This window comes from Macrosteles quadrilineatus, unplaced genomic scaffold (genome assembly GCF_028750875.1).
Source record: "Macrosteles quadrilineatus isolate MER2022 unplaced genomic scaffold, UCM_ALF_1.0 Scaffold_5__1_contigs__length_97177068, whole genome shotgun sequence".
In the NCBI taxonomy this organism is placed as follows: domain Eukaryota; kingdom Metazoa; phylum Arthropoda; class Insecta; order Hemiptera; family Cicadellidae; genus Macrosteles; species Macrosteles quadrilineatus.
This window is the reverse complement of record NW_026542598.1, coordinates 67,040,269-67,184,447: the sequence shown is the minus strand read 5'-3', so window position 1 is coordinate 67,184,447 and position 144,179 is coordinate 67,040,269. Positions and strand designations below refer to the sequence as shown.

Here is a 144,179-nt window from a genome sequence, read left to right as displayed (position 1 = left end):
CATCTCCTGAATTCAAATCAATTATACTACTGAGAAATCCATTGAGCAAGTATTTAAAAAATCCAAATGTATAGGAATATGTATATATAAATGTATGGCAATATGTATATATATATATATATAAATGTATTTGTGCGTCAACACAATAATTCAAGTAGTTTTGGTCCGTTTTTGATGAAATTTGGCATGCATGTAGAGTAGGACTAGATAAACTTCATCCTAACGTCAGCCTTTGGTATTGTATTGCATTACATCAGATGCAATATTTTTATGTGTAAATGAAGTTTTTTTTTATTTATTTAAATTATTCTTATTGAGACAAGTTTGTAGTTTGCTTGTTTATAGATAGCCTAGACCTATATTTCAATTTAATTTGGCTATTTTTCACACAGTACTTTATTAATATAAAATACCCCCGCCGCAGCAAACCTGCCGTCTAAGCGAATTTCCATTTGGCCGAATTGATTTTCAATTGATCTATTTAAATAACATTAGGTTTAACGAGTACCTAGGTTTGCTGCTACAAGGAAACTAATAAAGTAGTGTGTTTTTAGTAAAATATTGATAGCTTACTATAAAATAAATAAATTTGCCAAGTTTGATCAAAATATATCCATAAACAAGCAAACAACAACATTTTACAATATTCTCCATAAGAATAACATGGGAATTTTAAATTTACAATTTTTTTAGTTTTCTCCGTAACCAATAACCGTACAAAAACAGTTTGATATACTGAATTGTTTGTTTTTTTAAGCTCTTTAAGAAGTTTTAGAGAAAAATTGGGAAATTTTGTGTTTTGAGGGTAAAAAGTGAGAAAAACCAATTTTTACCCCATAAAACCCCCCATAAAACCCTGTTCCCATGGTCCGATCATGCTGGATCGCGAACTCATTCAAGTTTATCCCGCCTTACACCTTCAAACCAAATTTCATCAAAATCGGATAAAAATTACTCAAGTTATCGTGTTCACGGACACATATATATATATATATATATATATATATATCTATATATATATATATATATATATACATATATAAAAATTTTTACGAATGGTGTTTTTGGCCTCTGGGGACATTAAAATGAAAAAGTAAATCGGTCCCGGGCCTAAGTCTTACCATGAGACCTACGGTAATAGCTACTTCCCTATAGGGAAATTCGCTAAAAGCCCACTTCTTTCCTTATTTGTGGCAGTAAACCTAAGATCTCGTTAGACCTAATATTATTTAAATGGGGAATAAATTAGACATGTTTAAAGAATTAATTTAGTTGAAATAAAATAAATAAAATTGAAATTCACCAAGTCTGCAGGGTTACTTGAGCGGGGGTACTGAGCATATTTCTTTAGCTGACTTAGTTTATACTTTGTTTCATCCACATAGAACATTGTCCACTCCGTAACAGGACCAACAGTACTTCCCCATCAAAATATGTTTATAACAGTGTTAAATAACCCTGAGTATTGTTTAATAGAGGTGTGTTGAAAGCATTCCTTCATTAATGCACAACAAGGTGATTGAATTAAAGACATCAACGTTGGTGAATGACCTCCAGTGGTTTAATCATTTTTAGTTTAACCTTAAATTTTAAATGACATCATTATTACCAATTGCCGTTTGGTAAATTGTGGCCATCAATGATCACCACAGGTTGTTGAAGTAGAATTTTAAATGCAAATTGTTTTAAAAGTTTGCCATATTATTTATCGAAATTAATAAAAAATATACTACCAATTACCAGTTTCATTATATTTAATTGTCAAGAATACAAATTTTTCATACATAAAGAACGTCTTATTTCACATAACAACAGAAATACGCCATGATATATATTTTTTAAGTATACAGATTCCATTTTGTGAGTTTAGATTATTTCAACATTTTGAAAAGAGCTCAATATAAGCTAAAGCTTAAATAGTCTAGGCCTGGTATCGTGTGAAACCGTGTAGATTAAATATCTTATTCCAGGGAGAGAGAGAGAAAATTGGAAATATTTGTTTGATCGCGAGCTCCTGGCGGTTTTCCATATCATATCATCATCCCCAACCTTGATGGCTTTCGGATCCCCTGTTAGTGTAGAAACACGTATGTTTTATCGATGATAATCGGGAATGTCAAAACTGTTTAGTCCTTTTTATATTGCCAAGATTTTCAGGAAATAAATTCATTTTAATTCTAATCAATAACATACTTTGTCAAATATCAATTTTTATATGCTAAAAATAACATTTGATTTTTGCATTTTTTTATATTCTAATTTAGAACAATAATAATAAAAAATAACTTACTCAAGTGATTTGCTAATTAATTAATACGAGTATTAAATGAAAAAAAGCTGCGATTAAGTACTTACGTGTGTTTTCCCACAATCCTATAATGAATTTATAATTTTAAAACAATTTAAATCATTTTTAGTTAAAAAGGAAAGACATTTTAGTCAGCAGTTCTACGGTTTTAAGGGATAATACTGGAACACCAGGAACAAATTACAAAAAAAAAAAAAATTAGACTAGTTTTGTAGTACCAATATTAAAAGAAAACTAACATTTTCTTTTAATATAGATTGTCTCTCAGCAAACATAATTTTACTTCTGCCAAAGAAAATATACCACCAGAAGTAAACCATTGAAAATATTCTTTCTCAAGCATTGTTTTAGATTGTTTCAACATAAATGTGGCAATTGAAAATTTACAAAAATGTTTTCACCTAAGAGGTTTAACATGAGTACAGCTTAACACTCATAGTATTTTAATCTACGACAGCTGCTGGCTTAAAATTTGTAAGTTAAGAGGTAGGAGAAAATTATGTATTAATTTATGTCGCCATTAAATTAGCTCATCAGTAAAAAGCAAAAGGATAAAATTGAATATTTTACTAATATACATAAAACTAAAATGCGTTAACATCGAAGTGCGTGTGTGATCAAATTTATAACAGAAAATTGCAAAGTCCGAAACCAAATCCACTTAACTTTGAAAATATTAGTGTAACTGTTTAGATGGATGATTGACTGATTAATACATGGTAATAACAACTAACTGTGACCTCAAAACTGTATCTCAAGGTCAAACAAGTATGAATAGCATTTCCATAGACTTTAAACGCTACGCAATTTAGTACACGCGGTTCACAAAGAGGTTCGGCCGCTGATATTAAGTTTACATTAAGAGTCAAGTGTTTTGTCCCTTGTATGGGCGCGATGGGCTCCTATTGTGTGCTTCAAACAAAGACTGCGAATATTGCCTCCTCTTCATGCAGACTGTGTCTTAGTACAAAGTATTAACTGTTACAAATAAAATTGCAGTGAAGATTACACCAAAATGAAAGATCCGATAGTATATTTAAATATATTTAAATGCATTTGAGAAATAATTATCACAAAAATCATACCCTTATTTATGGTGTGTAAGAGATAGTGTCATTTATTTTATAGCTATTTTTATAACTAAAATTTACTGATGGTGAATTGAAACAGGAACAGATGTTCAGCGGCCGTTTAAAACTTGTATGCCCGCTTGACTCAATGGTTACATTATTTTTTAAGATTATGTAATGATAATCAGTCCTGACACATACGTGATTGACATGTGGACGAGCTTTTCCTTGTGATTTTGTAAAGTTTCACGCGTAGCCCTATCTTTCTTGCATTTGTTTATAATGGATCAAGGGTATCCGTTACGAGCCAAATCCTGTTCTACTTTCTTAATTTCATCCTTTAACTCATCCTGATTGGAGCAAATGCTCTTAGCCCTGTCAAACAGAGAGTAAGCAACCCCCTCCTTGACAGAAATTTGGTGGTTTGATTGAAAGTTTAGATACTTCCCTGTGTGTGTCTTTTTTCTATAAACAGATGTTCTAAGACTGTTCAAATGCTTTTCTACGCACACATCCAAAAAAGTAGCGTTTGTGTATTGTTAGTTGTAATGTGTTAGTTAAGTTTTTTTCACCTGAGGACGGGATCAGATTCCAGATCCCGAAACGTTGTGTATTGTTTTTTACATTCGTGATGGAAAATGTCCGCAATAAACCTTTGAACAAAAAATTTTTTATGCTTCTAACTTTTACCATAATTATTTGAGCCACTTCCTGATAAAAATTCACTTTTCACGTGTGATTATACAAAGGTTACTAATATATTAAAAAGAAGATACCTTAATGTACAAATTTTATAAACTATTATCTAAATAAATGCCGTAGTATTTGTACATAGTATCTATTACGGAACTTACAGTTGAACATTTTAAGTTAAACAATTTTTCTTATAGAGAGTATTTTGGAATAAAAACATGACTTTCACACATTTAAAAAGAAGCACATGAAAAAGAATGAAAAAACCCACACGGTTTAAACACAAAGGGAGACTTTACCCAAGTCTCTGAACTGTTTGGTACTCTAGTTACTGCTCGTGACAACGGTTGCATTTCAACCTGGTTCACGTTTGTTACTCTGCGAAATGCTGGAATAATTTAAAATGGAACTAAATCAGATTGAAATTACAAGCATGCTTTAAAGAAATAGGAGTAAAATGCAATGAGTAAAAATGATTGCTAATTTCCATACAATTCATTTATAATTTATAAGTAAATAGCTTAACTCTATGTTCATAATATATACTATCCTATAATTATGACTATAGTTATTACTACAAGTATGTCTGTAGGTAAGATAGTAAATTTAATCTGATAAACTGCTATAATTATTTATTTTCTAACAGAACCCATTGCGACACAAATGTTTTGAAAGAAAAGAAAGCTAAATATATTACTGGTTCAAATTGTTTAAACGAAATTGTTTTAAGCTGTGATAAATCCCTTGACCCTTCCCAGTAAATAGATAGTCTTGTTCAATTGGCCATTAAGTCGTGTAACAGCAATATAAATCAGTGAAATATTACGGTTTAGTTTTTATTTTAAACTATTTAGCCATAGGCTGAATCTCCAAGCTACCTCCATCTTGAAATACACTATGAAGTATAGTTTTTAATTCTGATACAAAGGGATGTTTATAAACTCATACCAAATTACTTTAAAAAGTGCTATATGATAGATATACGATGAAGTGATAGTGAAGGATGTTTAAGTAAAAACAACAGTGTAATGTAGTTACAGCTACACTGTACACTAATTAGAAGGCGTGACAAAATTTATAAACTTAATTCATATTTAACATGCTGTGGACCAGTTCTACGTACGGAAATCGAATAGTCAGTTAAACTGTATATAGTTCAGAACAGCTGTTTACAAACGTTCTAGGAGTATAATGTGAAAAATAATCTCGTATAAATTTATTTACATGGTAATTATTTTTCATCCGATAATACGATGTGCATTTTCAATCCGTAAATTTTACAATGAACCAGCAATTTTGTCGATTTGGAAAACCTTGAAGAAAGATTTGCGGCCGATTTACACACTGGTTTTAAATGCAGTAGTTACATACTACCTTCCATTGCATCACTTACCGTACCTTATCTCACCTTCTTGGTCCCTGAAACAAGAACCTCTAACTTGAGGATTAACTTTAGGTCCCGTTCTCTTCTATCACCTGTCTCTTCTAATGTAGATCCCAGTCTGGTAGTGGATTTAATTACTTGGTCTTTTCAATTCATTCTGTGTCTTCCAAATACCTTGTGGTTCTCAAAGTAATAGTTGAAGTATCTTCTCCTGGCCTGCCCATGTTAGTAATTACTTTTGGGCTGCTCTACTATTCAGGTGTTTATACAATTCCCTAAACTCTCTGTTCTTTCATATTTTCTAACCTTCGTAATTTTGAAACGGTCTATATATTTTACATTTTTAAATATTAAGTTAGTATATTTAGTATTTAATAATATTTTTTTAAATATTATAGATTTCGTATTTTTGTAAGGAAAAATAATACGATGGTAATATTTCTGAGTTACCTAAGCTTAACATTGATTTCAAATAGTCTGATTTAAAATATAAGGTTTTATGTAATTAAATGATTAATCATGCAACAAAAATACATTTTTTACCAAATTTGGCTATATTTACACTCCAATCACATTGTTGATAAACAAGTACTTATAACGTAAGGCACGTGCCTATCTTCCATACAGTTTTATACTCAATAACTCATTTATGGAGCCAATTACCATTTCTTATCCTACCACTGAAGTACAATTGGAGATATATATTTTTAAATAAAGTACATTGTAAGCCATCTTGACCATACATTTATGTGCAACCTTTTACTATCACCAACATGTTTTTATTTATTAAGAACCCTAAATCAAGATGTTATCGATTCCTCATCCTTAAATAACGCCTTCCAAACGATCATTATAAATGTCCACATCGTTGAGCTCGCTGAGATATATCTTGAGCGACCCTTCACGTAGCTTTTTCTTATTGGAAAAAATGGTTGAATATTCGAAAAAGTATCTATTACTAATTTTTCTTCCTTTATAACTTGTGATGTGTATGTTTACACTTGCTTCCCAGAAGAAAAGAGAAACATTTTACTGTTCTTTTATTAAAATGAGAAATCCTTAGACAATATTTTTACATTTAGTCCAAAACAACGGATAAAAGAAAATTCTTATTTTACTTTTCTGAGCTATTAAGGAACATCAGGTGTTTACGATATTCGCTTTATTATTCATTATTATTATTTTAACGTCAGATTAATAAAAAGTGATTCAGATGCAATTAGCACAGTCATGCCATCGACATGAGTTTATTTTAAATGAAGTTAAAACATAGCGATTTCATGGTGGCTTAGTACCTCAAGATAAACAGCACATATAAAAAGCTGTGCTTAAATTTGTATTAGCTTTGGGATTTGCTTTAACTATACTAAGAAAAGTTGGCGTCATGATGAAAGAATGCTGTAGAAATCATCTTTACGTATTTCATGTCCTGTGCAACTTTATAACAATAAGCAAGCAATTACATTATTATCAGATAACTATTTTAGGAATCTCCTGATTTACAATCGTTGGATAATCTGTTGATAAATTTTTATTCCGGAATCTATTATAAACAAAAAAGTGTTTTATTAATATTATGACTAAGGTACAAACTGTGTATGCTACCGGCAAAGTATATAATATAATACTCAATAGAGCTTCTGGGCATTCCATACACTATCTCAAATGAATTAGGCAAATAATAAAACAAAATTCATTATATTGTAATTATCCTAGTCATTCTATACAGAATGCCCATTGGCACTACAGGTAAAGTATAAAATACGCTGTTTTAAGGTTTGTTTGAATTTTATTTCCTTTAATATAATCTAACAAATATATATCTATTATAATCTATTAATATATCTAATATAACAATAAACTAACCTTACCTAACCATTACAAAATATTCCATTTTTCCAAAATACGCTTTTAGAGATTTGATTCCTTTTTTGGCTCTAGTAAATCTATTTTTAAATTAACTATCCTTAACTAACCTAGCCAACCATACATAAAGTATTTAAATATTGTGTAGTAAATACATTTGTTGAACAAATATCCTCCTTTAAAACTCTACATGACACACCTTTGGGCGTTACACACAAGGCCTAGGCAAAATGTATGAAATAATATTGTTTTAACTCCATTTTACACTCAGCTTAAAAGCCTCAGTAAATGTATTGCCTGTAATATATAATTTGCCGGTAAAATACACAAAATACATAAAATAAAAAATAAAAAAGGATAATCTTTACAAAAGGATTAAGTTTTATATCCTATTCCTTCCGGATGAGAATGGATAAGAAAGGAGGAAAGTAAAGGACACTTAGTCCGGTAATAATTGAGACTCCTTTTAGGAACTTGATAATCATTTGAGCTTGAGTCTTGGAATAAGGAAAAAGTAGTTGCGGCAAAATAACCATTGCACACTTTTTTTAAACAGTTATTTTTTTAAATTACAATTCAATTAGGATTGTTCTAAGTTCACCATTTTAAAGTGCATTAAGTATATGAACTGAATGTCTATTTTCACACTACTGTGGATCCACTCAAAAAATATTTTAGCAAAACACGTTACAGCACATTTTATAAATTCTGCTAATTACTTAATAGATTAGAAGGTCTTCTGGTTATGGAAAGCCTTTGGTTTTCTTTATAGCCATAGTTAACAGTCTCTTATGAAATTTTGTTTTTGAAAAAGTACAAACTAGGCTACCATAGAAAATTACTTTACGTAATATTGTTGACCATGTTTTGTTCAGCTGTCTGTAAAATATAAAACTATTTCCTCTTCAAAATGGCACAATTAGTATAAACTATTTACATTTCTATTTTATACCAACATACGATACAATTTTCTGATTACTTATTATATCAACAAAAAAATACCATCACGAACAAACTGTGGTACAAAATCTGAGAATGGCGTAACCAAGCAATTTAATCATCTGACTTTAGGTAAAATTCGATAGTGTCTCTTAACTATTTAAGCAGGAGCAAGCAACATTTCAATAAACAGACTACTTACATTTTGTGGTTAAGTTATAGAAGTGGGTAAATGTGGAAGTTATGAAAATAGTAGAATCGTATGCACAGATGTATTTTGGTAAAATTGATTTTCAAAAAAGGTAGTGTCTTACAGTACTTTTTAATCGAAAAATGTACTTTGGTAATTAAATATTATTGTTCGTATGGATGTAGTATATAAACTGAGTTCCTAATATCCACGACCTTTATAAATGTTAGGAACAATACCTGTGTTAAAAATAAAGGGGTAATAATTTAGGCTACGTATAAAATAGTACCAACCAATCCAAAATACAAAAAATTTAATATAGACTTATTTTATTGTTTTATAACATATTAAAAGTGTTTTAGAAGGGAAATAAATCTCAAAATATATTTAAAACTATTTACAGAGCTACAGTCCTTCCTCACACACTGTAAAAATCACATTTTTTCAGCATAGTAGGTCAAATCTATGAAGAATTAACAATTATTTACATTCTTTGAATGTTTACCTTCCAATTTGGATTGGTTATTCTTGTTACCATAGATACATTTATAAACAAAAAATATTTAAGCAAATTAAACAGGTGTTTTTAATGTTTATTATCAAACATGACTATCTCCAAATTTAAATTGATTGTTGTAATTTTATCACATAAAATGTGTAAAAACAAGTTATAAAATTAAGTTTGGAGATTTTAGCTTGATTTTTTAGACTAGTTTGAAAATCATATGGTGGTTTTAATAATATGTAATAGTTTTTCTGCTCTCCTAAAAAATTATCCAAGGTGGAGATAGTCAAGTTTGAAACCAGAGCTCTCAATATTATACTTACTTGGTATAATCTTCAAAACAAGCCTAAAATTATTTTAACGAAGGATTTTGCCAATAACCATAAACGGTTATAAGTAATGCATTATAAATACTGCAATATTGTACAACTTTATTTATTATTTCAAGACTGTATAAATGGACGTAGAAGGAGTTTTTACTTCCATGGAAAGATTGTTTTTGCTATGTTTACTTTTTTGTTTCTATAAGTTGATGTAATGTGTAATGTGAATCAACGACAATTTTTTAAAGGTGTTGGAGTTCCGGTCAAAACGCAATCCTTTTTTATCTTTGAAGCCTTTGAAAGCGATAAACTGATGGAAATATCGGAACATGAAAGGTTTGGGAACATATTTGGTTATCTCTATAAAGCAAACCATCAAAGTAATATCTTGAAAATGTACCTGAAGTAATAGAAATAAAACGATGAAAACATTGTGGGAAGTTAAGTATTTTTTTACAAATTGTATCGGAGCATTATGTACAATAACATTGAAAAAGTGAATACATGACTGGAGGTTATCATATAAATACTAGGAACATTTCAAAACCCCAATATTCAGGTGACCTATCATAAGGGGCATTAAACACACAGCATGTCCTAAGCTAGTATACCACTATGCAGTATCATAAGAATTTTTACTAGACCTTATAAGATTTTATTTAAAAATATTTAGGCAATTATTTCATAATAATAACTTAGCCACTTCATAACTCTGGTACCTACGGTGGAGCTATTGTAGAATTCAGTTTGAGAACATTATTCTTGTCTATATAGAGTAATTAAAAAAATTATTATGAAATATTTGAAGAAGTATGTGTAACAGGGAACACTGTAAGAATCATAACGTGAAAACCTAGTACCATTCTATTATTGTTTTATATCAATACAAAAATAGTTGCATATATTTTGCAATTTATATCTCTGAAACGAACTTATATTTTTTATAACCAGGTTAGAAGTAGACCTGCGTACCATATTGTTGTTTAGTCATAAATTTATTGTTTATACCTGAGTTGCGTACATAATTAATTTATGATCGTACAAGTACAGATTGAATGGTTAATGAAAAGTAAAATGTGAATGACAAAAGAAATCTGTTATTTTACTAAACACTTCAACAAGAATACGTGCTTTCCCATACAGATAGTGCTTTCAAACCAAAGTATCATATTTATTGAACATAACACATGACCACATAAACATGTCGAAGTCCACGATAATGCAGTAGTTATTGAGCCGGGAGTAACAAACTCCAGTGTTTGTACGATAGGAATTGTCGAAAGTAATAATCACTATTTGTGTGCACTTTGCTTTTAAAACTAGATTTATGAATGTAAAAAAAACATTAAGAAAGATAAGGGAAAATGTTCCCTAACAACAGACTGAACATAACGAACAAATGATAATTATTTATAACAAAAAGTAGCTTTGCATTTGCTGTTTAAGGAATTGTCATCGGTAAATATATTTTACACTGGCGAGTAAAACCGAGGTGGTGGTTAAGTAAGTTCGTTGTTCAGTAAGAACAACATGTATAGAGCTTTATGAAGGGATAACAAGTTAAAATTTTTTCAAATACTTCTCAGGTGCTTTTGAATTTAGGGACAGTAAAACACAAATATTCATTTTGGGAAATAAAACAATTATTGAACCAAGAATATTAATATGCACTTGTTATGTGTTATATGTCTATTAGATTTTGTTGTTGCTGCGTGTTTTACCAACTTTCGCTTATTCTGTTACTTTGTCATTAGCACTACTATTAGTTTATTCAAACGGTGAAATAAGTGCCAGATTAAAAATCCCTAAAATCTATTTTACCCGTAATCACATGTTATGTCAAACCTCGATAAGGAGTCAAGCTAGATAGCAAGTCTTACTTAATCATCCTTAGAGTAATGTTATCGAGGAAATACTTTTCCCTTTTTTTATCTAAATGACTTTTAGAGTTAACTAAATTTTACTTATTCCCCTAATTTATCACATTATGTAAATTATCTAAGCTATTTAGCATAAATTCTCCCTTCAAACGCATTTACTTACCCATAAATGTTTGCCTAAAGTTTAATTCAAACCGATAACATATCACATCCCTGGGTTGTTACTCTTAAGTAGCTCATCACCACACATTGCCCTAGAACACTTAAAACATTACATCACACACTCTTTTTATCATGCTGTAGCGTATACCATTTGGTGGTTGTACATGTACTAATGTACAGATAGGAATTTAACGATGTTATGCTGGTTAAAAACTCTAAAATAAAAATACCCAAAAAAATGTGTTGTTTATGCACGATATTTATTTGTTTTAAGCTAAAGCTTTTAAATAACTCAGTAACGTAAACAGATTATAAGCCTTACTAAAATAAGATAATTTTTTTCGTTTTATTAAGAGTCAGCCTATTTTATCCTTTGCATTTGCCTAACTCTCTTCAATGCAAATGATGTTTCCGTTGGCATTTTTAAATATGCTAATTATGGTAAATATACAGCGTGTGGTATTTTAACATAGTATAACACGTACGTAAATTTCCTACGAATCAAAGATATGCTTGTAACATTTCCGGGTCAAAGTAGATTAAGTGACAAGGCATTAATTGTGAACATACTTTGACGTTTGAATTACGTTTCACGTGAATGACGTATATGAAAATGACAGGTAACTAATCAGTTAGCGGACCTAATCAATCCATTCGTTACAGCCACCAACAATGCTATCATTGCAGATGAGACTGTAATGAACAGTTATCAATCAAATGTCTGACTAAAACCGGTCAGAATTACCTGTAATCTCATTCGAATTTAATTGAATATTCGATGTTAATAGTTTGGTTTTATCTCAAGCATTTAACAATGCTCAATTTATTAAAAAAAACCTCCTTCACGCTATGTAAACAGTTTTTCTTATACAAGATTTTATTTGTTTTTTAAAATAACTATGCCTTGGTTGCTTACGTTTAAATGAATGAATAAATATCCTGTACTTACATATGATTATTATGAGGGAAAATGGTATAATTGCGGCACATGGAAGAATAGTTAAATTTTAGGTTAACTACGTTTACAATCAGACATTTTATTTTTATTATAAGTTAACATTTATTTATCAAACACAAATAGCATGTTATGACATGTATAAAGTTTATATTTATATTTGTCATAAAACAAGTCTTAAACGTAGCAGTAGCCATCGCTGGTATATACATCGATGGAAATAGCCTACTTAAATAATCCTGTTTTACACTTATCAAAACTAAATGGCTGCAATGATACGTTTTCTTAATTACATTTTAAATTTTAATTAAGATAACCAAATGTTTCCTGGAACCATTAGAAGGAAAATTGAAAGTAAACTGCTGAATTTCATTTTCGTTTGACTTTATCTCTTGTAAACGTCGCGGAGTTCCTTTGGGAGCGACAGGTATTGTTCGGGATCAGATCATAACTCATCATATCTTCCCACAGACCTAAAATTCATTCTTTTAAATAGCTATCATTTTCAATTCTTTGAGCTCGACCACTGGGGGAAATCATAAAAAAACTTAATATACTGAGTCTGTGAAAAATAGTGTCTTGTCGGAACCCCAAAAATAATATACATGGAATATTTTTAAAACTATTATTTTAACCGTTTGGTGTTTTGAATGTCAAATGCTGATTACAATTATAACTTTATACCAATATTTATTTAAATAACGTTAGTTTTTGGATATTAGTTAAATACAACATGTAATTTTCTTGCGCATGGTTTTAATTTGTTAATTAACTCTAGGAACACATAAAGTGTTTTATAGAATCAAGTGTGAGTAAACACTACTTGTTAATGCAGTATTATTTTTTATATTCTTTTTGCTGTTTATAAGTTAATTTGTTTTACTCTGTTAGGTAAATATTTAGAGAAAATGATTTAATTAACTTACTTTTCAACAGAAAATAGGGGAAAACATAGTAAATTGTATAAAACATTTTTTCTCTGTTGAATTTGTGTCAATAATAATCCATCAATATAATGTAGTAATTCGAATAAAAAATCTTTTACAGTCTAGAACAACATCATTTGCATGAATACTATTTTTGAGCGCAGCTTGAATTTATTGGATGTATGAAAGATGATTTAAAATATTTTTATGATTTAAGCTACAAAATATTAAAGATTAATGTCAAATTAGTATTTGCTTATTCAAACATTATACATAATTTTACAATTTTGATAGTTTTTATAATTTCTTAAAGATTTTTTTTATGGGGATTTTCCCATAAAACCCCATAAAATAACGGAAAAATCAGATTTTCCCAAAAATGGCCAAAAAAATTTAGTATGTTATAGTCTTTTATATTCTGAACAAAATGGTAGCCTAAAAATCCCATTTTTGTAACAATTACGTTCAAAAGTTATTGTAAATTATGTTATTTTCCCATAAAACCCCATAAAATAACGGAAAAATCGGATTTTCCCAAAAATGTCACGAATGATTTTGATAAAAATTTAGTTTGTTATAGTCCTTTAAATTCTGAACAAAATTGTACCAATCCCATTTCCGTCTATTTACTCTCACTGCTTACACATGATAAATGTTGTTGACAAACTTATGGGAGAAAGTATGTGTCAGAATGCTGATACCGTTTATTTTACATATACTAGTGGCTGATCTTGTGCATGAATTTATATGTAAAATAAACGGTATCAGCATTCTGACACATACTTTCTCCCATAAGTTTGTCAACAACATTTATCATGTGTAAGCAGTGAGAGTAAATAGACGGAAATGGGATTGGTACAATTTTGTTACTATTTAGGTATAATACTAATACACTTAAACCTCCAATTTTTATATTTAAAATTTTTAATAAGGCCAGGAGTACTGTTCATGGATTAAATGATGAAAATATGATGGTAAAACTAACAACTATTGCATAACAAGCCCCAAAAACAAACTTTCACACAGCAAGCATTTTTAAATACAAATAATTAGCAATGCATCTATATTGCAATAATTACTTCTCTTTGATAGGCTTAGATCAGTTGCATGTGATGAGATTCATTACTATGCAATAACTACCATATAATTCACTCTAATAATGCTATAGGGCTGTTTTGATTGAATTTGGAATATTTTAATTATATTATTCATGCACTATTAAAAGATTTACATCAGTACAATCACATATGATGAGTATACAGTAAACACGTTTATGAAAATGTTTTGCTTCTGTATTCTAGGCCCGTTCAAAATATCTACTTTATTAATTGGATAAAGTATTTAGTAAACATTTTTAACAAACGTGTCGTACATTACGCATATTTAAAATGATTTTAATTAATTTTAAATCATAATGTGGCAATATCTGAGTCATATAAGTTTTATGTGCTTTTTGTGAATTCCAATGGCTAATTAAACAATATGATCTATGATCATTCTTTTATTTACGATTTCATAAGTTTCTCATATAAAAAAAATCATAACATATTTAACTGTGAGAAATACACATATGCACTATGCAGGCATTAAATGCATAAAACAAAAAGTAAAATATTAACTTAACTCACGCACTTCATTTATCAATTCTGTCCAGTTGAATTGATGTTTGCATTTTTATTTCGATATGAAATTTGAAAGTTAGTAATGCAATTTTTAAGATTAAAAATATTTTAGCCAAGTCCCAGATTAGTTTTTATTCCATAATTTGTAAATAATACAAAAACGATAGCCTACACCTCGGAATTATTACTTTCTCCCCCTGGAGAAATTATTGATTCCGTAAAAATTTTCAAGTTTAAGTTTTAGGCGGAAGTATCTGTTTTGGGTTCCCCTCAATCCAAAAAGTGGTTTTTGAAGTGACCGCTGTGTGCGTGTGTACGTAGATGTGTACGTAGGTGTGTACATCCACACATGTTGTGCAATTTTGAAAAAAATTGGTTGTGATGGTATCAATTCAATGGTAACTCCGAGCGCTCAAAAAAATATTTTAGCAAAACACGTTAAAGCACATTTTATAAATTCTTTTAATTACTTAATAGATTAGAAGGTCTTCTGGTTATGGAAAGCCTTTGGTTTTCTTAATAGGCATAGTTAACAGTCTCTTATGAAATTCTGTTTTTGAAAAAGTACGTAATATTGTTGACCATGTTTTGTTCAGCTGTCTGTAAAATATAAAGCTATTTCCTCCTCAAAATGGCACAATTAGTATAAACTATTTACATTTCTATTTTATACAAACATACGATACAATTTTCTGATTACTTATTATATCAACAAAAAAATACCATCACGAACAAACTGTGGTACAAAATCTGAGAATGGCGTAACCAAGCAATTTAATCATCTGACTTTAGGTAAAATTCGATAGTGCCTCTTAACTATTTAAGCAGGAGCAAGCAACATTTCAATAAACAGACTACTTGCATTTTGTGGTTAAGTTATAGAGGTGGGTAAATGTGGAAGTTATGAAAATAGTAGAATCGTATGCACAGTTGTATTTTGGTAAAATTGATTTTCAAAAAAGGTAGTGTCCCAACAGTACTTTTTAATCGAAAAATGTACTTTGGTACATAAATATTATTGTTCGTATGGATGTAGATCTTCTCGTGGATATAATCTAAATTCCTAATATCCACGACCTTTATAAATGTTAGGAACAATACCCGTGTTAAAAATAAAGAGGTAATAATTATACTTACTTGGTATCCTCTTCAAAACAAGCCTAGAATAATTTAAACTAAGGATTTAGCCAATAACCATAAACGGTTATAAGTAATGCAGTATAAATACTGCAATATTGTACAACTTTATTTATTATTTCAAGATTGAAAAAAAAACTTTAGAAAGAAGACAGTATAAAAAGGACTGTATAAAAAGTTAACGAGAAGGAGTTTTTACTTAAATGGTCAAGATTGCTTTTGCTATGTTTACATTTTTTTTATTTATATAAGTTGATGTTATGTGTAATGTGAATCAACAACAATTTTGAAAGGTGTTGGAGTTCCGGTCAAAACGCAATCTTTTTTATCTTTGAAGCCTTTGAAAGCGATAAACTGATGGAAATATCGCAACATGAAAGGTTTGGGAACATATTTGATTTTCTCTATAAAGCAAACCATCAAAGTAATATCTTCAAAATATTTACTGCAGTAATAGAAATAAAACGATGAAAAATTGTGGGAAGTTAAAGTATTTTTTAACAAATTGTATCAGAGCATTATGTAGAAAAAAGTTGAGAAATTGAATACATGACTGGAGGTTACTATAAAAATACTAGGAACATTTTAAAACCCTAATATTCAGTTGATCTAAGGGTCACTAAACACACAGCATGCCTTAACCTATCATAGCACTATGCAATATCATAAGAATATTTACCAGACCTTAACAAATTATTTAAAAATATTTAGGCAATTATTTCTTAATAATAACTTAGCCACTTCATAACTCTGGTACCTACGGTGGAGCTATTGTAGAATTCAGTTAGAGAACATTATTTTTTGTCTATATAGAGTAATGAAAAAAATGATTATGAAATATTTGAAGAAGTATGTGTAACAGGGAACACTGTAAGAATTATAAAGTAAAAACCTAGTACCATTCTATTATTGTTTTTTATTAATACAAAAATAGTTGCATATATTTTGCAATTTATATCTATGTAACGAACTTATATTTTGTATAACCAGGTTAGAAGTAGACCTGCGTAACATGTTGTTGTTTAGTGATAAATTTATTGTTTATACCTGAGTTGCGTACATAATTAATTTATGATCGTACAGTACAGATTGAATGGTCAATGAAGAGTAAAATGTGAATAACAAAATAATTCTGTTATTTTACTAAACACTTCAACAAGAATGCGTATTTTCCCATGCAGGTTGTGCTTTCAAACCAAAGTATCATATTTTGTAAATAACGCATGGGCACATAAACATGTCGAAGTCCACGATAATGCAGTAGTTATTGAGCTGGGCGTAACAAACTCCAGTGTGGTGTACGATAGGAATTGTCGAAAGTAATCACTGTTTGTGTGCACTTTGATTTTAAAACTATATTTACGAATCTAGAAAAAAACATTAAGAAAGATAAGAGAAAGTTTTTCCTAACAACAGATTGAACATAACGAACAAATGCTAATTATTTATAACAAAAAGTGGCTTTACATTTTCGGTTGAGGAGTTGTCATCGGCAAATATATTTTACACTGGCGAGTAAGTTTAAGTAAGTTCGATTAATCGTTCAGTAAGAACATAATGTATAGAGCATTATGAAGGGATAACAAATTAATTTTTTTTCAAATACTTCTTAGGTGCTTTTGAATTTAGGGAAAGTAAAACACAAATATTCATTTTGGGAAATAAAACAATTATTGATCCAAGAATATTAATATACACTTGTTATGTGTTATATGTCTATTAGATTTTGTTGTTGCTGCGTGTTTTACCAACTATCTGTTTATTCTGTTAATTTGTCATCAGCACTACTATTAGTTTATTCAAATGGTGAAATAAGTGCCAGTTTAAAAATCCCTAAAATCTATTTTACCCCTAATCACATGTTATGTCAAACCTCGATAAGGAGTCAAGCTAGATAACAAGTCTTACTTAATAATCCTTAGAGTAATCTCATCGAGGTTATACTTCCCCTTATTTTTATCTAAATGGCATTTAGAGTTAACCAAAATTTACTTATGCCCCTATTTTATTAAATATAATATGTAAATTATCTGAGTTATTTAGCATAAATTCTCCCTTCAAACACATTTCCTTACCCATAAATGTTTGCCTAAAGTTTAATTCAAACCGACAACATATCACCTCCCTGGGTTGTTACTCTCAAGCAGCTCATCACCACACATTGCCCTAGAACAGTTAAAACATTACACCATACACTCATTTTACCATGCTGTAGCGTACCATTTGATGGTTGTACATGTACTAATGTACAGATAGGAATTTAACGATGTTATACTGGTTAAAAACTCTAAAATAAAAATATCCATAAAAATAATTCAGAGCATTTATGTGGCAAAAATGTTAATTGTTTATGCACGATATTTATATATTTTAAACTAAAGCTTTTGTTATAACTCAGTAACAAAACTGTTATAACTCAGTACTGTTATAACTCAGTAACGTAAAAAGATTTTAAGCCTTACTAAAATCTGATTTATTATTTTCTTTTTATTAAGAGGCGGCCTATTTTATCCTTTGCATTTGCCTAACTCTCTTCAATGCAAATGACGTTTCCGTTGGCATTTTTAAATATGCAAATGATGGTAAATATACAGCGTGTGGTATTTAAACATAGTAAAACACGTACGTAAATTTCCTACAAATCAAAGATATGCTTGTAACATTTCCGGGTCAAAGTAGATTAAATGGCATGGCATTAATTGTGAACAAACTTTGACGTTTGAATTACGTTTCACGTGAATGACGTATATGAAAATGACAGGTAACTAATCAGTTAGCGGACCTAATCAATCCATTCGTTACAGCCATCAACAATGCTATCATTGCAGATGAGACTGTAATGAACAGTTATCAATCAAATGTCTGACTAAAACCGGTCAGAATTAATCTCATTCGAATTAAATTGCATATTGGAAGCTAATAGTTTGGTTTTATGCATTTAACAGTAATACATTTTGAAAAATCCTCCTTTACGCTATATAAACAGTTTTTCCTATAAAAGGATTTATTACGTTCTTTCAAATAACTATGCATTGGTTGCTTACGTTTAAATGAATGAATAAATATCCTGTACTTAAATATGATTATTATGAGGGAAAATGGTATAAACGCGGCACATCGAAGAATAGTTAAATTTTAGGTTAACTACGTTTACAATCAGACATTTTATTTTTATTTTAAGTTAACATTTATCTATCAAACACAAATAGCATGTTATGACCTGTATAAAGTTTACATTTATATTTGTTATAAAACAAGTCTTAAACGTAGCCATCGCTGGTATACACATTGATGGAAATATCCTACTTTAATAACCCTGTTTTACACAAATCTTGTTTTAAAGGGCTGCAATAGTAGGTCTTCTTATTAAATTTTCTTTCTAATTAAGATAACCAAATGTTTCCCGGAACCATTAGAAGGAAAATTGAAAGTAAACTGCTGAAATTCGTTTTCGTTTGACTTTATCTCTTGTAAACGTCGCGGAGTTCCTTTGGGAGCGACAGGTATTGTTCGGGATCAGATCATAACTCATCAGATCTTCCCACAGACCTAAAATTCATTCTTTTAAATAGCTATCGTTTTCAATTCTTTGAGCTCGACCACTGGGGAAATCATAAAAAAAATTTACTGCGTCTGTGAAAAATTGTGTTTTGTTGGAACCCCAAAAATAATATACATGGAATATTTTTAAAACTATTATTTTAACCGTTTGGTGTTTTAAATGTCAAATGCTGATTACAATTATAACTTTATACCAATATTTATTTAAATAACGTTAGTTTTCGAATATTAGTTAAATACACAAATGTAATTTTCTTGCGCATGGTTTTAATTTGTTTATTAACTCTAGGAACACATAAAGTGTTTTATAGAATCAAGTGTGAGTAAACACTACTTTTTAATGGCACTATTATTTTTTTAATCTTTTTGCTGTTTAATTTGTTTTACTATGTTTGGTAAAAATTTAGAGAAAATTATTTTATTAACTTACTTTTCAACAGACAATAGGGGGAAAACATAGTAAATTGTACAAACAATTTTTTCTCTGTTGAATTTATGTCAATAATAATCTATTCATATAATGTAGTAATTCGAATAAAAATTATCTTTGAATAAAACTATTTGCATGAATAGTCTTTTGAGTGCAGCTTTAATTTATTGGATGGATGAAAGATTATTTGAAATATTTTTATGATTTAAGCTACAAAATTTTAAAGATTAATGTCAAATTACTATTTGCTTATTCAAACATTATATATCATTTTACAATTTTGATAGTTTTATATTTTTTAGAGATTTTTTTTAAATGGGGATTTTCCCATAAAACCCCATAAAATAACGGAAAAATCAGATTTTCCCAAAAATGGCCCGAACGATTTTGAAAAAAAATGTGTAAGTTATAGTCCTTTATATTCTGAACAAAATGGTACAAATCCCATTTTTGTAACAATTACGTTCAAAGGTTATTGTAAATTATGTTATTTTCCCATAAAAGCCCCTTAAAATAACGAAAAATCGGATTTTCCCAACAATGTCACGGACGATTTTAATAAAAATTTAGTATGTTATAGTCCTTTAAATTCTGAACAAAATTGTACAAATCCCATTTCCGTATATTTACTCTCACCGCTTACACATAATAAATGTTGTTGACCAACTTATGGGATAAAGTATGTGTCAGAATGCTGATACCGTTTATTTTACATATAATAGCCTACTATTTAGGTATAATACTAATACACTTAAACCGCCAATTTTTATATTTAAAATTTAATGTTTAATAAGACCAGGAGCACTGCTCATGGATTAAATGATGAAAATATGATGGTAAAACCAACAACTATTGTATAACAAGCCCCAAAAACAAACTTTCACACAGCAAGCATGTTTTAATACAAATAATTAGCAATGCATCTATATTGCAATAATTACTTCTCTTTGATAGGCTTCGATCAGTTGCATGTGATAAGATTCATTACTATGCAATAACTACCACATAATTCACTCTAATAATGCTATAGGGCTGTTTTGATTGAATTTGGAATATTTTAATTACATTATTCATGCACTATTAAATGATTTACATCAGTACAATCACATATGATGAGTATACAGTAAACACGTTTATGAAAATGTTCTGTATTCTACACCCGTTCAAAATATCTACTTAATTAATTGAATAAAGTATTTAGTAAACATTTTTAACAAACGTGTAATACATTTCGCATATTTCAAAATGATTTATAATTAAATTTAAATTATAATGCGGCAATATCTGAGTCATATAAGTTTTATGTGCTTTTTGTGAATGCCAATGGCTAATTAAACAATATGATCTATGATAATTCTTTTATGTACGATTTCATAAGTTTCTCATATTTCCAAAAAAATCATAACATATTTAACTGTGAGAAATACACATATGCAGGCATTTCATGCATGAAACAAAAAGTAAAATATTAACTTAACTCACGCACTTCATTTATCAATTCTGTCCAGTTGAATTGATGTTTGCATTTTTATTTCGATATGAAATTTGAAAGTTAGTAATGTAATTTTTAAGATTAAAAATATTTTAGCCAAGTCCCAGATATTTCCACCCTCACAGTAAGATTCTCGGTTCTCAGCTGGATCTTGTCCAAGTCCTCTGAAAAACGACTTCCTGACCTCTACCTCGCCGTTAGTATAAAGCAGCGCCGCTATCGACAAACGTCTTGACTATGCTAGAGCGGTAGGCATACAATTGCCATAATAAATAAATTCCATAATTAATACACTTTTAAACAATAAATCATTTATGATACATGGAATTTACGAAACTATCAGTTACAAAGGATCTAAATGTTAGTTTTTATTCCATAATTTGTAAATAATACAAAAACGATAGCCTACACCTCGGAATTATTACATTCTCCCCCTGGAGAAATTATTGATTCCGTAAAAATTGTCAAGTAAGTTTTAGGCGGAAGTATCTGTTTTGGGCTCCCATCAACCCAAAAAGTGGTTTTCGAATTGATGCTTGTGTGTGTGTGTTTGTGTGTCTGTGTGTGTACGTAGGTGTGACAATGTTGACATGTTGTCTGATTTTGAAAAAAAGTGTTTTGAATGTAACTCTATTAATCATGAGGTAACTTGAAGGTAACTCCAAGCCTTTTTAATTTTTGGAACTATTGATTTTTAATGATGATTTTCCAAGAAAATCCCATAAAATAACGGAAAACGGATTTAAAAAAGTTGGATTGACTCTTTTTTCTTAAAGTGTAGAATGTCATAGTCTTTTAAACTCTAAACAAAATGTTACAAACCTAATTCCTGTCAAAATTATTACGGTTTAATAGCTATTGAAGCTTTTGCGATTTTTTCTCATAAAAAGTTTGTGACTCCGACCACTTATCCCCATGATGAGAATGGTTGACAAGCTATTGGTAAAAATTATGGTTTGACATGCTGACACCATTTATTTTTATAATACGAAAAAAGTTTTACGTATACATCCTTATTTCAGCTAAGTGAAATTTTCTATTTCAAAATCGTAATAAGTTGATATTAAGCTACAGTTCAGGTATATACAGTCAATTTAAAAACATATTTAAAATTACCTCTTGCGTGGAAAACAAAAATTAAGTATCAAGCAATAATTAGGCAAGTATTAAGCAATAATTAAGTATCTAAAGCAAAGAATCTAAAATAGGACAAATAATAGAATTTTAATCATTAACACTTTTGTCTATTATTGTTAAAATTTGGACGAGGTCATAATTTAAACTAGAGATACAGGTTTTTAGTTTTTAAATAAGATAAATATTTTGCAAAGAGTTAAAAAGTACTCAAAGGGCACCGAGCCGACAAAAACCATTGACACAGTCGCCAGGCACAAAATACACATTTAAATAAACCCTTTCCTCTGAATTTCTCATTTTTGAATTGCTTGGTCAGGTTTAATTAATGCATCTGCTCTTTTGGACGGTTCATATTTCAACTAAATGTAGAAAAATCTGGATCTATTTTTATAGTTACAGTGATATTCTATTTTAGTCTTTTAGAGTTACAAATAATACATTTCGCAAATTATATTTTAATACAAAGGCTATACTATACACTAGGTAAATACCATTTTCATAATATTTTGCCTTATCCTACCATAGGTTGTAAATAAATTATTGTTGAATGTAAAATTAAATGTAAAACATTTATGATAACTAACCGTAATTATATTTCTTATACGTCATTATATTATTTATGTATTTCTTTTAGTAAATGTAAAAGCTTACTGCATATAATCTGAGTATATTCGTTCATGAAAACAATTAAATAAGTTGTACCTTAATCTAGAAACTATTATTTACATGCTAACTGGATATGTTTAATGTAGAAATTTAATTTGAGACTGATTCAAACAAGTTGAGTTTTCCTTGTCTGAAACACCTAAGCTATTTTACAAATGAATCATTTTAATACTGAAACTTAAAATGCCATCACGTTGACCGAGAATATTAGAAATTCATAACAAAATCGAACGCTTTAATTAGTGCTGCAAGTGAAATCATTTAAAACTATACAAGAATATCATTGCCATAGGTTTTTGTAATATATGTTATTCGACCAGTCTGTAAACAACTTAAAACTTACAACATACAACATAAGTTATGTAACATACAACATAAGTTTATAACATAAAACTTAAGTTTTTCAGTTAGATAAGGTAGAGTGACCTCTCAGACAATTATTCTTACTGTAAATATGATTGTTGTATATATTGTATTTATTTAGTAATTAATAATTATTACATTTATTAAAAGTTTGCTTTATACATGTAGCAAAAGTCACAGAATATAGTTTTGGCTGTGAATTAAATAAAACGTTTTGGAAAGAAAATTTTACTATTATTGATTACTTTATTGACAATAAATTCAATAAATGGTTACAAGCTAAATTCATGTGTTCTTTATAACTTTATGAACACATGTCTATAGTAACTAATGAAGTGTGTATAATGACTCTTCTTATACTTTACAATTAATCATATACACTATTTTATGTAAGTTTATTAAATTATTATGGGACATAAACATAGAATTCAGTTGGTCTAAATCAAATCTTTTCTCTCATCATTGTATTTAAACTCATCTTCTAAACCCGTCAAGTAGATGTAATTTTGTATAGTCAAAAATGTAACTAAGGTACACAATGATACATTAATATTCAGACAGGGGAGGCAGCAGATGATGTTAAACTGTTTGTTAATCAAGACAAGCCTGTCTAACTTAGTGACCTTTGAACCGAATAAACAACCGTTATAACTACCTGAGGTTTTGTAATAGGAGGGATCAAATAATTTGTAGAAAGTATTTGGCGTTGTTGCGTGAGTATGCTGGATATTTGTTAAACAATATCTTCTTGTGCTGAAACACTGTGGTTATGATAAGTTGGTGGTATTGGTCAGGAGGTCAGTACTTTTGTGTACCGGATGGGTGGTTAGATTGGAGACAATGTCTCAATGGGGAAATTGGACCTAAGTTCTTTGACTTTCGGTACAGGTGAAATACTCTTCAAAATTTGGGGTTTAGAGTTTTTCCAAATTGGGGGGATTCTTTTACACCAAATTATTTACACGGGTCCAGTCTAAGATAGGTTTTGATTGTTACCAATCTTTGCATTATTGTTTATGTTTTTTGGGGATGCAAGTGCTGAGTTTCATCATACATAATCAATGGTGCGATTACAGAGTTAAGTCTCAAAGGTTTGTGTTAGTAAAATAGTTTCCACTCTCTCTTAAATTATTTAAACGTGAAATTATATTTGTTGTATTGGTTTTAGCGAATTTCCCATATAGGGAATAAGCTATTACCGTAGGTCTCATGGTACGCCCTAGACCCGGGACCGATTTACTTTTTCGTTTTGAGGTCCCCAGAGGCCAAAAACACCATCCGTTCAAATTCATATATATATATATTTATATGTGTGTCCGTTAGCGCGATAACTCGAGCAAAATTGATCCGATTTTGATGAAATTTGGTACAAACGTGTAAACCTACATTTATTCGAACGAGTTCGCGAACCAGCATAATCGGACCATGGGATCAGGGGTTTATTTGAGGTTTTATGGGGTAAAAATAGGTTTTTCTCATTTTTGACCCTAAAAACTTTAAATTTCTAAATTTCTCTCTAGACCTTTTTGAAGAGCTTAAAAAAACAAATAATTTAGTATATTGAAGTGTTTTTGAATGTTCATTGACTACAGAGAAAATTAAAAAAAATTGTAAATTTAAAATTCCCATGTTATTCTTATGGAGAATAAATAAACTGTTCTAGTTTGCTTGTTTATGGATATATTTTAATCAAATTTGACAATTTGGTTTATTTCATACTAAGCTATCAATATTTCAATTGAAAAAACACACCTCAACATCTTCCCCGTAGCAGCAAACCTAACTACTCACTAAAATTAATGTTATTTAAAAATGGAAATAAATCTGAAAATTTATAGGGAATATTTTAGTAGAAATCAAGCCGGGTAAATGGAAATTCGCTTAGTATGCAGGTTTGCTGCGACGGGGGTATTTACTTATTGCTGTATATATTATGTGTATTTCAAAAACAGGTTAATGTTTTTAAGTATACAAATTTTTTTTACATAGTACATTTTATTTATGTTTCCGTCTATTCAATCTTAACATGTTTTCTTATTACTGTTTAATGCCTCGTTTATATTATGTTACTCTATAGTTATATATTATTTTCCAAAATTAAATGCTACATACAAAACGGTAGTTAGGCTATAAATCAACTTAGAGATCATAAAAATTACAAGGACGGCCTAGTGGGTTGTCCAATAAAGGATCCGAAAAGCTTTTCAGCTTAGTTTCAGTATATGGTAATCCCCTTGTTAAATTGGACGCGTGGTATGCTGCAATGGAAGTTACTTCGCGGTCTTTGCAATCGTTGATTTTCCTGAATGTATAATGTGCTATATACGGAAAAAGTTTGTTACTTGTTTAATTTAATTACTGTTTTGTAAACTGCATTAAAAGAAGCTTAAGATCAAACGTACTCACAAAATGAAATGAATGAGCAAATGTTAATAAGGTGTTTTAAAAAGCAAACATATCTGTACAGACAACTTTTTCCACAGATAAGGGTTAAATTAAAACCAAAAGATATCACAAACTACATTGTAATATCACAAACTAAAAAAGATCCTTTTGTAAATCTTTTTTAATCACGCCTATATAAAAATTTAATATAACTTTTCTTGCATTTTCCTGAACTAACTAAACTGTAAATCTACAGTTTTAAAAAGCATACACATCTAGAAAATGTATTTTATAGTACATATTTGTAAAGAAAACCTTTCAAAGATAAGGTTTACCATAAAACCAAGATACCACAAACTACATTGTGCTACCACAAAACTTAAAAAGGTCCTTTTTTTAACCCTACCTTATCTTTTTAATTACACCTATATAATAAAAAAGAACCCCTATTAGTTTATCTTACATTTTTCCGAAATCACTTTGCCTTTTTTTCACGCTGAAACGGTTAACTTAACTGTAAGTCTACAGTTTAAAATTTATACACATCTAGATAACTTATTTTTCTAGTAGGCAAACCTATTTTATAAATTAAATGCCATACATAAATGTCTAAGGAATAATTAGTTTGTATTCATGTGCAATACCTCATAAATTATGTGTCAGGAACATCTTCAATTTAGGCAGCGCATTAGTATACAGCTGGCATACAATCATATGCGTTTGATACCTAATTCATAAGCCAAGTCATAGAGCATAAGATATATGCTAACTGTACACGACAGCTTCTTGAGTATATATTCGTGGACATGATGTATGAGTTTAGGTTATTATTGAATAATCTTGAGGCTAACGTTTTGTAAACTTAAATAGTGTAAATATAAATTGTATTTTTTGACTTAATTTTTTAACTTCACCTAGAAAAGATTACTAAATTTGCTAAGCACTTCCATTAATTAAACATCGTTTCCTTGTGCCGTAAATTTGAATAATACCATCGCATGGTTGTTATTACATACTACCAACAGTTAGTCATAATAATGAATTGTTAAATAGTAATACTGTTGACGTAAAACCAGATTGTTTGTTTCTTAGAATGAAGGTTAATGACTAACAGATAAATGTTTATCTGGTGTATGAATTAACACATCACAAAACATTTATATACGTACATTTCAATCTAGTTTTGTAGAAGATATCTATTTCTAAAATGTATTTTATTTAATTGCCATTTTCTTCGGATTAGTGTTAGAAAACTCCAATAATGTGAGAATGATAGCAAAATTCACAGAAGGAAAAGCTTTATCCATAAAAAACTAAAATAAATCGAAGATTGACTTTTTGAAAGCGATACGTGTGATGAATATCAGATAAAACATACAATTTATTGTTCAAGAGGAAGTGTTTTCATATATTTTAGAACAAAGAAGAACGTACAGATTTTGATTTCAAGAAACCATACAAATTTCATAGAAATAATGGGTCATATTCCTAGTTTATTGGAAGTTCTATTATTTGTTATGCATATTGGTAATATGGTAACACATCAAACCTGTGGTCATGGTGCTTTGACGAACTAGTTTCTAATGGGTTTGCCAACTAGTCGTATATAGTCACTTTGGTGAGTCGGTGGCTCAGTTGGTAGCGTCACGGACTTTGGGCCCAAGGCAGAAGTGTCGTGGGTTCGGATCCTGGTCACTGCCACAAACTTTTATCAGTACAGTTCACCTTTGTACTGTACCGGCTCACCCCTTGCTTTGCTGGATACGTTCCACGCACAGATCTGTAGTCTATGTGGACGGGCAAATGCAAGGTTAAAAGAGGCCGCCAACCTCTTAAAAAAAAAAAAAGTATTGAATGTTCCAGAGCTATACACCCTGTAACAGCAGAACTATATGTGTAGTACATTTCACGATTGGAGGCTTAAGAATTTGTTTCTTGTTCATAAAAAAATATAAATATAGATAAATATATTCTTATAATTAAGACAAACTGTATTACATGTATCGGTACTTTATTTTATTTATGATTTTATTATTAATGAATTATTTTTTTATTTATTTATCTGACTTGACACTTTAACTCCCTTGTGCAAACGCCACAATATTGGAAAAATGGCGGCCTAAATTGGTTTTCTATAAATACTTGAAAACCGTTCGTTTTGGAGATTTTTGTGTCGTGACATGAAATAAAAAGCGTAAAATGAGATGATGTCTACATAGAAAATCTTTGAATATAAAATAATATTCTTACTCCAAAACATAACAAAAATATTTGTAAAAAAATTACAACGGCCTAGTTCTGTATTAAAGTCATCATGGGACCTCTGTGTGTTATGGTCCAGGTTAGTTTAGCTTCACTGGCATTGCATGATATCACCTCAACAATAATACAGCCAATTTAGACCTCAGAAGCGTGACACTCGGAGCACAACGTGACATTGACTATGTTGAGTACAAGCCACGTAAAGCATTCCTAAATGGCCAGAACATTGTTTTTGAGGAAGGCCGAAGAAAATATAATATCACCCAGCATATTGACAATCAAATCAAAGTATCTGAAAGTTGTGAAAATTTCAAGGATAGATGAACATTCATTATGTCTATATAACCTCTTCTATATTGTCAACTGTAGATTAATTAAGGAGTTTTATTTTTCAATAGCAATTACCCGGTGCCCGTTGCTGCGCATTATTTTAAATGGTAATTTGTTCTTGACGACAAATAATAAAAATGTAAACCAAAACAAAATTGAATTTGTATTTTACTTAATTGTCAGTGAATAAACAATGTTAGATGTTTTTTTTCACTAGGTGCATAAATATATAAGTTTTTAGGCGTACCTACCCCCACGTGGGCACGTGACATACAGCTGTCTGCTTGAAAAGCATGCATTTTCTAAGTTTAAACCGGGGATTGTCAGGGATTGCCCTTGGGCCTTATAATGTTGATTGTCCTTTAAACTTACCACTGATGATCGCTTCATTAAGTTTGGTGTCATTATTGTAATCTTCAGTCTGGTTCTGTTGTACAGCTTTGGTGGATTTAAGTTTTGCATTCGTGTTATTAGAGTTCCTTCTTTTAATGACTGTAATGTTAACATTTCCTTGTTGAGTGTGATAAAAAAACCAAATGGTGGTGTAATTTTACCTTGAATTTGATAAGCGATTTCTTTACGGGGAAGGGTGGATAACGATTAGTTCGGTGAATATGAAACAAAACCTCGTCTTTGTTGACAAGGATCTGACAAAGGTGCCGTATTGCCGAACCGATCGTCATTAATCCTTAGAGGAAGATGAATTCCTAGGTAAAAGACCTGTTATTTTCATAGTGGGACAAAAATATGATTGCGAAAGCGTTTTGAAAGATAAGTAACTGATGGAAAAAAAATCTCTAATTTCGTATTTTACTCGATATTACTGATATCCCTTACAAAATTAATCGTTTAATGATCTTACATTTGGAAAGGTATACATTACAATTTGTTGATATTTTGCATACCCAATACTAACCAAACAAAAATGCCAGATTTATCATTGTTCCAGCAACCAGAAAACCAAATGTATAACCATAAACTAAAAAAAATGTTTTGCGCAAACACTTAAAGTAGTATTTAACAACGTTGAAGTTTTTTTTCTGCGCAACAGCACTCTGTATAATGAGCCCTCACTAACAACTGCATCACACTGTTAACTAGGATAATCCCGCTTAATTCAATCCGATTAAAGCTAAGCCATAAATATTTCACTCCTCGCTGTCCACTAAACATACTTGTACACCTTCGGTGTTAACGTTCGTTTCAAAATATTGAGATGTTAGAAAATGTATTGAACACTTTTGAATATAAAGTGTTAAGATCTAAAAGATGAATCATATATCACATATTTTTCTTCATATCAAATTAGTTAACATATTAAGGAAATTGCTATACTAGGATTCGATATGTTTATTAATATTTTATAAACATTATAACCAAGACTTATGCAAAAATTAGTATAATTCCCTGTTATATTGTACAATGTTACATTACAAAAACATTTAATGAGAAGACTAAATCATGTGTATACCGATATTATACTTAGACGGTAGTCCAGCTGTATTTCATACAAGTCTCAACAACGAAGTCTAAATCACACTATACAAGTCTAAAGCCCCGTTCACACGGGGCGAGTTTACAAGCTACACGCCGGCTTTTTTACACGCAGCTAGTAAAATAGCTCAGTGTGAACGACGTACTCGCTCAAAAGCTGCTTGTAAAAAAGCTCTGGAAAAAGTTGACGCTGCCGCTACTTTACACGCCAACTCGCCAGCTTTTGAGCGAGTAGGCGTGTAAAGTAGCCCAGTGTGAACACAGTTGCTTGTGCGCGTGTTATTCAAAGATGGTGGAGGATTTGGTTCAAGCCAGCTACTGAGCGAGTGGAAAAAGCATCGTGTGAACGACTACAAGCGTACTCGCCGACTCGCCGGCGTCTTTCTACACGCCGGCGAGTTGGCTAGTGGACAAGCTCCGTGTGAACGAATACAAGCACACTCGCCAACTCGCCGGCTTTTTACACGCCGGCGAGTAGCGTGTAAACTCGCCCCGTGTGAACGAGGCTTAAGATATCTGTGTACCAGCAAGTTGACAGTGCAGCTCATGCTATTGTCCCTGTTCTCGTCACCCTGTATAACAAGGCGGTAGGCAAGCAGCCTCTCTAACAGACACAACGTTCAATTTATTACAATTGCTATAAAATAAAATGAAAAAAAAATATTGCAATGTAACAAGCGGTAACAACAAAGTTGATGAATTCTTAAGCGTGATATCTATATTACTAACACAAAATAAACTTAAATGTTAATTTTTTTTAAATAGCCCTAATTTCATACTTTCTTAATGTTTAGTATTAAAAACTATGCAAATAACATATACCCATTACTAAACCAAAAGTAATAACTGTTATAATAGTAAGTTAGTAGCAATAGTTTTTTTTATATAGTACCTATGCCTTCTTATGTTCAGTATGGTAGTATTTTTCTTCATTTCAGTAAATAGCATACGTAGTATTCCAACAAGACAAATAGTTTGGAACATATTGTATGTCAAAGGCCGTAATTATTATGTTGTCAGTGGTTTGACGTTGAGTCGCTTCACTAATTAACGTGGAAGACACTCGACGAGAGTAACATATTACCAGACCCAGGTGTGGCTGATGAGCCAACTAATTAGGTCGTGCTGAGTAGACTAACGAGATTAGGACTCATTATCTTGCTTAACTAGCTCCATATAAAATACACTGTGGTAAAAAACACCATATCCTTAGTTATCCTCTGATAAATATGTTATCATATTTAAAAAAGTAAAGTTGTAAACTTCGTTGTATTTACAGGAATGAAAATAAAACTGTTTTAAAATTAATTGCTCTACTTAGATTGCCATAGAGGCAGGTAATGGTTATTTTTTTAACACAATTGTCTTCTTGAATAATGTTTGTGTTCTATATATTTCTTTTGAATGGATAGGTTGATTGGGAGGGCACTTTGCACTTTGTGTCATCAAATCATCTAGTAAAACTTATTTATTTAACTTCCGTTATAGAACATCTCTGGTCCTTGTTTCACTAGCTTTAACGTTTGAAATCTCTCTATCTTAATGAGAAACACTTGGAATTCCCAGTAATTATTAAGAAACTGTCTTCATACCTTAATGAACATGAATGATGTATTGGGTAAAGGGCTACCCATTGCCATACCTCATTATGTCACCTTGGTATCCTTTGCTAAATATTTCTCTGTACAGCATAAGCACTTATTGTTACAGCATATTCAAGCCACTTAGCTTATTCATTGCTATATTATTAATTTACCTCACGGTTTTAAACTAATCAGTTTTTTTACGAAAGACAATCTTAGTTAGGTCTAATGCATCATCAACATGTAGCTGACATCTATAAAATAATATATAAAATCTAATATAAAAACTTAAATAGAAAATAATAAAAACTTTTAAGATAAATTAATTTTTTTTACGATAAGATATATTTATATGAAAAAGACTTAGCCGCATGGGGTAAAATAGATCTAATAGATTTGAGGGTCTTTAAAATATAACATTTAACATGAAAACATTATGTAAAAGCCAAATTTAAGACTTTCTATTTAAAAAAAAAATACTTTCTCAATGATCTAGTGCAATACGTATTCACAGCCCCAGCTCAGGTCACAGTTAAGATAATTTCCCTCCCTAATTTATATTCACGGAATCGTCCGCTTCTCAATGACTTCTCGTGGTTGACTAATTGAAAGTCAAACCTGAACTTATTACTGCAATTAATATCGACAAGTTCTCATTTAGTAATTCATTATAACCATTTATGATCACTATAGCATGTTAGAATAATATTGTAAGTATCTTTTGTCAGTATTTTTGTAAAATACTTTTGATTAAGTGACCGTTTTACAGCTTATAAATGATCGCTTTTCTGTTTTGATTCATCCAATTGATTTGGTATGGTTTCAAAAGTGGGGGTTTCTTTATTTAATTAAGTGAGTGGTATTTTTTTTTACTATGCTCTAATTAAAATTAAAATATTTTAATTTTTTTAGGTTGTTTACTAGAAAACCTCTGCAAAAAATATTTTACCTTAAAAATAAAAGGCATGGATTTGATTTTATGCACTAACTGGTCTAGTAAAACCCCTGGATTCAAAATAATGCTACCCAAGTCAACTCGATTCAACCGTGTGTGATCGTTTAGTAGTAAGTCAAACTTATATGTACAGAAAGGTTAAAATACCTTTTAATGGTTTAAAAGAACATAATTATTACTGTAGAGTGATAAAAGTGACCGTATAAAAAGTGAGTGGGTTGTACACAAAGAATGCTATTTAATTTATAAATTTATATTGATTACTTTATTTAAAATTTTACAATAACTCCTTTATTTGCTTGTCACAGTACAATCGGAAAGGTTTATCGCACACAATTCACTGTAATCAAGTCAACTGTATTGCGTTGACAGGTGTTGTCAGAGTGTCAAGTCACAATCATTAGGTTGATAAAGCGTTTTATCTCTACACTGTCAAGTTTACTATCAGTAGAAAAAAAATTATCATACGTTTTAATCGTAGTTGATTAGCAAGGAAATAAAAAGTAATCATTATTGGAACATAGTACAAGTCATTTTAGTATATACATATATTGACTATCGTAATCATAATCTAAGGAAGCAAAGTTGACTCTTTATCTAATTGGCATGGATATGGCACATAGTTGTAATCAAATTGGTTATAAAATAGTTCAAAGTGTGTAAAAAATCTACGTGATTGCAAGTGGGTTTAATTGGTTCGTAGTTGCCCAATTTAAACAAAAAGTTAATTATCTATTATTTATTTCAACGATTATTTTACTACTGTTCAGCCAAGAGTATATTAAATATATTTATTCCAGATAGAGATAAAACTAGAAATATTTATTTGATCGAGAGCTCCTGGCAGTATTCCATACACATCTTCACATCAAACCTTTTTGGCTTTCCGATCATCTGCTAGTGTAGAAACACATATGTTTTTATCTATGGTAATTGTTAAAGCCAACACTTTTTAGTCCTATCTATATTTATTGTTTGTAGAATAGTGGTCAGATTTTGAAAATTTATCAATCTAAATCAATTCTTTGCCGATAACCTATTTTGTGTGATCATTTTTAAGCGATTATAATTTGTTCAAGTTGCGTCAGAAAAGAACGCCCCTTCAGATGCCGCAACTAAGAACAACACTTTTGGAAACTGGTTAAATAAGTTAAAATTAAACGAAAATCAGGCATATATTTTTCAAAAACGTTTCGTTAGTGAGATAGACCCATTTTGTTTGTATTATTTTAATTTTAGAGCTTAAAAGCTATTTAAGATATCTTTATTAAATATGTTATGCGCTTTTAGAAAGTAATAAGCAGTTAAAAAAGACTATTTAAAAGTATATTTTTTTGTTTCTAAATTGCAGCTATTAATTCTTATGACAAAATTTCTATAAATTGGCTTATTTTGTAAAAAAAAACATAAATCTACTACTGTAGTCCGAAAAATATTTGTTTACTGGACGAGTATGGGGGTCACTCGTCTCGTCTTGAGCGAGATTAGACGAGCACGGTGAACACATTTTTGACGAGTAACGTACGATATTTTCACCGTAATTTTCTTAACAAACCTAACGATAACAAAGCTGTACAAATTCGTTATATATTCCCATAGACTAAATGAATTTTTGTCACACCACACTGTTATAATAGACTTTCAACACATAATTAGTTCGGAATACAGATGTTCACAGCCTGCTTAGTCAAATGGGTTTTCATTACTTGCTACTGTACTGTAATGGATTTTTACCAGGCACCAGCTGATTATAATTGGCGATAAGGCAACGAGTCAATAAACGAAAACATATAATATTACTTGCAGAGTACCCGTCCTTCGTACGGGGTTGGAATATAAGTATAAAATGCTTATTGCAGTTATGCTCAAGCTTTGCATTTGCAATAAGGGAGGACACAGTTTGATAAAATTTACTTTTTTAAATTTACAGTATTCTATAGTAACACATCTACCATAGCCATAATGTTCTACCACTTTGCCTAAACAATAGAGAAAAATAAATTATCAACAATTCGTAAAATATCACAAATTATTCATGAAATGAAAAACTTAAACATAACTTTAACCAATCCTACTTTGACAGTTCTCATTGCGAATCACAGTTTTTTGTTGCTGTTTAGCTCAAATTAGCTGTTTTCATATATGCAAAACAAAATATAGTGCTGCACCCTGTTGGTAAATCTTATAACTTTTTAATGCTTTTCCATATCATAGAACCAACTTTTTTGGTTGAAACAGCTGACTAAATTCTTTAATTCCCTTTAAATATGAATACTCATAAGGTTAATATGGGGAATTACAGAGCCACTGGGGCGGAGCCCGAAAGGATTTTTGAGATAAGAATATGCCTATATGTTAATCGGGAATGTAAGCCTTCATCATGCCAAATTTCAGCCCAATCCGTCCAGTGGTTTATGCGTGATTGAACTTCAAACACACAAACAAACAAACAAACACACAAACTTTCACATTTATAATATTAGTAAGATAAGTTATAAGAAGTGATTTTCAAGTCCTTTATTTGGTGGAAATGTATGAATTTGTAAAGTTTTTTTTTTATTGTTAGGTTAGTTAAGAGTAGTATGGCGAAAAATATCGTACACCACTCGTCCAAAATGTGTTTACCGTACTCTTATGGTAAACACCTATTTAAGGACTAGTAATGTAACCAGCTTGGATAGCTAAATATGTGCTATAACCACAATATAATTGATCGTGCCACCTGCAGCAATAGCCACTCATCCATAGTAAATAGGTAAATTGTCTAAAAGTATTTTTTTATTTTTTTATTAATGCATATTAATTTATTACTTCGGTAGCCTTCATAATCTTATAATTAAAATTATCACTCCAATTTGTATAAGTTGAAAGTTGTTTGGGGAAAATATGAAAAAAAAAACTCTCTATATATGAAAAGAAAGGCATTAAAAATTGGAAGGATCGTCGACGGTATGTGGCTACTGACTATTGAAATTCTTCAGCATCAATACGTTTGAGTTATGCTTCACATTCAACGAAAGTTTTTTGTTGTCATTCGACATTTATTTTAATTTTTAAGCTAATTAAATTGATTTAATTAAATTAATTTTTAATTAATTAATTATTCTTCACAAACGTTTAGATTTATTGTATGATTAATTTCGTCAAATAAATGAAACTTAACGATTTAAGTTCACCTAGATAAACTATTACTTCATGCATCTCCTAGTTTACTTAAACACTATTATTGTTTCTCTGATCCATAATCTATTGCTTGAGTGGGTATCTTTCAAACCCAAGGTGTTGACTTAGCCAAACAATTGTTGATATCTAAAACTTGTGCACATCATTGATACAAGAATTGACAATACTCGACGATGTTTGGGAGCGAAGAGAGGACATTGGCTGGACGTAAAATAAACGACGAGCAGTGAACTGCCCGCTGGGACAGATAAAGTAGCCCAACCCACCCTCATGCTGCGAAGTATATAACTTGGGGACGTAACACTGTTTATACTTATCTTATTTAAACCGGACGAATTGATATTAGATGCAACTAGACGCTTTAGAAGAACTTTTTAACGGGATGTGAAAACAGAGGATGATAGTTTGGTGCTTTAAATCTAATGTAAAAAATAGTTACTTATCCAACATCGATTTCTAAATAAACTGTACCCTTAGTTTTGTAAATTATTCCCATTTAGTCAAAGAGGAGACAAACTTTTGGTCGTCGTTTACCTAACAGGGAATGACAATGCATGTTAGCAAATCAGTGTAGCCTATCGAGACAATAATATTAATTAATTAATATTTCTTAGAAACATTTAACTCTATTCTTCAATTTGAGTCAAGCTCTTACCTGCAAAGCATTATACATCAGATGAATTACACGTTAAAGTTATAAAAACAACCACTACCTAATATTTAATAAAAGCCCCTATTGCGAGTTAGGACAGTTAATTAATCAAGTTTAGTTAAATATCACAAATGTAGTACTCGTATAAATCAACAACAAATATCTACAAACGTTTAGTTTAAACTACAGTAATATGGGAAGTGTAATATTATCCGTTCTAAGGTATTTGGCTCGAACGGAATCGGTTTTCCTTTTTAGTTTGTTTGTCACCTTTAAGGTATAATTAATGATATATATGTTTTATACTATGTAATTTATTTGATATAAGTGAATTGAATACAAACATTGTAAATAAAATATTTTCTTTTGAAAACAATATTTTTCTTCCTAATGAAACCAATAAATATTTACTTCCAAATCACCGCCTCAAACATTTAATTAATTGTTAAATTTAAATTTAGGGGTGTTGAAATCGTGTTTGTGTACGTTATAAATTATTCCACCATCCCACAAGAACAAAGACATCTTGCAAATAATGTTAATCTTCTACAATAATTTAAAGCTCATGACGTATGTTTATTATATACAACTACGTTAAGGAGTAGGTAAAAAAATCAAACCGACACTGTAATCTAAATGTATGTAATGACATTACCATTCAGTTAACATATAAACAAAATTATATTCAATCAGTTGGTTTGTTGTTATCATGCCAAAGAATTACTTTATTGGTTCCTGCCGCTTACACTCCTTTTGTACATCGGGATGATATGCTTTGAATCCCAGAAAACCCTGCAAAAATGGGTTTACTACCAGACACGTTACTTAATAACAGGTAATTTTTTTACTTGTCACAGTAACAATCGGCAAGGCTTATCGTACACAATTCACTGTAATCAAGTCAACTGTATTGCGTTGACAGGTGTTGTCAGAGTGTCAAGTCACAATCATTAGTTTGATAAAGCGTTTTATCTCTTCACTGTCAAGTTTACTATCAGTAGAAAAAATCACGATGGGTTTTAATTATATTTGATTACTTAAGAAATAAAAAATCCATTATTATTAACTAGGCGTTGTAGTATAAACATATATATTGCCTATTATAATCATAATTCGAGGACGTAAAGTTGACTGTTTATCTAATCTTCATGTACTGTATATGGCACAATGGTATATTTCTAATGAAATTAATTTTACAATATTTTAAAGACAATGTGATTGCATTTGGTTTTATTGGTTCGTAGTTGCCAAATTTCGACAAGTATTAATTATCTATTATTTATTTCAACGATTATTTTTCTACTGTTAAGCCACGAGTATATTAGATACTAGCAGATTCGTACGTGGTTGGCATATAAGTATAAAATACTTATGAGAGAACACGGGTTAAGAAAATTTGGTTCTTTTAATGTATTAATATGTATAAATATAGTATAGCACATGTACCATGGCCAAAATGTTCTGCCACTGCACCTAAAGAAGAAAAAACACATCTCGATATAGTACCTTCTCCACAGTTTTGATCAGGATAGGAGTCGGTGTCGGGTTGGTCAAGTCCACACTCCACACCTCGTCAGACTGACCACGCTTAAAGTGACCAAAGTACAGGATGTCCCGAAACACGTCCACGGCATGTATTTCTCCCCATCTGAAAATGGTGTATTTAACGTTAATTAGACGTTTATGCACTTTTTGTAGTTGGTTAGTGCAAACTGTAGACTGTAAGCAAGTATCTATACAAAACAGTATTTAGTAATATAAAATCGTGAGATTAAAGTGCAAGCAGGAATAACTTGATGAATTTTTTTTATATAATGTTTTTTATTACCCTACAAAAAAATCTTCCTTATTCATAATTAATCATGTGATTGCAATCATATTTTAATATCTTATAGCCAAATAATATTTCCTTATAGGATAATCTTAAAAATAGCCAAATAGTGATCTTAAATATTTTATATTAAATGAGGTACAATAATACCGATGAATACAGTAAATATAGAATAATGAAACAACGTTAAATGCAAGATATATGGGTTTCGTTGAATTGATCTTTTCACATAAGATGTAACATGGCAATTAGTAGGCCACGCTTATTATTGCGTTAATATCTTAGTATATAATAGGTTACGTACCTTGGTCCGTCTTCAGTCTTATTTTAGTCAATGGATGACTAGTTTCGGGTACAAAGACCCATTGTCAAATCCTTTTCAAAACATCATGTAGAAGCTAGTCAAAAATCCGACGGAAGTCTTCATCAATATATAATACAAGTTGACACATAAAGTTCATTATTTAAAAAACACAAGTTACGGAACATATAAGACGATTGATAGGCCGGCCACATTTAACACGGGACAAACCGACACAGGTTACACGGCGGACACGACAGAACTAACCATTGTCCAGTTGGTGACATTGACCTTGGGGGAGGGGGTACGTCAGCTGATAAAGACTTGTATTAGCTCTGTTGTCAATGCTTGCAATTCTATCGAATAAAATATTTGAACCAAAATTCAGTTTTTCATTCAAGACGTCTTGAGGGGATTTTTTATTGGCTTTATAAATTTCTAGACTCTCTAAGACATTCATGAGAGGGAGGGCAGTAGTTGTATAGTGCCGATTCTAAAACATGAGGGAAGTACGAATGAAAGAGGTACGAGAGGCCCAGGCAGGGTTGGCCGACGTATACATGAGGTCAATCAGGGTTATCAGGTGGAGCGCGTATCAGTTGGAGAGTATCAGTTGGACGAGAGTATCAGTTGGACGAGAGTTTCAGTTGGACGAGAGTTTTGGTTGGACGAGAGTATTAGTTGGACGAGAGTTTCGGTTGGACGAGAGTTTTGGTTGGACGAGAGTTTTGGTTGGACGAGAGTATCAGTTGGTCGAGAGTAATCAATAATCAATTGGACGAGAGTTTCGGTTGGACGAGAGTTTTGGTTGGACGAGAGTATCAGTTGGACGAGAGTATCAGTTGGACGAGAGTTTCAGTTGGACGAGAGTTTTGGTTGGACGAGAGTATTAGTTGGACGAGAGTTTAGGTTGGACGAGAGTTTTTGTTGGACGAGAGTATCAGTTGGACGAGAGTATCAGTTGGTCGAGAGTATCAGGGTTAGCACTAGCAATTACCCGGCGCGTGTTGTTGCTCTAACAACTATTATCAACTATCGATAAGGGTTTTTACTTTTTATTTATATATATTTAATTCAGTAGTGGAGAATTTAAACGTTTTTTGAGTGCACAGGTGTGCTGCGATTGGGGTTTAATATATTTGGACTTATCTAAAAGTAAAATAGTTTTCTGTGCTGCATTCTCTGGAAATATTGTGGAACTATTCCAAATGATGAATAATACAGAATGTTGTGATTATAGAATACAACAGTTGGTGAAGGTAAACATCTGCTTTTAAATTATATTTATTTGTAAACATTGTAGTTCCAAAAGTCTGTGGTCCAAAATTTCTAAGAACTGTGAGGATTTCCCACGAGGAAATTGTATATATAACTACGTACGATATATCATGATATATCATGAGCTCATTTTCAAACATGCTTTTGAAAATTAATTTTTAATCTTAATATTTTCAAAACAGTTATTTTCTCCTCTAGCCATTCTTTTTTACTGAAAGTTATAACTCAATACCTTAACATATCAATAGTTATAACACACATACCAGAGCCTGCTATCTCGCAAGGTCAGAGGTCAACACTGATATCCCGCCCCTCATAATACGACGCTAATCAGTTTACCAATGATATAGGTCAATTTTCATTGTTGCAGATTTTATTGTTGCAGACAGCAAAAGAATTAAAATGTTGCTATTACATTTCTAAATATTATATTAAAAAAAAAATACTATAGACACCTTTTTATTTAATTCTTTCTTAAAATTATGATACTACTGTATTAAGCAGTCACTGAACTAGTTGAACAAAATATATCGGTACAAATTGGTTTTTTAGTATGGACGCTTTAAGTATGGTGTCCGGAAATATGGGGACAAATAGGATTGTGAGCCGAGGGGGAGGCAAACAGAGGCTTTATTAGCTCTGAGAACAATTCTTTAAATCGACTAATTATCTTATCGTAGTTGTATGTAGGCTTATGTCTCTAGTGGTACTTAAATCTGAGTGTATATCCCCTTCAATTTGTCGCCTTGTTTAAACAAATACGTTTGTAGAACTTATAAAAATAACAAATTTAGTATACTGAAGTGTCTTTGTAAGGTTATTAGTCATGGAATAAATTTAAATAATAATCAATTTAAATTATTATTCAAGCACATATATAGCTTTAAAAATATAACATTTATAAAAATACAAAAAAAAAGTTGTATTAATTGTAGTATGAAAAAGGGTTTAATCCAGTGGTGTATCCAGCCAGGGAGTCGTGAACTACATTTTCGTTGATATATGGCAAGATATTCAATCTTGATCAGTGCTGTATTTTCCCCAAAAAGCAGAAATTGTCTTCTTAAAGAGTTCCTAACAAAAATGACAGCAAATCATAAATTAAGATAAAATACCACGTAAAAATAACCAGACATACTATAATCTATTGCAGTATGGAAAAAAATACAATTTTGATAAAGATTATAGTATGTACAAAATTATAAGTATATTCAAATTTTAAACTTGTAATGGTTAATTACGTCAGCATATCTTAACAATGTGTCAATATATTTTATTCAGTGATATTATTGCATAGAAGAATTTTACATTTTTCCATAATATATAGTGACTTTATCCAAAATATGTAAAAACAGAATCTAGCAAACCTAGGTGATTAGGCCTGAATCAATTAGTATATCACCCCTATTTGTTCCTAACTTTCCGGGTCCCCAAGTTTTCCTGTCCGCATCTTTCCTAAACTATTTTCCCATCGGTTTCACCCTAATTTACTTTTGGAGTTTTGACTGATAAGAATTTGATGAAGTTGTGACTTTGCTACTCTCTCTGGAACAATCTACATAATGTTTTTATATATAAAAAAATACTATTCCTGTTCTATCTCCTTTCACAAAACACTTCCAATAAAATTTTACATCGTTACAGGATATTTTTCTCATAGCTCTATTGAAAAGAAGTTGATTGTGTATTTTAAAGTAGCATTATGCAACACGATATCCTTTATTTTGTAACATGATGTGCTGTGTCACTGTCACAACATGCTCTTGAAATGATATTAGGCTACGGCATTGTTGAGTTTTGTTGTTCTTTTTTCCTTATTTCCTAGACTACCGATATTACATTTGAATTTTTTACCTCAGTTCATAGAAGATAGTTGTGGGAAGCTAGTCTCATCAAGCTGTAGTACATTATTAGATGTTTTATAAAAAGAATGCAACCATTAGACATTCTATCCTCGTGTTAAATTTGTAGCCAAATATTTTATCAAAATTGTCGTATCGTAGTTTGATGTGAGCCACCAACAGATTGCGCTGATCTAAGTTACTGAATTCTTTTAAATACACAAACTTTCTTATTAAGTCTAACCAAGGATATTCCTTATGGTTAGCAATAGAGAAACTATGATCCATCAACCTGGTCAGCAACAAAAAATAAGGTAAACAATAGAATTGTATACACTAGCACATTCTGTGGCTGGCTCACACAGCTACGTCATTTTTTTAAATAAATACATCCATCACAGCAAACCTGCAGACTAAGCGAATTTCCATTTGCCTGATTGGATTTTCAATTAAATCTATTTAAATAGCGGTATGTTAAACAAATATCGAGGTTTTCTGCTACACAGGGAAGGCAATAAAGTTTTTTTTTGTTGTAGAAGATTAATAGCTTTGTATAAAATAAGTTAATTTGCCAAGTTTAATCAAAATACATAACCAATTAAACCTCAACTTACTTACGTACAAGCTTTACGTATTCTCCACAAAAATAGTATGGTAATTTTAAATTTAAGATTTTTTTTTATTTTGTTGTTGTCCAAAAACCGTAAAAACCCTGCAATATACTAAATTATTTGTTTTTTAGCTCTAAAAATGGTACTAGGGGGAATTGGAAATGTATTTTGTTTTGAGGGTCAAAAATAGAAAAAAATCTAATTTTTACCCTATAAGACCCCTCCGTAAAACCGTGGTCCAATCATGTGACCAACTCTATCAAATCAAATCAAATCATAATCTCTTTATTCCTGAATAAATTTTACATGTAATACAAATTGTGTATTTACAGGAAAAATAATTCCCAAGTAAACTATTCGTCTGTGTTCAAGTTTATCCCGCCTTATACCCCCAGTTTCATAAAAAATGGACAAATATTAAAATTTTTGTTTATAGACGTTTTTATACGTGACGATTTATAACGTGAAGTCATAACGTTTACGGACATATCTAAAACATATATAAAACCTCTGGGGATATCAAAATGAAAAAGTAAATTGTTCTCAGGCCCAGATCTTGCTATAAGGCCTATGGCAATTGCTACTTCCCTGTAGGGAAATGCGCTAAAAAAGGTCCATATAATTGGGATCTCTTTTTCAGTAACCGATAGTCATTGATGCAACTCATCATTACGAAGAAAAAACATAATATTTTGTTTTGAAATAAGCAAATGCTTAAACGAAAATTTGATCAGCCATTACAAATCTTCTCTTGGTCAAAATCTGTTGGGAATTGGATGAGTAAACTAGGATACAAGTTTTCTATGATCCCTGTATTAATCGACTTTTAACGAAAGCGATCACCATTTTACATCTTTTTACAACAGATAGTCTAACGGTAACAGCTAATACAAAAAGTAAAGTTTTACAATAGAAAATTTCCAATGATTTTAATAAAGTTACGGCTTTCATTTAGTGCGCGTTTTGGCAGTACTGTAATGACTCCTAAAATTTAATAAAGTGTGTACTTTAAGCACTTGAACCTATTTTTTTAAACATATTTTATTCATTTATTACTTTTGGTTTGATAAAATATGCTTTCATTTAATGAAATACAGTGTTTAGTAAACTTGGTTTAATGGGGACTGTCTGGTTTTAAGATGCTAACATGAGGAAGTAGTAGAACTAGTAGAGGCAAGAAGATTTTTTACAGTTTTGACTTTAAATTAATTGATTTTACTTGAAACCCGTTTTAGGTAGAAAATAGCTTTAAGTACAAAATTTGAGGATAATAATTTTGTTTTGCACTCACAATTTTCCATCAAAAATTTATCATCCAAGCATTGGTTCAGCTTTTATAGACCAAAATATTATATTAGATTATATATTATATATACAGTATATATATATTATAGATTATATATATATATTAGACCAGGCTTATATTAGATTTTCATCTTAAATTGCTTTAATTTGCTTGAGATTGTAAACCAATAATTATTGACGTATAAATTAGATATCCAAACTGTTATCTGACTCAAATTAATTGATGATGCACGCGTAGCTATCACTATCGCAAGTTTTTTGTGATACCACGATAAGGCTTGCTCGCAAATATCCACTCAGAGTTAACATTCAATTTTTATACAGTACTTGTACTTTAAGTATAAACGGTTTAACTTGTATATATGAAATACAATCTAACAATATGTGTTTATCCTGAGCATTTCTTTTTAACGACACTAATATTTGCTATTTTTAATATCACACAGTAGTTTTAAACTACTGTTTATAGTGTTTATATACTGTGGATAAACTATTATTTAACCAATTATTTTGACACCCGCCTAAAAAATTAACACGATTTACTCCTTATTATTGTTTTTGTCAAAGTTTTCGAGCTTAAGTTTTGAGTGGATATACCCATTATGGATATACCCTTAACCCCAAAAAGGAGGTTTTTAAGTGATATCTGTGTGTGATCGTCTGTTTGTGTGGATGAGTACAGAGCTACAAACTACACTTGTAGTCCAATTTTTATGATATTTTTTATGTAGTTACTAATCCGTGGTATCTCTAGGCTTTATTCATTTTTTTTAGTTTGAAATTTTAATGGGGATTTTTCTATATATATATATATATATATATATATATATATATAAACATAAAATAACGGAAAAAACAGATTTTCTCGAAAAAGGCCTGAACGATTTTGATAACAGTTTACTATGTTGTAGTCCTTTAGATTTTGAACAAAATGGTAAACATCACATTTCCGTAAAATTACGATTCATTGCGAAAATTACGAAAAGTTATTGTAAGTTATGTTATTTTTCCATATAAAATCCTATAAAATCACAAAAATCGGATTTTGGAAAAACCCTGGTTTTGATTACATTTTATGTGTTATGGTCCTTACAGTTCTAATAAATAATGCAATCCCTATTACTGTAATTGCGGTTCAAAAGTTATTGCAACTTTTGTGATTTTTTCTACAAAATTATCAGAGTTACTCCCACTGCTTACCTATGAAAAAAGTTGTTGACAAGCTTATGGGAGAAAGTATACGCCAGATTGCTGATACTGTTTATTTATTAAAACATAATAGTTGAGTTTATGTCTTTTATTCAACATTTAAATTGTACTTAAGTGTATTTATTATTATAAATTATTCGATTTCAAAAATGTCCAGTAATATCAGGAAAATGAAAGTAGATAATAATAACTTTGAATCGTTGATTAGAAATGAACATCATGTACCTAATGATGTACTGACTGATCAGCTTCTATAGAGATTTGATCGCTATATACACTATTCTCTGCTGTTTTTTTGAGGATGTATTGCGTGAAATGTCTATATTTGGGAGGTGTTGAGCAAACACCAAACACTAACAGACATATTTACTCACGATTATGAAAATAAACTTGATTAGGAGCATATATAGAAAAATTCCAAAATGTCAGTACCTGCTTTTTAAATGATCATGAACATATACGTCCTATGGATCATCATGAATGAAAGAACTAAATTAACAAGTGCCGGTGAGGATTAGTGGAAAGCTCTGTTACTACGTCAAAGTTCTCACCTGCAACAGAGTACTTCTTTTTTTTGGAGAAGTCCCCATTAGAGATAGGCACTTGAATCGCTCTAGTGGGGCGAACAACCAAAAAAGAAAAAAAAACAACAATTCTTTACTGGAGATTAACAGCATCTCTAGACAAAACTTTCACTTCAATCTGAGCAAATATTGTCATATTGGTTTGTCATATCTGGTTTATTGCAAAATCTGGTTCATTGTCATATTTTGTTTATTGTCACATTGGAGATTGTAAATAAGTATCTGCTCTTTTGCAATCCAGAATAGTATAAAATCAGCACCATAACCATTTTAACATATTGAGCGTATGTTTACAATAATCAATTATAACAAGTCTGTAAATCTATATTTTGTTTTCTAACTGAATTTCTATCAAATTCTATTTAGAAAAGTTGTATTATGAACTGTAGAAAATAAAACTCTCTTTAATATTATGTAATATGTCATTGCAATTGAACAGAGAAAAGTATTTCAATAACAAAAATTCCTTTTTCCAAGTTATGTATAATCAATCTTCAATATACTCTGAAATCTTCTTAGGGTATCTTGAATTTTTTTGACATAATCAATATAGCTGTTGAGTTAGTTTTTATATTCATGAAATGGCTTAAAACACTTTTCTTGGCTTTAAAATGTCTTATGTTTTTAAAATAAAATGTAAAACCACTAATATAATGGGGAAACTCAAAATATATTTGACAGGCAAGTAGATATAAAACCAGAATATGACCCCACTTTCGGCGTTTTCGGACTCAGGACTTTTAAATTTTTTGGCGAAAAAACACCCCAAATAGGTATAATATGATGGTTTTACCCCATTTTTGGTGTTTTAGAGGCTATATGGGGGCACTTTTTTGGTAAAAAAATGTTATTAATACTGAAAAACATGTCTGGAAATGAAGAGCTTTTTTTGACCACTTTTTTTAAAGACCCGGCTCTCGGCACGCGAACTCGGGCGCACTCCCGACCTATAGGCATACTTCTGATCCCCAGCGATGACAAACTAAAAGTCTTATGAAAAAATGTTTGAAACAAAAATTGAGGAATATCTAGTCATCTATACTTTTCCCACTGGCAGTTTTTCTCTGACCGAAAAATAAAAAAAATCCTCGCTTACTCACTTTTTCATGTTTACTCAAAGTAACCTTTTTATATTTTCCATAATTAATAATTATACACTAGCACAAATTAAATTATATTTATATTGTATTAAACAGTAGTTCATGTAGAATTTTAATATATAAATTTCATGTTATAAATATTTTTATTAGAAGCTAGACAAACATGTAAGTGATAGGAGGCGCATCACTTTGAACATCGTCATGCCTCCGACAGTGCCGTGCTGGCAACACCTGGAGTTTGAAACCATTGCTATTGCTGAAATTATATTATAACACATTTACATACAAAAGAAACTGGTAAATGGTTTTAATTGTTTAAACTTTTTATGCTGTATTATTATGTAGAAGGTCATGTAGTATGTAGGCTGGAATTTTAGCCGTTTTGTTGTATATCAAGCCTTTTTGAGATATAAATAAACAATAAAGCAGACCTTTATTTACTAATGCTGATATTATATTACAATGCATTGGCATACAAATGAAAACGGTTTGATTTATTTGTACTCATATAAAATAATATAATTCTTTTGAGTTATAGGGACGTCTGGTGATAAAATCACAAATTTAGAACATTTATAATGGACTTTTAAAATAATGGAATTAAGTATAGACTTATAACATTTTCATGATAACTGTTTGATTTATTTGTACTCATTTAAAATAATGTTAAAATAGTATTTGATTTTTATTGTTTTTTATCAAAAGTTGAAACCAATGTAGTGTGCCTAAATGTTTATTTACTGTTTTTTCTGTATCTCAAGCCAATAGATAGAATAGGACAAAGAGGTGTTTTTGGTGTTTTACCTATGAGAATAACATGGGGAGATTTTAAGCCACTTTTTAAAAATTGTGCTTACTCTCTATACATTTCTATGCAAATGTCCATCTCCAAAAATATTTCCAATCCCCATTAATGTCTGTATCATGTGAGATTTGCACCAGTTGGTTTGAAATATTTATAAATATAACGTGTTGCTGGAATCGCCTTAAATGGCAAGAAACATGTAGTCTTGGGACCTCTGGTAAAATATTGGAGTTTTCCTAGTATGGACTAAATATTTTTGAAAATTGAAAAAAATATGTTTTTTACTCAACTATTTTAGTGTCTTGAAACATGTATTACCGAGGAATCAGGCAAATATTTCGTGCCGAAATTATATTTTACCTTACGTGAGAACTTGGAATCATTATTTAAACTCAGTCCTACTCCACAGTATTATTGCAGGCTTGCTTCTCGTCCCAAGTGGTGAATTGTGTACAGTTTATGTGTGGTGCAAAGACTAGTTTCTCTTTTTAGTTGTGACCAGCTCATTTCTAAGATGCTTAATGGTATCCACTTTGCCTCTGAACATAAGTAAATTGTAATCTTCAGTTTAGGACTTAAAGTTAATGTCGGATGCGATGCCTCTTTAATCGGAAGTTTGGGTTGTGATGAGCTCAACCTCTATCACCAATATCAGCATAGATCCATTGAACTATTATGTGTTATTGTACTTTGTGCTGATTAATATGTGTTTGGTAAATTAGCATGGCACAACACACAATCCCACATCTTGCTAATCGTAGTTGGTAGTTTAACTTAGCAACGATAATAACAAATTATTATGTCATTGCATTATTATGTCATGTCGGGGGTCTATTTGGTGGTCAAAGTAGAAGTAGGGAGCATTGACTTTCTACAATCATGATGAGATATCCAGCCAGAGCCTCAGACTGTAATAAAAAAATAGATGAAAATGCAAACTCTAAAGGCCCTGACCATGTTGTATACTTCCAGGCTGGAACAACCTTTACGTGGAATATTGTATATAAATTGTTTGTATACATAAGACTCTTGTAGTGAATGTACTCTTTGATGAAAATACAAAATAAAGATGAAAACTACTTTATGCAAAGAAGAGAACGTAATTGTGAAGGGTAGCTACAAACAATTGCATTTTAGTGAGCAATGAAAGTTGCTATAATTATTGGGATTGTTTTGGGTAAGTTTATAGATATGCATTGTGTTTACAGGAATTAATCATAGTGGGGATGCCATTTACATCGAGACATATCGATTTAGTTAAAGTGATAAAACGAAGACCATGATAGTGGTGGATAAAGATTTTATTTGTTGAGCAATCGATATGAGAAGGAGTTTCTTGTTAAACAATAACCTGGAAAACCAATACAACATAATGCACTGTCATCCCTCATTGGTATTGTAACTTACAAGCTCTGTTGTTCTTTACTCATTTTCAAAAACATATAAATTATAAAATAAGCCATTTTGTTGTTTATTTTACTGTTATGTATTGTAAGTGTATATATTGAAATAAATGGTTAAATAAATGTAAGTTGAAAAATGAGCCTTTTTTTGTCACTAGTTTATTTACATTGATTTGAATCACATTTTTGAACTAACAGATGATTAAATTATTAATTGCATAACATTTGAAACATAGAGATACAACATTTACATTATTAACTGGAAACTATAGATCTATATTATTGTATGAACATAATTTCTGTATTTCATATATGTAAAAGCAATGAGACCATGCTAAATTACAGGATTCAATAACAAAGGAAGCTGATATTGTGCTATATACCTGAGGGTGTAAATATAGAGGTGGGCATTTCCATAGAGACTTAATGACGAATTAGAATGTGAAAGTTCTATGGTAGAAATATCAAGTATGCAAGAGTGATCATCAGAGGTAACATGGTCATCAGGCAATTCATAGAGAGGGGTCAGTCAGGTTGAACTAGTATATTGCAGTGATTCATCCAATATAGAAACAATAGTTACAAATAACCAGAACCAATTACTGAATATTGTAGTTACCAGTTTTCCTATCCTACTGTTAAAATATGAACCTCATTTTAATATGAGTTGGTGAGTTCATGCCCGGTAACATGAATGTAATAATGTTTCTAAATGTATTTATCTTATTTTATGGTAGATTTCACTATGTGTGCTTACTCTATGGTAAAATTCTTTGAGATCATTTAATATTTAACACACTTATATTAGTGAATAAATCATCAAAGTGTGATATAAATATGCTGGGTGAAACGTATTAAAACTTGCTTCCAGTTTATCTATTAAAGGATTGTCAAACGTCTCGGTTTTGCTAACTATGACCTGGTGTCCCGAAAAGGGCTCTTAAGACCATAAGATGACAATACATAAAGTTTGGACTATTGACTGTGATGTGAATTTATGCATACTTTGTCATAAAAATTTTACACTATAGTATTTTTACGAGTTCTGACTGTGACTGTGATGTGAATTTGTGTGTATTTCATTACATAAATTTCACACTTTTTTCACTCATTTCACACCACTATTATGATGTGTTGTGCCTGCATGAGTGTGTTGAGCCATGAATATCATAGACTACCAAGCTATAAGGACGTATGCTAGAACTGATCTAACCTCTGCCAAACCCTGAATACGAGCCTGGATGCACAGACTTTGGACCAAGGATCAATAATTGTAAATAGACAAACCTGTGTGATAGGATATAGAACACTGAAAAATACAAATGTTAGAAACTTTAGTCTTTTACTTATTTACCCTTACCACCCTCTGTTTTGGAGGAAACTGCCTTACAACCAACATTATGAAGATTGCATTAATACTCATGATCTTGGTCATTATAAAATTTATCAAACATAAATCCGTATTTGCCATTATTCATAAACCTTTCCTTGTCTATTATGAAAAAGCTATCCAACACTGGTGGTAAAGACTTTTATATTGATGAAATGAAAAGTCATTATTAATATGATTGTTAAATATAAGGTTTAAAATTTATATTGCCTTGTTTGGATAATATTAGAAAATGTACGTTATCGCATAAATGTTTGCGTACTTTCTAAGTAAAAGCAGTTAATATTTTTATGTTGACCCATTGAGAGAAATTGTATACTATTTGTACTATAAAAAGTCTATTCATGCATATCAGTACAGTAAAAGTTCTGTTATAATCCAGTCATAGGTCAGTCTCAATTGCATCCATAGTTTCTCAGTCAACCTGTCAGTCATTTGGTTACAGTCTGTTTTCTAACTCTTCATTAACCAATATTACATAACATTTTTTATTTAAAACACAATATTCTATAAAATTTTCATTGGCCAGTTGTTGTTGATTGTTATAAACAGTACTTGATATACAAACACATACGTTGTCATCAGTCAGGCGTCCAAACAATTAAAAAATATCGTTGAGAAGAAATCGGTTGTTGTATTTAACAACATAAAGGTCGATTCACAAACGGTATGTAATAGTTTAATCACGTCACAGTGTATACAACAACTGACTGTGACTGTGATGTGAATTTGATTAGTTGTGTGAAATGTGTGAAAATAGTGTGAAATTTTTGAAATTGCTTCCAGTTTATATGTTGTCATTAAGCAAGCGTTTAAAAATCCAACAATATCGTTGAGAAGAAACCAGCTGTTGTATTTGACGACATAAAAATCAATTCACACATAACACGTCACAGTTCAATCACATCAGTTACGACACAGTGTATACACCAACTGACTGTGACTGTGATGTGAATTTGTGTGTACTTCGTCACACAAATTTTACACAAATTTCACACATTTTTCACACATTTCACACAACTATCATAATACTATCATAATTATGATAGTTGTGTGAAATGTGTGAAAAATGTGTGAAATTTGTGTAAAATTTGTGTGACGAAGTACACACAAATTCACATCACAGTCACAGTCAGTTGGTGTATACACTGTGTCGTAACTGATGTGATTGAACTGTGACGTGTTATGTGTGAATTGATTTTTATGTCGTCAAATACAACAGCTGGTTTCTTCTCAACGATATTGTTGGATTTTTAAACGCTTGCTTAATGACAACATATAAACTGGAAGCAATTTCAAAAATTTCACACTATTTTCACACATTTCACACAACTAATCAAATTCACATCACAGTCACAGTCAGTTGTTGTATACACTGTGACGTGATTAAACTATTACATACCGTTTGTGAATCGACCTTTATGTTGTTAAATACAACAACCGATTTCTTCTCAACGATATTTTTTAATTGTTTGGACGCCTGACTGATGACAACGTATGTGTTTGTATATCAAGTACTGTTTATAACAATCAACAACAACTGGCCAATGAAAATTTTATAGAATATTGTGTTTTAAATAAAAAATGTTATGTAATATTGGTTAATGAAGAGTTAGAAAACAGACTGTAACCAAATGACTGACAGGTTGACTGAGAAACTATGGATGCAATTGAGACTGACCTATGACTGGATTATAACAGAACTTTTACTGTACTGATATGCATGAATAGACTTTTTATAGTACAAATAGTATACAATTTCTCTCAATGGGTCAACATAAAAATATTAACTGCTTTTACTTAGAAAGTACGCAAACATTTATGCGATAACGTACATTTTCTAATATTATCCAAACAAGGCAATATAAATTTTAAACCTTATATTTAACAATCATATTAATAATGACTTTTCATTTCATCAATATAAAAGTCTTTACCACCAGTGTTGGATAGCTTTTTCATAATAGACAAGGAAAGGTTTATGAATAATGGCAAATACGGATTTATGTTTGATAAATTTTATAATGACCAAGATCATGAGTATTAATGCAATCTTCATAATGTTGGTTGTAAGGCAGTTTCCTCCAAAACAGAGGGTGGTAAGGGTAAATAAGTAAAAGACTAAAGTTTCTAACATTTGTATTTTTCAGTGTTCTATATCCTATCACACAGGTTTGTCTATTTACAATTATTGATCCTTGGTCCAAAGTCTGTGCATCCAGGCTCGTATTCAGGGTTTGGCAGAGGTTAGATCAGTTCTAGCATACGTCCTTATAGCTTGGTAGTCTATGATATTCATGGCTCAACACACTCATGCAGGCACAACACATCATAATAGTGGTGTGAAATGAGTGAAAAAAGTGTGAAATTTATGTAATGAAATACACACAAATTCACATCACAGTCACAGTCAGAACTCGTAAAAATACTATAGTGTAAAATTTTTATGACAAAGTATGCATAAATTCACATCACAGTCAATAGTCCAAACTTTATGTATTGTCATCTTATGGTCTTAAGAGCCCTTTTCGGGACACCAGGTCATAGTTAGCAAAACCGAGACGTTTGACAATCCTTTAATAGATAAACTGGAAGCAAGTTTTAATACGTTTCACCCAGCATATTTATATCACACTTTGATGATTTATTCACTAATATAAGTGTGTTAAATATTAAATGATCTCAAAGAATTTTACCATAGAGTAAGCACACATAGTGAAATCTACCATAAAATAAGATAAATACATTTAGAAACATTATTACATTCATGTTACCGGGCATGAACTCACCAACTCATATTAAAATGAGGTTCATATTTTAACAGTAGGATAGGAAAACTGGTAACTACAATATTCAGTAATTGGTTCTGGTTATTTGTAACTATTGTTTCTATATTGGATGAATCACTGCAATATACTAGTTCAACCTGACTGACCCCTCTCTATGAATTGCCTGATGACCATGTTACCTCTGATGATCACTCTTGCATACTTGATATTTCTACCATAGAACTTTCACATTCTAATTCGTCATTAAGTCTCTATGGAAATGCCCACCTCTATATTTACACCCTCAGGTATATAGCACAATATCAGCTTCCTTTGTTATTGAATCCTGTAATTTAGCATGGTCTCATTGCTTTTACATATATGAAATACAGAAATTATGTTCATACAATAATATAGATCTATAGTTTCCAGTTAATAATGTAAATGTTGTATCTCTATGTTTCAAATGTTATGCAATTAATAATTTAATCATCTGTTAGTTCAAAAATGTGATTCAAATCAATGTAAATAAACTAGTGACAAAAAAAGGCTCATTTTTCAACTTACATTTATTTAACCATTTATTTCAATATATACACTTACAATACATAACAGTAAAATAAACAACAAAATGGCTTATTTTATAATTTATATGTTTTTGAAAATGAGTAAAGAACAACAGAGCTTGTAAGTTACAATACCAATGAGGGATGACAGTGCATTATGTTGTATTGGTTTTCCAGGTTATTGTTTAACAAGAAACTCCTTCTCATATCGATTGCTCAACAAATAAAATCTTTATCCACCACTATCATGGTCTTCGTTTTATCACTTTAACTAAATCGATATGTCTCGATGTAAATGGCATCCCCACTATGATTAATTCCTGTAAACACAATGCATATCTATAAACTTACCCAAAACAATCCCAATAATTATAGCAACTTTCATTGCTCACTAAAATGCAATTGTTTGTAGCTACCCTTCACAATTACGTTCTCTTCTTTGCATAAAGTAGTTTTCATCTTTATTTTGTATTTTCATCAAAGAGTACATTCACTACAAGAGTCTTATGTATACAAACAATTTATATACAATATTCCACGTAAAGGTTGTTCCAGCCTGGAAGTATACAACATGGTCAGGGCCTTTAGAGTTTGCATTTTCATCTATTTTTTTATTACAGTCTGAGGCTCTGGCTGGATATCTCATCATGATTGTAGAAAGTCAATGCTCCCTACTTCTACTTTGACCACCAAATAGACCCCCGACATGACATAATAATGCAATGACATAATAATTTGTTATTATCGTTGCTAAGTTAAACTACCAACTACGATTAGCAAGATGTGGGATTGTGTGTTGTGCCATGCTAATTTACCAAACACATATTAATCAGCACAAAGTACAATAACACATAATAGTTCAATGGATCTATGCTGATATTGGTGATAGAGGTTGAGCTCATCACAACCCAAACTTCCGATTAAAGAGGCATCGCATCCGACATTAACTTTAAGTCCTAAACTGAAGATTACAATTTACTTATGTTCAGAGGCAAAGTGGATACCATTAAGCATCTTAGAAATGAGCTGGTCACAACTAAAAAGAGAAACTAGTCTTTGCACCACACATAAACTGTACACAATTCACCACTTGGGACGAGAAGCAAGCCTGCAATAATACTGTGGAGTAGGACTGAGTTTAAATAATGATTCCAAGTTCTCACGTAAGGTAAAATATAATTTCGGCACGAAATATTTGCCTGATTCCTCGGTAATACATGTTTCAAGACACTAAAATAGTTGAGTAAAAAACATATTTTTTTCAATTTTCAAAAATATTTAGTCCATACTAGGAAAACTCCAATATTTTACCAGAGGTCCCAAGACTACATGTTTCTTGCCATTTAAGGCGATTCCAGCAACACGTTATATTTATAAATATTTCAAACCAACTGGTGCAAATCTCACATGATACAGACATTAATGGGGATTGGAAATATTTTTGGAGATGGACATTTGCATAGAAATGTATAGAGAGTAAGCACAATTTTTAAAAAGTGGCTTAAAATCTCCCCATGTTATTCTCATAGGTAAAACACCAAAAACACCTCTTTGTCCTATTCTATCTATTGGCTTGAGATACAGAAAAAACAGTAAATAAACATTTAGGCACACTACATTGGTTTCAACTTTTGATAAAAAACAATAAAAATCAAATACTATTTTAACATTATTTTAAATGAGTACAAATAAATCAAACAGTTATCATGAAAATGTTATAAGTCTATACTTAATTCCATTATTTTAAAAGTCCATTATAAATGTTCTAAATTTGTGATTTTATCACCAGACGTCCCTATAACTCAAAAGAATTATATTATTTTATATGAGTACAAATAAATCAAACCGTTTTCATTTGTATGCCAATGCATTGTAATATAATATCAGCATTAGTAAATAAAGGTCTGCTTTATTGTTTATTTATATCTCAAAAAGGCTTGATATACAACAAAACGGCTAAAATTCCAGCCTACATACTACATGACCTTCTACATAATAATACAGCATAAAAAGTTTAAACAATTAAAACCATTTACCAGTTTCTTTTGTATGTAAATGTGTTATAATATAATTTCAGCAATAGCAATGGTTTCAAACTCCAGGTGTTGCCAGCACGGCACTGTCGGAGGCATGACGATGTTCAAAGTGATGCGCCTCCTATCACTTACATGTTTGTCTAGCTTCTAATAAAAATATTTATAACATGAAATTTATATATTAAAATTCTACATGAACTACTGTTTAATACAATATAAATATAATTTAATTTGTGCTAGTGTATAATTATTAATTATGGAAAATATAAAAAGGTTACTTTGAGTAAACATGAAAAAGTGAGTAAGCGAGGATTTTTTTTATTTTTCGGTCAGAGAAAAACTGCCAGTGGGAAAAGTATAGATGACTAGATATTCCTCAATTTTTGTTTCAAACATTTTTTCATAAGACTTTTAGTTTGTCATCGCTGGGGATCAGAAGTATGCCTATAGGTCGGGAGTGCGCCCGAGTTCGCGTGCCGAGAGCCGGGTCTTTAAAAAAAGTGGTCAAAAAAAGCTCTTCATTTCCAGACATGTTTTTCAGTATTAATAACATTTTTTTACCAAAAAAGTGCCCCCATATAGCCTCTAAAACACCAAAAATGGGGTAAAACCATCATATTATACCTATTTGGGGTGTTTTTTCGCCAAAAAATTTAAAAGTCCTGAGTCCGAAAACGCCGAAAGTGGGGTCATATTCTGGTTTTATATCTACTCAGGCACATTTTCAAAATACTTTTACTATCATAATGTGGAAAAACCCGTTTACATTTATAAATAAGTTTTAGAAACACTTCCTAAGATATTGTATAAAACACATTTAGCAACAAAATTGGGGCCTTATGATATGAATATTTTTTATGTCAATGATCATCAATGATAATTTTTAAGTGATATTGGTTATTTAAAAACAAAGAAGCAAACAATTAATTTTTTAATCCAAATCCAAAGCTGCATTGATTTCAATATTTATTACTTCCCTCTTTGGTACATTATAATGTCCCCACGGAAGTGTTTCTATACCGTCTTCACAAATATACCGTTTATCATCATGTGGAGATAAAGCCTTTTTACACTGGGTAATTGAATATAAGTCATGATGCTTACTTCTTATAACATTCATTGTTTTGTATTTTTCTTCATGGTCAAATAAGCACTTCTTGTAATCATCAATTGTGAGTTCGTTTTTTACAACAGATTTTTTTATTCCTTTTGATTTTTTCCCGGTTTTATTTTCCTCGTCTTCATATGCGTACATTTTTGATCTTAACCCAACAAATTCTCTCATAACAACACCTGCCAGTTCATCTTTCCATTTTCCAATAACCTTTTTATTTACACGAGGCATACCGTAGGGATTGTCCACTTTGTAGTCACTAGTGTCAAAATGATCAATCATGTTTTTCATATCATCATATATATTATTTGTCTTCATGTTATAGGTGCAACTGTCCGTGTCTACATACTGTAATCTTGCATTATCACCATATTTACGTCGGATAACGTTGTAGTGGAAATCATAAACAGCAATCTTGGAGATGTCCAATATTGACATACCAACATAAATTGGTTTGTTAAAGTATAATCTCGTCTTAGCCATATGTACAGCCGCCAATCGTTCAGCAAAAATTGTTACCGATTTAAAGCTAGGTCTCGCTACGAGTTTATCGATTTGTTTATCATGTGTAGCCAGACGTATATCTACGTGTTTCCGTATATTTTCCATTGTCTTGCCAAAAACACTGTTATTCATGAGCTTATAAAAGTCCTTCTCAAAATCGTTGGTGGCTTTCGTTCGCATGTCTGTGTTCAGATCTATATACTCTTTTAACCACGCCGACTGATGAAACTCGATGCCTCGGTGTATCTTCTTAAGCTTCATTCCCAATGAAAGGTAAAGCTGCAAATTTTGATAATGTACCACGTACTTTTCTTTATCATACAATGTAGTTAATAGCTTTTTCTGATTGGATCCAGGAGGACAGATGTTTTCTGGCGCTAATGGAAGGTCTTTATGTGTATCATGTAGCTCCTTAGGATACTCTAGATCGACTTCAAAAATATAACCAATATGTGCCTCGTCACTTATCATGCTATTATTTTTGATTTCTTCTTCAATATGACACAATTGTGCACTATCACACCATTTAAAACCGCTTTTAGGCATACGCTTTGACATTCCCCAACCATATAGGTTGTTAACATCTAGGTAAATAAGGTATTCATTAGGCTTTTCAGGGTCATAAGATTTTAAATATTTGTTATTCGCCTTGGCGTATCTGTGAGAGCACTGAGAGATTCCACCACGAATCCCTTTTGTGATCATCAGTTCCATGTCAGTATCAGTCAGTAATTCAAGGTTAACACCGGTTTTTTTCAACATGGCATCCCAAGCTAATCCGGGAGATGTGAAATACCACGCAGGATCCAGTTTATAAGTGTTCATGCAAACGTCGCGAAAGTTTTCCATAACGTCAGCTAATAACAAAGTGTCGGTTTTATTGTATAATAATGTATATTCTTTCATGCTTTGGACGTTAAAGCTGTTCCACACTTTACAGGCATGCTCGTAGTCTTGGTCTTCAACATGTGATTTATTCAATATATTATAAAAAGATTCCTTAGGAGGTAGAGTCTTCTGGCCAAATTTGTCCATACTATCCATAAAATCATAGGGAAATATTCCCTTTCTCAAAACCAAGTCTAATTTGTCTTTATCAAAATATTTCGACGTGTGGGTAAACTTTTCTTTTGCGAGGTTCTTTGTCAAACTATCTAGGCTTGAGGCCATGAATCTAAATGAGTCCAAAAATCTCAAGTTGACGCCATTTTCTACTTTGAGTTCAAAAGATATGTAGCGTTCTTCATTTGTGGCCAAGACTGCAATTTTATCCTGTTCAAAGCCTAATAGTTTAATAAACAGATGTGCATCATAGTTGCTCAGGTTGTGGATAAATATCGGTATAAAGTGAGGCTTTTTGAAGTTCAAATTACAAGAATTATGCGCAACACCTCTGAATTTTCCGGATAAATGATTATGATCAAGAACACGTTTATCCGTTTTATTTCCTTTAAACTCTTTTCCACAAATATGACAGCAAGTACTGTTTTCAATCACTGTTATATCATCCTCTGTTAATACCATCGGTTTAGCAGCTTCTTTACTGTACAAGTGCTGCAAGTCTTTAGACATTTTAACAACGGTTTCCACAAAAACTTTCGATGTATCAGGGCCTAAACTCTCGTGATATAAATCAAACGGAACATCATAACTATCCGCAGTTGTTATGTATAAAGCAAAACTAGCAACCTCGTGCGATTGGTATTTTTTAGTATAAGATTTCTTATGATATTCACAGGATTTTTTAGTACAAGGTTTATAAGTACACATTTTCTTTGGATGTTCTACTTCATCTGATATCGGTTTCAATATGCACTCAAAATCCGCATAGCCCACAAACGGAACTTTCATTTGTCTATATTGATTTTTGAAAAATACACTCGGGGGGATCCCGTGTTCATTTTCTTGCGGCATTACAATTTTAACAGGCTCGTGGCTGATACAGTATTCTCGGTGTTTAATAAGTGTTGGTTCACTTTCAAATTCCGTCAAACAACGATTACATATCAAAGAGTTGATTTCGTCATTTATCGGTTCTTTGCAGATATTTTTATGTTCATTTAATAAGTCTTCAGTACCAAAGGATTGTTGACAGCGATTACAAATAAATTTTTTGTGTCCATGTTTTGATAACTGACTACCTACTAACCTGCTCATACTTTTAATCCAACAATAATGGGTGTTTTTATTTTCATCTTTCAAATATAAGAGATTTACATGACGCCCCTGTTTTTCATTATTTGTTATATATAAAGGGTAAATATCGTATACATTTTTTATCTTGTTTTTTCTTTGTTTCTTTGGATAATCTTCAAAGTCATCTCTTTCTTTAATATCTCCCATATAATCACAAGCATAAATATTAACAGATACCCCGGATCTTTTTTCAAATTTTGATAAAACACTCGCCGATATAGGGACAGGGAAATGAATATCTTTTAATACATCATCAAATTCATGTTCGTATTGTTTATATTTACTCTGTCTATTAGGATTGTCACTAACAGGGTGTAGCGCTGCTAGAATTGACCACAGAAAACATTTTTGATCTGTATTTTTTACGTTAACTATAGCTTTCTTCTCTGCAATCTCTCTTGGTAGGGGTATATAGCTAGAACCCCCACGAAGTGGTTTATAGCTGTGTATATGAATTTCCAGCTCATCGATGCTATGTAGCGTCCAGCCAGAACCACGACCTTGAAATTCTTCCATTTCCTTTAATAACGTGTCTTTAGTAAAGTCGTAATAACCTGATACATCCGTGCTCAAAAGGATTGGTGAATATTTAGTTTTAAAATTAAACTCTTCAATTACTTCCGCTTTTTTATAATCCAAATACAATACCATTCGTGTTTTTACTTCAGCCTCATCCTGATGTTCCTTGATTTTTTTAACAACAATTTGCTTTAACCAATTCAAAAACAGACCCGGATCTTTCATATTATATTTATTTTCTATGGTATAGACATTTAAACGCCCGTTGAACGCAGTTCGTGAAAGTTCTATTTCTTTTTCTTCGGGTGGAGGTATAGATGCACCAGTAGACGGTCCTTTTACAAGGTTAACAATGGTGTTCATCGCTAAAAAAGCCGCGCCATGTAATATATTAAAAACTGATCTTTTGTCCTGCGTTGGTTGAATATCAAGCCGTGGTCGCCGTGAAGGGGTTGGTCCGTCATCATCAATGACACCACCACCACGCTTTGTAACTAGTTTAGTTTCTGTGTGCATTTTTAAATGATAACTCATGTTTGAGTTCCTAATCAATTTATCACACTGGGGACATTTTCGTTTATAGTCAATACTGGCCTTTTTTCTAGGAGTTTGGATGTCAATATTAGTTTCATCAGACGAAGCATCATCAATTAAAGGCCGTTTTTGTTTTACAACATCAATTCCACTTGTACTCAGTCTTGATAAATCTGAAGTTTGTTCCTGTTTCATGCATGTTTCCAAATGCCGTTTGAAATTATGACTCGTGATTGATTTATTACAACCATCACACATCTTCATTTTATATCGAGTATTAGCTCTTTTCGGATTGTTTCGACATATTTTTTCATGATGGGATATATTTGATTTGGAAATGATCTTCTTACAGAAACAGCATAGGATCTTAATTGACTCCATGTCACACATCTATAATATAAAATTAAAAAGGCATTAACGATATATATATTATATTTTTTTAACAATCGATCTATACTATTATAAAGGAGTGTCTGTCTGGGTGCGTGTGTGTTCGTACACGCTAAACGCAAAAGTTACTGGACAGACTGGGCTCAAAGTAAAAACAAATAAAGCTCAGCTCCGATGATACTTACAGTACCATTCCCGCCACGATACTGAACTAGAATTCTGCGCCGTGGGCTTTTAAAGTTCTGATACAACCACCAGACAGACCGCGATATCAGTTAAATCCGGACCATGGCATTCAAAGTGCCATCATTGACTATAAATCCTTAAGGATTTATAGTCAATGGTGCCATTTTGTTTGGAGGAAGCTAATGTTACAGCATACACGCACTCATTTATACGTCTTGCCGTTAAATAAGGTTCATCTAAAATTAATTTCACATATACAGTTTTTTTTTTTTTTTTTTTTTTTTTGTCCGCATGAGCTTTAAATTAATGATAAACATGTTTTTTTTTGTTTTACAAAATTAAGAATTTTGTTTTATCATTATAAAAAAATAAGTTAACTTAAAAAGATACCATGCTAAAACTAGTTTTAATTTTAAAGAAAATATTATTTACTTGCTGCGAAACGGTAACAGACTGAAAAATGTTTGTTCAACAGTTTTTTTTTCAAATTGTATGCAGAAAACGGCAAGGCTGTTCACGGATTGGACTAATATGTGGGTATAACACATGATTTAATGAATGGTCACAGTGCCTAACAATAATTGTTACAACCAACACTATTACTCTTGTACGATAACGTGTGTGTATTTTGCTGGAGTTACCATAGTTCATATTAAATCATGAAAAACGTTCCATCTGCCATCTGTCTTGTCCTACCAATCTATAAATAATTATTATACCCTAATTTATTTATTTGCTATTAAAAAAACCCCTACCGCAGCAAACCTGCCGACTAAGCAAATTTCCATACGTCTGAATCGATTTTTAATTAAATCTCTTTAAATAACATTAGGTTTAATGAGTACCTACGTTTGCTGCTACAAGGAAACTAATAAAGTGTATTTGTTTGTTGAATATTATTAGCTTAGTATAAAATAAATAAATTTGCCAAGTTTGATCAAAATATACCCACAAGCAAGCAAACTACATTTTACAATATACTCCATAAGAATGACATGGGAATTTTAAATTTAAAATTTTTAGAATTTTCTCCGTTACCAATAACCCAAAAAAACACTTTGATAAAATAAATATTTTTTTAAGCTCCTTAAAAAGGTTTAGGGAAAAATTTTTAAATTTTGGGTTTGTAGGTAAAAAATGAAAAAAACAATGTTTACCCAATGACCCAAAAAAAATTAACAAATAAATGAAAAATAAACCACGTTCCCATGGTCTAAACATGCTCGTTCGTGAACTTATTCATGTTTATTCTACCATACATCTTTAAACCAAATGTCATCGAAATCGGACAAAAATTACAAGTTATCGCCTTCATGGGCGTATATATATACATATATATGTATATATATAACTATATATATATAAACAAATGGTGTTTTTGGCCTCTGGAGACATCAAAATGAAAAACATAAATCGGCCCCTGGCCTAGGTCTTTCCGTGCCACCCACAATAATAGCTACTTCCCTATAGGGAAATTCGCTAAAAACTCATTTATTTAAAAAATTAACAACTCGAAATCAACAGATCACTTCATTCAGTAGTTGGTAATACAAAAACCTATATCCTTTTTAATATAAATACAGAGTTTAGTCTTATCAGACCATTATCGTATAGATAGATTACAACACTATCAAAATATGCTTGATCGAAATCTCTCATTATTCACATTGGTGGCAACGTTTGATAAGACCATAGTCTAGTTGAATCTTCTCTAAGCTTCCAGAGTTCTAAAAATATTTGTGCATTTTTTTAACAATACGAAAGAGGGTTTCTGGGCTATGAAAAATAATTACTCAATTTGTAATGTACAAAAATATATTTTAAATTCATTTTACTTTGTTTTAGAACACCATGTGTTTTATTTTCAATCTTATAAGAGGACATCCCCTGTCTGTCATGTTAAGCTTATGAAACGCCTGACATTCAACATCACCACTCTTTGGTAATGCCAATTCTACCACGCCATGGTATGGCGTTTAAGGTTACCGTGGTTGTAAGGTGAGATTTAAAAGGAAATATTGATTAGTCCTCAAGGCAACAAAGAACAAAAACCCTCGATGTCTAAATGTAAACAAGCATAACTTTTAAAAATGCATTTGATCTCATAATTTTTCGTAGCTGATTCAAACACGTTAAATAAGGTAATAATAATATTGTATATGGAATAAGCCAATAATAAAAAAAAATATTCATTGATGTAGGAAATTAGCAGAATTCTATAACCGTTGCCATATCAAACTTGGCTCTAATTCTAAATTTTGAACTATGCTTATGAGAGTATTTTTCTGGATATATGTTATGGAAACGTTGTAATAACTTTTAGTTTATAGTAAAAAGTAGTCAACATGTGTTTTGATTAGAACTATCCCCACTTCAATATTAATCTAGGACTCTGACCCATGGCCTTTCAAAAACCTCAGGTGACAGATTTAAAGGTAAATATTTGATTATAACATCCATGGTAACAAAAAACAAACCCACAATCAAATAAATTCCTCACCTGTTAAAGTCACCTGTTAAAGTTGCCTTCCTTGCACAGATTATAGTACAATTTAACGCACAGTTGTTTATTTTGGCGCACCCCAGTACTCCAACCAACAACACAAACATCACGCTTTTATTATGAAAATAATCGGTGTAGGCTTTAAAATAAGTTGGCAACACTTAAAAAGATATTACGGCTACGATCGTAACTAACTATACTGGCTGTACAGGGTTTCCAATTTCTTTTAACGTTTGTATTTAACCTAACCTAAAAACTTGTAGTACAGTTTTTGAAAAAAAACTAATATTATTTATATGATTATATATAGTAAATGTAGGAAAAATATAATGTGTAAAGTCACAAAGTCCGTAAAATAGAACCATTAATTACTACCAATAGCCTACTACTACCAACTATCAATAGCCTAAAATAGAACTTAGCTGATACTATTAGATACTAATAATAATCTAAGTTAGAACTTAGAATATGAAAGAAACTAACTCTAGTTATACTTACTAAGAGAAGCAAAGCACTATTACTGATGATACTCTAGTCCAACTGATACCCTCTCGGCCTGATAACACTGATTGACCTCATGTATATTATTATCACATGATTTTATTGTAATCAGACGAGTTCAAATTACATCTCCATTGAGCAGAATTTACTACAAAATGAATAACCAATACCTTGGTTGCCGGAAGTAGGTAATGCACCTAGGTAATGCAAATAGCCAGTCTATTTATGTAAACAAAATATACCCATTGGATACTTTGGATTCCCCTTGGACATTAGACATTGGAATAAGACATTACATTCACGTGTACCAATAATGTATTATTGAGTTTGGATACTGCATGCCGACAATTCGTGATTCAAATGCACCATTGAGTTTGGGTACTGCAAGTAGAATTCTTATTTATGTGAAACAGAAGTACCATTGACTTTGAAAAAGTATTGTTTTATTATGCTAGCTCCACTCAAAACAAATATATATATGTAAAAAAGAACTATGTATGTATGTATATATGTATGAACCTTATGGACTCCAAAACCACTCGACAGATTGTAATGAAACTTCCAGGCATTACTTAGCATTATTCAAGGATGGTTTGTGTGAAGTTTGGAGCAGATCCGTCAAAAGGGCTCCACCCCAGAGGGTTTTAAGGGGTCCAATGACAGACTTTTGGAACTACAATGTTTACAAATAAATATAATTTAAAAGCAGATGTTTACCTTCACCAACTGTTGTTTTCTATAATCACAACATTCTGTATTATTCATCATTTGGAACAGTGCCACAATATTTCCAGAGAATGCAGCACAGAAAACTATTTTACTTTTAGATAAGTCCAAATATATTAAACCCCAATCACATCACACCTGTGCACTCAACAACGTTTTAATTCTCCCCTACTGAATTAAATATATATAAATAATACCACCGCCGCAGCAAACCTGCCGTCTAAGCGAATTTCCATTTGGCTGGATTGATTTTCAATTGATCTATTTAAATTACATTAGGTTTAACGAGTACCTAGGTTTGCTGCTACAAGAAAACTAATAAAGTGTGTGTTTTAAGTAAAATAATTATTGCTTAGTATAAAATGAATATATTTGCCAAATTTGATCAAAATATATCCATAGACAAGCAAACTACAACATTTTACAATATTCTCCATAAGAATAACATGGGAATTTTAAATTTACCATTTTTTTTTCTCCGTAACCAATAACCGTACAAAAACACTTTGATATACTGAATTGTTTGTTTTTTAAAGTTTTTTAAGAAGGTTTAGAGAAAAATTGGGAAATTTTGTGTTTTGAGGGTCAAAAGTGAGAAAACCCAATTTTTACCCCATAAAACCCCCCCATAAAACACTGTTCCCATGGTCCGATCATGCTGGATCACGAACTCATTTAAGTTTATCCCGCCTTACACCTTCAAACCAAATTTCATCAAAATCAGATAAAAATTACTCAAGTTATCATGTTCACGGACACATATATATACACATTCATAAAAATTTGAACGAATGGTGTTTTTTGGCCTCTGGAGACACCAAAATGAAAAAGTAAATAGGTCCCGGGCCTATGTCTTACCATGAGACCTACAGTAATAGCTACTTCCCTATAGGGAAATTCACTAAAAAGTAAAAACCCTTATCGACAGTTGATAATAGTTGTTAGTGCAACAACACGCGCCGGGTAATTGCTAGTGCTAACCCTGATACTCTCGACCAACTGATACTCTCGTCCAATCGATACTCTCGTCCAACCAAAACTCTCGTCCAACCAAAACTCTCGTCCAACTGAAACTCTCGTCCAACTGATACTCTCGTCCAACTGATACTCTCGTCCAACCAAAACTCTCGTCCAACCGAAACTCTCGTCCAATTGATTATTGATTACTCTCGACCAACTGATACTCTCGTCCAACCAAAACTCTCGTCCAACCAAAACTCTCGTCCAACCGAAACTCTCGTCCAACTAATACTCTCGTCCAACCAAAACTCTCGTCCAACTGAAACTCTCGTCCAACTGATACTCTCGTCCAACTGATACTCTCCAACTGATACGCGCTCCACCTGATAACCCTGATTGACCTCATGTATACGTCGGCCAACCCTGCCTGGGCCTCTCGTACCTCTTTCATTCGTACTTCCCTCATGTTTTAGAATCGGCACTATACAACTACTGAGGGCCTTTACTGCATTTGTGCAAGATTTGTAAATTATTTCGGCAACTATTGACATTGTGATTGGTATTAATTAAATGTTCTGCAAATTTGGAACGTTGTAGTGACAGTTTTGGTTTAGGGAGATGTTCTTTAAACCTGGTGTTAAAAGAACGTCCCGATTGGCCTATGTATAATTTTGAGCAGTCATTGCACGAAAGTTTGTAAACACCTGTATCATCTAAATCATTATCATTTTGTTTACGGCTGTTTTGGCTCAAATGACGTTGTAGTTTGTTTGACGTTTTACTGGCTAAGGTGATTTTATGTTTCTTTAATTCGTTTTTTAAGGTATAGTGTAGGTTGGCTCCGAATTCGACAGATACAAAGTTGCTGGGTTTATCAATCGGTTTACTAATTTTGTTTTTTTGTTTGTTGATTATCTTATCAATAATACTGCTGTGGTAGCCATTGCTAACAGCTATATGTTTCAGAATGAGGTACTCAGAGTTGTAGTCTTCTGGTGACATTGGGATTCTTAACATTCTGTTAACGAAGCTGTTGTAAGCTGCCATTTTGTGAGCTTGTGGATGATTAGACGAGGCATGAATGGTGTGATCGGTAGTAGTTGGTTTCCTGTATATTTTGAATTTTATGTTGTCATTGTCTTTGGTAAGCGTTAAATCCAGAAAGTTTAAAGATTGGTTTAGTTCGACTTCCAAAGTGAACTTCAAATTAGAAGATATGTTATTTAAATAATTATTCAGAAGCTGCAGTTGTCTAGAGTTGCCTTTAAAAACCAAGAATATGTCGTCCACATATCTTTTGTAAAAAATTATATTATTGCAGAGTTTATTGCTGTCGGAGAAAATGGATTCATTCTCGAAGTGGTTCAAGTAAATTTCCGATAATATGCTGGACAGGGGAGAGCCCATAGCCAAGCCGTCGTTTTGTAAATAGAATTTGTCGTTAAATGAAAAATAGTTTTGTTCTAAGGTGATTCTGAGTAAGGTAATCAATTCATCAATTGCTTCGGGGCTAAGTTCGGAGTTTTTTGACAGGTTGTCTCGAGTAATATCTAATGTCTTCTTGATTGGGACGTTGGTATATAAATTTACAATGTCTAGTGAAGCTAGTAGGTGTCTATTTTGTATTTTTACATTGGAAAGTTGTTCTACGAGGTCTATGCTGTTTTTTAAGCTATGGTTATTCTGTAGTTTTACATGGGTTCTCAGCAGTTTGTCAAGCAATTTGGCAATTTTATAAGTAGGGGCTGACGTGAAGTTGACTAGGGGTCTTATGGGCATTTGCTCTTTATGGATTTTCGGTAAACCTCTAAGTATCGGAGCTGTAGGTTTTATCATTTTTAGATGATTGCAACGGTCGCCGTTCAAAATTGATTTGGTTCTGTTCAATGCATTTTTTAACCTGGTCTGGAATGTGTCTGTCGGGTCTTTAGATACTTCAGTTATGTTATTGTTCTTGATCAAATCTATAACTTTGTCACTGTATACATTTTTGTCCATAATGACAATGCATTGGCCTTTATCTGATTTAGTTATCAAACAATCGTTAGTTACTAACTTTTCTTTAATGCATTTAATGGTGTTTAAATCGTGTTTCAAAACTTTTTTCTTGTGTGTTTTATTAGTTAGTATGGAACGAATCTTTTGATCAATAATGTGTCTAACAAAATTTTTGGAATTTTCATCTTGGATTTTGTCAATCGCTATTTCGGCATTGAGTATTTCTGAAACTAGGTTTTTACTCCAGTTACCCTGTTGGATTGTCATTATGGACAAAAATGTATACAGTGACAAAGTTATAGATTTGATCAAGAACAATAACATAACTGAAGTATCTAAAGACCCGACAGACACATTCCAGACCAGGTTAAAAAATGCATTGAACAGAACCAAATCAATTTTGAACGGCGACCGTTGCAATCATCTAAAAATGATAAAACCTACAGCTCCGATACTTAGAGGTTTACCGAAAATCCATAAAGAGCAAATGCCCATAAGACCCCTAGTCAACTTCACGTCAGCCCCTACTTATAAAATTGCCAAATTGCTTGACAAACTGCTGAGAACCCATGTAAAACTACAGAATAACCATAGCTTAAAAAACAGCATAGACCTCGTAGAACAACTTTCCAATGTAAAAATACAAAATAGACACCTACTAGCTTCACTAGACATTGTAAATTTATATACCAACGTCCCAATCAAGAAGACATTAGATATTACTCGAGACAACCTGTCAAAAAACTCCGAACTTAGCCCCGAAGCAATTGATGAATTGATTACCTTACTCAGAATCACCTTAGAACAAAACTATTTTTCATTTAACGACAAATTCTATTTACAAAACGACGGCTTGGCTATGGGCTCTCCCCTGTCCAGCATATTATCGGAAATTTACTTGAACCACTTCGAGAATGAATCCATTTTCTCCGACAGCAATAAACTCTGCAATAATATAATTTTTTACAAAAGATATGTGGACGACATATTCTTGGTTTTTAAAGGCAACTCTAGACAACTGCAGCTTCTGAATAATTATTTAAATAACATATCTTCTAATTTGAAGTTCACTTTGGAAGTCGAACTAAACCAATCTTTAAACTTTCTGGATTTAACGCTTACCAAAGACAATGACAACATAAAATTCAAAATATACAGGAAACCAACTACTACCGATCACACCATTCATGCCTCGTCTAATCATCCACAAGCTCACAAAATGGCAGCTTACAACAGCTTCGTTAACAGAATGTTAAGAATCCCAATGTCACCAGAAGACTACAACTCTGAGTACCTCATTCTGAAACATATAGCTGTTAGCAATGGCTACCACAGCAGTATTATTGATAAGATAATCAACAAACAAAAAAACAAAATTAGTAAACCGATTGATAAACCCAGCAACTTTGTATCTGTCGAATTCGGAGCCAACCTACACTATACCTTAAAAAACGAATTAAAGAAACATAAAATCACCTTAGCCAGTAAAACGTCAAACAAACTACAACGTCATTTGAGCCAAAACAGCCGTAAACAAAATGATAATGATTTAGATGATACAGGTGTTTACAAACTTTCGTGCAATGACTGCTCAAAATTATACATAGGCCAATCGGGACGTTCTTTTAACACCAGGTTTAAAGAACATCTCCCTAAACCAAAACTGTCACTACAACGTTCCAAATTTGCAGAACATTTAATTAATACCAATCACAATGTCAATAGTTGCCGAAATAATTTACAAATCTTGCACAAATGCAGTAAAGGCCCTCCCTCTCATGAATGTCTTAGAGAGTCTAGAAATTTATAAAGCCAATAAAAAATCCCCTCAAGACGTCTTGAATGAAAAACTGAATTTTGGTTCAAATATTTTATTCGATAGAATTGCAAGCATTGACAACAGAGCTAATACAAGTCTTTATCAGCTGACGTACCCTCTCCCCCAAGGTCAATGTCACCAACTGGACAATGGTTAGTTCTGTCGTGTCCGCCGTGTAACCTGTGTCGGTTTGTCCCGTGTTAAATGTGGCCGGCCTATCAATCGTCTTATATGTTCCGTAACTTGTGTTTTTTAAATAATGAACTTTATGTGTCAACTTGTATTATATATTGATGAAGACTTCCGTCGGATTTTTGACTAGCTTCTACATGATGTTTTGAAAAGGATTTGACAATGGGTCTTTGTACCCGAAACTAGTCATCCATTGACTAAAATAAGACTGAAGACGGACCAAGGTACGTAACCTATTATATATTCGAATATCAGTCTTGGTGGCAAAAATGTTTAATATCTTAGAATAATAAGCCATAGATTTTAGGTTAAATGTTGAGGTAATACATTGACGAATTCCCTACCTGTCTCCGATCGGAATGTTTTTCTCATTTTTCCCTTCGTAGTCACAAGAATCTATAAACGGAACTGCGTTTCTCAAGTCCCAACTGCTGTAGTAGACCCTCTTCTTGTGGGTGTCTACAGTCAGAACATAGACACCTCGGTTGTTGTAGCCCTTCAAGTGCAAAGCAGTCAGGTTGCTTCCGTCTAAGTTCATTCGAAGTAGAGAGTCTTGGCTGACTAGAAAGAGGTATCTGCAGGAAGAAAATTAATTTAATGTGTAGATGAATGCACTGTTGGTCATTTTTTATTACGGATCAATTTAAAAATGTTTAACGATCCAAATGTACACATGATATTATAAGCAAATAGCAAAATTTTTCATTTACAACTATGTGGATCAGCCATGATAAGAATGCAATCAAAATATAATTGTATATAGTTAGTTTTATACGATTAAAGAACGTAGAGTATCTTGCAAAGGTTTTTGAATGTTTTATTGATAGATAAATCTAATCTATTCCTTTTCGTGCTCATTCAAGCATGTTGTCATTATGAAAGACCATGGCATGGATATAAAACAATCAGATGCATGGTGCTTATTATAACCATATTTTGTCAAATTAAATAAATATCTTGATATCAACTAGGGAAGTAGAATTACAATTTAACTAATTTTATGGAGTTCTATTCACTCTTGTACTCTCTGCATAAACGCACAAAATTCCAAAATGCTAGTCTGATGCCAGGAGTAGGATTTCGTTGATGACACATCTTACTCAGAATAATTTTCCTTGTGAGGAAACTTCCCAATATGGACTAACTTCACCTAATCAATTCAATTTTGGTTTGTATTTTTGTGGACCTTCCCATTAATGGAGACATTACACTTACAGTAATCCTATAGTATATCTCGCACATATGTATAACATACTTGCAACATATCTAGTATCTCTCCTAATCCGTTAAATCCACATTTTACCAAAATTAATGGTAATTTTAAACAATGGGGGATAATAAAGCACCTGCAAAAATTTAATTAGATATAACAGTAATTGCACTTGCCCAGCATATGGTTCGACAACCAAGTTGTTAAGATTCCACCAGAACGTCAGTCCTTTAGTCAGCACTGTCTTGTTATTGCCATCTAGGTCACTCATCTCCACAGTCTTGGAGGTATGAGACATCCAGTAGAGCTTGTCGTGTACCCAGTCCACTGCTAACTTGGCACTAGAGTCCACCCCTACACCGTCCACTACAGCCTTAGGCTCTCCCACCCTAGCCAGACTGTCTGTCTTGATCTCGTCCCTAAAGAAGGCACATGGTGGATTAAAAATAAGTAATATAAAAACTCAGAGGTTGTTTAGGAATACCCATTAGCAAACATGTTCATAATAAATGCTTGACACTTATGATAATTTTATGGGTTTACAGAGATACATATAATCCAGTTTACGGCAAAGATTTTTGAACAGATATAGTAATGGTTCATAAACATAAACAAATGTCGCCACTGGCCCGAATGTTTTTTTACAGTTTATTTTTAATACAATATTAATTTCAAAAGATTCTCTCGGTTTAGTAACGTAATTTGATTATGTTAATGGCCCATGGTATTTCTGTTTTAATATGCTTTCGTTATTAGTTTTAAATCGAAGTATGAAAGTTAAAGACCTAATACTTTCATGATGCGGGCTAAAGGTGTCGTAATTCTAAGGGGATAATAAGTTAAATGTGGTAATAACTTTCATAACAAGTGCTGTAAAAGTGGATATCCTTTATGATTAAAGCGTTTTTTGGCTGTTTAAAACAAATTTACGAGTGATACGATAGGTTACGTAGGCTACATTTTTATTCCGTCTCCAGAGTGTGGCCTTGCTTCAGTCCTTAATCGACGCATAAAGTTGACATTTTTTTTACAAAAAAAAAAATTTATATTGGTAGCCGGCCACAATTATAAGGGACCCACTGACCCAGGTAGCACGGCGGACACGACGGAACTCAATGTCGGTTGTACTTTACTTTAGATCCTACACTCATTCGAATGAAAATATCGATTATTCGATTGTTACATTCGATATATCGTTTGGTTAGTTAGGTTAGGTTAACCTTACCTAACTAACCAAATGATATATCGAATGAAACAATCGATTAATCGATATATCGATCGATATTATCATGAGTGTAGAAATGAGTGTAGGACCTAAAGTAAAGTGCAGCCCTCAATGTCTTTTGTGTTAACAATGTGCGAACTTTATGTGTCGACGTGTATTTATATCTTATAACGAAGACTTCTGTCGAATTAATGGACCAAACAATTTAAAGTCATGGGTTTGAAAATCGGTAATTTCTGACCCGAAACTAGTCACCCTCGACTACATTAAGGACTGAGGTCGGAATAAAAAGGTACGTAGCCTATCATATCATTCGTACATCAGTCCTAGTGACAATAATGTTCAAAATAACGAGTTATTTATAAATATTTTTAAGATATCTGACGGTTAAACAAAGTTATTCTCGTAATTGTTATGAATGAATATGAACAAAACATTTTAAACGAAAGACCCCATTATTAGTGATCTAATTGCCTCGCTTGTTTACAAAATGCTATTGACCAAACAATATTTTTTATTTAGATTTAAAAAGTGTAGTTCAGAACACATTTAAAAAAAACTATTTACCTGAATATCTGGCTTGATCCAGCGTAGAAAATATATTTTTTCTCAAAGTGGTAAGCGACACTAGGGGAGTTTTCCTTTGGATTCTGATAGTCATAGCGCAGGGTTGAGATTATTTTCGAATTCGTCAAATCCAACACTGAGACTTGTGTAGATTGTGCCAAGAGAAGCTTCGTGGAAATTGGATCTGTATATGAAAATATTACCCTACTGTAATAAAATATACAAGGTGTACAGTTTATGTGTATACAGCCTAAAAACCAGGTATTTGATCGTACATTAACAAAGTAAGGGACACCTGGACAAAAAAATCAGTTAATTTAAAACATGGTATCTCATAACATTAAAAGATATTTAGTAAAGTGATTTCAAAATATGATGACAAAAAATAATATTAAGTCTCAATCACTTGTATTTTACAATTTTCTAGTTCATCCGTTATTTATTCCCCATTTTATTTCAAATTGAGAAATCGTAGGGCTATGGAAAAATGTGTTAAACAGTTGAATGCGTGAATAAAATTAAAATTTTCGTCATTAAGAAAACAAAATGGTCTTCTTCCCAAAGTTTTGACAAACATATGATTATATGATTGATTGAATGATATATTTTTCCATTGTACATTTCAAGAGTAGAATGGCTATGAATCTAAACAAATCTACACAACTTCAGAAGTTAGTGACATCTTTTGGGTAATTTACCATAATGAACTTACAACAACAAAGTTCATTTTACCTCCCAGAATGCATCCTCTGAAGGGGTTGCCCAGATATCCTTTCTTGCAGATACACAGGGGTCGGTGTTCGATGACGTCACATTCTGTGTTAAAGCCACATAAACCCTCACAAGAGTTCATACATTTGCCCAAAATGCAGGTTCTGTTGGTGCTGCAGTCACCGTGTGAGAAACACTCCGTTTCACTCGCTGAAACATAAACAGTGGAAGTTTATATTCACGTAAGACACTTAGTAACAATTTTTGTAATATGTATTTGTAGTTTAACTATTAAGGAAAAATTGAAAGAAAGTGATGGTGTGGAAAGTAACGTTGCGGATGGCCTAGGTAGGCTTTAAAAAGTGTACTCTATACCAAAGTTATTTGGATACATTGGTTTTAAAAATGGCTCAAAATTACAAGGGCTTTTGTTCATTTTCGTGCAGTTGGTTGATGACCTCAATGATCTTAGGGGGTTGATGACCTCAATGATCTTAGGGGGAATATTGGAAAATTTAGCGAGGCCATACATGTCATGCAATTATAAAGAAAATATATAAACTAGGTAACATAAGAAATGAAGGCAAAAGCTAATGGCAAAAATTACGATGAACGACACACAAAATCATTTACCTTGACAAAAAGGCAGAGGTGGTGTCCAATCGCCATTGATGCAGACAGACACAGGCTTCGTGCTGTTTAGAATGTATCCGGAGTCGCAATAGTAGAAGATAACCCAGTTGTTAGGCATCAGCGTGCCCGGGATCATTTGGCACAGAGAAGTGAGGTCATCTTGCGGACATCGTCGGGGGCTGGGGTAGTACTTACCATTCTCCAGTGGGGGTGGTGCAACGCAGTCTTTCTGTTCAGTTTTGCTTTCGGCGTTAGCGTCTATTCTAAAAATGTAAACAATAACAAGATTGTTAGAACTCCAAAGGAAACGGTAAAATAGCAGATTAGTAGTTACCTAGAGGTATGTATCGTAATACAAATTTGATTCAGTAAATCCTGAAAAGCTAATTAAATTCAGAAGTTTTATCAAACGTTTTAAATCTTAACTTCTCGTCCATCAAATCAAATCAATCAAATCAAAATACTTTTATTCCAAAAATTAAATGGTACAGTAATAGAACAATATATTACATGGAATTATTCCCCCGGATAGACTGTTGATCTGTGATCGGGGGAAGAGTTCTTGTAAACCATTGTTAGCAATATACAAAGTATTTGCATCGTCCATAGACTTCATTGACTTAAAATCTTTGTAAAAAATTCTTTTCGCTTCCCTGTATAAAAAAAATCTATGATACAAATTATCTGTCCCCTGTTAGCGTAAACTAAGAAAATCTGAGAAGCACCCAACGCAAAAAAAATCCTTTTCATAATTTTTTTTTACTTAATAATGAGCTAAGCAACCGGAGGATAGATATGATATAACATACTGTATAAGTGAATTTTATGCATTCGTATAGCTCAACATGACTTTTGTTGATATATTCCATTAACCAAAAAAATATACAAAATTCAAAAAACCAAATCGCTTGATTCTTATTAATATCTTCATTCAATATTTATCCTGTAAAGGCCAAGGGTAAAATAATAAATATGTACCCTCTACCAGAGCTCATTGAGGGAGTAAAAACTGCTAATCAGTTTTGATTTAATGTGACATTTTGCAATGCATGCAAAAAGGATCACCATATCCTCATATATAGTTCACTCCGTAAACTAACTGCAGAAGTTAAGTGTAATTAAATACATATTATCTCATTATTAAAACTGTTCTAATTAACTAATGTAGCAGATTTATTTATAGAAATTCAAAAATAGGTCAGTAGCATAAAAATGTTTCAGGAACAAGAGTATTATGCAACGCCAAGAATTCTGTATTTCTCGTGGTGAAAATAATGATGGCATTAATCATGGGATTATAACCTAGTAAAAATAAAGTTATATAAAGCTATGGTTTAAGTCCTTAGATTTAGAGAATAAAAGAAAATGTATGCAATGATTACCTCAGTATTCTACTACTACCACCAAGTGATCCTGGTGATGAATTTTGAAGCACTTTTCCTCGTTCCGCTTTTCCAACTGCCAGAACTTAAACAAAACATGGCCTTCTAATGAGAATTCAATAAGCAATATTTGATACAGGTAAAAATAGCCTGTACTGTTTAAGTGTCAATGAAAACACAGTAAAACCCCCACTTGATTTTTTAAATGTAGGTAGAAAGCGACAATGTGGTTTTATCTTTAAAAAAATATGCATGTTTAAAAATCCTATATTAAGATGCAATAATAGATCTTAAATTCAAATAGTATAAGAGCCCTCCTGTACTTGAAAGTTTGTCAGTATTTTATCATCCTTCAGTGAATAACCATTTTCCTGCATGACTTGTAATGTGGAACAGTGATTAGTTAATTTATAATCCGTCGACACTTTATTTCTATTGAATGTAATATAATATAATTTAAATGCTAACTATAATAACTCACCGATGGCCACGGCAGCCCAGGTAACACAAATAAATAGACCACAGGCTGACTTGGAGGCCATCACGAAACTGATTTAACTGTTTGTCACACGGAGAAAGGGAAAGTTAGAATTGCCTAAGGCAAACATTTAACTATGTGAGTGTTAAATCGGTAGCAAAGCCATTGAGGAAATCTAAACCAACGGACTCCATACCTCTCCTTAGGCCACAGTTAGGTTAATTTTCAATGTGTGTAAAGTTTGCTTTTGTCAGGACCTTGTAAGTTTGCAGTTGAGGGAGGAGCCTATTTACCATATGGTTTTGTATGAACCAATGAGAACCGTGCGGTGTTGCCAAATCTGTTAATACCAGCTGATTTTAATATATTGCTTAGTGTATTTTAGTTTTGTCAACGGACGATGTGGAAAGGCCGCACTAGCATTGTCTTATGATTGGCTGCCACCAACTGCAAACTTACGTGGTCCCGACAATAGTGTGTATAGTGCTAGTTTGCATAAGTATTAAAACTATTGCCTCTCAAAGAAGATACATTTTTTGTTGGACTCTAACATTTTTCACAGATTTCACTCATGAACATTATATAAGCTAGCATGTGACTTTTAATTTTATTGAAGTCATATGTTTATGTTTTTATATTTGATTATTGTGTTTTTCCTTGATTCAATTAAACACTAGTTTTCTATTCTGTCTAAATTATTTTGATATTCATGAGTTTTAGAGTCAATTCCACATTTAATATGCTGCTCTCCCCTTTATATTTTTCCTTATAAATTATATTTTATCTGTCTTTATCGTTACAAAGATTATAAAATAAAACTTTAAAATTATAAACACTGAAAAAATCATCAGTGCAAAGAGTCATAAGTACAAAGAAGTATATATTTTTGCTCTAATATATTTATCAATTTTCCTATGATAGCAGTTTTACGGATCTATAATGTAATATTAACTTCTTTATATAAGAAGTTTTTAGCGAGCTTGGAGGAATATATATTCTAAAAGACCTATCTCCGAATATTAAAAGCTAACCAACCCTTGGATTGATCTTGGAATATAAATTTACCTATGGTGACCTAAGTACGCAGATTTTATGTGCAAAATTTCAGGTGAAATTGGTAAGGAATATTTTACGCTATAAAGACACTAACACCTTATTTTATGATTGTGGTATGATAAAATGTTAGTACAACTCAGTAGCATCTTTACACTGAAAGGGTTTATTATCAACGTCTACCTTTTACGAGCTATGTGTTTCGGTGAAAGATTCAGGGGATGTATTAAATTCAGATCCATATGTCGTTCTTGTCTGGCCCACAGAGTTGTGGCAAAGATAAGACTGAGTTATTACACATAAGTCATAGCTTATAACTTTAACTGGGGTAGCACAGTTATAGCCTGTGCTTAATCTGTAGATTACAAAATCAGCTCAGCCAAAAGTTTTAAATTTAGCGGTTAGACTATCCTGTCTGTAGATTTAATCCTTTTTATAATGTAAGATAATTGATTTCAGCCGTTACACGTGTGCCTATTGTTGAGATTACAGATTTATTAAGTAACAAAATAACGAATGTCTATTATTATGCACTAATTAGACAGTGATTACAGTTACGAAGAAAAGCAAAATAAAATTTGGCTTTCCTACAAGATTTACACCCTTAAATCGATTTCAACCATAGACTAAAAATAAAAACAGTACATTTACTTTGTAAAATATTTAATTTTTTTGAAACGAATACAAAATATTTTGAAAAGTTTGTTCTCGAAAAGATATTATATTTCTATACATTGTACAATGCGGTCGCTTACACAGCATAGAAGAAACTATGTGAATTGGGACGTGCCCAAGGACAATGTAAATGATTCATTTTACCGCATTCCAAAAATAGTGAGTTCCAAAGCTATAATATTGCGGTATATTGCAAAAATGTTAACTTAAATAATACAGCTTTAAACAATTTGTTAAATTAAACTATATATAATCTTAAAAACTTTGTCTGAAGATAAAAAAAACTCAAGTCTCATTCTAAAAAATTTTATTCAATTTATACTCACTCTTTCATGTTTGTCTATAATTTTATGATAAGAGAGTTTAATATTCTGGTGAGGGTTATTAGCCTTAACCATATTCAGTCTTTTACACAAAGAAAATAAAACATGGAAAATTGAATAGGCCTACATTTATAGAAATGAAAAAAATCTAGTTACAGTTTCTGTTTTTATACTAATCCCACTGACATTTTTATCAAGGGAACGGTATGAAACCTGGAATATCCTAATCATAACCTTAGGAATATGATTCCTAGGAATCACAATTATTGTTAATGAGTCCAATAAAATGTACCCACCCTAGAGGTGAAACTAGCGATCTTCATGTTTTAAGACGAATATTAGCTTTGTTATGCGCTGTGCAGTCATTCTTCAAATAAAAAAATGTTGTAATTAATTAAAAAAACGAAATGTTGTATCTCATATTTTTACAATTAATCAATTAAAAAAAGAAAGTGTTTTAACTTAACATATTCAACGTAAATACCGTAAAACTCGTGATTATTAATGTACAAAATTTCACTACTCTGGTTCTTTCCATTCAGAATTATATCATTCTAAGAAAGCCGAAGATCTTAGCTTGAAGGAAAACAAAGAAGGACGTTGGCCTGACCATAAACTAAACGACTGGCATCGGACGACCCACTGGGAAAATAAATAGATCCACGCCTCCACATACGTACGGTCATGACCCCAACTCACGTCGCTTTATAAACTAGTGCTTCGTATGCAAATTTCAATATATGCTTTTATTTTATCTTTTTGATTTACACATTAAACGATAACTAGAAAATAAATATTTTTTCATAGATTCTAAGAAATTTCTTTTGCATAATTGTTTCCTAAATTTGACTATAAATTACACTATTAATCCTGTGTGTATTATATCTGTTAAAGAGTATATGCATCTTTCATAATTTACCTTTCACATAAAGATGGAGAGGTGTATAGATTGCTTACCTTCTTAAACATATCTAAAATAGTCTAATATTAGATTTCAATAACTCTTACAGACAATTTACAACGTTGTCATACCTAGATAACCTGACCACTTCATCTGAAATTTCAACATGGCATATTTTAAACCACGTAAGAGATCGACTGAGTTGGACGAGCAAATATGCAGCATAACTTGTAACGTATTCGTAGTAGATTTGAATGCGTAATTGATGCCTAACAAATGTAGTCTGGTAAATGCACACCAGGCACTGTTGTAGTTAGTTAAATTATTGTATAAGCATAATATGTTGTTTAGAGTGCACTTTTTATCCATTTAAGTAAATGAACAATTGAAAGAACAATCATTCAACCATGTACTTTTATTCGCTGGCTACAAATGAACTATTATGTTCACATCTTTTCTAAGTATAACATGAGATGAAAGAGCTACCTATTTGCAAAGTTCTTTCATTTTTAAAAGTAGCCTACAATACAATGATTCTGAGTTTGATATAAACCGTTATATATTTTACTAGCTGAGTACCCGTCTCTCGTACGGGGTTAGCATACAAGTATACTTATTGCAGTTATACTCAAGCTTTGTGTTTGCAATGGGGGAGCTATCATCATGCCAAATTTCAGCCCAATCCCATCTAGTAGTTAATGCGTGATTGAACTTCAAACAAACAAACAAACAAACAAACACACAAACTTTCACATTTATAATATTAGTAAGATAAGATTTATTTAACATAAAACCATACCAATATTGACTAAATGCAAGTTATCGTAACTAAATTCAAATATATACACAAATGCATATAAATTTCTTAATATATAAGCCTGAGATTTTTGTGTACGAATTATTTCAAAGGATTTAAAAGGTGTCCACAAGTTGTCATAAATAAACAAACAGTACAAAATAATACTGTATTTATTCCTCCATAAATCTTACAAAAAAAATTAATATAGACTAAAATGCTGAATCTTCATTGGTAATGAGTTTTCTTTACATGTGCTCCGTTTGGACGTCAGGGTGATATACGTTCAATCCAATAAATCCCTAAAAACATTATTTTGGTAAAATCGTTTTTTTATGCTCACTCAATTGACTAACATTAAGTATGTAAAACATAAAAAATATTAATCTGGTTGAATAAAAAAGCCGGATTAAAAATAACATTTCAGAAAAAACTTCCATTTTGGGTCAAAAGATTTTTTTAAATAAGATAGCCAAAAACTATTTTTTACCTCATACATAACCACAGGGCATTCTAGCCAATTATTGTCTCATCTGTAGGTCATGTATTTTAATCTAATAAAAGTCTTTTACTACTAAATAGTGAAGTGTTATTTTCTCAGTTTTGTTAACGCTTCAAACATTGTTGGTGAAGAAAAATCGTATACATTTTTTCAATTGATAAAACAATATTCCTAGAAAGTTTGCAACTATGTAATCTAGATATGATCTTCATCCAAAATCTGAATCACTCTTACAGTTTGATATATAAAATATAATTTACCTTATCCACAGACTGTACAAGCACTGGTGTAGGAACAGGGTTTGACAGATCCACACTCCACACTTCGTCATACTGACCTCTTTTGAAATGGCCGAAAAACACAGTATCCTTAAATACTGATATTGCGTGGATTTCACTAAATCTAAAATAACAACAAATAATGTGCAATTAGTATTAGTAACGTATAAATTAGATAATTTATTGCTTTTAAATAACTGAATAAATCATGAAGCACTGTTAATTGAGAGCTTGGTTATGTTTTGAGTTAATTTTACAATGCTAAAGAGCGATGAGTTAGCCTTCCTTTGAACTTTATTGGAGAATGTGTTGGTTTAATTAGTATTTACATAAGTTTATTATCAAGCAGACGGTAAACTTGCATGCATTTTCTTTAGAAAAAACATATGTACGCATATCACACGGAACCTACAATAGAATACATATAAAAAATTATATAATGCAATAGGGATTTTCTCTTTAAAAATGTGGCTAGAAAATAATCCAGTGGAAAAGATTATAAGGAGAATGTCTCTATTAAAATATTCACGTTAGTTCTATGAATCGTTCACTATATTCTTTAAACTCAGCAAACAATAGGATTTCAAGATGTCCATACATACAAATAATTGACTATTATTACAAGGTTCTTTATAAATGAGGATATTCAAAATCATTTTTAAAAACGATATTTAAAACCTTTCTTAGTCCTAGAGGTCAACTTGTTTTCGTCACAAAAGATCTTACTCAGAAGCTACTAAACCATGAATCGGACCACAATTAAAATGTTTTCACAACCATCTCCAATGGGGACATCCTTCCCATCTTTGCCTTCATAGTCACATGACTCAACGTAAGGCGTCACCTCCTCCAAGTCCCAGCTGGTGTAGAAGATTCTTCTCTTGTGCGTGGCCAAGGTCAGGACATAGACCCCTCTTTTGCCGTCGTTGGTAAGATGAACTTGAGAGTTATTGGAACCATCCAAGTTCATCCTGAATATTGAATCGTTGCTAACATAGAACAGGAACCTAGAAAATCAGAAGAACGTTTTAAAAGATCCAGTAAATGTGTAACATGATTGTGTCCTATGAATATGCTAGGTCATTATCAATACTCATTTGTTAGATTATTCGTAAGCTTTATACAACCAATTGTGTAAAGATGAATGTGTAAAATGATTTACTGACCTAATTTTACAAACCCTATAAACACTATAATATCCTTTTGAACTACACCAATTATCTGTAAATACAGGGTGTCCCGGAACTCTCTACCAATAATTTAGAGCATTGTTCCTGGGTAAGAAACACCTACCCATATGTAATATTTAAATTGTCCTTAGGTCCTTAGTTACTCACACAGCCACCATTTCGTTTTATTCACTTAGGTTTTTTTTCTAAAAAGTGGTTAAACATATGAAATTGAAACTTTGCACACAGATTTATGACAATTGTACAAAGCTACAAAAGAATTATGAAAATTTTCCAAATTCAAATGCAAAATTGCACCCATTTACTGGTTTTGTTTCTTAAATAGCACAAAACTCATTGATTTTACAAAAGTTTTACAAGAGTAACTTGTTCAAGGAAATTTTTGCGTATGTTTATCTATTTTTCAGAAAAGAATTATTAAGTGAAAAAAAAACATAATGGCGGCTGTGTGAGTAACTAAGGACTTCCAGACAATTTAAATATCATATTTAAATGTTTATCCCCGAGGAACAATGCCCTAAAATATTGGTGAAGAATTCCGTGACAAGACAATTTCCTAAACGCCAAGATATAAAGTTTTGATTTTAAAGGAGGAAAATTTCGGTTTTGTCAACGCCTCCATTATTACAAATCTTAACTTGTTAGATAAAATATAAATTAAAAACCATACACTTATTTGATATATTATGACATATTTTCTAAGGGATTTTAAAAACTATGGCACAAGACGCCTACACGAAGCAAATAAACTAAACTCTATGTATTGGAAATAAATCACAAGCTAAAATACTTTAGAACCACAATGACCATAAAGAGTTTGGTAAAAAGTGTGAATAAACCTAACATAATTTATGTATCAACTAAACAAAAATGTGGTCACACGATAAAGCTTGAGTACTTTTCATCTTCCTTTCATATATAGGTGATGTTTGTTACACACTGAAAATTAGAAGGCAAACGATGGTTTTTGTTTTGACAGAAGACTACAGAAGAAGACTGACAGTGAAAGCTTACCCAGCGTAAGGATCAACAGCAATGTTGTCTAGGTTCCAGTTGAAGGTCAGCCCGGAGGATACCAAGGTCGTCCTGTTGCCGCCGTCCAGGTCACTGACCTCTATGACTTCAGCAGTGTGGGACATCCAGTACAGCTTGCCATGTACCCAGTCCACTGCTAGCTTCACATTAGCATCAACCCCTGATGAGACCACAGCTACTGTTGGACCCGTCCTGGTTAGACGGCCAGCCACCTCGTCTCTAAAACATGAATTAGAAATAATATGAAACTGTCAAAGTCCAATAATATTACTTTATTGGCAAGTGTTCACAAGGTGTATGAAATTGCATAGTACAGTACAGTATTTTAAACAGTTTGTGCAGTAATTTCTTAAATTTTTGGAAGATTTTTTGACTGCACTGACGTGATGCAGTCAACTTTCCATGTACATGTGAATACACTGAAAGTACGCACAAAAATGCAAAAGAAATTAACTATTATCATATTTGTTTCTATATTTCATTTGGTTAATACATTTTATTGTGTTAGTTTTTTAAGAGGTTGGTGCTTTCTTCTGACTTTGGATACAATTATTTTATCCATATCCAAAGGCTATGGAAACGAATTGCTTTGAATATTTACTTAGTAGCTTCTAGCTACTAACATGTAAAAAGGTGGAAGTAATTTTTTCAGTTCTATGTACGGAAATATCAGGTCTGTAGGTATAGAAACACACAATCCATGTTATTATCTGAAATATTGATTTCATACGAGTTCTGGATCTAAATTGTCTTTCATTTACCTGTATATCTGATTAGTGCCAGTGTAGTAGATGTATTTTTTGCGATAATGGTAAGCAACGCTTGGAGAGTTTCCTTTAGAGTTTCCCTGTGTATAGTGTAGTACTGATACTATCTTTTGTCTTTCCAGATCAAGCAGTGAAACTTGGGAAGACTGTGTTAACAGAAGGGTCACTGGAACGGGGTCTGCAAAGTTAAAAATAACAATCATTACGAAAATGATAGAATGAAATCATAGACAAACCAGCACAAGTAGGGTTTTTCGTGTCTACTTCATCTTCGGGCGTTAGTGTAGGCGACATTTTATCTTAGGGTTAATTTTATTATTTGTGTGAACAGTAACAGGATATGAGTTATTGGTGATGATTAGATAGTTTATTTGGCTAAAGGAGATTTTAAATTACTGAAATAACAAGAAACTAATTGTAAACAAAAATACGACCTCTACAGTGCACTGGACAGAAACAACAATAAACTTGGCTTCAGCTGTTCCATAACGATGAGAAATCTACTAAGGAAGAAGGCTTTCGTTTGATCTATGATGAAACTCTGGTTTGTATAAAGTTTAAAGAAGGAACTGAAAAAATACTGGAACTCTTATAGCATGTATGTGCAGTCCTACGATTTGTTCTACCTGTGAAAATAAAATGCACCTTTTGTTAACTAACTTTCTTAACTTTTACAATGTGTTTAATTATTCTATTGAAGTAACAAAGTGCAAGATCCTCCAGCAGACTTACAGTTGTTGATTTACGACCTATAAAACATGTACTATCTTTAAATCAATTATTTTACCCTACAACATCCTTAGATCCAGCATACGACTTCTTAGATCAGCCTTCAACTTGGTATTTTATAATAAAAACCTACTTTGGAGTATTCTTTATGAGCCCATCCTCTTATCTGACGGCTGCCAATCTCTCTGCAATGACACATGATACAATTTCGTACAGGCACAAAAAACTACAATGATAAACCGTAAAAACCTGTACAATGGTCGAGGTGCACATCAGAATACGTGCCCATGAAGTAAATAAACCCTTTCGTCTTGTAACTTTTATCTAAATATATATATGAGCATTTACTTGGACAACAAGTAACTCAATGTGTTTTGTCGACAATGTGCATCGTCATAGGAATACTATGACAAGGCCCTCCACCTTAAAACAGAGACAAGACCTGGATACCTCCAAGTATACATCCTTTGAACGGGTTCCCCACGTAGTTCTTCTTGCAGTTACACAGCGGTCTGTGTGACGTTACCTCACACTCGGTGTTGGGTCCACAAAGACCATCACAGGAGTCTGAACACTTGCCAACGATGCAGGTCTTGTCACCGGGACAATTGTCATGGCTGGAACACTCGGCCGCGCCCACTGGAACATTGAGATTTTAAATCAATATGTATTGCTGCATCTACAATTCGTTTTGTATTTATATGTAATTTAAAACGTAAGGTGGTACTTTAACGGCTGTGGCAGTAATAAGGTAATTAAAAGTATAGACTTCTCGAGAGAGGCTTTTGAGCTTGGAAGGCACAGATTAAACTCAGATTATTTTTGAGCAGTAGAGTATGTTTTTAGTTTAAAAGAACATTTATACACAATATAAGACTATATAATGGGGTTTTTTGTATTTTTCGAGAATATAAAATACCTTTCTGAACCTAGGTAATACGTTTAAAAAATATTCAAGCCACTCTTTCATTGTTTTATAAAAATGCGATAGGTGGTACGTATTATGGTTTGTCCTTCTACACCATAAGCAGTTTTTGATCATATTGATAAGCTTAGTACGAATAAAAAAGGTATATTACATATCAAATAAATGTATGTTAAAAGATAATGAAAACAATTGTATTACTTTCAAAGGTATTTTTAGTTAGGGGTTCACGCAGTTTTGAGTTCCTTGATACAAATTAGTTATTTTTATCCTCCCGAACCCACAAAACATAAACAAATGCCACCACCTAATTTAAAATCTTTTAAAGTTATCGTGAAAAAAGTAATCATGCAACGCGTAGTTTGTAATCACTCGTCTTAAAAAAGTTTCATATGAACCTGAGGTCAAGAGGAGCGGCCCCGCATGAACATCTTCAGATTCAAGGCCCTCTAACGTTATGGCTGTGTGATCTGGAAAATATTTTCCTCCATTTTAACAATGTTATGACGGTTATGCGTTAGACAAGTGTAAGACTCAATAACCTTAAGAGACTATAGTTTCAAAATGAACTGTAGAAGAAACGGTGTTATGGATTTTAAGAACAATAATAGAAATGATAAAATAAGAAACAATATCAAAAATTTTGAAATAGGAATAAAATAGCAATGAAAATGGCTTTGGATGAACGTTGTATATGATGATGTTGTTCAAAACTTCTGGTTTGGAACAAACATACTAGATGCAGGTTATTTGGATCAGCGTAAAAAATAAACAAATAGAATCGTATTGTTTGAAGAACATTTACAAAGAATTCTTCATTAATTTATGAAAATGTTTTCAAACAACTCAAACATCATGAGTTCCAAAAACCATCAACTTTCTGTTGAATATGCAGGTCTGCTATATGTTAGTTAACTGATCTCCTGTATATTACCTGACTAAGGAACTCAAGCCCTAAATATTATTGAATGTGGAATAGTAAAATACCAACACTCAAAGTTATTTCTAAACTGCCACAGGGACATTCGTAGAAGTAGTTCAAGGCTACCAGCCTTAAATCTGAACTCAGTACAGCTTTACTGACCCTCACACACAGGCAGCGGTGGGGTCCAACGGCCCTTCACACACACAGACACAGGCTTTGTAGTGTTTAGGGTGAAGCCGGAGTCACAATAGAAGAAGATGACCCAGTTTTCCGGTACAGGAGTACCGGGGATCATCTGACAGGCTGGGGTGAGGTCTTCAGGGGAACATCTCCTGGCGCTAGGGTAGAACTTCCCGTTCTCCAGAGGTGGGGGTAGAACACACCCGTCGTCTCTGGAGCTGGAGCTGGAAAAATATTATTCCAGTTGTGTTTCCTTTTTGCTTTTAAATGTTCCCTTAGTAGTACAAAATTATTGATCTTAGCAACGTGAGTAAGCTTTGGGTAGCAGTAGATAACATAATTAGCAAATTATGAAACTACTATGGAATTACTATTGAATAAATTCGTGATTGGAGATTGGACGTAAGTATGTGAATTTGAACGTAAGGTGCAGACCAGATGTGGACTATCTCATCAAATCCATGTATCGAGGAATGTTACATTTAGCAAATCTCGAACAATATTTTCATTATTCATGCCGCCACTTTCAAAGAGTTTATTATGACATATTTTTATTTTTCTTGCATTAAGAGAGGCATTTATTCATTATGTACTCTCCACCACATATGGACCTGTACAATAGACTGCTACGCTTCATATCGCGAGGCAATGATTGTCCTTCCTCAATACTTAAACACCAGCTATAATAGCTGACTTAAAAGCTTCAATCAGTTTACAATATGAACTATCAACAATGGCATCAAATTAGCTTCTATCAGCTGACAATACGAGCTACGAAAACCATATGGAGCATAGTGATGAACATTTAAAATTAGGTACAGACTTTTCAGCCACCATATACACAATACACATATACACATATACGCAATACTAGCACTTGCGTTTGGTCAACCATGAATTAGTTTTACTAATTAATTGCTACGTACAAATTTATTTCTTATTTTTGTCATATAACTGTGGGCTACCTAATCAATATTCTCAATACTGGCACTTACGTTCTTTTTCTTCTTAAGAATAAATTCTCTTCTGTATCAAGAACCCGTTTGGCCCAGCATAAATCTGTTAACACTGAAATAAAAAAATATTGAGTACAACATTTGGAAAAATGAATAAATAAAAACAGTATTTTATTTTCATTCAGGGTAATATCATGGTTTTTGGGGTTAGTTATTATAATTTACGCAATAACAAAATAATTAGTAATTAATTGACTTTGTCTATTTTAATTGTATATTTGAACTTAAAGATTAAGAATAGCTTTTATATTACTTTAACGTCCAAAGAGTCAAAATATGATATTAAAAAGAAAGAATAAGATTTTTACGCGTCTCATAGCTATTGAGAAATGTTTATTTTGCCCCAGTTATAAAATTGTTAGAATGATGTAGACTAAGAAGTATTGATGTAAAAAAATAACGATTAAAGAATTAGGATAGTTTTAAACTAAGTTCTAAAAAAGACCAGAGTCGACTATATAAGTTGAAATTGAAAGGAAATCAATGAGTGAAGGATGAACTCTTCTTTTTAGAGCACACGGTGATTGATCAGTGTTATCTACCAACATATTTTGCTGTAGCTCTTTGTAGCACATAAGTTAATTTACGTTCTTTGGAAGGAAATAAGTGAACATTATATAGGACATTAAATATTATATAGGATGGTTCTCTCCTACCTTTTAACATAACCATTATAAAACGTCTGAAAACATTTCAAGCACACTCCATGAATTATTGTGGAAAAAAATATATCTATATGGTAAAATTTGTCATTACATAAGCATTTAAATAAAAAAATAATTATTTATTGAATAATAATTTTTCACTACAAGTAATATTAGTTTTTATTTCTTTAAGATAATGCAATACAAAACAATAATGCTATACAAACTAGCAACACACTTTTTAATGGAACATCGAGTTCCTACTGCTTAGAAGTTCATGGAGGTCGAGTGCATTGTTCAACTACTAATAATCAACTGGTTGTTTGTAGCTCTCCTTAAGCTGAAGGTTTACTGTACTTAGTCAGAAAGATATGTACCTTAATTGATGAAGAATATTTCTCTACGAAAATTATCCCAATTTACCTTAAATGTGACTTTTAACTATAATATCATTTTGTTTTGTTTTGTAATGGTGAAATTTACATTTAGTTGATACAAGTTTTCTCTTTTTTGAACTTAACACTATCTGAATTATGACAAATAAAAAATTATGAAGTTAGAACACACGAAATAGAAATACATACCAAATGTTGCTACCCAGATAATCACAACACAATCACTATATCTCGATCCCATCGCAAATCTACGATGACTGTTTTCTTACTGAGGAGAACGCTTTATTATTTGTGGGAGGGGAGAGAACTGGTTGGCCTCCCGCACTGAGTCTTCCTTGTATTTACGTGAATGACTGTGGTTTGAACTTGACCTTGATTTTGGACAAGAATATTTACCCGAGCTAGCTTTCCTCTTCTGATGTGTATTTGGTAGCTGAATATCCAGCATTCGATATTTATTGGTCTTATGTGATCGTTGGATATTCACAATATGCTGATCAATCTCATTGCATTAGTTGGAATAACACCTGGACGCACGCATATTAATTATTTTTCAAATTGTTGCATCATATTTTATTTTGAAAACTATTGTTATTTTTAAATCTTGCCGACATAAAATATGGCGGATCTAAACTATGAATGTACTGTACGTCTATAAACTGAAAAAATCCAGCCACTTAAAAAAAAAAAAAAAAAAAAAAAAAAAACTGTTGATAAGGACTAATATTCTTAAGATTGTACACTTGCCTTTTCGTCATACTGCTCAGAAACAGCCTATTTTTATACATGCCTTGCGGTAGCACGATTACTCTGTAGGGAGTAAAATGCCTTTCTACCCCGTCGGAGTAAAAATATGCTGTTGTAAACAGTTGTTGATGTCAAATGTAGCAATCGAATGGATCGACATGACTTATCGATTTATTCATTGGGGAAGATTTTAGCTCTTGTTGCATTCTTAAAAATAGTTCGACATGTCAATGGTATAATGTAAAATATCGTCATGAAGAAATGTTTAAATCATATAATGAACAGAATTAAAAATAAGAAGCTGGTAGTCGTTTTCATAGGTTATCTTTAAATTTAAAAAATAGTTTCGTTTTATAGCTTAGTTTGTTAACTGATGATGCAATATGACAAAAATGCACACACAGGCAAAAACTGTCTTTTCAACACTCACTCATTTTCCAACCTCGGCTTCGCCTCTATCGTAGAACTTGATCTCAGATCTCTCTAAATACATTTATACAGGGTGACAAAAAAGTCTGGAAACGGCTTGATATACTTTTAACTAAATTCGTTAGAAAACTCAAACCTATCACATCAATTTATTTGTATGAAAACTACTTTTTGCAAGCATTACCATGTTTTTACATTCACCAGGGGACGGCCCGTTAGGAGTAGGTACATAATCTTTAATGTAAGCACATCTTTAATAGATTAATTTTAAAGGTCTGGTAAAGTGGAGTTCATTGCCGGAAACCGCATCAAAAAGGTTCATCCGTTACAAAATGGCGGCAGTCCAAAGTTATTGCGGAATGTACCTGTGCGGAAATCTGAAAACCGGTTAAATTTTGTTTAAGATTAAATAAACTTAGTCTATGAGCGAGTTGACTTTAAAATACAATTTTAGCTCTCAAGCTTATGTTTACGAGTATTTACCAACACTAAGGCCTGTGCAGGTATTTTCCGCAAGAACTTTGGACTGCCGCCATTTTGTAACGGATGAACCTTTTTTGATGCGAATTCCGGCAATGAAATCAACTTTACCAGACCTTTAAAATGATGTGCATATCAATCTGTGCTTTCGTTAAAGATTATGTACCTACTCCTAATGGGCCGTCCCCTGGTGAAGGTAAAAAAATTGTAATGCTTGCAAAAAGTAGTTTTCATACATATAAGTTTATGTGAAAGGGTTGAATTTTCAAACGAATTTAGTTAAAAAGATATCAAGCCGTTTCCAGACTTTTTTGTCACTCTGTAATATATACGCTTCACACTTTAAACAGCAAATGTAAACAATACTGAAAAAAACTATAATAAGCAATAGATTCTAGTTTGTATGCCTGTATGATAGATATACTTGTATATCTGTATGATTTGTTGTGCTGCATTAAACATTAAAGAAGCAACAACAAATACAAATACCTTTTGACAAAATATTTAAAAACTCGTTACTTCTACGGGTGTCTAGTGAAAGAAACAAAATAATAAACATGAATATGTGGTTATGCCATTGAATATTATGTTTAAAAGATTGATATTGAAAGATATTGCTGTCAAACTTTTAGAAAGTTGAGATGAAGTGCGAATTGCAGATGTGACTAAATAAAAACGTTTCACAATTGAATTCGATGGTTTTTATATTGAAGTCTTTGAACAGTTTGTAAGATTTTAAAATCTGTTTATCACTTTGGAAATTATTTAGTACAAATTTATATTTTGTGTAGGCCTATTATTCACATCGAAACTTTCACATTTATAATATTAGTAAGATATGTAAGATATTTATTGATGAATAAAACCTTTGAGTGTGACTGTGATAACTAGTCTGTCACTAATATGTATTATCGTCAACATGTTCTTTACATATATTTATTATAATATTGGTAAGATATTTTTGATGTTACATTGATTGTCTATACTCGTATTGAATCGTTTATAGAGATGGTTTAGCCATCAATTAACATTTCATTTAACTACTTTCATTTTGTTTTCATACAATATTTGAATTCATTTACTATAGTCTATACCATTATTCTACGTACTTAATAACCCCAAGTTCTCTTTTACTTGAATGTGTCGTTTGAATTCTATTGAAAAACACAGTAAACGTCGGTGAAACTTTAGTAAATCTTTTAGGAAAACAAAGACGAGACAATTGCATGGCTATAAACAGAACGACAAGCAGTGGACGACCCGCAGGGCAAGATAGATAGGACAAGCTTCTCCACACAAACACGTCCCAATAACACACTCGAATACTCTCAAAACACCCCGAGATACTGCGTAAGTATCATGAAAAACACGTGTTCTGTAATGATACCACAAGGACTTCGTTTTTTTGTCATTTAAGGTTTTGACTTTCCTAAAGCCCGTTTTTCAGACACCAGTACTGCTAACAAAAGTATTTTCGTTGTGGAAGGGTTTGAGATAATTATATCTTATGTTTAAAATCTACTATGTATAAAACAATACTTGATACTTATGGGAACCCAGGTGTATTTAACGTAACGGCGGTTTTATCAGCCAGCCAATTGGGTTACTTGTCCGATAATGCCAATGACATAATATACAAAGGTACAGCATTAAATAAAAGTGCTAACGATTCTATTTTTGCCAACTGAACTCACTGCTGCTACGATGTAAGTCCTTCTTGTTTAGCTAGTAGACATCAGATAACCCGATCATTTCACAAAATTGATCTTATCTAACTTATCTATCCAACCGAGAAAACTAGGATTTCAAGTTTCTTAAAAATATTTTAAATTCGTTTTCAATTTGCTGAGACAGTATTAAAAAAAACCTGGATCTACTTTTTAAGCGATGTTTTTAAGCATTAACCCATAGTGTATAGGAGACTGAGTCAAAAACACCTTCAATGATCGTAGTTTTACTCAGAAAAGTATTAGATACACCATCTTTACTAAGAAGGCGTTCTACTAGAAAGTCTAATGCTACGAAGGTTCTGTACTTGTAAAATATGAATAACTATCGCAACCTTTCAAAACTTATCTATTAAAATGATAACTGTTGTTTTATTCTTACATATATTAGTTCCTGTTCATGATACCCAGTTATGAATGGGGCATTAAAAATAATCCAAAGTACCCAAAACATCGTTTTAAAGTTTTCCATTCAGCTAAAAGTCATTGAACTGGCAAGATTTGAGCAAGGTACCTCCGAAATTGTAACCCTACGCTCTACCACTAGACCATTTCCACGTTACATACATACATTGCACGTTAGTGAAGCTTTATAAGGTGGCACAGTAAATAATCTTAAGTCAAAAGAATGATGTAATATCCTGTAAGGAATGTGACACAGGCAACGTCTCAATATTGGATGATAGAAAATGCTTTTCTCACATAATTTAGGGATAACTTTGAGGTGTAAATTTAAAGGCATTTGATCTTCAAAAGCATTTGCTTAGGATTCGTGAATTTACAAGCAAAATAATTTAAAAGATATTTTGTTTCATGTTTAATTCACTGTTTTAATATCAAGCCACTAATATTTATTTATGTTTTATCATCCTAAGCAGTTAAAAATTCCTGGAAAGTTATTATATTCACGAATGAAAAGGCTTTTTCAATAAAATTCTCGAACTCGTTCTATTACTTTGTCGAAGTTTAAAAATAACAACTTTATAAACAATTTATTTTGGAGCGTACTTTAATCTAAAGTTTGACATTCTGTGCTAATGTAATGCATAACAAGTTTGAGTTAGACGTGTGTCAGTCACAGACAATTTGCATCACCACGTGTATGATTAGGTCTGTCATGCGAGTGAATATAAATTTATACCATGAAACCTAGTAGGCCTAATTTACTTTTTGATTTTATAAACTTCTATGATTATATACTTTTTTACAGATAATTATTTTCCCCCCATATTGAAGTACTTACTATTATTTTTATCAAACGATTTTTTTACCGATTGGTTATAGTAGATTTTCTTTTATATTCTGAATTGAATAACTAGGCTATTACCGTAAGTTTCATAGTGATATACTAGCGACCGATTTACTTTTTCATCTTCACATCCCCAGAGACTAAACCACTATCTAAATATAATCCGATTTGGATGAAAATTTGTAAAAACGTGTAAGCCTACGTTTATTAAAAAGAGCTCACGAACCATGATCGTACCAAGAAACCGGGGTTTAGTAGGGTTTTTTGGAACAAAAATTGGTGGTTTAAATTCTTGTCCAACACTTCTAGCGTCCCATAGAGCTTAGAAAACAAATACATTTATTTTTTCATCAATGTGTTTTTGTACTCTTTTTATTTACTGATTAAATTACAAAAGACTACAAATTAAAGTTTTCATGTTATTCTTATGAAGAATACGTAAATATTTGTAGTTAGCTGATTTTAAATCAGACCATAGCGTATACATATTTGAATTTAATATTTTCTTTTATCTGATTTGGGAGGGGTAAAACTCGAATTTCCATGAGATAGAATGAACCTACTGAAACCCCCCACATTATAAGCTGATATTAGAACACCTAAAATATCCCCTGGGGATTATAATGGTTTAAATTTACATGTAAATTATTAGTTGGCCAAAGTTAAAATTATAAATTAAATGTTAATGACTAAACATACAGAACTAATATAAAATCATTAGTTTATTCGGTCCATTTAAAATCCTGTTTTCAACTATGTTGTTTGTTGTCCTCGTACCTTTAAGAATGTAACAATTAAAATTTAAGACTGTTAAAATGTCTATCACCTTATACAGTAGCTGCAATGTATATATGCACGTTATATCGGTTTTTAAATGTGAGTATTTACAATCTTAGACAAGAGTTTTTCAATTGCAAATTGTTTATATATAATAAGTATAACAATATTTGTCTAAAAGCATATCTTATAGCGCAAAAGATTTTCAGTATGGTTAACTATGTTTTAAAATAAAAATAATTAAATGAAATGTGTGTAAGTCTCTTGTGTGTACTAGATATAAACCATAGTTACGAATAACGATAGTGTAGCATACAGTATACAGGCTCGGCAGCAGTATTATAAAGAGCGGGTGAAATGGTCTGAACATTTATAATGAGCGGAAGAAATGGCGCCGAGCCAGAAACCCGCCAGAAATGTATGCACTTTGTGTGGCTACATTATCTTGCTTTATAAATGTTCCTGAGTATTCTAAACGGTATTATACAGCCGCAAAGTATGCGTGACATATGAAAGTAATATGAGTAACATACGCCTACTTCGTTTGTTGGATTGTAGGATTACTTATGGCCTGATTCTGTAATTAAGACTATAAACCATTTTTGAAAACTTATTACAATGCGAAGTGCAAACCAACTATACAGTATAGTACAGTTTTGCCAATTAATGTTAAATTGTTCATTATGTTGACATTTGCCCCCAACTTATTATAGGATGAAAAATTTTAAAAACATTTTCAGTGCAGTATTGAAACAATCAGCCTTAATAAAATAACCAGTGGAAATCGATGACTCATTACTCCAGACATGATAACCTTGAAATTGGAAACTTTTGAAAATTTACACACGACTAGGTTGGCTGAACTAAGTTAATGGGCATGTACAAAAAAATAGATTAATTAATTATTTAGACCTAATGGGAAATAATTGTAGTACTTTCCTAGCAATACGTTGTTATATTGAGAGTGCTGTGATAAATTGACATACATTTCCAAGAAAATATTCTTGATGGAATAAAAAATGTACAACCCAGAATAAAAAATTTGTTCCGATATTTTATGTGCTAGATGTTAGCTATTCACCTTAAAGTCTATGCAGTCCATACTGCTTCTCCGTTATTTTTATGTAAATAAAATTTGTAATATATAATTAACTAATTAGTGATCCAGATCACATTTTATTTAGCATATTTAGAATAGAAACTTCAACTTTAGTAGAAGCAGTAGGGCTCAGGACAATGCCCGAACAATAAAGTGGAAAGTAGTAAAGTTAGGGAAGTAACAAGAGAAGATTGTTTTCAGCTATGGCGTTACATGTATGCTAGCTGGGTTTCAACATTGTCAACTATTCCACAACAAGATTTATATTGATAATTATCTATTATTTTTAGATTTTTTGGAATAAAATTTATGATGGGTTTTTTATCTCATTTTGGTCTATTTGGATCACTTTCTACTATGGAGAAAATGAGAGAATACAGTTTGATTCTAATTTTTAATACCAAGCTAGTCAAGAGGTTGTCTTTTTAGTTATTTTTTAGATGATTAAAATTAGTTGTACTATTTTGTAATACATTTCATTCGAAACATCCTAGGGATATTATTTAAACGTATAATAACAAATGAGACCTGCGCGCTAATGCTAAACCAATGCTAGACGAGGTCGCTTTCTAAGCGGCCGAACTATAGTAGTACTGTTATTACGAACTTCTACTATACTTGAGTACTACTCAAGTAAATATCTCTATGCATTTTGGAGGGTAAATGTCAGTATTTAAAACTCTTACGCATTGGAACACATGTTTATTATTTAAAACACATTTGCAAATTTAAGTGTATAAATAGATTTATTATGTGGTGTCTGTATGTCTTAATTATTTGTATACATGTTTGCTAAATAAAATGAAAATACCAATTCTATTCAAGATACCGACTGTTGAAAATTATTGTTTTAAATATTTGTTTACTAAATAAACTCATTTTACATATTTACATTCGTATTAATGTACTTTCAAAAGTTAGTTAGGCCAGACAGGAAGTTATTATTTATACTTAATAACATTTCTTTGGTGTAAAACATTTAATGAATATAAACATTTTGGTCTGTTAAAAAATACTACATATTATCATTTTATTAAAAATATATAATAAACATGAATTGTGTTCGTTATTTTATGATAAAATTTTGTTAAATTTACTTCTATGATATTAAATCGTTTATGTTATGACGAATGAAATATTATAATTCATACCGATCTCCTAACCATCCACTATTGAAATATTTAGTTTCTTTGTAAAATATAATGTAATGTATAACACATTAGGTACATAAGGTATTTATGCATTCAAAGTCAAAGGATGTACAGCCCTGATACAAGATACACGATACAAGAACTTTATTGTTAGTAAAATACATAATGTGGTACATTAGCTCTCCTAACTCGTCAACTAATCCTAAACATAAACATAATTTAACACAATTTAACTTCTTCACCTTAACATATTATAACATTATATAATTAGTAAATTAAATTCATCTTCAGTCACTAGCCAAAATTCATCTATTGTGAATAAACAGACCTTAATTAAAACTTTCTTCCACTTCTTTTTAAATAAATTAAGAGGGAAATTTTGAAATTGATTTGGTAGATGGTTCCAAAGTCTTGGAGCAAAAAAAATGCTTGCCAATGCTTGTCGCCTTATGTCATGCCTACTGATATGGATGTTATTTTTACCTCTAGTGTCATGAGTGAATTTTTTCATTTGTTGTTTTAAAGATGTTAGCTTTGAAATATATTAAAACTCGGTAAATGATTATGCAAGGAACGGTAAGAATCTCAAGATTTTTGAAAGTTTCCACACAAGAATCCCTAAAATATGATAATATTTTTATACCAAATATGTAAAATATAATTTACGCATATCATATATTGCTGGGTAATATTTAATGAATTAACGTCTTTGTATATCATAATATCTAAGTGTAAGTTAAAATGTATGTAAATCGTAATATGAAAATGTAATGTGTACTACTAGTAGTATTAAAATTTTTAACGTATTCTGCCGTTTAATGATTTACTGTAATGTATTCTGAATAGTTTCAAGTATAAGATTTAATATCATGCACAGTGTAATGTACTTTGCTCTATTTAATCATGTACCACATTAGTGTTAAGAGTCGTGTGAAGGTGTAATGATTATTGCATGATTTTGAAATGTAATGTATCTATGTAAAGTGTCTATGTGGATGCAATGTGTAAAGTAAGGGGGGTGTAATATGTGGGTGTAAAGGGGACGTGTAAAGTACAATGTGTAAGTGTTAAGTGTATCTCTGGGAGACTCGTTGGTGATAAAGAGGCTATCGTGTAACGATCCTGGGGGACTGTATGTAGCTTAGAGGCTTCATGACAGTCTTGTTGCTGTGAGCCTACGTTAGATAAAACAGTGTTTTAAAACAAATTCAAAAATGTTCATTGATATAAAATTATTGTTACTAATTTACCTTTTCAGTATTAGTTATATATGTGAAATGTCTGTTGTGTGAGCTGTTTTAAAATCACAGCTCCAAAAATACTGTACAATATATAATTCTATAAGACATCAATGTCATATTCGTAAAATCTATTATAATTGCAAATAAGCAATGGAGTACCCAGTTAACCTTTAAACATGAAGGTAATTATAATTATTGCCTTGATAAATTGGGGAAATGATCAATTTAAATTATAAATTGTAGGACTACGTAAAACATTGCCTGGATGCCAAGTTCAGTCATTAAGATTTGCAAAGTTTAATATAAATCTACACACCGTTATGAATACAAATTAGACTGTGGTGAAATACAATTTCTTAGATATCCTGTTTAGTTAATTTTCTGATTCAAAAGAACGTGTATTTTAACGAAAGAGGGATTGAGAGTAATTAGTTTAGTAATTTATAAATTAGTTAATTGAATGGCGTTACGTGGTTGGAGATATATAAAACAGGACATATAAATCGTTTAATGTTTACCACCATCACTTTAATGATTATAAAACCATCATTGAATTTCACTGGTGAAACATTAGTTAAAACATTTTTGTACAAACTACATAATTGCTAATTTTTTACGAGAAAAAATCTAATAGTATTTACAATATTTAATTTTGTACATGTAAAGAATGCCAAACAATTTGTTTGTACTATACACTAAATAAAGACAACAACAATATATGAGAAATAAAACAAATAATTTGTTGTTATAGGTAATGAACACCTTTAACCTCGATAAAAATCATTTCAAACAACATCACTGAGAATAAGTGTTTTCAAAAAAACAGTTAAGCCTAATTATCTGGAACATTCGTCTCTTTTTAAAGGGCGGAAACTAAGTCCTATGTTTAGAACATTTTCGATTTTAGAAATTGTTTCAGACCTCATTCTATAATATCATAGTAAGTGTAAATCAAACTGGAGGAACAATTTGCCAGATATATGTGAATTTAAACTCTTGTAGTCATAATTTTATAAGCAGCAAAATAATGTAATAATAAAAGACAATATTCATTTACGATTACAGTAACAAGCTTACTCGAGAAAACAATTTCCTTTAAAATAACAATTGCACGTTTGAAAAAGCTTAGTTTTGTTTCTCTGCTAGCGGTAATATCCTTTTCTCAACAATTTTACTCTTTTTATATTTTCTCAAACTTTTAATACAAACCCTATTAATGTTTAGTTGATTATTTATGTTATGAATAATGTAAGCTTATATACAGATCGCTTATGTTCTATACTGATAAAATAAAATTGCTACCAGTAGTATTTGATATTTTACACCTATTACACATAATAAACATGGATTTTAAAGAATGTATAGCTATTACCTGCCACTTTGTTTAACACTACTTACCAGCTATAAGTAATATACATTCATCATTTAAATAAATATTATGTAATACTAAAAATATAAACAAGTTAATGCAAACTAATTAGCATAACTGTTGGGTATGATAAATTTAGGTCAAACTAAAACAAATATGCAACGAAATAATAGCCCTTTTAATAATACTAACTTCCGTCACTACAGATTGATTTACGCAGTTATGCAATAACTAAGCCAAGCAAAGTTTATTTCTTATCTAAACTCAAACAAGCTTAGCAAGGAGAAGACAAGAGCGATACAAAGCTAACGACCTGTGACAACTGTCAACTCTAACAACTCGTAACACTCTCCGTAAAAATAAAGTTTTTAAATGACTAAATAATAGCATTAACTAAAATTATATGTAAACTAACTTTCATTGAATTAAAGTAGTATGTAATTAAATTTAAAATATCACAGTATAATTTATAACGTATTACTCACTATGTCTAGTTCATTTTACCTGCGATATAAATACTGACAAGAATTAGTGTTATCATTGTCAATAAATATTAACAAAAGAATAATAAATATGTTGTAAATTATTTTTTCCTATGACCATTTTTTAAAGTAGCCGGTTCAGTTCAGTTCTAGAATTAGAAAAGTTTCACATAACAGCATTGTTTACATTCAATAAGCAAATATTGGCTTCGTCATCCATATCCATCTAACGACGTCAACTTAAAATAAGTTTTTTATGCAGTATATAAAGATAGTTTAGACTGCATTTCATAAAAGGTTCAAATTTTTGTTAAATTAAAAATGGCTATGTCGAATGTTGTTACAGGAATCATTTACCCTGTCTTGGCAAAATATATCGTTTATAGTAATTAAAATATTAAATGACCTCTTACTGGGGATTCATTTGAAAAGGCATGCTTATAAAAACAAAACACTTTGCTTTTATATGACCTGAAATCAGAGAACAACTGTGGGTCCTGTATTTTTATAACCTGTGAGGGATTACTTTGGGAGACCATATCCATTGAAACCCCCTCAAGGGAAGCTACTAATAAGTTATCAAAGGGCTCACCTCACTTCGAAATAAAGTCAGTGACTTTGATGTATTTTTACTTTAATTAAAACATACAGATTGGAAATAAAATCCCGGTACGGTTAAATATTTCAAAAAGTTATATATAAAGCTTTAGAACCTGGTACACAGATAGGATGCATTAAGGCTATTTTAACACATAATTCAAAGATCCGCAACCTCCTAGGGGGGACTAAGAGTCAGAAGAAAATCCTAAATGTAAGCATTGGTTGATATACACATCAAATTAAAGGTTTTTGTTAGTAAAATAAAATTCCGCAAACCCAAACTCATACGGACAACCGAATCGAAAATTACAGCGACTCATAGATGCATTACATTTGCATTGCTATTATATGCTACCTCTTCAGGGGGAGGGGGGCGAACTGGTATAGTATTTAGAGCGCGGGTCTTCACTCCGTGAGGTCCCCAGTTCAAATGCCGTCAAATCTCCAATGAATTGTATCTAAGTGATAATGACGCAACCCCGAGGTCTAGCCTGAAGTAATGTGAAAAACAATCCCAGGCTCGTGCCTAGTTTCCTAGGGAAAAAACCCTCCTCAGGGTTGGTGCCCGGTAGAAGTTGGAAGAAAATCATAAACTTATGCATCGGTCGATATATACATCAAATTACAGGTCTTCATACGTAGAATGTAATACCACGAATTTGAGCTCAAAAGAACAACTGATTATAAATTGGATAAATGGCAGCCGATCACAGTTTAAAAATGGCAGAAAAAAAATAAAATCTATCATTATTACTTATAAAAATATATTACCTTCTCGGGACTTTTTCCCACCCAGTATAACCATATTTTTATTTATTGATAACCATATTTTGGATTTTAAGAATATTTTGATGATTTGTGGTTTGGTTAAAAAGTATTAGGTACTATTACTTTCAAATAAATTACGCATTCAAGACGCGTATAATAATATATTTCTCAAAGCAAAACATTTATCATGATGTGATTGTTTCTGAGCCTCAAGAAAATGTCGACCATTCCTCCACAGAGCTATATGCTTTTTGAATTTTATCTTTACATATTTTAGAAAGCTTTTTTTATTTACACTTCAAAGTCATAAAACTAGCCTTAATGCGTAATTACGATAATACTGCATATTGGCCTATAAAAACTGGCAAAATATAATATTAAAATAGATAAAAATTTAGATTAATAATAAACATAAGAAGGACGATATAACCTTGTATAACGTTTCCACAACTCGTTGGTTAAGCTATTCAGGATGCTGATATACTTTCAGTGACTATATTTCAGGGTCTAGTTTTGAAGATAACCTATCTTTTATGACTTCAATATCAATTTGGATTTCTTATCGTAAAGAAGTAAAACAATATTCAACGTTTATAAAAAAAAATATCTACTGGCAAAACTACCTACTTACTTAATAGAACAATTTAGTTCCATAATTGTAGGTGGTGTTTACTTTAACTAATTTCTATGTTTGTAAGGCATCCATTTTGTTATCTTGTTAAAAAGTACTATACAACTACTTAGTACATGCATGAAAAACTTAAGAACGAAACTACGATAAAACAATAAAGAAATTGCAAAATAATAAAAAAAAAAAAATAAAAATCTGTCGAAACATATTTTTGAATTGCGCAAAACCTAATTAAACCCTATGATAAGAACTGGAGTAAACATAATATATTTGTTAAAATGTCGTTGAAAAATTACAATATTTAACAATTTAGACGTTGGAGGTCAAATTGTAAAGGTCTTAAGATAGATTACAAGCAAAGAAATCCTTCTCATAAAAATAAATTAAAATAAAATAAATTATGCAGTAGGTACTCGTACATACAAAACCCCCCATCTACGTCTTTACTATATAAATCTATTTTTAACGCAGGGTAATTGGAGGTTATTTCAGAATAAAGTATAAAGAGAATTATTTATTTTGAACAAATAAACATTATACAACGATTAGTTTTAGTTAAATATGCTATTGCAATTTATGTTAATCCTTCTGTATTAGTGATTTGGCTAAATAGTGGGCAAAGCTCACATTCTTTTAGGCAATCCTCTAAGGAAAAATACTTTTTACCTATATTCCTACGTGTTCAACCATGAGGATGTTTATAATGATCGTTTGAACAAGAAAGCAATAGGCATAATCTTGAAGAAAGATAACAGACGACATTCAGTAAATCACATGGTCAACACAAGATAGCTTCAGCAGCCATGAATACAAATAGCGACCAATGAGGATCTGCAGACGGTAGACGTCAGTTACATAGAGTAATAACGTTTATCAATACCCTACGTTGAATATACACTACTATTTATGATTAACTAGAAGTCAATATAAAATGTATATGCTTAAAATGTGTGATATTATATTGCTTTATTGTGATGTAGTAGACGTATCTGTGTGTGTTTAAAATGTAGTTTGAGTAAATAATTAAACCTATGATGAGCTTTCAGTCTCTTGTAATATTTTTGTAGTAAGATTAGGTAGGGTTTCACTGGATTGGTTCTTTAAACCTTCCTGACAGTTGAAGGTGCCTTTTAACATAAATAAAGGCAGTTATGACGGCCTTATTGTTCGTGAAATTGTATACACAGATATAAAAAATAATTTAAATTAAAGCTGCTTTAGTTGTTAATTTTTTTCGATTGAACCTACCCTAGAAATAATTAAAATTAGCTACTTAATTTTAACATACAAAACAACATCCCAATGAATTCCCAATAAACATACATAAACACATTCATCAAAACATACATACTTACAGGAAAACATAGACTTCTTACTGAGTGGAATACTAACGGACTGATTAGAACTTGCTAAATATTAATCACTCAATTGCAATCAGCCTGAAAGACAGCTATCCAATAAAACCATTCAATGTGTTTCCATTAATCTGTTTAATTTGTTTTGTCCCATCTATTAATCGTGCTGCGTTTTGACATTGATGACGACAATATCAAATGGACAGCTTTATTTGGAATTAGTTGTTAAGCCTTGATTGGCATAAGTATCATTATGTAATAAATGGAAGTGTAATTTGATACAGTAAACAAATATATTTGTGTTTTATCTTACCAAATTAGTTTTTGTATTAAAAGTACAAATCGTGTTTAAATTCCATCTGTTATAATATGATATAGAATTATAATAATATGGACTAATATAATTCTTTTATTTTATAACAGACTTTATCGCGTCAATTAAGGTAATAAGATACAATAATATCCCTGTTGTGTGTGTTATCAACAGTGTTTAAGAAACTCAACATGTAATTTAAGGTAATGGAAAGATTATGTAATGGTATAGACTATTTTGCAAGCCAGTCATACCTCCAATAAAGACTTCTTTGAGTTACTATTTTATTTTCTAAATGCACCGATGCATGTTGATACGATGGTTAATACGTAGGCTATGACGAAGATTGCATTGACAAATCATTCATGAAGCTAAGAAAAGACACTACGATCTAGAATCAAAATTGCTACAGACTTCAATAAATCTGGTTGACTGGAAAGCAATTCTGAGACGGATTCAGAGCAGCATTCAATTGGTCTTGGGCGTGAATAAAAGATTCTGAAACAACTAGATATGTTTAATTGTCGAACACATTTTATTACTTTGGATATGTTGAAATATATCTTTTACTCTGGTTGCTTTTCGGCTGTCATAAACAGTCAATAACACCAGCAGCCAAAGCGGACTGTGCAAAAGACACCTTTTTGTACGAACGTGGGTAGAGTTTTGGTTTTGAATTCACCAATCTGCCTCTGGGATAAAATTTTTGTTTGTATGTGTATTAAAAAGAAATTTTGCTGTGGCTTAATATTCTCCAGGGTTAAAGTCACAATCATAAAAAATCTGACAAAAAAATAAATGCAACCGGATAGTGTGTGGATGGTTTGCAGTGTAACGTATAAATATAGGGCTCGGGAATATTTTTTGTCAGTCTGTGAGATATACTGCTTCCAATTTCCAACGTTAAAAAACTAGATGATTCCTGTATAGAAATAACATTAGAAAGTGATTGACGTTTTAAGAATTATGCCTTGATATGTAAAGTGCCAAGATCTTTTCAACGATAGGAACAAATATTTTCCATCGGAGGAATTAAGTGTAAAAAGTGTGAATATTAAGTGGGAATTAAGTGAAGGAATTAAGTGAAAGATGTGCATAGTTTGAATAATGAATGTGATAAACATCGTGATACAAGGGATCGGAAATATAGTAACAGTGAGTTCTAGTTCTAATCATTTATATTTTTTACTCATAAGTAATTCAATATTTAGTAATTTGTTGCCTTAGTGAAATATTAACATTTGTAATGCAGCGTGGAAAGATTACCGTTTTGGAATAGGTGTTTCATTCATGTTTTCGATGCCAAAACATCGTCCCTAGTCATATTTCAACGCTGTCACTTAACAGTATATTATTTTGTGAACTATTATACTTACAATTCATTGTTGTTCGTTATCATGGTATCAACGTTCAATAAAGTAAGATTTCCTCGATAACATCCACACTAAAACTTTAACGAGGTTAAAAAAGTGCTTTACAAATTCATGTTCCAGAATCTTGTCTACGCTTCACCTCGAGCAGAGTTTTTGGACTGGGGAGGTAGTTTTGTCCATGCATGTACAACATACATGTATGTATCTAAGGAATACGAATTTTGACATAAAACTAACGATTCTTACAACGGTTTACAACACTTTTTTGCGGTTTTCACGTATGTATCAACATTTGATTAAACAGAATAGTTTTTTTATCTTTGAGTAAAGACAAACCATCATAAGTCAGGTGAAGCTTAAATTTCCCAGAAAGGAGTTTACCCTAGCTGGTACATGACATGCATAAAGATTAATAGCATCAGTGTTGATTAGTAGTAGATTTTATATTCTGTTCACGCGTTCTGTCTAAAGTTTAAACTAGGGCTATTTATTTTTTCTTTATTGCATTATGCTTCAACAATAAACAAATAATCTTTGTGGTTAAAAGACATATAATGAACTTTAAAGAGAAAAACATTATTCCCAAAGCAAATAGGACACGCGTTTTCCAATATTAACAGTATAACATATTTAAGGCTGTTAGAAAGGGTTGTTTAATGAAAGCGTTGTTTGTTTTGCTTACTTAAAACCTTATTGTCTTCAAAATAGTAAACCATGTTTTATATTGTTATAATAAAGTTAAAAGAGACATTTTGTGTACAAAACAGATTCCTGGAGGCTTCTGCTACACGGTAAAATAGGGGGAAACCTTTAGGGGTTGGATGATGACGCTGTAATATGAAAAACTGCCAGGAGTACGATCGAAAAATGTTTCATAGGCCTATCTTTTACGTGAAATATGACAAACCTTTTCCAACTGACACCATATCTTTTACTCTTTTATACATCCTACTTGTTCACAAACTCAGACTTCCATTTTGGAGTTAATAAAGAATGTAAAGTAGGTGTAAAGAGTATATGAAATACTTATTCGTCAAGGCCAGGTCATTCTCATATAATTTATTTAAACTTTTACACTTTTTTATTCAATATTTAAACCTCCAAACAAAAATATTCCTCTTTATTACACTGGAATGAAAACGTTATCTTGAAGTCTTCATATAGTCATTTAAACAAGTAAAATCTCAACTGGTTTCCTGTGTAATTTAACCCTGGTGTCTAGCCCCTTATTTGTATTGTAGTTTTATAGTCAGTGCTACATATTTCAGTTTATTGCGCCATAGTCATTTGATATTTTGAATTCTATATTTTATTGCATATTTGGATCAAACCCGGCTAAGATAAATTCTCTGTATATTTGAACTCTACCTAAACCAGTCATTATTTTTTTTAGAAAATCAAACTGGGAGTTAAGATCATAACTAGGTTTTGTTATTTTTTAGATACACAACTGTAAACAAAACACATCTGTAAATACATATCCGTTTTAAATTTTAATCATAAGGTATAATATTGACTAGAGAAAAAACAATTATCATTCGAAGGACATAATGCAATAATTTACAAGCTGTCAATGCATTGACAAAACAAGGTGACCTATCAATCAAATCATTGTAGTTATAACGATGACTGAATTTACTGTCATAGGAATAATTAAACAATTTGTTAATTTGTTTACGAGGTTTGGTACAAAATATTTGACATACGAAACATATGCTATAAGAATGTTATATTTTACCATCCTTCACATAGTGCTTGGTTATATCCTTGAACTGATGGAAATGTGTTTTTTTCATTCTTTTGATTAACATAAAAAATTAGGTTTTTTTCATTTTTACTTTCAAAAGAAAATCATTTGTTTACTCAAGACATACGGACTTGTAGACTTATTTTGGCTCAAGAACAAATATTAGTACTCCTTTCTATTGTGATTTGATAAATTGGAGCTTTTACGAGACAAATCTTATGTCAGTAAAATAATTAAATTGATCCTTTAAAATAAAAGTTTCAATTATTCAAAGGCAAGAAGTCGTTGAGCGGGGAGTGATTCTATGAATAGAAATGAAGCAATGACACCACCTTTAATGAGTCCGAGTGAGAGTGTACCATAAATTCAGTCCTGTCTTTGTTGTTTTACAATCAAATGATGAGTTGAATACATTCCTTCTATTCGACAACTTTTGATTCTTAGTTAAATCTCAAGCTCAAAACATAATCTTATCACGAGGAAATACGATAATTATGAATCTAAAAGTATCATGAATAGCAGCCGAAACTATGTTTTAAATTATTATCATATGATTTTATGATAGTAATCATACTTTTGTTGATCATACTTTAATTGATCCTCTCATTGGTTGCACAAGCACTGCTTCCCCGATAATTTACTTTTCTTTAAAAGAGTAAAATATATTTATTGAATTATATAATTGGTTACGTACCTTTTGTCCGTCTCCAGTCTTTTAATATAGTCAAGGGTAACTAGTAGTAGTGGTGAACTAGCAAAGATACCCCACTTTAGGCACGTTTTCCCCATAAGAATAACATGGGGATCATTTTTTGGCCACCAATTCCAAAAATCCTGATCTTTGCCTAAATATCCCTATATAATTGTTAAACCCTATTTCTTACTTATTCCCTATATATATATTAGATATTAAGCAAAAAAAAATTATTGACCCATGCATGTGTATATGTATAGTAGTATAGTTTGTCGCCGCCGTTTTTTGAGGCTCGACATTTTTGGGCCAACTCCCCGCCCATACCTAATTGCTAGTACATCTACCATTCCCCTTTCTAGTTGATATGTTGATATGTTGTAGTCTATATTTCTGTCTTATCTATATATATTAGTTGTATGAGTTGTTTAATATTTTCATTTCTTTGTCTTTTGGGATATACCTCTTAAACTTACTCTTGGGCCTATACAAGCCTATATAAATGTACAACTCCATATCTATATTGTATAATTTCAAATCCATCTCCAACACCCATTCACATGTATATTCTCAAAATCATCAACTTGACAGTGCGAGGTTTGTACGCGAACTCGTGCGTGCTCCCAGCTCATGGCGCGCTCCCTTGGACATCCTTAGTGGAAATCCATGAATTCTGGCTACTTGGGAACCCAAGCCATTTGACATATAATAAATCACCTTTTCTCCTAATAACCTTTTCTATCAAATACATGTCTTTATATTTGGTCTTTAACAATTCCTCTGTATAGAAGCCTCCCCTGATTATATTACCATTTTCATCTTTCAAGATATAAGTCACAGGCTTTGTATTCTTTACTTCTGCTATTGTAAATAGCTCCCCTGTCCAATTCGGGGTATATCCTTTACTAAAAACATGTTTATACTTAGAAATTCTCACACTATCACCTACCTTATATCTTGGCTTTTTAACTTGCACTACTTTAGAAGTCAACCTCTCATGCACATATTTACTGTTCTTAATATTCACTTGGTTAGGCTTCATTCCTATAGATCTATGCACCTTATTATTATATTTTCGAATTAACTTTGGAAGTAAATCCAACCATTTATAACTCCCCTGAGCACTAAATTCCCTATATAACCAATTCTTTAAAGTTCTCTGAAACCTCTCTACAATTGCAGCCTTAGTTGTAGAAAATGTGTGATAGTGATTAATATTTAATTGTTTCATTAGTTTGCTAAAATATTGATTAAAAATTCTTTTCCATTGTCAGATTGAATGTTTTTAACCCCCTTTGGTAGAATGGTTTTAATGGCTTCTGTAACCACCAGCCCTGTCTTATTCTTTAGTGGAGCAGCATAAGCTTTTTTAGAAAATGTATCTATTAAAGTTAAAATATATTTATTGCCAGAATTCTCTCTAGCATAGTTTTGCATATCAATTAAATCTATTTGTACAGTTTCGTTTATACCTAATACTTTAAAAGACCTTCTAATGAAATTCTTTCTTGCAGGCTTATGAAGTTCGTATGCAATTTCATTCATTTTTTATAACATCACTCTTTCCTTGTACTGTAAATATATTACCATTAGCCCCAATCAATAGATTATCTTCCATTCTTTTAAATACATAGTTTTCTGGTATATATGGTCTATTATCTATATACTTAAATCCACTCAAAGATGTAGGGTCGGCAACTAATAAATCAGGATTGTATTCCATCAAATTAAATTTTCTTCCTCCATATATAAATTTTGATCCATCATAATACAGTACATAGCTTGTGACATTAAACAAATATCATCTAAATATTCCCCCATTGGCAGATTTCTTATATATTGTTTTTTGGCATCCCAACATTTTTCTTTTTTATCAAAAGTTATAGTCTGTTCTTTTGTAACACAATCAGTGTCATCAACGGCAGGTTTAACACGTACTAACCTTTTATTATTAAAATCCCAATAGCCTGCTTCCATTTTTGGAACTTGTGAAACATTCACAGCATCCTTACTATCTGTACCTTCTATCAAATTGCTAAGTTTCTGTTTCTTAGCATTCCAAACACCATTCTCTGATTCTAAAAATTCATAATTATTATCATCTTGTACAAATTTACCATTTTCTTTTCGTATTAAAGTCTGTTGTAAAGTGGGCACATCATCTAAACTTTCACCCTTTTCCACATTAGTAATTTTCCGTTTCTTAGCATTCCAAACACCATTTTCTGATTCTAAAAATTCAAAATTATTATTGTCTTGTACAAATTTGCCATCTTTGCGTATTAAAGTCTGTTGTAAAGTGGGCACATCATCTAAACTTTCACCCTTTTCCACATTAGTAATTTTCTGTTTTTTAGCATTCCAATTTTTATTCTTAGATTCTAAAAACTCATATTTAGTTTTACCTTGTAAAAATACATCACCTTTTCTAGTTAATGTCTGACCCAAAGTTGATACATCATCTACAAACTCCCCATCTTTAACATTACCAATTTTACGGTTTAAACAATTCCAACTATCGTCTTGTAAATTTAAAGTAGGTTCATTACTAGCCCTGGGTTCTGCAGGCTTATTATATGGATTATATAAACGATAAAATTTATCTATAAACATATTTTTATTTAATAAATAATTCCACTTTCTCTCAATTCCTCAATAATGGAATCTATTTCATTATCCACTCCTGAGTTACCGGCTTGGCGACTTAGCCAAAGAAGTCTTAACCTATATCTATAAGCTCATTAGGATCATCCCAATAAATATAGTCTATTTTATTACCAGTCACTTGTCTCAAACCTTCACCAACAGATTTAAAAAGAGGTTTAATTATATTAAGATATTTAGTATGTCTATTACTTGAAATTGGTGCACCATCTTTGTAACTCTTTAAATGTCCATTTGTAGCTTCCAAAATCTCTTTATAAATTTGCAAATCAGCCTGAGTATAATCCTCAGGTTCTTTTAAAGTTAACAACTGCCACAAACCTTTTGTCCCCTTGTAGGTTTTATTTGCAACTGTAACATCATCATTGGCAATATCAACTTCCTTATTTCCAATAAAAAATTTATTTGCTTCTCGTCTAATACCATATGTAGTGTCTGTCATACTACTTTTACTGAGGTAATTTCCTAAATAGTCTGATGCTAAAAGACCAAAATCTAATTTCTGTGGAGTGGATTGCTGTAATGGTTGTAATCTTGGTATCATTGATATTCTAGATGGAGTCATTGGGAGTATCTCCATTCGAGGACTCTCTGTTTTGCCAATAGATGTGATTTTCTTTAATTCTTGTAATGGCTCTATTAAAGGTTGGAATGTTTGGAACCTCTCTTCAGCCTCTAGAAACTTGCCACGTTTTAAAGCTCTATATTTCTCTCGTATTTGATTTGCAGAGTCAACCAATTCTTGTTGAATGTTTTTCATCTTTTATTTACATTTTATTTATCTCATTTGACAAAGGATTGTACTCAAACACTTTATCATGTATTATCAAACAATATGCAGATGTATTTGCTGGCACATTTTCTGCAGTTTCAATCTCTAATTTAATATCAACAATTCCTTCCTTCACGGTTTCGTTCTGTCTAGAACAGTCTATTACAATTAGTGGATATTTCTTCATAAACTCAGCCCTACTAATCATAGGATCTGGGATAGTATTATAGTAAGTCTCTCTAAACCTCATAAACATCTCATAAGCTTTAGAGACATCTCCATTTTCAAAGTCAAGATTTAAATCACTATAAGGATAATATTCAGAGTTTAGAAATACTTTGAGATTTTTTAATTTACAGTGATCAAATTCATCAGTTCTTTTTCGTGCACTATTATCCCTAGCTGTTTGGAAACCAAATATAATATACCTAGGCTTCTCCAAACTTGAAGATGTCTTTACTGACCATGTATGTCTTGTGGTATTGGGATATGATGGAAGTTCATGCAACTCTAAACTTCTAAATGCAATTTGCAAATTTTTATTTTGCAATAACATCTTTTGTAATTGTAACTTCTCCCCATCTGATGGTATCACATGTGGCATGACCCATTGAATAGAGTTAAGTGTAATTTTGGGAATTGTATCAACAGTGCCACTGGCTGGAGCACTAGTGGTTGTTAATATACAATTCAAATCATTTTTGGATCTTTTCAACACCAATTCTTGTTTGACATTTACTAAAACCTTATTAAAATCCTCGAATACACCCATTAACAACTCTAATGGCAAACAAGTACTGAACTTGCCACCTTTATGGAACTCTTTTAAATTCGTGTCAGAATCAAATGCTACATTTGATAATTTAGTAGTTTTATTGTAAGAGCTCAATATTTTCATAAGACTAGAAATTCCTGGGTTTCTTACAATGTCTATTTCTTTACCTGCAACTTCGTATCTAATTTCATCAAATAAGAACGCAAATGCATTATTTATAAAATGACCTTTATCATGATTTTCAATTTCTCCCTTAATATACAGATAACTCCTACATGGGAGAGTTAGCAAATCTTGATTATTAATACATATTCGAATTTCATCAGAATTATTTATTGCCAAAGTGTTGTGGGGAACATAGGAGTGATTTGTAATTTTAACCACACTATCGTCGAATTGGGATTTCCCTGTAAAATCTAGAAAATCTTCCATTTTTATTAATAGAAAATTTTAACTTTAGTCCTATTGACTTTAGGAACCTAGCATTTTGTACACTTATAGATAAATTCTTATAAATTCTCATATCTTTTTTATATGACAAGTAATTGTAGTTTCTTCTCCGTTAAAGTCAATTGCCTTGTCGTGTTGATCGGCAAATGTAATACTGACAACATCTAAACTTCTCTTATTTACAGGAAAATATATAATATTTCTTGGAACTTCAATAATTTTGTAGCCAGGAGGAGCTTCTGGATAAAAGCTATGTATGGTGTGTGATTTGTTGCCATTTAAATAGGACCCGTTTGCAATATTACATTTTACTCTAATCACATTTACATTATTAATGTTTATTTTATTTGTAGATTCAAACTGAACACCAGGAGTAGAAACACCTTTAAATCCCAATAAGACAGACCCTAAACATGGTTTTGTAAAATCAAACACATGGCTAGAAAGTAATGTCGCTTTCATAGTTTTATTATTAGCTGTAAGGAAAAAGTCTGGGACTTGCTTTTGAATTTCCTTTGCAAGCTCAACCACCTCATATGTTCCTTCAGAAATTTCTATTGTAACTGGAGCATTGTGGTCATAATAGAAAACATCATCACCTTCACTAATGGTTAATTTTTTGCCTTTAAGTTGATTTAATTTTGGAATAAGCCCTTTGAATAAAAGTTTGGATTTAGTATTAATTAATGCTTCTCCATTTTTATCTACTATAACTTTAAGTTTGCCATTTAATAACTGGTTTAAATCATCAACTGAGATATCTCCTTTTGGTAATGTTATTTTCTCTACTTTGTAATATGTTAAAGTATTTAGAGGTTTTTTCACATTAAATATAGAATTATAACTTTGAAAATCTACTAATCCAATTACATAATCATCATTTAATTCTATGGGAGGAAAGAACACTGACTTTAGCTCTGGCTCTGTACCCGAAAATGTTATAGTAAATGAATCCATTTTTATAAAGAAATATTTTTTATGAATGATAAACATAAAATTCCACAAATAGAACTATTTAAATCTTGTATTTGATCAGTTGTATAGAATATTTTATATCCCTCAAAATATTTAATTACTTCTTTTGGAGGTTGGATTCCAAATGGGTCAAAATAAATTACAATATCTTTATTTTTACGATATGCTGTCCAATGTGTGCCAGATGAACTGTCTAAATTAACTATTCCGCACTCTTTTACTCTTGGTGTTAGATTTTTTAGCTCGCTTTTTAGGTACACCCCTCTGAAGTGAGGCACGTCTTTTGCGGCCTCTAACAGCTGGTAGTTGTCCATCTTTTTTATTAAATTTTAATCCCATTCCCATTTTTGCTTTTGCCCTCATCAAATTTGTCACTGCATAAGCAGCAGCTTTTTCAGCAAGACTTGCATCATTGGCTGTAACTCTAGTCCAAGCTAAGTCTGCTAATCTCATGTCTGCTTTGTTCCGAGCAGCGGTATCGGGATTATTCATGTAGAATATGTCATGCTCTTTACAATAAGAGTCTAGTTTATTTTTTGGAGGTACATTTTTAGCTAGATTCTCACGTATATTCGTTCCAGGTCCACAGTACTGATATGATGGTATGTGAAGTGGGAATGGAAGGTTATTTATAAGAGTATTCAATAACCCTCGACCCCTGTAAGGCTTTAGGAATAAACCTTTGCCCTTTTTACATGTTTTCTTATTAACATTTTTTACCATTTTTATTATATAAAAAATGTCTTTTATTCAACAAAAACATAAATTTAAAATAGTACATACTAAGGAAAATATACCAAAGAAGTTGGGTCTATTTCCTACCAATATTCGATGTGTTATTTGTGGTCCAAGTGGAAGTGGGAAGACGGTTGTAATTTACAATTTAATTGTAAGAAAGGAAGGATTAAAATTTACAAGCTTATATTTAATATCTAAATCTTTAGAACAAGAAAAATATAAAAAAATAATTGAAATATTTAGTTTGTGTGATGAAGTGAAATTACACACGTTTACTGACTGTGAAATCACACCAAATGATGTAAAATCACAGTCAGTTGTTGTATTTGATGACATAAATAGTCCAAATATTACACAATTTTTCTCAATGGGTCGACACAAAAATATTAACTGTTTTTACTTGTGTCAATCTTACAGCAAAGTACACAAACATTTACGTGATAATGTAAATTTCCTAATATTATTCAAACAAGATGATTTAAATTTAAAACATGTATATCACAATCATGTTGGTAATGACTTTTCATTTGACCAATTTAAAAATCTCTGTCATCAATGTTGGGATAAAACTAAATATGGCTTTTTCGTAATAGACAAAGAAAGGTCAAAGAATAATGGCAAATATAGATTTATGTTTGACCAATTCTATCAAGAGGATGGTAAGGGTAAATAAATAAAAGACTGGAGTTTTTTAACATTTGTATTTATTTTGCATCTACATACATTTGAACATAACTATGTTTGATCAATTTTATAATGACCAAGCGCAAGAGTATTGATACCATCTTCCAGAATAAACCTTTTGTCATCGTCAAAGGATAGTACTTTCTTATTCATGGTCAAGGTTTGAAGATGATGATTTGTAGATTTAATTCTTGTCACATTCTCATAGTAATCTTGCCCAGTTGCAAGGCAGTTCAAATAATGTTGATGTCTGAGGAGATGTTTAACAGTGGCACCATCAGCTCCTTTAGCTTTCTTCACCTCTAAAGCTTGCTTGTCTTCTTCATATAACCATTTTAGAGGAATGTAAGAATATAACTTTGGTCTTAAACCACAATATTCATACATAATATGACCACCTAATTCATCTTTAAACTTTCCAGTGACTTTTTTATTTTTATCAGAGTATAAGAAATGGTCTTTACTATATCCAGAGGTATCAAAATAGTGCAAGTCACATTCTATTTCCTTGTAAAAGTCCTCTGTAACTATAGCATACATTAATGAATCTGTATCTGTCATTAGAAATCTTTTATTCTTAAATTTTGACATATAGTTATAGTGGAAATCATACATTATTACTTTACTAATATCCAAAATTGTCATTCCTAAATATATTGGTTTATTAAACTTTACAACTAATTTATTTAAATGTATAGCATGTAAATTGTTATCGAACTTTTTGCTACAGTCAAACCTTGGATTAGTGACATATTTTGTTAATAGTGATTCATCCTTGAGATATATGTCACGGAACTTTCGTTGATTCATAATTGTTCGACCAAAGAGACTATTATTTAACAATTTGTAAAAGTCTTTTTCGAAATCATTATTAGCACTTTTTCGTTTTTCAATATTAAAATTAATATAGGGCGCAAGCCATTTAGACTGTCTAAATTTTAAAATTCTATGGTATTTTGTAACAATCAAACCCAATTCCTCATATTTTTGTAATGCTTTGTAATGTAAAATATATTTAGTTTTGTCATTTAAATTAGGTATTAATTTGCCATTCATTTTCTCTGGTGCTAATGGATAGTCATTATGTAAATCATGTAAGCTTTTATCATATTTTAAATCAACTTCTAAAATGTAACCAAACTCATCATTTTGATTATATTTGTAGTCTATCTCATTAGTCCAACGAAATCCATCCACAGGCAGTGGCTCGCACATTGCTGTAGAGTATAGTGAGTTACAGTCTAAATATATTAAATAGACACTCTCTTGATTGGGGTCATAGTGTTCATCCATATATCTATTATTGGCTTTAGCGTAACGTGTGGAAATCATACTGACTCCTCCTCTAATCGCACTTTCTATGAACAAATGCATGTCAATATCTTGAAATAGTTGTAATTTTATACCAGTCATTCTAAGACAGGCCTCCCATGTTAATCCAGGAAGTGAATACATATGTACGGGGTCCAGTTTGTAATCCTTTAAACACAGGTCTCTAAATGTCTCAAACACATCAGCCAGTAGCAATACATCTGTTTTAAGATATAAATCATGATATTCTTGTAAATTATTTATATTAAAATGGGTCCAGACATTTTTAGCATGTTCGTATTCGTTGGAAGAGATATGTTCTTTAGTTAGAGTGCTATAGAATGATTCAATTGGGGGTAGAGACTCTGCAAACTTATCTGGTCCCGTCATGTATTCATAGGGAAATACGCCTTTACGTTGTAGTATTGGATTGTCTATGAATCTAAATGTATTTAAATTGGAAGCTAATTTGTATAATGGAAGGGACAGAAAGTTATAGGAATCTAAAAATACTAAATCATCAACTGAGAATGAAATGTACTTTTCCATATCTTTAGCTATACAATTAATTTTACGATTATTAAACTTTCCCAAATGTTGCATTATTAAATGTCCATCGTAATTTTTCAAGTTATGGAAGAATACTGGGATTTTCTTTGTTACTTTATAGTTTAAATTACAATCATTGTGGGCAGCTCCACGGTATCGACCAGATGAATGACAATGATCTCGCACCCTATCAAAATATAGGGGCTTTTCACAAATATGACAATGTGTTGAGTTTTGGAAAGATACCTCTTGCTCAGGAGTCATTTGAAGAGGAATATATATTGCCATTTGATTTTTAATATAATCATAAGTCTCAAACAACCTTTCGAAAAACACATCCATAACATTTGCACCACTATATAACTCTTCAGAAATAATTTTCGAATCTTTTACTATGACAAATGCAAATCCCGATGGAATATAGTTGTTTGAGTTTATAAAACATTCAAAATCTGCATAAATTACATATGGGGCTTTAAGTTGATATTTATAATTTTTAAATTGTAATGTATCTTGTTTAGACATTTCCACTCGTTGGGCATCAAAGTTTTTACAATATATTGTGTGGCGTTCTAATATATCGTTAGTGTAAAAATGTTGCAAACACAACTTGCAAAAATGTTTCTTATGGTCATATTTTGTAGACCGCAGCATTAACTTATCAAAATCACGAATTAAACAGTAATGTGATTTACGACCTTCTTGTAATAACAATAAATCGATGTGGGTATTACTATTCAGTTTGGTTGTTCTTAATGGATATACACATTTCTGGCCTTCAACTCCAAATACATTAACACTTATATTATTTTGTATTTCAAATTTATCTATATCAGATATTTTCACAGGATACTTTATGTTTGTCATATTCAACTGATTTTCATAGGGTGTATAGTTTGAGACCCTTTCAGCATGTTCATTAAAGTTCCTTGGGTATAAAGCTGCTAAAATTGACCAAAGAAAGCATTTATTGTCAGAATTCTTTATATTTAAAACAGCATGTTTTGATTGAATACTTTTTGGTGTGGGGGTATATGACTTTGGAGTTAGGGGCTTATACTTTTAAACATGCAACTGCCAATATTTAGTATGGTCATATATCCATCCACTGCCTTGGGCTTGATATTTGTGTATGGAAGCATCAATCTTTAAAAGTGCATTTTCAATTTGAGGCTTTAAATCTCTCTTCTCAATAGTTAAGGTAGTAAGACTTCTAAAATCTGCTATACATTCTTTCTCATTAACTAATTTTCCATTTTGATCCATTGAATATTTTATAAATTTAATTCTCCTTACTAAAGTCCATTTTATTGGCAGAGGACAAGACTTGAGAGTATTTTCAAGTTCAGCTCTAATTGATTCACCAACAAATTTAATCATTGTGTATGGACATTTGTTACAAGAATTGACATGTCTTCTAAAATGTCCAACAACATTTTTCTTACAAAAATTACAACTCTTGTGACTTTGTAATATATGCGATTTTAGAGCCAAGTTATTATCACAGATTAAATCACAAACCTTGCACAGTTTCACATTCATTTGATGCATTACCTTATAGTGACGAATCAGGTTGCTTTTGGTGGAGAGCGACACGGAGCAGTGTTGACATGACGGCTTCATGTTTAGGAATGAGGTCTCGGGCTGATGCCACCTCTATATATAGACTTTTGGGAAATTTCCAAATTTTTATAAAATTATAAATTTTAAAAATTTTAATTTATAAAATTATAAATTTAGAAAATTTTCATTTATAAAATTATAAATTTAGAAAATTTTAATTTATAAAATTTAACTTTAGACATTTTAATTTATAAAATTTAACTTTAGACATTTTAATTTATAAAATTTAACTTTAACATTTTTAATTTACAAAATTTAACTTTAAACATTTTGAAATTTATAAATTTTTTTTTTAATTAAGAAATTACTTCAAAAGGAGGTTTCCCACCCAGGACTCAATCAAGAGCTACCACTAGAGACAAGGAGCAAGAAGCAGGAGCTTGCCCGTGAGCCAGGGGCACGCCATGAGCCGGGAGCACGACCGAGTTCGCGTACAAACCTCGCACTGTCAAGTTGATGATTTTGAGAATATACATGTGAATGGGTGTTGGAGATGGATTTGAAATTATACAATATAGATATGGAGTTGTACATTTATATAGGCTTGTATAGGCCCAAGAGTAAGTTTAAGAGGTATATCCCAAAAGACAAAGAAATGAAAATATTAAACAACTCATGCAACTAATATATATAGATAAGACAGAAATATAGACTACAACATATCAACATATCAACTAGAAAGGGGAATGTTAGATGTACTAGCAATTAGGCATGGGCGGGGAGTTAGCCCAAAAATGTCGAGCCTCAAAAAACGGCGGCGACAAACTATACTACTATACATATACACATGCATGGGTCAATAATTTTTTTTTTTGCTTAATATCTAATATATATATAGGGAATAAGTAAGAAATAGGGTTTAACAATTATATAGGGATATTTAGGCAAAGATCAGGATTTTTGGAATTGGTGGCCAAAAAATGATCCCCATGTTATTCTTATGGGGAAAACGTGCCTAAAGTGGGGTATCTTTGCTAGTTCACCACTACTACTGGTTTTGGGCCAAAGACCCATTTTCAAACCCACATTGGACTGTATTAAAATACTGAAGACAAACAAAATTTACGCAACCTATTCTACTATATATATATATAACCAGTTTGATGGCAATTATTTTTATATTTGTCTTTAATCATATATTTTCAATAATATATTTCATGTTATGTGCAGTGTTAATTTGTTTACATTTAATTAAGACATTAATTATAGTAGGTTTATGTACTAAGAATATACAATTGAATAAAGGAGTGGATTTCATATCGTCAATGCTCAAGGTGTAACAATGAATAAGTCTTCAGCCAGGTGTTCAGTAACGGTTTACTACTTAGGAGTAAGTGTGGAAATTAATAATATGGCAAATTACCTTGATGAGGAAACCCTGATGTCTTAATTAAGTCTCTGACAATGCGTATGACACCACTTAATTTTCTGAGATTAATGCCAAGACCTCTATAACATTCTAGACGTGTTAATAAGAGAAACGTGTTTTGTAAAACTAAATAAATAACGTAACTCTAATCCTTACACAAGGAGCCAGAAAAGGCATAAAGAATGGTAAATCCACTGAACGTCCAACCAAATGACATAGTTTCGGTTTTTTGTAGCTTAATGGTTTGGCTTATACAATGTATAATGTGTCTTGTAGTCTTAGTAATATATTAGTCATCTAGTAAATTTACATTTTTGAACTCGTATCTTTTCCATTTGGAAAATGCTAATCCTATTGGTATTTTATAGGTGAAAGATTTTTAAGGTATCGTAAACAAGACATAGATTGGTAAAGGTAGTTTTTGGTTTGGATACAAACACTATCATTTATTTCAATATACTACAATTATTGATGAAACACAACTCTAAATTTCAGACAAACTTCCATTTCATTAAAGGAATAGCTATCCAACAAAACTCAACAGATCAATTCTTTAGACTGACTCAAAACTTAGTTTTACGTTCAACAAAAACAATTTAAAACACTAGCAATTTTGTGTCGTATAAAATACCACCTCATGTCAATAAAGCAGATTAACATGAAGATTTTGAACAGGTTACAACAATTATAAGACTTATAATAGTTGGGATTTTCATAATATCCGTTCCTTCAAACATGTCATGACGGGATCGGTCTTGTTTAAGCTACATCATCAGCTGTTTGATCAGTGATGCTGGAAATTACATGAAAACTTCACCGAGTTATCAAAACAACCCACTTCAGTTATATGAAGTACTCTTTTATCGGTTTCCAATTTTTCTCTTGTTAGTACTTTTAATCTTTTAATGTTTATCTAAATCTTTAACAACCCATGCAAATATAACCATTAATTTTTTTTGTATCATACAACAAATGTGTAAGAAATTTTTTTCTATCAACATATGAACTATTGCTTATATTTTATAAAGTTTATTTATCACAAAAACCTTTTAAAGGGGGAAGGTTATACAAGGATTATACAAGGTTTTATAAATTTTGTTTATGTAACTATGGCGTGGAAATGTGTATTTATATTATTTGTTTGCATTAAATAAAGCAGTATTATTTTTTACAAATGGTAAAATCTGAAGTATTATAAATAGTTTGATCTGCAATACATTTTAATGATAGTATTTTTTATCTTTGCACCTAAAGCAAGAAAGCATGGCTTGTATAACGATACAAGCAATATAATACCGAGCAACAAGATGTTTATTGAATAAATAGTTGCAAACATTTTAGTTTTGACATATTCGTGTTGTGTCAGATATTAATATTCCAACTTTGCAATAGGGATAACCTGGTTCAAAACGTTCCTTCATGGAATGTGACAAATTCCTCAAATTCTACGTGACTTTATTTATCCATAGAATTTATGAGACGAGGTGTAATTTGATAACACTGGTGTCAACTTGAACTATGTTTAATTGCCACGATTAGAAAATAACTGTGTTTTAAGGGGATTTAATCATTTGTGTGACTGTATGAAAACCCGTGCAAAGGTTTAGGTTTCAAACAATGTTGTAGACCTCTTTTAAGTTCGATTATATCTCACTCCACCGATTCTAACTAATAATGACAAGCAATCAAGAATCTAATTCTCTGTAATCTGACAATATCAGATTAAATATATATATATATATTTTACTGTTGCAGTTGTGTTCATATGTTGAGTAAAATAGCATAAGGGGGCTTCAACACTTGCTGTAAAATAATAATATAACGCCTGAAAGTTGTGGACTACCCATTGACCATACATCAAAAGCAAATCAGTAGTCTGTAAGTAAGTCTGTAGTCATTGTAAATCTGTACCACTTTTTTTATAATATACAGAATACGTGTAATATTTGACAAAAAATAAACATTTATTGAATGTCTACTGTGTTTTCTTTTCTATATTATTGTAAATATCATTTAAAACGGTTGGAGTTATGATCCATGCATCCATTTTGCGATTAAATTGTTGTTAACGATTTATTACAAATCATTAGTCATAAAACATTCAAAAGTTCCTATTTTATTTCGTCAAAGTTTTCTCATGGCGTACGAGTTTTGTTACTATACATAAACGGCATACAATCCACAGAACAATTTAAACATCTATAAACAGTTACTTTCCACTTCTATGAATATAGTTATAACTATAAAGGATGTAAAAGAATTTTCTACCTTAAAAATGATTAAAAATGTTTTTCAACATTCTTCATAAGGCATGAGGCTATAGTAGTTTTTATACTGTACTATTTCCTGTGTTACATATACTCTGTTTTATTATATATATATATCTGTCCTCTATTAACTGTGTTTTTTTTTCTTTTCTTTAATAAAAGGTTCTCTGTTTTCCGTTTCTTGTTTTGCGTTCTCCTTTTAAACGTGTTTTATTAAAGCTACTCAGTTTTAGGTCTAACTTAAATAATACACCTCCAAAAACACAATGCAATATTTTTATGTGTAAAGTTGTATAAATGACAATAGCTTTTGACTTAAAATAAACTCGTTGAATAGTTATATTAAATCGAAAATGCATTTTATGGATGTTCGTTGTAGACAATTTTTAAAATAATAAAATTGTTTGTTGATTGAGGATTAATTTATAAATGTATATTTTGGAATTTTGACTTTTAGAAACAGTGTATGTTTTATTTAATAAATCACTATCTTAAGTTTATGTTTATGTAGCCTGGAGAGAAGTTCGCTAATTTTCACCCCAATTAGGATCTCAAAAGTTCTGTCTTTGAGTATTACACAGATAGTCGGCAGTAAAGTTCTGTTTGCGAACTTAACTTAAGATACCTTTAACCAACGTATGTTTCAAAGTATGTTTAGTTAGTTTAGTTCATCAAAAGTAGTTTCTACTTGTAAAATCAAATAACCCAAGTCTTAGAAAAACCAGTGAGGCATAAATAGTCCCATCTATAACAACTAATTTATAAATTTAGTCTTTTGTTTTGTTTTGTAATCTTAAATGCATTTTCACCATAGCCTTGATACTGATATACACATAAGTTTAACTCTGGATGTTTCCCAGCTTGAATTTATCTGATCAAATGACAGTCTAATTTGTTTACTATTGTTGTTGTATTATTTGTCATAGCTATTATTATTGTTGTAGTAAAAACTATTTTTTCGTTAATTTTTTGTGCTTTACATGTAAAACGATTATATAGTTATATTTAGGTAAAAATAAATAATAGATTTCATTTTAAGTTAAAAGTCTTCATCACAAAAGATAGTAAATTATATAAAACAATTGGTACGAATAAACCCCAAACTACTGAAATCCCCTTTGTACAGTAAATGAAATTAATTCTACAATTTCTTTACTATATAAGCAATATAAAGGATGTTAACACACTGTTGACAAAAATCCTGTTTATTTTTTGTAAACCCGCACTATCGCATTTGCCACTTCATTGTATCCTATTTGTATTCATGGATGCTGTTCCACAAGCTCTTTCATTACTCTTTAATAATGCTTACTCTGCTAAACTATTTTTAAAATTGCAAAGTTTTTGGGTTTGAATACCAATTAGAAGGACTTGCCTTAAAAGTTGTTAAATACCTTTTAAGGGAACTTTATTTGTATTGCCGGAAAAAAAAACTCTGAATCATTACAAAAAGTTTCAAATTTACTGTAGCTAACATAATACATTTTAATTTTAATAGATAATTTAGAACGCCGAAAAATAGTTATCAACTTGGTCTAGAGAGTATACATATTGTGTACACTATAAAGTTTATTATACATGATAACAACTTACTTTGGTATGATCAAATTGAATTATTCCACCATTATTCCTGGCCCAATATATTTTAATATAAAAATATGTACAAAAATAGTTCAATTTAGTGACAGCCTAAAACATCTGTGTGCGTAAGTTAGCATGACTCAAAACATGTGACTCAAAATAAAAGTAAGATACTACAGTGAGCGAAATCATTATATTCCAGCACTCATTGGATGAAAGTAAAACGGATTATTCCTGTTGGCAGGATAGGATTATTCAGGCATTAGTCAGCGCTCGTTATAGGGATCCCGTTGTAAATTACGCTTCTGTTTTATGTTAATTGAAGCGTTGAGTAAACCCGTGATGTTATTGCTGGGTATTTTCAGTTATTGAATATTACTTATAAAATAATAATCTGAGTTGGGAAAAAGGAATACGATTTGCATACTGTATATAATTATTAAATGGTGATTGGTATTTTTACCTATATAAAGTTTTGTTGTCTACAAGACTCGTACTAAAATTCCTTAATAATTGCAACAAACGACGCCAGTACTTACTTGTCACATTAAAATGTTAAAAAAAAACATAACATAAACGGTACCTGTAATAACTGTACTTCTAATAATTAATAAGCAAAGAGAACCCGATACTAGGGACAACTTACTAATTAGCATGTTAACTCCGACTGCCGTTCCACTCCGCTTCGTGCCATCGTTCCTAGTCGGTGACGTCACTCAGCAGTGCAGCCAACCACACACACGAACTCAATAATCTTCTGGCAATGTAATATAGCCTTATATATTACACTCGCCCAAACTTAAAATAAAACTCTTCTCTAACGGCCTAACCTTTTTCTTCTAGGCTAAGCCAAATCAACAATTTTTTTTTCTTCTTTTACAATTTTTTTTGTTTGTTTATAAGCTTCACAAAATACTTCAGTAATACTAAATAAACTTTTCTTCTTCAAATAAAATAAACATAAAATCTTCTCTCTCTAACTCGGCCTTTTAACTTAAAGGTCGAGCCGCTTCGGCTTTTGCACAGTCCTTTGAGATCTCCGAAGTGATGGCGGGCTGCACTGCTGACACACGAAGACACATTGCCAGCCATTGCTATAATGCATTGCTGCTATATTACATTGCCAGAAGATTATTGAGTTCGTGTGTGTGGTTGGCTGCACTGCTGAGTGACGTCACCGACTAGGAACGATGGCACGAAGCGGAGTGGAACGGCAGTCGGAGTTAACATGCTAATTAGTAAGTTGTCCCTAGTATCGGGTTCTCTTTGCTTATTAATTATTAGAAGTACAGTTATTTCATTTGGCGACGAAATTAAATCCGCGTGTGCGTGAAATGTCTAGTATCGGTCGGATATCGGAGTTAAATCCGTACGAAGAAGATATTAGTTCGTATTTGTTACGTTTGAAACACTTTTTCAAGGCCAACGAGGTCAAGGACGTGAAGCAGGTCTCCATCTTGATTACTGTAATAGGCCCTAAAATATTAGCCGTCCTCACCGATCTTATTTCTCCTAAGAAGATTGATGAAGAATCTTACGATAATTTGAGCAAAATCTTGGAAGATCATTATTCTCCTAAACGCCTTGTGGTCGCTGAGCGTTATAATTTTTATAGTCGATGCCAGAAACAATCTGAAAGTATTGCCGAGTTCGTAGTGGCAGTGAAGCATTTGGCTTCGACGTGTGATTTTGGAACATTCTTATCGAACGCACTGAGAGACAAGTTAGTTTCGGGAATTAAAAATGAAGCAATTCGTCAAAAATTACTTTCCGAAGAAATGGATTTGAAGAAAACGTTGGCTCTTGCACTCAGGCTTGAACAGGCCGAGAAACAAACAGGTCTATTCTCGAATACAAGTGTTCAGGAAATTTCCAGGTTTCAGGTCAAGAAGAATCCACGTGTTTCCAACCGAGGTTCAAATTTTCACAGTGCGGGATCTAAATCAAATTCAAGTGATGTGAAGGGAGATATGTCTCAGATAAATAAGTGTTTTCGTTGTGGCAATCCAGAGCATAGGGCTAATAATTGCCCGTATAGTAATTACAAGTGCCATGGGTGTAAAAAGTTGGGTCATATCAGTAAGGTTTGCAGGTTCAAATCAGAAAATCCAGTGAAAAATTCCATAAAGAGTGGTAAATTTAAAATCCATCAGATGGAAGAGGAAAATAGGCCTAGGCCTAGTGATGGTCCAGATGAAGTGGAGTTTGAAAGTTTGTCTTTGTACAGTATGAATTCTGGTGATAATGTTTCTGCCTTTAAGGTAAGCCTAGAAATAGAGAATGTATCCGTATTAATGGAAATTGATACTGGCTCGGCACTAACTGTGTGCCCTCAAGAATTGTTTAACAAATATTTCCCTAATGTACAATTGAGTACTGTAGATATCAAGTTGCTTACATATTCAGGCAATGAAGTCAATGTTATTGGACAAGCTTTAGTCAAAGTAGCCTACATGGACCAGACTTATCATTTACCTATGATAGTCGTTAAGATTGATCGTACGAACCAGCCTATGCTTCTAGGCCGTAGTTGGCTACAACATATTGCTTTTGACTGGAAATCTATTTTTACTTGTAATTTTAATAGCCTATCAGGCAGTGTTAAATCTAAGGGTGGTGAACCTAACCTAACCCTAGGTAAGGCCGTTGAGCCTAAAGTCGTTTCTGGTTTGAAACAAAAGTATGCCTCTGTGTTCAAAGGAGGTCCTGGTGAAATTAAGGATGTTGAGGTACGTATTGTGCTAAAAGAGGATGCTGTGCCAAAATTTTGTAAATATCGCCCTGTTCCTTACGCGTTGCGTAAATCAGTAGAAGATGAGATTGATAGGATGATTGCTGAAGGTATTGCTTATCCCGTTACTAGCTCTCAGTGGGCTACTCCTATTGTGGTGATTCAGAAGAAAAGTGGGGTGCGACTCTGCGGGGACTTTAAAGTAACCCTTAATCAAGTGATCCAGTCGGAACACTATCCCTTGCCTCAACCGGAGGACATTTTTGCTACTCTAGCAGGTTGTAGCTGGTTTTCAGTTTTGGACTTGGAGGCAGCGTATCTCCAACTTCCTGTGGCGGAGGAGTCCCAACCACTCTTGACTCTAACTACGCACAAGGGCTTAGTGCGTTTGCGACGTCTGCCGTATGGTTTGTCTTCGGCTCCGGGTCTCTTTCAAGCGGCCATGGACAAAATTATTGGTGGCCTACCTGGGTCAGTGGCATATTTGGATGACGTACTGGTGGGTGGATCTTCGCAAGAGGAAGCGTTGTCACGCTTGGAGAGTGTTCTTCAACGTCTTCAAAGTTATGGAGTCAAGGTAAATGATTCTAAATGTAAATTCTTACAGCCGTCAGTACAGTACCTAGGCTACTGTTTGTCGTCCAAAGGGATCAGCCCGCAGGAGGGTATTTTGGAGGCGATTCGGAATGCACCCGAGCCAACTTCAAAGGAAGAGTTAAGAGCCTATGTAGGCCTTATAAATTATTATGGGAAGTTTATTTGCAATCTTTCAGACAAACTTAGCTGTTTTTACGATCTACTTCGTAAGGATGCACCGTGGGTATGGTCATCCCAATGTTCTTCTGTTTTTCAAGAAAGTAAGACATGGGTATTGTCTTCAGATGTCTTAGTTCATTACGATGTAAATAGACCATTAGTTTTGACTTGTGACGCAAGTCCACGAGGTGTTGGTGCCGTGCTTTCGCACCTTATTGATGGAGTAGAGAGGCCTATTGCCTTCGCATCGAAATCCTTGAGTGCTAGTGAAAGAAATTATTCACAGTTGCATAGAGAAGCTTTGGCTCTTGTTTTTGGAGTAAAAAAATTCCATAAATATATTTACGGTAGGAAAAATGTCGTGTTACAGACTGACCATGCTCCTTTAGTGACAATCTTTGGAAATAAGCGGGGAGTTCCCTGTGTCGCCGCTGCGCGTCTTCAACGATGGGCCCTGATCCTCACCGCCTACAGTTTTGAAGTAAAGTACCGCCGTGGCTTGGACTTGCCACATGCGGACGCTCTTTCGAGATTACCGTTACCTGATGACGACCAATTGGAGCTGGATTCCAACTACATCTCTCATGTTTCTTCCCTGGTAGAGGCCTTTGACTGTTTCAAATTGGTGAGTGATCTCAATCCTATTACTGCTAAGGATATCGCTCGACTTACTGATACTGATCCTGTTTTGACAAAGGTCAGAGATTTCATTTGGCATGGATGGCGTGATAGTCAAGATTCTGAGCTGGTTGCTTATTTTCGAAGAAGGGATGAGTTGTCCGTAGAGAACCAGTGTGTTTTATGGGTTAGTTGAGTAGTGGTGCCAGAGAAACTGAGGAGTGCCGTTATCCAATTGCTGCATGATCAGCATCCCGGAATAAATCGGATGAAAATGTTAGCCCGAAGCTTTGTTTGGTGGCCGGGGATTGATAAAACCATTGAAGAGACTGTTCTCTCATGTCATGTGTGTCAGTGTACAAGGAATGCTGTGGCTAAGGTGCCATTATGTCAGTGGCCTAGAGCTTCAAGTAGGTGGCAGCGCATCCACGTGGATTATGCGGAAGACCCACTAACAAGACAACAAATGCTCATAGTTGTTGATAGTTTTAGCAAATGGCTAGAAGTGTTTATCATGAAATCTACTACATCGTTTAAAACCATTGAAAAACTGCGTACGCTGTTTGCGTCTTTTGGCCTACCGGAAGAATTGGTCAGTGATAATGGTCCCAATTTTGCCAGTGAGGAATTCAGAGAATTTCTGAGCAACAACGGTATTAAGTTTACGCTCTCACCTCCTTACCATCCTGCCTCGAATGGGGCTGCAGAAAGATTTGTACAGGAAGTCAAGAAGAACCTTAAAAGACAGGTTATGGCTAGTGGTTCTGAGACCATTTCTTTACAACATAAATTGGATAATTTCCTCTTTGCATTTCGCAACACACCCAGTACTGTCACTGGTGTTACCCCTGCGGAATTGTTCCTTCAATGGAAACCGAGAACTAAGTTGACAATGCTTAAACCCTGTTTATTGTCAGCCATTGATAAGAAGAGGGAGGCGCAGAAGGAAGCAGCCGATAACCATCGGGGACGTTTCAGATCCTTTGTGGAGGGAGAAAAGGTGCTTGTGAAGTCAGTACGGCAGGAGATCATTTCTTGGATTCCTGGGAGAATTTTGGAGCGGAAAAGTCCGTCTACTTATGTGGTGAGCGTCCTGGGAGGTAAAATACGTTTCTGCCACGCTGATCATTTGAGATCTAGTAAGTTGACTGAGGAAGAGGAAGTTACAGTCAATAGGCCGGTAGTGCAGTCTCCGATCAAATCCCCTGAGAACAAGTCTGCTGTGGGAATACAAACTCCGCCAGAGCGATCACCTCGTGTCATGGAAACTCGGAATACATCACCAAGACAACAACGGAGTGTATGCCTACCTAAGTCTCCAGCTACGCACACTACAGAAGAGCATCCCGAAGTGCAGCCCAGCCACACACACGAACTCAATAATCTTCTGGCCATGTAATATAGCCTTATATATTACAGTACCTTTATTTTATTAGTTTCATAAGTTATGTATTATTAAATGGCTTTATGATTCTCGTCACATTAGACAATCATTTCTAAAATAATATGTTGATGTAAATTAGGTTTGATTAAAAAATTAAACAAACCTAATATTACAAAGTAAACCGTTCACATTCTTTGTTCAAGGAAATAAATTTTAGACTAAATATTTTAACTCGTTACCATTAATTTAATAAGCACAAACAACTTTTTCGAAAAAAAAAAACATCTGCTGCCATTTAAAACTATAAATACTCCCGCCGCAGCAAACTTGCAGACTAACGAAGTTCCATTTGCATAATTGGATTTTCAATTAAATCTATTCAAATAATATTAGGTTTAACACCTAGAGTTTCTGCTACATGGCGGGTAATAAGGTGTGTTTTTTTAGCTCATAGGAAATAAATAAATATTCAAAGTTTGATCAAAATAGATCCTTAAACAAGCACAAAATTACAACAGTTTTGTTATTCTCCATAAAAACAACACAGGCATTTTAAATTTACAATTTATTGAGTTTTCTCCGTCCCCATTAAGCGTACCAAAAAACTTCACTAGACTAAATGATTTGTTTTTTAACCTCTCAAAATTGTCTAGAGAAAAATTGGAAAATCTTGTGAAACCCCCGTTTTTACCCCATAAACCACCCATAAAACCCGTTCGCATCGTCCGATCATGCTGATTCGTGAACTCATTCGAGTTTATCCGCCTTACATCTTCATATTCAAGCCAAATTTTATTTAAATTGTTTAAAAATGACTCAAGTTCACGGGCGTATATATATTATTTTGTTCAGTGGTCGAAAACTCCACCAATAATATGTAATATACAGACTTCTCTCAGAGGGAAATATATTTCTAACAGTACGCGTAGACTTTCCCCGCGATGCATACGCGCTGAGAAAAACGTTTGCTTGCTTACGTTTTTTGATTACGTACGTGCTTGCTTATTAATATATCGAGAAAAAATTTTGAACGAATAGTTTTTTGCCTCCAGGGAAATCAGAATAAAAAACATTTATCGGTTCCAGGTCTAGGTATTACCAAGCTACGGTAATATATGCTTCCCTATAGGGATATTCGCTATAGTTGCCTTTACCAAACATTGTATTTCATAAATGTTCATTAGTTTAAGAATAACTACTAAACACTATTTTGATGGGAGAGTTCCAATTTTTAGATTACATATATTCCCACTTACACCTACATATCCCAGTGAAAAAGAACAAGTAAAAGAAACAGCTTCTCATGCAAGTGTTCTAATGCGATAGGAAATTTTGTAGTATCAAGTGTCATATTTCTTAAAGTAAATGTCTATTAAATGTTAGGTTTCATACATTTAAGTCAAAATTATTAAAAAGTTGTTTTTGAAAAATGAACACTAAGTCAAGCATGATCACAAAACTTAGATGATTATAAGCGTCACAACAATTACTGTTCACGAAGTAAAACGTTTCATAAACAAAGGGTGAACATTTTAAAACAAGAAGAGGAAATTAAAGCATCCTCTGGGAGTTTTAGTTCTCTGTTTATGACTTTAATACAAAGTTTCATGCTCTGGGGTCTTCTGCAATTATCGTACATCCTTATTATTTGTTATGTGTTTAGTATTATGTGTGTCTTCTTTGTTTTCAGTGGTTAAAATAAGCTTCCAACACAATTTGTTGCTGTTTGAATTTACGCTAGTTAAAACACAAATTAACTATAATTGTAACTATGAACAAATGGGTCATCTTTGCATAAAAGTATGCTACAGTATATTTAATATAGTAATATCAGAAAAGACATCATGGGTCCCTTTATATTATAACAGAACACCTTATCAATGGTAAATATATGCGGTGGTGTTTCAACGTTCACTTTGGACACTAAAGTTTGTATTAAAGTAGTTTAAATGTGTGTATTGAAAACTCATTTCAGGTCTTTATGCTGCAGAATTAAATGAAATAAAAATTATTCTTAATAACTGTAAAAATTATTTGTTATTATGTGAGATTTTCTATAAGTACTATTGTTATTAATATGTTATTCATTTTTACACTCATAATATCAAGTATGGATTGGTGCAAGGCTGAAAATAGTCAAACAGATTTTGAAACAGTACACTGACTCCAAAAGTTACTTTCACCAATCTGTGACCGAACTTTGGAGATGTTAATTGGGCTGAAAGTTAGCTAGCCTTCAAAATTCAAGTCTAAATTTACTCTTTGTTCATAAGATATCGCATACCTTGAGTTGCACATTTCAACATTAAAATAACATGTCGTTTTATGTTTTAGTTTGTTGTGGTAATTCCAGATTCCCTTCACTTTTTCTTTTTACAAATAAAGGATTCCTAAATCATCTTTTCTAGCAGTAAAAATATTAAATGCCAATGTTATTTCAGCCTATGCTCAAACTTTACAATTATTCACAATTAATTAATAACCACATTTTACAGCTTATATTCTAATCTTATTGGGCCATTAACATATTTATTTACTGGGATATGCAAATAAAGTTTAGAAAGAATAAAATTGTATAAATATGTAAAAAAAAATGTAAGTATAAGAAGTCATACCATGTAAATTATTAAATGTTTCCCTTGATCATTTACGGTATCTTTGAAAGAGTTTAAATGAGAAATACCATTTTTATCGCATGCAAGTTAAGTTTATTTCATTATCTCTGTTGAGCAATGATAGTAAAATTCGATGATTTCAAATGAGTTGCACGATTTCAAATGATTTTAAATAACATAATACATAAAGAAAAGATTGACTACGGAACTATATCGGTCCGTCAATATCCCATATTACGACCCTAACACCTGCGACCTTTACAGTAAATCTCGCACCGTCTGTTCACTGGCTATCAAGTAGATTTATTTTTTAGTAACGTTGAATTTTATAACAATGAAAATGTATTTTTATGGAGTTCAAAAAATAAGTAATTATGAAGTACTATAACAATTAGAATGTTTAGTTGTTAAAACTATGTAATTTTAATACCATGTTTAATTTTAAAGGCGTATCTTGTCCTGCAGCCCTTCGTGTTATGAGAAATTATATTTTTTTGTAATTTTTCAATAATATTATTTACTTAATAGTGTTTAGGAAGCGTGTTAAATTATAGTACTGAAAACATTTCTTTGCAAGCCTGTCCCATGTCGAAAAGAGATGTTTTTGGTGTGGTTCGACAGTTTTACACAAAAAATTCAACTGTCCAGCTAAACAATACAAATGTGGGTTTTGTAAAAAAGTTGGTCATTTTCCAAATGTTTGCAAATCAAACAAAGTCAGTCAAATTGAATATGATGATACTGACCTTGAAACACCCATTGAAAATGTTTGCTCGCAGTACATAGACCCTCAAACATTCATTGGCATTGTAGGAAAAAACTTGCGTGATGATCCATGGTCTGTAGTGTTAAATATGAATGACAGTGATGATGTTCTTTTCAAAATTGATACAGGAGCAGACGTAACGATTTTGCCTTCCGACATTAAACTGAATAAGAAAATCAGGCTCACTCCCACATCCAAAACATTTAGTGGTGCAAATGGTCAAGCTCTGTCAATTTTAGGAACTGCTACTGTAAAATTATCACATAATCAAAAAACATGTTATGAGACTATATATGTTTCTAAGGGCACTTCCCAGCCACTTCTAGGTAAACCTGCAATAACAAGTTTGCAGTTACTTGCTCGAATCAACGAAATACAGCCATCCAGTAATGACTGGTATGACAGACACCCCAAACTGTTTGAAGGCTTAGGTTCCATTGATGTCAAATACAAAGTAGAACTGAAAAATAACGCCAATCCATTTGCAATCAACACGCCTCGTCGGATTCCTCTTCCTCTTTGGGAATCTACTAAAGAAGAGCTTGAAAGAATGGTGTCAATGGGGGTGATCGCTGAGGTACACCATGCCACAGACTGGTGCTCTCCAATGGTTGTTGTGCCAAAGAAGGACTCTAACAAAGTTCGCATTTGTGTAGATCTTACTAAATTAAACAGATGCGTCAAACGAAGATACTATCCTATTCAACCCATCGACATAACACTTGCCCAAATCTCAGAAGCAAAATGCTATTCTAAATTGGATGCTAATAACGGATTCTGGCAGATCACATTGGACGAAGAATCCCAAGATTTGACAACGTTCCTGACACCGTTTGGACGTTTTAAATTTCTGAAACTACCCTTTGGAATAACATCTGCACCAGAAGTGTTCCAAGAATGCGTGAATCGAACCCTTAAAGGTCAAATGAATGCACTTGCGCATATGGACGACATAATTGTTTGGGGGAAAACTCAACAAGAACATGACTATTTCTTAGAAGAAGTACTTACCAAACTTGAAGGTGCTGGCTTCACCCTAAACAAAGACAAATGCTTGTTCTCTCAAACCTCGCTAACCTACTTAGGTCACCATTTATCTGAATCAGGAATCAAAGTCGATGAGACCAAAGTCGAAGCTATACGAAAAATGGCTCCTCCAACAGATATTTTAGGAGTTCAAAGGTTACTTGGTATGGTGAACTTCATTGGCAAATACATACCTAATAAAAGCCGGTTACTAAAACCCATTACTGACCTACTAAGTAGAAAAAACGAATGGTGTTGGGGTTGTGAACAACAAAAAGCATTCGATGAATTGAAAGAATTATTGGCTTCTCCACCTCAACTTGCATTCTATGATAAAAATAAACCGACTATGATTTCTGCTGACTCTTCTACACAAGGCCTGGGTGGAGTACTTTTACAACAACAATCAGATGGGAATTGGAAGCCTATTTCTTATATTTCACGCACTCTGAGCGAAACTGAACGAAACTACTCTAACATTGAACGAGAAGCTCTATCATTAACATGGAGCTGTGACAAGTTTAAAGACTACATTGTGGGCAAGCACATCACGCTAGAAACAGATCACAAACCTTTGGTAAGTATTTTGACTACTAAAGAGATCAATGATATGACTCCCCGTCTTCAAAGACTAAGACTTCGTCTGATGAGATATTCCTACAATGTGACATACACTCCTGGCAAACATTTAGCCACTGCTGATTGTCTCTCAAGAAGTCCTGTAGCAGCTAATGAGAGTTATGATTTAGATGAGGAAGTTGAACTGGCCATCCACACAGTAACAAGAAACATTGCCTATGTAACTGACATGGTTCTTGATAGAATTGCATCGGCACAGCGGGCTAGCTCAGAACTCAGGGTAATTAAATCTTACTGCTCAACTGAATGGCCTGATAAAACTAAGATTCCCGATAATCTTAAGCCATACTTCACAGTTCGGGATGAAATCTCTTTTTGTGACGGACTATTGCTTAGAGGAGAACGTCTCATAATCCCGACAACTCTTAGACAAGAAATGTTGACAAGAATACATACAGGCCACCTAGGCATAACGAAATGTCGACTTAGAGCCAACAATAGTATGTGGTGGCCAGGAATGTCACTTGACATTGAGAAATTTGTTAATGATTGTCCCAAATGTACTGAACATAGAACACAACATCATGAACCCCTTTTGCCCAGTGAGCTTCCATCTCGTCCTTGGGAAAAGGCAGCGATTGATCTCTTTAAACTTGAAGGAACATGGTTCGTAGTAATCACTGACTGTTTTTCACGTTATTTTGAAATAGCTACATTAAAGAACCTGTCAACTGCTGAAATAATCGAAAAATGCAAATCTGTATTCTGCCGTCACGGTATACCAATTGAGCTACGATCTGATTGTGGTACACAGTTTGCTACCAGATACACTGGTCTTGAAAACTCTGAATTCAAAAAGTTTGCTCAAAGCTATAACTTTAAACTTGTGACAAGCAGTCCAAGCTACCACCAAAGTAACGGTGCAGCTGAAGCTGCAGTCAAAATAGCGAAGAGTGTACTAAAGAAAAACAAAGACGACCCATATTTAGCCCTCCTAACCTACCGCAATACACCTCTATCCACAAGTGGATACAGTCCTGCTCAGCTAATATACAACAGATCACTGCGAGATAACCTGCCTGTTTTACCTAAAAAACTTGAAATCAAACCCGATCTCTCTCAACTAAAGGAAAAAGAAGATACTTACAAAGCATCTTACAAGAGAAACTACGATAGGCGCTACGCTACAAAAAAACTTCCATCGCTGCCTGTTGGTAAGAAAGTATGGATCCAAGACCTAAAAAGAGATGGTATTATTATCAGCTTAGGACAAGAGCCAAGGTCATACTGGGTTAAGACAGGAAACACTACGTTGAGAAGGAATCGACACCACCTTTTGCCTTACAAAGGTAATACAACCAAACCGAACAATCCTATTCCTTTATCCATCAAAGATACAACGTCAGATCCTCTGCCATTTACTACTGTTACTCAAAACAACTCTTCCCTATCAAATACTGCTGAAAGAACAACTACTGCACCATCTAGAATAACTCAAGATAAAAGTAAACCTTTTTCACGATCAACTACTCCCAATCAAGAAACTGCAATAAAACAATCATCAAGAGGCAGAATTATAAGACCTACGAAACGTTTTCCTGACTAAACTCTGAAAAGAAACTCAAAGGGAAAGATGTTTAACCTCTCTGCTTATTTAACTAATATTTAACCATATGATTTTATTTACTTTTCTATAATAATATTATTCTTGTATTAGTGTCTTGATTAAAACAGTTTAGTTTCTTTTGATCTTTTAATTTCTTATTTAAATAAGAAATAGCATAGCCTGTTTCTTTTAAGAAGATGCGTGTAGATGAATAATCTATTTGCGCTCAATAAGTGCAATAATGCGCAATATTAATATTTCATTCGGCCCAATCAACGTTTAGAATTAAAACTCACAAACCAACTAAAAACGCTCATTTTTTGCAACTTAGTTTTAGCCGAATTTAAATAAAATGTACTATCTTAGTAAACCGAAAATTTGAAAAAACCGGTTAAAAATATTAAACAAATTTTGGGTCAAATTAGGCAACTTCCTTATTAAAGAAGAATCAACTAATCCTCCTAACTAATCACAGATTTGTTATTTGTCTCTCATCTAATCTATAATATTAAAACGAAACAGTGTTTTTTTATTTCACTATTCTGAATCAACCACTCGACGGATTTTCATGTTTTTTGTGTTGAAAGAAAGATAATTTTGATAACTAGGGAATGTCGAAGCCATAATTTTAGTATAGGGTTTCAGTTGTTTTGAAATTAAGTTTTAAATTTTAAAAAGTCTAGCAGCCGACGCTAAGATTCTACTCTTGCTTTAGGTATAATAAAATTTGCTTAACGGAACAGCTGTAAACATTCCGCGTTTTTCGACACAAATTCAGCTTTTGGATGAAAATTAAATGACATAGGTAGAATTGACTTATTTATACTATGTGTAATGCATAACCATTGATACGTTTATTTAATCGGTAAGAGGATGAGAGTTTATTTAAATATATTTTTTGGGAAGTCTTTAAAATATTTAGTTTGTTTTAGTGAAATATAATTTGTTATAACTAACAGCTGGTTGAATAAAAAATATTCTATAGATTTATGAGGTTAGTTTATTTACTCTGAGTTGTTGTCATTGATTATAGGACATAAGTAAGATTCTATAACCATTGCTGTATACGAATTGAAGCTCACGAATCTTCAAAAGAAAGCTTATGTAATAGCTATTTACATTACAAGTGTAGTAAGAGCGTTTTTACATCACGCAGGTGAATGTTGTGCAACGAGCGGAAGCGAGTTGCATAATTCACCTGAGTGAAGTTTTACACGCTCTTGCGTAACGTGTAACGTACAAGATTTTACCTGACCCGACAATACACATGGGTTTACGTACAATATTTTTCATCATTATCCATTTCACTCATCTTCTAACAGTAACGTTCTTTTACAAACAAAAGCTAGGTTAGGAAAATACTTTAAAGCATAACAATAACATTCAAGCGCACAACTGATTTCTAGCGTTGAATGTCGTTGGCTCCATAGAGGTATATTTTTTAAGTTATGCACTCAATGTTATTTAAATGGGTTTCTTTACATCACCGAGAGAGTTTTTGATACTTTACATCACTCGAGAAGTAAGGAAGTTGTATACATCACGCTTGGGATAGGGAAGTTTAACATGGCGGGTTAGGTAAATTATTTTATTATTCGTCTTTTTGAGGAAAGGTTAGGTAAATAACAATGATCACATGTTTTAACTCATCTTCGAAGCTTTTTCTTTACTATCAATTTTGAACTGCTTAAACTATGCCTGAATTAGTAATAGACCCACTATATACAGTTTTAATTGACTACTTGATTCCCGTACGTAGGACGGGCCAACAGCTCGTATGTTTAAACTTAGTAAATAATTTGTTTATGTATGGAGTTAAATACTTCATTGTAAATTTATTCTCATTGGCTGCAAGTAAGATAATATTTAATTAAAGTCAAAGCTAATACTATTCCTAGAATATAATCACGTGTATAGAAGCTAAATTCCATTTGTAAGATAACAATACACTGTGGTTTTCCAAAGGGTTTATTTATGGGGTTGCCGCTCCATTAATATACAGTTAGTGACGTCACTAGATTGCGTTAAATTGTTTGCCAATCAAGAACAACTCGATTCATTGTTTGACTTGGAGAGCCTCGGCCTGCATAAACGATGAAAACCAGTGACTTTGGATGTTGATGTAAACATCCTATCTATGTGTAACAGGCGTGTCCGGGTATACAAAACTTTTAAGCCCCAAAAAATAATTAGCAAAAACTGGATTTAAGAATATTAACACCATTATGTAACTAAAGTTTGAAATGAAAGTATTAAATTTGATAATATTTTATTTATGTTACAAATCGTTAGAGGCCTTGTGATTCAGAATGGATATAGCACAGGTCTTGTGAGTGTAACTTCTATTTTTTATGATTATGTTGGACAGTAATGGGAAATTACAGGTTAGTGTTGTAAAAATATATATTCTCTAGCTAAACCCATTTGAAACAAGTTCTAAAATAAGAGTTTTACGAGAAAAATGTTTTTGTCTGGCTCCCAGCAGTGTCAATTATTTTGTTGGTTAGAGGTCCTTTGAGTCATTTATACCTCTCCTGAAATGCCAAGAGTCATGCACATGCCACGTGCATTGTAATAACATATCACATTTAAAAATATTGTCTTTGCATCAAAGCACTTTTTACAAGTTTCTTTTTTTTCTTTATTTTGGAGTTAATAAAGAATGTAAAGTATGTGTAAAGAGTATATGCAATACTTGTCAAGACCAGGTCATTCTCATATAATTTATTTAAACTTTTACACTTTTTTATTCAATATTTAAACCCCCAAACAAAAATATTCAAACGTTAGCTTGGAGTCTTCGTATAGTAATTTAAACAAGTAAAATCTCAGCCCCTTATTTGTATTGTAGTTTTATAGTCAATGCTACATATTTCTTTTTATTACGCCACAGTCACTTGATATTTTGAATTTTATATTTTATTGCATATTTGGATCAAACCCGGCTAAGATAAATTCTCTGTATATTTGAACTCTTTACCTAAACCAGTCATTATGTTTTTTTTAAAAATTAAACTGAGAGATATGATCATTACTATGTTTTGTTATTTTTTATATATGTACACAACTGTAAAAAACACATCTGAAAATACATATCCATTTTAAATTTTAATCATAAGGTATAATATTGACTAGAGAGAAAACATTTATCATTTGGAGGACATACTGCAATGATTTACAAGCTGTCAATGAATTGACAAAACAAAGTGGCCTATCAATCAAATCATTGTAGTTATAACGATGACTGAATTACTGGCAATGGAATAATTTAACAGTTTGTGAATTTGTGTATTAGGTTTGGTACAAAATATTTGACATACGAAACATATGCTATAAGAATGTTATATTTTACCATCCTACATATAGTACTTAGTTATATCCTTGAGCTGGTGAAAATGTGTTTTTTTAAATTCTTTTGATTAACAAAAAAATAGGTTTTTCATTTTTACTTTAAACACTTAATATACAAAATAAAATAATTTGTTTACTCAACACATACGGACTTGGAGACTTATTTTGGCCCACGAACAAATATTAGTACTCATTTCTGTTGTGGTTTGATAAATTGGAGCTTTAAGAAACAAATCTTATGTCAGTAAAATAATTAAATTGATCCTTTAAAATAAAAGTTTCAATTATTCAAAGGCAAGAAGTCGTTGAGCGGGGAGTGATGCCATGAATAGAAATAAAGCAATGACACCACCTTTAATGAGTCCGAGTGAGAATGTACCATAAATTCTGTCCTGTTTTTGTTGTTTTACAATAAAATAATGAGTTGAATACACTCTTCTTTTTGCCAATTTTCTCAGAATCTACTCACGAGAAAATACGATAATTATTACGAATGTAGTTAAACAGGAGTTAAAAAAGTAACATGAATATCAGCCAAAACTATGTTTAAAAATGTTTATCTTATTATTTTATCATAACAATCTACCTTTTGTTGATCATATTGTAAATTCTCTTTTCTTCAGTTCCACAAGCACTAATTGCCCAATTAATTACTTTGCTTTAAACGAGTGAATATCATGGAGGAATGTTTCCTCATAACGTAACTATATTTATTGAATGATATTGTAGGTTACGTTTACGTCTTCGGTCTTTTAATACTGTAAAGGATGACTAGTCTCAGGTCAAAGACCCATTTTCAAACCCGCATTGAACTATATTAAAAGACTGAAGACAGACCAAAGGTACGCCACCTGTTCTACTAATCATCTAATAATCAGTTTGGTGGCAAACATGTTTATATTTATTTGTCTTTAATAATTTATTTTCATGTTATGTGCAATGTTAATTTATTTACATTTAAATAATAGATTAATTATATTAGGTTTGTATACTAATAATATACAATTGAAATAACGGAGTGGATTTCATATCGTAAATGCTCAAGGTGTAACAATTAATAAGTCTTCAGCCAGGAGTTCAGTAACGGATTACTACTTAGGAGTAAGTGTGGAAATTAATAATATGGCAAATTACCTTGATGAGGAAACCCTGATGTCTTAATTAAGTCTCTGACAATGCGTATGACTCCACTTAATTTCCTGAGATTAATGCCAAGACCTCTATAACATCTTAGACGTGTTAATTAGAGAATCGTAATTTGTAAAACTAAATAAATGATGTAACTCTAATCCTCACACAAGGAGCCAGAAAAGGCATAAGAAATGGTAAATCCACTAAATGTCCAACCAAATATCATAGTTTTGTTTTTTTATAGTGGTTTGGCTTATACAATGTATAATGTATCTTGTAGTCTTAGTAATATGTTAATCATCTAGTAAATTTACATTTTTGAACTCGAATTTTTCCGTCTAAAAAAATTCTTATCTTATTTTTATTTGATAGGTGAAAGTTTTTTCAAGGTACAACAAACAAGACATAAATTGGTAAAGGAAGCTTTTGGTTTGGACGCAAACACTAACATTCATTTTATTAAAGAATTTTGCGCCGTATAAAGTATCACTTCATGCCAATAAAACAGATTAACATAAAGATTTTGAACAGGTTACAACAATTATAAGACTCCTAATAGTTGGAATTTTCATAATATCCGTTCCTTCAAACATGTCATGACGGGTTCAATCTTGTTTAAATAACAAGCTACACTAGCAGCTGTTTGATGCTGGAAATTACATGAAAACTTCACCAAGTTATCAAAACAACCCACTTCAGTTATATGAAGTATACTCTTTAATCGGTTTCCAATTCATCTCTTTTTAGTATTTTTAATCTTTTAATCTATATATATATAAAAGGCAAAGCCCTCACTGACTCACTCACTCACTCATCACTAATTCTCTTACTTCCCATTTACCTAGGAGGCTGAAATTTGGTACACTGATTCTTTAGGCATTAAATAAGAAAACTAAGTTGTTTTTATCCTGATCGTGGGCTCCACCCCAGTGGGTCTAGAGTTTTCAATGTTAACCTTATGAGTACTCATATTTAAATGGAATTAATGAAACTTAACAGCTGTTTCAATTAAACAAGTTGGTTCTGTTCTATGATGTTCAATAGCATTAAAGTTACAAGGATTACCAACAGGGTGCAGTACTATTATTTTTTTTAATTTATGACAACAGCTAATTTGCAATCAAGAGGTGAGTGAGCGTAGCAAACGAACTTCAACCTAGAGGCGAGTTAGTGTAGCGAACGAGCTAACCTGAAGGCAAGTGAGCATAGCGAACGAGCTCCAACCTAAAGGTGAGTGAGCACAGCGAACGAACTTCAACCAGGACGTGATTGAGCCATGCGAACGAGCTCACTTATGAAGTTAAACGGGGCAAAGCCCGCGGGTACAGCTAGTGTTTATCTAAATCTTAAACAACTCATACAAATATTACCATTAAATACCCCCGCCACAGCAAACCTGCCGTCTGAGCGAATTTCCATTTGCCTGAATTGATTTTCAATAAATCTACTTTTATAACATTAGGTTTAACGAGTACCTAGGTTTGCTGCTACAAGGAAACTATAAAGTGTGTTTTTAAGTAAAATAATTATAGCATAGTATAAAATCAATAAATTTGCTAATTTTGATCAAAATATATCCATAAACAAGCAAACTAAAACATGTTACAATATTCTACATTAGAATAACATCGGAATTTAAAATTTTTAAAGTTTTCTCCGTAACCAATAACCGTACAAAAACACTTTGATATACTTAATTATTTATTTTTTAAGCTCTTTAAGAAGGTCTATAGAGAAATTGGGAAATGTTTTGTTTTGAGTGTCAAATTTTACCCCATAAAACCCATCCATAAACCCCGTTCTCATGGTCCGATCATGCTGGTTCGCAAACTCATTCAAGTTTATCCCGCCTTACACCTTCAAACCAAATTTCATCAAAATCGGACAAAAATTACTCAAATTATCGTCCGGATGGCACATTTATATACATACTTATAACTCCACTTAAGGAACAAACTATATATAGATATGTATATAAATATATACAAATTTGAACGAATGGTGTTTTTGGCCTCTGGGGACATCAAAATGAAAAAGTAAATCGGTCCCGGGCCTGTGTATGAAAATGTTGTCTATCAACCTATGACCTATTGCTTATATTTTATAAAGTTTATTTAGTACAAAAAAACTTTTAAAAGGGGGAAGGTATTACAAGGATTGTACTGTACAAGTTTCTATAAATTTTTTTTATATAACTATTGCATGGAAATATGTATTTATATTATTTATTTGCATTAAATAAAGGCAGTATTATTTTTACAAATGGTAAAATCCTAGGTATTATAAATAGTTTGATTTTCAATACATTTTAATGATAGTATTTTTTATCTTTGCACCTAAAGCTAGAAAGCATGACTTGTATAATGATACAAAAAATATAATACCGAGCAACAAGATGTAGGTATATTGAATAAAATAGTTGCAAACATTTTAGTTTTGACATATTCATGTTGTGTCAGATATTAATATTCCAACTTTGCAATAGGGATAACCTGGTTCAAAACGTTCAGTTCCTTCATGGAATGTGACAAAGTCCTCAAATTCTACGCGACTTTATTTCTCCTTAGAATTTATGAGACGAGGTGTTATTTGATAACACTGGTGTCAACTTGAACTATGTTTAATGCTTAATTGCCACGATTAGAAAATAACTGTCTTTTAGGGGAATGTAATCATTTTTATGACTTGGAATTATATGCATGAAAAACCATACAATGGTTTTTAGGTTTCAAACAATGTTGTAGAACACTTTTAAGTTTGTATCTCACTCCACCGTTTCTAACTAATAATGACGAGCTGTCCAGAAACTCTAACAATATGAGATTTAAAAATATATCTTTTCGAAAATATTGCAGTTGTGTTCATATATTTGGTTAAATAACATAAAGCGGCTTTAAAACTTGCTGTGAAATAATCATATATTGCCTGAAAGTTGTAGACTATCCATAAGCCATACATCAAATGTAAGTTTGTAAATCTGTAGTCTGTAATTAAGTCTGTAGTCATTGTAAATCTATATAACATCTCTTTTTGAATATATAATATACAGAATACGTGTCATATTTGACAAAAAATAAACATTTATGAAATGTCTACTGTATTTTCTTTTCTACATTATTGTAAATATTATTCAAAACTGTTGGAGTTATGATCCATGCATCAATTTTGCGATTAAATTGTTCTTAACGATTTACAAATCATTAGTCATAAAAAGTTCTTTGTTTTCCGTTTCTTGTTCATCGTTCTCCTTTTGTACGTGTTTTATTAAAGCTACTCAGTTCTAGGTCTAACTTAAATAATTCACCTCCAAAATCACAATGCAATATTTTTATGTATATAATTGTATAAAATGTCAATAGCTTTTTGACTTAAAATAAACTCGTTGAATAGTTATATTTGATCTAAAATGCATTTTATTGAAGTTCATTCTAGTAAATGTTTAAGATAATAAAATTGTTTGATAATTGAGGATTAATTTTTATAGGCTATGTGTATTTTTTCGGACTTTTAGAAACAGTGTATTGTGTTATTTAACAAATCACTATCTTAAGTTTAGGTTTAGGTAGCAAGCCTGAAGAGAATTCTCGCTAATGTTCGCCCCAATTAGCATCTCAAAAGTTCTGTCTTTGAGTATTACACAGATTGTCGGCAGTAAAGTTCTGTTTGCGAACTTAACTTAAGATACCTTTAACCAACTGCATGCATTACAAATAATGTTTAGTTAGTTTAGTTAATCAAAAGTAGTTTTACTTGTAAAACTAAATCACCCAAGTCTTAGACAAACCAGCGGAACTTAATAGGCCCATAAGTATAAACTAATTTATAAAGGCAGTATATTGTTTTGTTTTGTAATCTTAAACGCATTTTCACCATAGCCTTGATACTGATATACACATAAGCTTAACTCTGGATGTTTCCTAGCTTGAATTTATCTGATCAAATGATAGTCTAATTTTTTTCACTGTTGTTGTTGTATTATTAGTCATAGCTATTATTATTGTTGTAGTAAAAACTATTTTTTCGTTAATTTTTTGTGCTTTATATGTAAAACTGTTTATATGTAAGTTATATTTAGGTAAAAATAAATTACAGATTTCATTTTAGGTTAAATACAAATCGTTATCACATATGAAAGTAAATGATATAAAACAAGTGGTACGAATAAAACTCAACATATTGAAATCCCCTTTGTACGGTAAATGAAATTAATTCTACAATTTCTTTACTATATATGCAATACTAGCTGTACCCGCGGGCTTTGCCCCGTTTAACTTTATAAGTGAGCTCGTTCGCATGGCTCAATCACGTCCTGGTTGAAGTTCGTTCTCTACGCTCACTCACTTTTAGGTTGAAGTTCGTTCGCTACGCTCACTCACTTTTAGGTTGGAGCTCGTTCGCTGCGCTCACTTGCCTTCAGGTTAGCTCGTTCGCTACGCTAACTCGCCTCCAGGTTGAAGTTCGTTCGCTACGCTCACTCACCTTTTGGTTGCAAATTAGCTGTTGTCATAAATGTAAAAGAAATAATAGTGCTGCACCCTGTTGGTAATCCTTGTAACTTTAATGCTATTGAACATCATAGAACAGAACCAACTTGTTTAATTGAAACAGCTGTTAAGATTCATTAATTCCATTTAAATATGAGTACACATAAGGTTAACATGGGAAAATCCATAGCCACTGGGGCGGAGCCCGAGAGTCCGATCAGAATAAAAACAGCTTAGTTTTCCTATTTAATGCCTAAAGAATCAGTGTACCAAATTTCAGCCTCCTAGGTAAATGGGAAGTAAGAGAATTAGTGATGAGTGAGTGAGTGAGTCAGTCAGTCAGTCAGTCAGTCAGTCAGTCAGTGAGGGCTTTGCCTTTTATATATATAGATAACGGATATTTACACTGTGACAAAATCCTGTTTATTTTTTGTAAACCCGCACTATCGCATTTCCCACTTCATTGTATCCTATTTATATTCATGGATGCTTTTCCACAAGCTCTTTCATTACTCTTTAATAATGCTTACTCTGCTAAATTATTTATAAAATTGCAGATTTTTTGGGTTTGAATACCAATTAGAAAAAATTGCCTTAAAAGTTGTTATATACTTTTGAGAGAACTTTGTTTGCATTGCAGGAAAAAAAACTCTGAATCATTACAAAAATTTTCAAATTTATTGTAGCTTTATTTAACTGACGTTATGATTAAAACTATTAATTTACTACATGATACATTTTAATTTTAATGGATAATTTAGAACTTGGTCTAAGGAACATACGTATTGTTTACACTATAATGTTTATTATAAATAATAACAACTTAATTTGGTATAATCAAATGGAATTATTCCACCATTATTCCTTGCAAAATATATTTTAATATTAAAAAATGTGTACAAAATAGTTCAATTTAGTGACAGCCTAAGACAGTGTGCGTAAGTTAGTATTGTAAAACATGTGACTCATAATAAAAGTAAGA

General features: G+C 31.9%; 4 protein-coding genes across 4 annotated transcripts; 2 read left to right on the top strand and 2 right to left on the bottom strand.

Annotated features, from left to right (window-relative positions):
* Nucleotides 1-36,444: 36,444 nt before the first annotated feature.
* On the bottom strand, nt 36,445-74,135 carry LOC128995670 (low-density lipoprotein receptor-related protein 4-like). The gene is made up of 7 exons (XM_054420687.1): nt 73,970-74,135; nt 73,358-73,546; nt 72,626-72,809; nt 71,010-71,252; nt 69,968-70,198; nt 37,960-38,101; nt 36,445-36,456 (listed from the first exon to the last, which is right to left on the bottom strand). The coding sequence occupies exons 1-7, from the start codon at nt 74,103-74,105 to the stop codon at nt 36,445-36,447; spliced, it is 1,137 nt and encodes a 378-aa protein (XP_054276662.1). The 5' UTR covers nt 74,106-74,135.
* A 6,958-nt stretch (nt 74,136-81,093) lies between these two features.
* Nucleotides 81,094-85,294, bottom strand: LOC128995669 (low-density lipoprotein receptor-related protein 6-like). Its single transcript, XM_054420686.1, has 5 exons — nt 85,288-85,294; nt 84,529-84,717; nt 83,344-83,527; nt 82,562-82,801; nt 81,094-81,364 (listed from the first exon to the last, which is right to left on the bottom strand). The coding sequence occupies exons 1-5, from the start codon at nt 85,292-85,294 to the stop codon at nt 81,094-81,096; spliced, it is 891 nt and encodes a 296-aa protein (XP_054276661.1).
* Nucleotides 85,295-123,928: 38,634 nt separating this feature from the next.
* Nucleotides 123,929-127,654, top strand: LOC128995668 (uncharacterized protein K02A2.6-like). Its single transcript, XM_054420685.1, has 4 exons — nt 123,929-123,989; nt 124,851-125,458; nt 126,008-126,442; nt 126,611-127,654. The coding sequence occupies exons 1-4, from the start codon at nt 123,929-123,931 to the stop codon at nt 127,652-127,654; spliced, it is 2,148 nt and encodes a 715-aa protein (XP_054276660.1).
* Nucleotides 127,655-132,395: 4,741 nt separating this feature from the next.
* LOC128995667 (uncharacterized protein K02A2.6-like) lies at nt 132,396-134,231 on the top strand. The gene has a single exon (XM_054420684.1). It carries the CDS (start codon nt 132,396-132,398, stop codon nt 134,229-134,231), a length of 1,836 nt encoding a protein of 611 aa, XP_054276659.1.
* Nucleotides 134,232-144,179: the final 9,948 nt, after the last annotated feature.

Bases quoted from the DNA above. Each gene is read 5' to 3' on its own strand.
- LOC128995670 (XM_054420687.1), bottom strand. From the start codon at position 74,105: ATGATCCCGGGCACGCTGATGCCTAACAACTGGGTTATCTTCTACTAT. The intron at 71,253-72,625 runs GTAAATAGTTTT...TGCCTTCTTTAG, and splicing joins GGATCAAGCCAGATATTCAG to GGACGAGATCAAGACAGACA. The intron at 70,199-71,009 runs GCAAGTGCAATT...TTCTTCCTGCAG, and splicing joins GTTGTCGAACCATATGCTGG to ATACCTCTTTCTAGTCAGCC.
- LOC128995669 (XM_054420686.1), bottom strand. The intron at 83,528-84,528 runs GTATCCAGGTCT...TTAACTTTGCAG, and splicing joins CAAAGGATGTATACTTGGAG to ACCCCGTTCCAGTGACCCTT. The intron at 82,802-83,343 runs GTAAATGAAAGA...TTCATGTTTTAG, and splicing joins GGCACTAATCAGATATACAG to AGACGAGGTGGCTGGCCGTC.
- LOC128995668 (XM_054420685.1), top strand. From the start codon at position 123,929: ATGGATTTGAAGAAAACGTTGGCTCTTGCACTCAGGCTTGAACAGGCC. The intron at 123,990-124,850 runs GTCTATTCTCGA...CTGTGTTCAAAG, and splicing joins ACAGGCCGAGAAACAAACAG to GAGGTCCTGGTGAAATTAAG. The intron at 125,459-126,007 runs GTAAATGATTCT...GTCGTGTTACAG, and splicing joins TTCAAAGTTATGGAGTCAAG to ACTGACCATGCTCCTTTAGT.
- LOC128995667 (XM_054420684.1), top strand. From the start codon at position 132,396: ATGATTTCTGCTGACTCTTCTACACAAGGCCTGGGTGGAGTACTTTTA.